Genomic DNA, 141,806 nt, shown 5'->3' with positions numbered 1-141,806 from the left:
AGCCCCACCTATGCTTCCAGCAGGGGAAGGGAAAAGCAACTATTCTGATATATGCCCCCAAACCTTCTGTTCTCCTTAGCAAAAGTCTGCGCTCAAGGAAAAATACTTTACCAGAGCCTTATCACCTAAGGCAAAGGCAGCTAGACAGCTGGAGGCCCGTCTGGCCTTCCATCTCACTTGAGAGAAGAAAGACTAAGAAACTCTTCTGAAGGTCACAGCCCAGCGGCTCTGGTCCACTGAGAAGATGCGATGATAAGATTACAGAACATTTCCTCTCCCTGTTATTTACTATCACATCAACAGGGCTCCAGTTTAATAACAGGAGGTTACAACTGAGAGCTGCAAAACCCAGACTCAATTTAAGAAGGAATTTCCAGGGAATTCCAAAGACAATGGGGAGACCAAAACAAGGACAGGAGAGGAATTCGAAGCCTTTGTTGTTACCTATGACTACAGCAAGTATGAAACACAGCCCAGCTCTGAGCCAGGCTGACGTAGCTCCCCACAATCAGTCGTGGTTGCCTCGGCTCCTGTCGCTCGATACAACGTGTCCAGGCTTCAGTGAACAGTTACAGGGCGCACTACAAAGCAAAGGAAAGCACAGCCTGTGAAGACAAAGCAGGCGTCAGAACCAGACCCAGATGCAGCAGAGATGTCAGAGCTATGACGCCAGGAACGTGGAATAACTGTGACTAATGTGCTCAGGGCTCTAGTGGGAAAAGCGGACATCATTTAGAGAAGATAATGTAAGCAAAGAGATGGAAACTCTAAGGAAAAATCAAGAGGAAATGCTGGGAATGAAAAACGCAGGCAGTAAGAGTGCCTCTGAGGAGCTTATCGGTAGGCTGGGCGTGGCTGAGGGAAGAATCAGTGAGCTTGAAGATGTGTCAACAGGAGCTTCCCAAACTTAAAGAGAAAAAAAGAAGAAGAAAGAGCAAAATATGTAACGTTCAAGAAATGAGAGACAATTACAAAAAGTGTAACATATATATAATGAGAATAACAGAAGGAAAAGAAAAAAGAAAGGAACAGAAGAAATATATGAATAATAACATGGCTGAGATTTTCCAAAATTAATGACAAACACCAGGAAGCACAAGGAACACCAAGCAGAATAAATACCAAAACATCTACACCTAAGCATATCATATGCAAAGTGTAGAAAACTAAAGACAAGAGAAAACCTTGAAAGAAGCGAGGTGTGGGGAGGAGGGACCCCCTTACCTAGAGGGGCGACTAGGATAAGAATTACACTAGACATCTCTTTTGAAGCCATTCAAACAAGAAGAGATTTGAGTGAAATATTTGAAGTGTTGATAGAAAAAAACCACCTACCTAGAATTCTGTGTCCAGTGAAATTATCCTTCAAATTTGGAAGGAAAATAAACTCAGGGCATTTGTCACGAGTCGACCTGCCTTGCAAGAAATATTTTAAAAGTTCTTCAGAGAGAAGGAAAATTCAGATCTATATAAAGAAAGAAAGAGCATTAGAAAAGGTATAAATAGAGGGAAAATCAAACTTGTATTCTTCTTATTCATAGTGGCTCTAATAGATAACTTCAAAATAATAATAGCAAAAATTCATTGGGTTATTACAGACTCTGGATAAGCAAAATGAATGGTAACAATGTGACAGGGAATAGAAGGAGGCATGGGTTGAGAACGTTCCGTTATAATTTATCTTCACTCCCCGTGAAGTGGGGTAGTGTTATCTGATAGTGGACTTAGATTAGCTGTGTGTTGGACAGTCTAAGGCAGCCACTAAAAAAAAATTTTAAATACTCATAACTGATACTCTAAGAGAAGAGAGAAACATAAAATCAGAAATTGAGCACATGCTCAATTCAAACCAGAGAAGGCAGAAAAAGAGACGACAGAGAGTAATAAGTACAATGAATATAGACAAAAACAATATGGTAGATATTAATCCAACTATATCAATAGTCACATTAAACATCTCAATGGTTTAAATACACCAAATGAAAGACACAGACCGATAGAGTGGATAAGAAAACAAGACCTAAAGGCACGTTGTCCACAAGAAACCTGCTTCAAATGTAAAGACATGGATGGATTAAAAATAAAGAGGAGGAAAAAGATATACTGTTCTTTTTAGTCAAAAGAATGTTAAGAGTAGGTATTTAAATTCAGAGAGTAGACTTCAGAGCAAGGGAAGTTAGAACAATAAAGGAAGGGTGGGGGAAGGAAGGGAGGGAAGGCGGAAGGAATTGAGAGAGGAAGGGAAGCAAGGGAGGAAGGAGGGGGAGGGAAGAAAAGAAGACGTATTTTTTAAAAAGAGCCCAACCAAGAAGAAAATGTGTCTCCAGAAACGGAAGAAAATTTTTCCCAGTTGCTTGACCCCATAGAAAAACTTATTTAAAAATATGTATTCAATAAAACAAATGCTGGAAGACAAAATGATTTTTAAATTCTATTTAAGATATAAACTGACCTAAGGAAACAGACTTTTTAAAAAAAAATCATTGCATAATTGAGAAATAAAATTTTAAATGACAGAGAACATAACAGAGTTGGAAATCAAATATTAAATAGAGAAAAGACGTGACATAAAATGAATACGCAAGAAAAGGGCAAAGAGATGAAAGCTGAGGGAAACATACAGACTTGGGGTCCTGTCGCAGGAGATGCGATGAACGGAGTTGGGGCATCCCTGGGTTACAAAGCGCGATGGTGACAATGTGTTTGAAGACTTGAAGCAGAGAACTCCATGAAATGAAGAGAAACCTCTAAAACTTCATATTTAAAAAAAAAAAAAACCTCATTATGTTCCAAGAAACTTTTATTTAAAACGCCCAACACGGAGACATATTATAATTGAAACAATTGAATTTCAAAGACAGAGAAAGACTTCTTCAAACCTTGAGGCAAGAAGACAAATTGTGGGAAAACAGGGGAATATTGAGCTGACCTGACTTTTCCACAACAACATGTTGCACCAGAAAAACCACTTCCACGATGTCAAGAGGGGACTTGGGTGTGACCCAGACACGTTCTGTGTAGGCAGGATGTTGTTCAAATCAGCCCAGCAGGCAGATGCTCCCACACAGAAGAGGACACATATCCATGGGGAAAACTCCTTGGGGAGCGTTTTTGGAAGAAAATGGAAGTCAGCGTTTTGACAGTGAGATCCAACCAGTAAAAGATTCATCAAAAAAGAGCTCAGACCAAGTACACAGCTCCCCGACGACCCAGCGACTCGACTCCCGGACTCGCCCCGATAGGAGGGAGGGCAGATGTCTGTGAAGACCCTCACATGAACGATGGGAGCAGTTTTTTTCATTGTAGCCAAAATCTGAAAACAACCCAAATGTGAGTCCATGGGGAAATGGAGAGGAAAAAAACCGTGGCTCATCCGCGCGGCGGAACACTGCCCAGCAGTAATGAGTGAACCATGGGTCCACGCAGCATGGATGCATCACCCGGAGAAGGAAGCCAGACATACCTTCTTGAAGAGTCCATTTTCCCATCTCTGTTCAATTTACGTGACAACCAAGAGCAGGCAACACAGATCAACAGTGATGGAAGTTCGGACACAGGTTACCTTTGGAGCGTTAAGGGTCCCCAGACAGGGGGCTGGAAACGGGCTGAGTTTGACCCGGGGGTGATTACATCGGTGTGCGCACATGTGCTTTTTGTGTATTCACAGGGAGGGGGATGGAGGGAGGAGAGGAGGGAGGAAGGCCACCTGCCAGGTCACAGCCGTGCATCAGAAAAGAGAGGTCCCGCTGACGATGCCGTCAGAGTAATGGTTGATTTTAAACTTGGGGAAACTTGGAACACTGTGGAGGAGGAGTCTTACCGCTAACTTGTCAGCAGCTGTCAGTTATTTTGCAGTGAGAAGAGTGTGGCACAGAGACTCCAAAAGGCCAATCTGGCAGGAGAATCAGGCAGTGTAGATGCCTGGCTGCAGGGGAGCCCACAAACCAGGGGCAACCCAGAAAGCTTCACCCCAGAATTCTAGAAGCAGTGTCAAGCCCCAGATCCCTGATGAGGGGAGTGTGACACTGTTCTGAAGTGAAGATGCTCTGATAGCAAGCACCGATGGGTTCGGTTCCTTCTTCTGCTCAAACAAGTTACCACAACCTTAGCAGCTCTAAATAAGATATAGTCTCTGACAGTTCTGGAGGTCAGAAGTCTGAAGTGGGTCTTACTGGACCAAGTTCAGGAGCGTCCAGGGCCGCCTTCCTTCCCGGAGGCCCTAGGGGAGAACCGGTTTCCTTGTTTGCTCCAGCTTCTGGAAGCTGATGCGGTTCCTCGGCTCATGGCCCCTTCCTCCCTCTTCACATCAGCAATGGCATCACTCCAGCCTCTGTCTCTCTCTCTGTCTCTCTTTCTCTCTCTCATCCTCTTGCCTCCCTTACAAGGACCCTTATGAATACATGGGGCCTGTTCAAACAATACTGGTTAATTTCCCATCTCAAGATTCCTCATCACGTCTGCAAAGTCCCTGTTGCTATGGAAGGTGACGTATTCAGAGATTCCAGAGATTCAGACACGGACGTCTTTGGGGGCCGTGATCCTGCCCACCACACCCAGAGACTGCAATTTTCCCTTTATGTTACACAGCATCTCGGAGCCTTGATCTCAGACTTCTGAGTGGTCTGGCTTGGGCCACGTGCTCATCCCTGGTCCGATACCCGAGAAGAGAGGAGGGGAAATTCTGTGGGCAGCTCTGAACGATAGCTATCAAGTGGCTCTGTGTTCAGCTAACTCCAGAGGGGACCTGAGAGAGATGAGGGGACCCACACAAGCCACGTCCCCAGGTCTCCTGGCCAGAGGCACCCGGCCTCACATCACAGGCCCTCCTTAGCCAACCAGCCAGCCAGAAGGGGCCCCGCCGAAGACAGCAGAGCCGGCCTCCACCCCGCCAGCCCTGCCCATGTCCGCCTCCCTGCCCTCCTTTACGCTGATTCTGGGCCGGCAGAGGAGGGAGGCTGCCAGCTCTTGGCACGGCACTGATGTCCCCTGAGGCCAGCCAGGTGTGAGGGTGACTCGTTATGAGGCTAGCGTGGGGAAGACAGGACTTTCTCACCTGGTGTCTGGAGACAGAGGCTCTGAATTTCCCTGGGCTTCCAGCTTAGGAGGAAGGAGAGCAGAAGCGAGGACAGGTAAGAGAGAAGCAGATCCCCTCCCAGAGGGCTGGGGGCCCGGGCTGCTGGAGGGGAGCTCCCCACGGCCAGAGGGAAATCCAAGCCCTTCCCACACTGGCGAGATCCTGCCTGGTCTGGCTCTCGCATCCCACTTCTCCAGGCTCATCCTAGCCACCCTTCCTCCAGCCAAACCCTACTCATCCTTCTGGTGCCGGGACACACGCTTCTCCCACCTGGAATCAGGTCTGTGCAAGCCTTGCAGACGGGGAGAAGCTCCCCGACTCCCACTGTGCTGGCCACACCCCCTCGGACACGTGCATCGACTCTTCACTTGTCTGTCTCCCAAATTAGTTCACAAACCTCATGCCCCTTCTGGATCCTCCCGGATGCCCCTTCCTTCCCTCTCTGACGGCGCTGCCCAGCGCCTCGGCTTCCGCGCGCGGATGAGACACCGCACAGAGGGACTTCGGCTTTTTTAGCAGCCCTGGGGGGTGGACGAGGCGCCTGGGGAGGGGTTGGGGGCTGATTCCCTGAGCCAGGCAGGATGCCTTCTCCTTTCTCTCTCCTATGACTCCTATGAGGTGTGATTCCTCCTTGCAGCCTTTCCAGGGAAGTCTGTGTGCTGAGTGAACGTACCTGCTGGGCAGGCCGCAGTGTCCCTCCAGGGTACGTTGGGCATGACAGCCAGGCCCTCCCTCACCACCCATCGTATCTTCCTTCATCACCTCCCCTCCCTCTCCTCCCCTCCACTGCCCTGGGCTGGCACCTTCTCGGTAAAGCAGGAGCCACTCAATCCTTGCCTCAGGCTCTGCTTTCCAAAGGATCCCTGCTATTTGAGGAAAAGAACCTGTTTTGTTCGTTATTTGACTCTCCAATGCCTGGCAATAAATATTTGAGGAATGACACATTCATTCATTCATTCATTTTTCTGACACTCACTTTACAAATAGGGAATAAAGACACAGAGGATGAATGGAGGGTCTTCTTTTTGCATCCCTGGTCAGAAATCAATTGAATGGCTGAACTGAAATCCTTATTCTCATATCAGCAGGTGGGGCACTGAGAAACTCTTTTCACATCTGTAAACATGAACAAGGTTGATAGAAATTCAGAGAACTGGAGACACCAGAGTTTTCCTCCCCGGGCCTTGGAGCTTTCCTGACTGTCAGGAGGTAAATTAATCTTGAACTTGGACTTGTGGCATCTACATCCAGGCAGGTGCCTTTCAGCTAGTTTCTGGTGGATCCTTAAACCATGATGCATGCAGGTACTCAGCACAGGATAGCCTCCCTCTGCCCCAGGTTTGGATGTGTCTGTGTTCATAACTTGAGCCAAAATGCAAGAAATTTCTCCAGATAACAGGCTGAAATAAAGCCCACTCCGTTCCTAGAGGGGGCAGCCAGACACAGCCAGGACACAATTGAAAACTCAGGTGCTTAGAGAAGAGACAACCCTCAGTGCCTCTGCAGCGTGGACACAGATCCAATCAATTCAACATACGGCAAATGACTTTTGTGCGTCTCCCCGGTGCGCAAAAAACTCAAAAAAAAAAAAAAAAAAAAAGAAATGGTGTGTTTGTGGTGTTGCATTTGTCAGCTTCCCCAGCATGAGTCACGATCGTTCCATTCACTTGGCTGTGTCCTACTAGTACAGCCCAATTAAGCATGATTAGTTTTCAAATTGCATGGAGCTGGGGCCCCCATGTATCAAGAACCCCGGATCTAATTAGAGGCCACCGTGAGCCTCAGAGCCTGCGGACACGACATCACTCCACGCAGCATAATTGTCTGCTGGGTTTGATACTTCAATTTTCTTGGTGATGGGGGGGGCTGTGGGGAAAAAAATCAAATTTTTCAGCTGCAGTTTGATCACTTGAACAAAAAGCTTTGCATCTTAATAGAACATGATTCTGGTGGAGATTCCAGAAAGGTAGTGATCATAAAGTGCTTTGGGAAGAAAGGGCACGCCCCTTGGCAGCCTTTCCCCGCCCCCCACCGTCCTTCAAAGTGACTTCATGACATTTATCATATCCCTTTATTTTTCAACCAGCATGATTGTATTTATTCTTGTAAACTTACAGAGCTGTAGAAACCTGAGCCCAGAGTTCCGTAAAGTTCTCAGTAAATACCACGGGGTACCACTCCCATCTGGGCGGTAAGCCCGAATTCGCCCCTCTCTCCCAGGTGCTGTCACCTGCGGAGCACTCAGCACTCTACATGAAGGCGGCTTGGTTCTGGGCATCTTGATGCCTTTATTGGGGACATAAATAAATGCCTTTGTTGGTGACATTTTACCCTGTGGCCTGTGGCCCCAAACAGTTGCCCATTTCCACCCTGCCTCGCTGCACAATGTCCCATGTTTCAGGTTCCTGCAACTTTTACTACAAAGGTAATGCCTCCCACAGAGGGTCAACCAGCTCTGGAACATTCTCTCTAGGAACAGGTGCAGCCAGACGCACCAGCGCTGATTACCAGCAGCAGCCCCCACAGGGCCTTCGTCTTGCGGTCCTGCTGCCCCCGATGTCACCACATTCGGCAGGTTAACACAAGGCGGCCACAGCCTTTGCACCAAGAGCAAATCAGACTCACATTAACCCCAAATCTCCCACAAGCTCAGGCTGGAGAATTCCTTTTCACATGTTTCTGAAACAGAGATGGAGTTGGGGAAAGAGAGGTGCCGTGAGGACACCCCAGCTTGGTTGATGAGAGTAACGCTGAGCCCCTAAGGGAGAAAAGAAAGCCTGACTCGGTTCCCTCTCCCAGGAAAACCCAAAACCAATATATGACTTAATTAGTTTTGGAAACTGAAAAAACGGAAAAAAATTTAGTGATTGCTTTTGAGGGAAAAAAAAAAAGAAAAAGGCTGAGGGTGGGGGACGAGTCAATGCTTTTCCTGCCCATAGTTTAATGAAATGCACTGTGTTTTCTCCTGTTTCTGCTCTGCTAGGCTCCCATGAGCCCTCCGCCCTCTTCGGCCGGGGGCGGACGATGCCCTCCGGTAGTGAAGCTCTTTGGCCGCCTGACTCCAGGGAAGAGGCCCCGGGGGCCGGCTGGGCTGGGGCAGGTGCTCTGACCCACCCCTCCCTCCTGCAAGTGCACGTGGGCCATCCAGAGGCGTGTTCCCGGGAGAGGGGACAGTTTTGATGTGAGACCGAGCCAGAGGAAAGGCGCAGGGGCTGGCGGAGTAGGAGCGGTTGGGTGGTGGGCAGCTGCGTTAAGGGCCAGAAGCTGTTGGATCGTTTGAAATGGGTCCACCAACCCCTGCGAGGCTGTGCCTGTTCGCCGAGTCTCGCAGGGGCCAAGACAGAGTCCGTGCACAGCCCAGTGAGGCCTCCCTCTCTGCCTCTTCCCAGAAGCGCGGCAGAACTCAGACCACTTCCGGAACCAGGGATTGGGGACTTGGGAGGCATCTGGGGACAGAGCCTCAGCGCAGGCACTCTTATTCCCAGGTGACATCAGTGAGACCGCCTGGTGGCCCCCAGGCAGGTGGAGGGGACCAGTGTGGCCAGACTCTGGAGGCCTGTGGACGGATGCTGTGCGGTGATGCTATTTTCGCACTTCTCATGGATTGGACCTTGTTACCGTCCATTATGAGTGTTTTAAAAGCTTTACAGTGATTTGAAGCCACTGTGACATCCGAGCACGCGACCAGAGCATAAGGGGCTTGGGCCCAGAGGGGCCACCTCCAGGGCTCCAACAGTCGGAAATAGAACGCCTGTTGTGGGGAGCCGTAACCGGCTGTCTGCCCTGTGAGCCTGCACCAGGCCCCATCGAAAGTGCCCAGAAATGCGGGGGTGGAGCACATGGCACGGGGAAGCAGGTGGGCCCAGCGGCTCTTCTCTGGCCTTCAGGCATACACAGGCCCTTAACCAGGAGCCTCCGGCTGTGGTGGGTAGCGGAGGCAGGGCTCTGTGTCCCCAGGCATCTTCAAGAGGCAGCGTGGCATAGTGGTCCTGCGCGCAGGCCTGGAGCCGGGGGCTTGGGTTTCAATCCTGCCTGTGTGACAGCTTAGCTCTATATCCTTGGCAAGTTGCTTTGGTTCTCTGGGCCTCAGTTTACAGACGTGTGAAATGGGCCTCAGTGGGGACAGAGCTGGCAGACAACACCAACTCAGTGCTCGAGGCCCACAGTCATTTTGTCCTTCCCCAGACTCAGGTCTCCCCGCAAAGGCACCTCCTCAGAGTGGCCTACTGTGACCCACCTTCCTCCACAGGTCACCTGCTCCCCTTCCATCACTCGTCACTCCTAAGTAGTGGATTTTCATTTGTTTCTTGGTATGGCTGGTGGCTCCCGCAGTAAAACATGAGCTCCAGGAGAAAAGACTCCGTCAGTCCTGCCGCGACTGAATCCTGATGCTGACAGGCTCCGGCACAAAGCAAGGATCGGGAAGCACTTGTGAATGAAAGAACGGATCTTTTCACAGGCCCAGCCTAGCTTCCCACGCAGCATCAGCTCCTGCACAGGTCGATCTGGGTCCCACCACACCCGGGCCGAGTGCAGAGGAGCGCCGGGGAGATACTGGATGCAGCTTCTGCGGATAACCCGCCCACAGCCAACGTGCAGGGCGCCATCCCCGGGCCGGGCGCCAGGGCTCTTGGGCCTCCTGGGCTCCATCGCCCGTCAAACCAGTTGTGCGTGACCCGTACACGCTGCCAGCGCTGCTCCTGCTCTCAGTTCCTTCCTGTTGAACACTGTTTCTCAGACTCTCCGAAAAGCCTGCACCCACAGAGGTACTTTCCAGATCCCCAGCCTCCAGAGGAAAAGACACAGCCCACCCCACCAGATGAGCAAGGGAAGGTTGGCAGAAATCAGGCCCGCATTCCGCCCAGCTTTGCACAAGCAGTCCCGGAAGTCTCCCGGAGGCTGCATGGGCTGACGCCTCCCAGAGTTTCCAAAACGTTTGGCTGGAAATAGGAAAAACGAACCACGTTGTGATATGGAGAAAAGCTAAGATGCCAGTGCACTCCCTCCCCGGACTTCATGTTCTCAACAAAGAGCCTCCTTCAGCCCACAAGCCCCATTAGAGACCAGCCTTGTCAGCAATGGCTTCCATGGGCCCGTTCCACCTCCGTGACCCTCAGGTTCCTCATCTGCTAAATGGGGGTGATGAGAGCACCCGCCTCACCCGCAGTTGCAAGGGTGGCATGAAATGCTGTGTGTATCATGTGGTGGGTGGGCCATAAACCTGAGTCCCTCCCCGCCTCCCCTGGATGTTGGGCTTCAGAGTGCATCATTGATGGGGTATTTTCTCTATTTAAGGAGGTCTATCTCTTTGACCTCAACTCCTACCACCTGCCCCCTCATTTACTGCCTCTAAGAGTCTCCAGTAAGACAAGCTCATCCCCACCCCAGGGCCTTTGCACTTGCTGTTCTCTCCACCTGGAACGCTTCAGATATTTTCATGGCTGCCTCCTAGGTTAGATGCATACGTTGTTGTTGAATATGAATGCTCTGCTGACCTGTGAAATAAGACTTGTGAAAGCAAACGTTCCTCTCCGAAAGAGAGGACCCATCTCGAGTGATATCTTTCTTTAAAGCTTCTAACAAAGCATCAGGCTGGGCTCTCCACAGCCCACCCAAGGAGCCACTGCCATTCTAGGGGGTTGTGATGGGCAGGTGGGGGGCAGTGCCCAGGTGGAGGGTGTCACTGCAAACCACAGGCTGGATGGGGCTGGAGACCACCCACCCGCTCTCCCTGGTCTGGTGTTTACGGCGCCTGTGGGGCCCCTGGAGGAGAGAGAAAACTGGAAGCCAGGAAACAGGAGCTCTGGGCCCATCCAGCTGCTCGCTTGCTGTGTGCCTTTGGGCAAGTCACTTCACCATTCTGGGCCTTGGTTTCCCCAACAGTAAAATGGTAAAGATAAGACAGATGCCACCTCGGCCCCCGCTTTTGTCTCCTCCCAGCTGCGCTGTGCTAAGATGGGCACTCCAAGTGCCTGGGTGCATGCACTAGGATCTGAAATGGGACGAGAATTGTGCCGACCTCCCAGGGCTGAGCTAGCGCTGACACGAGCACTGACTGCAACCTCCGGGCTCTTGGTAAGCGCTCAGTGAATGTCCGGCGCACGGCCAGAGATTGGGGGTCTGTTCACACCAGCTCGCCGTACGGGGAGGATGGGCCTCCTCAATGAACGCAGAAGGGAATGAGGATCCAGGCTTTTCTGTAAGTGGTGGTGAGGCTGGAAAAAACAAAGGAGCGAGCCGGAAGGAGGAGCAGAGGGTGTGTTTCCAGCTGGGCTAGTGGGTGGGTGGGAGCTGGTGCTTGCTTTGGACACATCGGGGGTTTGGTAGCACCGACCTGGGGTCCAGACCAAGCCGCCCATTGAGTGGAGCCATCTGACTTCTCCAAGCGGGGCAGGTAAGAGCAGAGAGACCAGGGTTGCTGGGAGATCCGCCCTGGCCCAGTCCCCACTTCACAGACCTTTGAGTGGGGCAGAGTCTGGGGACCAGGAAGAAAGCCCCGTCTGGGAAATACTGACTGCACAACCACAGCTGATCAGACGGGCAGACCCCGCAAATGACTTCCAGGCAAGTCCTGGGCTGCAGAGTCAGCCGGAAAGCTGACTTCTAAAGACTTGACCACAGGCAAATGTGAGCCATGTCATGAGTGTGGCAAAGCCGAGGCTGAACAAGCTTAGTTCTTTCCTGAGTCCCGTCAGCAGGAAAACCGTCCACAAAGTATGGACTCAAAACCCTTGTGGAACCGCAGAAGGCAGGGGGAGGAGCAGGGGTGAGGAGACACAGACATTAATCTCGGCTGTGTCCCCTTGGGCAAGTTGCCTCCATTCTCTCTGTCAGTGTAAAAAGTGTAAAACCAAGGACCAACAGGCTTCTTGGGAAGTGCAGTGGTGAGTGATCTGAAGGCGGAGTCCTAGGCTTGGTTCGGCCACTGCCTGGCTCTGAGCCTCAGCTTCCCCGTCTGCAGGCGAGAGAACCGACTGCTGCTGACCACATAGCTTGCACCCTTTAAACGGTCACTGCAGAATGAGCCCATATCCCCAAAGACTGGCCTCGTCCTCGGCTGTCTGCCAGCTTCAGCCCCGCGGATCTCCAGTCTGGGTCCTGTGGGGACTGCTAGGGTTGAAGAGACCAATTCTACCAACTCAGTGAGCCCATTTTATAAACGAGGAATCTGAGGCACAGAGAGGGGAAGGAACTGGCTGAAAGTCACACAGCTTAGAGGCAGGCAGACCAAGTCTAACATCCTGCTGGAGTGGCCAGCAGGAGCCTGCCCTGCTTACCTTTCCAGGTGGCAAACAAGAGAGAAAGATGGCAAAACAACATGAAACGCCAACCAGACCCCACCTCTTATTCCGTCTCCCCCCGCCCCCCCCAATGTTTCTGGAAGCTAATTATGGGTTTAATGATCCCACTTACACAGTCACTGTCGTTCCGACAGCACTGTGAGCCTCGAGTATGGTAAAGCCCTCGCCCCGATCAACCTTGTTTTTATTGATTTGTAAGCAGCTCAATTGTCTGGGAAAAGACAGCCCGCCAGCCAGCATCTCTTGGGTCCCCCTGTGACGCAGCAACAGGCAGGGCTGAGGTGTCCTGCAGGCAGTCAGGGCCGTGGTGATGTCTGTTCGCAAACGCTCGGTAAATGGCACCCCCTCATCTGGGGGATGCGCGGGGACCGTGCTGCATTGGCTGGACTATTGGAAATAAGTCTGCATCTCAGTGTTTCTCCGTGTCTAGACCAGAAACATTGCCTGCCTGCCTAAAATATTAAGATTTCATACCCTACTCCCAGGAGAGGCCATTTGGTTGTAAACATACAGAGCCAATTTGAGTTTTCTTTCTCTTTCTTAAGCTTCCTCTTCATGGCCAATTCACTGGAAAGGCGCAGTGAATTTCGGGACCCGCACACCCTCTGCCTTCTCCATCATGGCCTGACTTCAGGTCTGGGTTCAAGTCCCGCATCTCTCACTTGGCACCTGTTTGAGACCTCAGTTTCCTCATCTGAGCAATGGTTGTGATCATTCTGACCTTACTGGGTTCTGGTGGGGCTGGATGAAGCAATAAACAAGATAACCACCAGGCTGGATTGACATGGCCCCCCTAAAACCCACGTCCACCTGGAACCCCAGGCTGTGACCTTGTTCAGAACTTGAGTCCTTTCAGATGTATCAAGTTAAGATGACACGGGGTCGGGGGCATAGCTCAAGTGGTGGAGTGGGTGCTTAGCATGTGCAAAGACCTGGTTCAGTCCCCAGTAGCTCCATTAAATAAGTAAGTAAATAAATAATCCTAATTACCTACCCCCACAAAAAAGTTAAGATGAGGCACCTTGGAGCAGGGTTGGTCCCTCACCAGTATGACTGGTGTCCTTAAAGAAAGAGGTGAGAGAGACACAGAGACATGAAAGACCACAGGAGGGGTGGGATGAAGGGGCACTTAAGCGACAGACATTTATTTCTCACAGCTCTGGAGGCTGAAAGGCCAAAATCAGGGCACCAGCACACGAGTTCTCTGGTGTCTTTTCCTACAAGGGCCCTAATCCCATGCTGGGCCCCACCCTCATGACCTTGCCTAGCCCTAATCACCTCCCAAAGGCTCCAGCTCTAAAAACCATCACACTGGGTGTCAGGGCTTCAACATATGATGGGGGGAGGGGGCACGTTTAATGCGTAACAAGCAGGAGAAACGCACAGAGAGAACCCATGTGATGATGAAGGCGGAGGGAGGAGTGCTGCGCCCTCGAGCCAAGAAGTGACAAGGCAGGTCAGCAAACACTGGAGCCAGGGAGAGGATGAAGGACTCTCTCTTCAGAGAGCCTGGTCCTGCCAACCCCTGATTTCAGGCTTCTAGCTTCAGAACTGCGGAAGAATCAGCCTCTGTGGTTGAGCTGCTCTATTTGTGATTATTTTGTCACAACTGCCCAAGAACACAAACAAAACTGCACAAAAATAATTAGGATTCGTGGGATCCTTGGCACACGTAAGATCGGATCCTCACAGCAGTGCTTTGGGATATAGAGATGACTACTAACCCATTTTGAAGATGGGGAAACTGAGTCTCCAGGAACTCAAGTGACTTGCCCAACCTCATACTCAAGGAGTTCCTCCACCCTTCCTGCTAGGTCTCACCCACAGTTCAGGAGAGAGTGCTATGCAGGCACCGGATGATGAACCCCATCCCCACTCCCTCCCTGCCCTGCCACACTCAGGGTGCCTGGATCTGCATTCCCCAAGCCAAAGCTCATCTTGTTCCCAGAATGCAATTCAGTCCTTCTGGGAAACAATGTCCCGCAAAAGCCTAACCCCCAAGTCCAAGGGGCATCATGCCCACCTCTTCACAGACATTAATGGAGAACCTACTTTATGCCAGGCACTGTTCTAGGCCCTGCAAGCTGGCAGGGAGCAGGACAAACCAGGGCCTGCCCTCCAGAGCTCAGTGCTGTGATGAGGCGCCCTGAGGAGTCTGCACTGGGGGCTGAGGAAGGGCTTTCTGCTGGCAATGACCACTGAACTGAGGCCGAGGGCTGAGGAGGTAGGCCAGCTGAAGCAAGGCTAGGGGGTGGTGCTGATGGAGAACACTCTCAGCCAAGGCAGCATGTGCAAAGGCCCTGTGGCAGGACAAGTCTCCAGAACAGCAGTTGGCAAGCTGCGGCATTTTTGCCTTAAGTAGCCGTGTTCCTGCTTGTTTCAGAGGGCAGGGAGAAAAGCCACTTCTGGGAAGGAAGGAGGCAGGGGAGGAGGGAGAGAGACAGCCACTAATTCCTCTTTTCTCAACGGATTGTAACCAAAGCCTTTGACTCAGAGATTGTCTTCAGAACTCGTGGAAATCAACATAAATTTTTTGCACATCCCCCAAAACAACTTTTAAAGTTGGTAGAAAGTATGTTGTTAAGACAAAAAGGAAGATTCAAAAGAGAATATACAGCGTGCTATTTCGTTCATAAAGCTGATCTTGTCTGTAAGCCCTAGTGTGGGTACACCTCATCTTACTACACTTCAATTTATTGTGCTTCAATTATTGTGCAGAATCTGCATTTTTTACAACTTGAAGGTTTGTGGCAACCCCACATCAAGCAGGTCTACTGGCGCCCTTTTTCCAACAGCATTTGTTCACTTCGTTTTTCTGTATCACATTTTAGCAATTCTTGAAATATTTCAGACTTTTTTATTGTTATTATACTTACTGTAGTAACCTGTGATCAGCAATCTTTGATGTGACCATTGCAAAAAGATTACAACTCCCTGAAGTCTCAGCTGATGGTTAGCATTTTTTAACAATAAAGTATTTTTTAATTAAGGCATGTACATTGTTTTTGAGACATAACGCCATTACCGCACGCTTAAGAGACTACAGTATTGTGTAAACATAACTTTTATATGCACGGGGAAACCAAAAAATTTGCGGCTCGCTTTATGCTGTGGTGGTCAGGAGCAGAGCCTGAAGTAGCTCCAGTGTCTCCCTGCACCACACAGAGATCTAGATGGAAAACTTTCTGGACGAGTGTGTCTCAAACTTTGAATGGCAGTTAATTTCGGAGCGGGGGGTGTTACCGGGGAGGTGGGAAAGAGGATAAGGGCTTTTGCTTTCTGAATGATATAGCCTTATATTCCTTAAATTTCATATAATAAGCATAACTAAAATAATCAATCAGTAAGTAAATACAGTCACATCCTGATGGAAGCTCTGCTTGGAGAAGCATTGCGTGTTTGTCTTCAGTGAGAAATCTCACCTCATGCCTGCTCATGCTGGGCCTTCTTCTGGGCTCCCCCCAACACCCATCTCCTGTTCTGCTGGCCTGTCAGGGGCTTGAATTTCCCGTGTGCACAGGGTTGCCAGATGAAATACAGGCTGTCCAGTTAAATTTGAATTTCAGATGAGCAATGAGTAATGTTAATGTGTGCAAGTATATCTATATTTAATGTATACGCTCAATGTATAAATGTAAATAGATACTGTAATATATTATATTACATGTACCACTTAATATATCTATTTTTTCATTTATATGTTGTACATTCTAAAAATCTTGTACTAAAAAACTCTTCGTTAGTTATCTGAAATCAAGGTTACTGAGCACCCTGCATTTTTATGTGCTGAGTCGGGCCATATGCTTTCTCTGGGGACACGCCCTGACCAGGTGGGCCAAGCAGCTGTGAGTTACTGGTCCAGCCATAGTCACTGCTCCAAGATGGGCCCGTGGCCCCAGTGGGCCCACCAAGGCCACCAGGCCCCAGTTCTGGGACCTCTGTTTGGGCTCTTGCAGAAATGAACTTTCCCTTTCCTGCTGACTTTAAACCCAGAAGAAAACAGCGACAAGAAGCTCTGACTGTCACCTTGTGGCCGAGACGCAGGGCCGTCTGAGGGGGAAATCAGCGTGGCGGGCGCAGCGGCAGAGGCGGGGGACCCCAGCCTGGCCGTATTCTGGAGCTGCTAATCCACACCAGCTTTTGACTTTCCAGGCCCAGCAGGTCCGAAAACACTCGTTTTATTTTTCAAGTCAACTTGAGTTGCGTTTTCTGTGGCAGCCTGGCCACGCTGCCCGGCTCGCACATGGCCCGGTGGGCCCCAGTCTTCCTAATAAAGGTGAGTCCCCAGAATTCAGATCACTCAGTCCCGACTTTCCAGCAACAAAGCTTCCACTCCAGGGGCCTCCTGGATTTGACCTTTCTGGTTTGGGCTCAATCGACCTTGGAGATCTGTATTTGGGGACACAGATGACCCTGTCCGACCCAGGAGCCCTGCCAAAGTTTGGTCTCGGCTATCTCTGCGCTTTTCAAGGAATTCCCCACCTGACTGAGGTCCAGGGTGCAGCCTCCAGCACAGGCAGCATCAGAAACTCAGCCCTGGGCCTGATAAACCCTCCCGGGTGGGGAGCGAGAGGAAACATGCCTTACTGGTTCAGATGCACAGAGCCAGGCGGCTGCCGGCCAGCGAAGGCGTCCTCATATCTGGAATTCTTTGGGAGCTGAACAATGGAACAAAATTCAGGAGTGTCTCAACGGGCCCAGATGGAAAGCAGACCCCAGAGGACCCTCCCCCTAAAATGAAACTGCCCCTCAGTCTCACCACAGCTGACAGCATTCTCCTTGTCTGTTCCTCTTTCTGATTCCACGTCTTGGCTGGATCCCAGACCAGACAAATGTGAGGGGCGCTGGCGTCAGTGCAGGCAGAAAATCCATCGCCCGCCCCGGAGAGTCCACGCACGTTCTTCTGCATGAAAAACAAAATATATTCCTGGGGTTGGAAGAAGCAACAGCCACTGCAGTGGTTCTTGGTTTTTCTGAAGCAGGGAGTGGAGAGCAGGACCCTCTCTCCACCATGGCACGCAGGACACTCGGTCCTCACCAGGCCCCCTGCCAACCCCTTTTGGATCAAAGCAGGACACCCAGGTTTTCTTATATTCTGTTTTACAATTATAAAGGCGTGACACTTGTCGGGACAAGTCAGATAACCAAGATGCACAAAGAAAAAGCTGAGACGTGTCATGCTTCCCTGGCCCCACTACCAATCCCACACTCTCCCATCCATGCCTCTTCTCTGCCACCACAAACACCCCTCAAAGACCCCCCTCAAATGTAATCATACAATAAACACCAATCAAAACTGTTTTCCCTTAAAAACCAATGCTGGCCTCTTCCCAGATCTATTCACGTGGCTCTATAGTGTGACTTTCCACGGCAGTAAATATTCTTCACACTCCTTGTGAATCACATTTAGGTTGTTTCTGGTTTTGTTTTTGTGACCACAAACCACCCTGCCACCGACATCTGTGTACGCAGGTGTGAAACCAAGATATTTAACAATTATGATTGTGGGGGCACCAACCTGTCAGACGGAGGTGGCCTTCGATGTCCTGGGTGGGCCGTCAGAGGATGCTGGTTCTGAGCGGAGGACCTTGGATTGCTCAGTTCCCATGCTTTTATTTCTCTAAGATCCCTTTCTACACATAGGATTGTTGGGGGAGGGGTGTGCACTTTTCTTTTAATATCAATTGCCAGAATATTTTTTTTTCTGCAAATGGTGTGAAAATCTTGCATTGACCTGTGTGCCAGAGGACGGGAGGCTGAGCGAGCTGAGGGCCTGAGTGCATGATACACACGAGCAGAAAGCAACTTTCTTTGCAAAGATGGGTGGTCTGTGAACTGCAGGGGACACAGCAAGGCCTGTAAAGTGCGGGGTCCCACGTCACCACCCACATGCCACCAGGGGGTGGGGGGAACAGCAGGGACTCAGCTGGATCAGCCCAGCACGTGTCCTGAGGACGATGCTGAGTTTGTCACAGCTAATTGCTGTTTGGAGTCTTTTAATCCTTTCAAATACACCTCTGAAAACTCCTTATTTGCATGAATTTGCATAGCAGAGTCCAGTATGGCCGGTGGTGGCTGCTCTGTGCAGTGAATCCAAAAACTTTGGGAGCTGCTATTCCAGGCCAGCACTGTATGGTTGAAATATTTTATAGTGTCTAGTAATCGCTTTAAAAAAAAAAGTAAAAAGAAACAGGTGACATTAATTTTAATAATATACTGACTTTAACTCAATATGTCCCAAATAGTATCATCTCAACACGCAAGCCAACCATGGATATTTTCTCTTTTCTTAAAAAATACCAAGTTTGAAATCCACCGTGTATTTCACACTCACTGCATGACTCGGTTCAGACCAGCTGCATTTCAAGCTGCCTTATTGGACAAATCTAGAAGGTTCTGGGGATGGAGAACCACATGCACCTGTCCAGTGGGCATTTAATGAGCAGCTGTGGTCCGCCATGCCGGCTTGGGACGCAAGAAGAGAGACTCCTTCTGGAACCCCCCTGGGGTCGCCGTGCAGTGAGGAGACAGACGGGGACCTCTCAGCCCCAGGACCCCTGGAAGGTTTTCCCAGCACCCACTTAAAAGCATCCTCAGTGGGTTGGAGGCTCCCCATCACCTCGAAAGTAGTCAGTTATCAAAGAGGCTTTTCTTACGGGGAATAAAGACCAGTCTCACTGTCCTTTTTGGCTGCTGAAACTGCTTCTGCCTTTCGTGGGGACAAAAAATGTGCCTGCTCCTTCTTCCCCTGGGACCTTCACTAGTTCATCGATCTTTCACTCATCGGTATTTACCGAGCACCTGCAACGCGCCAGGCACTGTTCTAGGCACCGGGGACGTGGCTGTGAACCCAACACCTGGGGCTCAGAGCCGAATGCGGCAAACATGCAAAAAGCAGGTAATATAAGCTCATGGGAGCCCCAGTGAGGGGGCCCCCCGATCTTGGGGTAGCAGGCTTGCCAGAGGGAACACTCTAGAAATAAGACTGGGGAGATGAGGGCAGTTATCACAGTCAGAGGAGGAGTGCTTCCAGGCAGAGGGAGCAGCATGTGCTAGGGTCCAGGGGCGAGAGGGGGCCTCGGGGGAACCTGTTGTTCCTCCAGGGCTGGACCGCAGAACCGTGCTGGAGGGAGACAGGCACGAGACTTGGGCCTCCTGAGTGAGGGAGCAGGCAGGGGCTGCCCAGGCCATGTGAGGAGTTTGGAATGTTCTAGATTTTATCCCAAAGACACTGCAGAATGCTTGAAGATGGGAAGCCCTCCTACAACCTGCCCCCAAGCCTTCCCCTCCCGACTCCCCATTCTCTCTTCTAATAACAAGGCACCCAGATCCTCGGGTTTCCTGGTCTTTCCAGCTGTTACAGGTCTCAGGGAGCTGGGACCCCAGCCCCGGGCTTCCCTGAAGGGCTCTGAGACGAGGGACTGAGGGGTGCAGCGCTCACACAGGACGAGCACCACCACCCTCCTCACTGGTCTCCCCTTTCTCTCCCTTCCCCCAGTCCATTCTCCACAGACCTCCCACCCCCGAGATCTTCTCACCAGGCAAACAGACCACGCCCCTTCCCATCACCCTCCCGAGGCCAGCCAGGCCTGTGTGGTCGGCCTCTGTCCCTCCCTCTCGTCCTGCCACTCTCCCCCGACACCAGCCGTCTTCCTCTTCCCCGAACGTACTGAGACGTTTCCACTACAAGGCCGTGCACGCCCATGCTGCTCCCCCTGCCTGGAACGCTCTGCCCCACCCCGAAGCCTTGCAGAGGTCTCCTTGGGGGCCCTCGGTGTCAGCTAAGCTGGCCTCGCCTCCAGAGACCAGAGGTGGCACCGCTTCCCTTGAGGGCTTGGTAGCGCAGGGGACAGTTTGTCATTATTTCGCATCTGTTTGCCACTGTTTACTGTCTGTCCCCCACACAGCAGTCCGTGAGCTCCTGCCTTTGTACCTGCAGCGTCTAGAACAGTGCTTCGCCCGGGAGGGGCCGCCAGCAAACACACGTCAAATGAATAAATGGACTTGTTCAAACCTTTCTGAGCCAAATTCTCCTCTTCCAGCAAGTGATCATCATGGCCTACCCTCCCCAGGGTTTTGGGGGCATGGAGAAACTGTGCATGAAGCTCTCGGAGTCAGGTATGGCCAGTGGTGGCAGCTCGGTGACCACCTCCCTTCACCCCACCTGTGGCCCCAGCTAGCATGACACGTGAGTGCAAAACTTCTGGATCCACCTGGCTTCACAGCCTGCTTCCTCCACGTCTGGGCTGGTGACCCTGCGCACTTTTGATGCCAAAGCTTCATCTGTACAAAGGATGCACTGCTATGGGGATAAAAGAAACTGATCCAATGGAGATCTTAGCAGGTGCCTGGCAATGGAGAGTGCCAGAGAAATGGCGGCTGGAGTTACGGAACACACTTCTTTCTGGCTCAGCTAGAATTCCTTGGAAAACAGCTGGAGGCAGAGCTGAGCCCTGATGCCTGATTGAGGCGTGTAGTCCCACGCAGCAAGAGTGAGAGGAGGGAGGATGCGGAGCAGTGGCGGGCGAGCATCACCACGCTGGCCACAGCTGGCCAAGAAGATGCAGCTGCCTGCTCACTCAAGCAGGATGTCCCCAGCAAGGCCATAGGATCCCCGCATCCTGGACCAGTCCTCCTGCGGAAGGAGGCGAGAGTGACTCACCTCCTGACTCCTTCCCCTTTCCTGTCTCGCCTTGGTCAGAGGTCTGCCCTGCTGGGTGTTGACAGCTCCCCTATACTTTTCGGGTGCATCTGCCCATGGGGATGGCCACTGGAGAGACCAGAGCATCTAAGAGTCCTCTCTGTGTAAACCTGAGCCCCGGAGCAGCTGCAGCCCCAACTCTAAGGGCAAGATGGGGGCTCTACTGAAGCTGGACCCTCACCACGGGCGGGGAGGTCGGAGAGATGCTGAGGTGTGGGGATGTGACGACAAAGGGACAAGGGAGGTGGCTGGGGACTTATGATCTTGGGGACAGAATGCTCCTTTGCTGAGGAAAGCAGCTGAGGCCCAGGGAGCAGGTGAGGCCACGTGGAACCTGGAGTGACATGTAAACTGGGCTGGGCGCACACACCACGCTCCAACTCCATGGTGACCCACCCCACCATCCCCGCAACAGGCCAGGTGATCAAGCTTCCCATACCAAGCACAAGTTTGTTGTAAAAAACAAACAAATTGCTATTTCCCAAGCGCTAAGAACAGTGCCCTGCACTCAAGAAGCACCACCTAAGAGTTTGTAAATGTGCAAATAAATCTAAGTATTTTACAAGAAAAGGACAGGCACGGTTTCTGGCTTGCATTTTGTCATTTGGTGTATTTGATTTTTCCTTGGCCACAGTCACGTAAATGACTGCTCTGTCCGAGGTGAGGCAGGCGGAGGGCTTGCCAGCCCCCGCTGGTCCCCCGGCCCCACGTGGGGACCCGTCTCGCAGCCCCGCTCCCAGTGCCCTGGCTGGGCGGCTCCCGTCCCCAGTGGCTGAAGCTGCGGCCGGGGTGGCTTCGTTATTCCGGAGTCAGAACTAGTGCTGAAAGTGTAATTTAAACATAAAATAAAACAGGGGAACTCATTTATGCTGAGACTAAAGTATTTTCCCAAGTTGCCTGCAGGACAGAACAATAAAAAATTTATCCTTAATAGCATCTTGCTGAATTTTGCCACAGGAGAGCTTTTGTCTCCCCACCGGAGTTTGGAATGATTCCTGTCTGCGTTACATCCCCTTCCCCAGCCGGCCTCCTGCCCCCTCCTCCTCGTCGTCGGAGACGCTGCAGCCAGCCTGCCTTCTCTCCTTCCTGCCTCCGCCCCAGAGACTCGTCTGGACACTGGTCACTCCACCCCGTGCAACTCCGGGAAGGGAAGAGAAAAAACAGACAGCCCCATAATCAGCTTCCCCTGCCTTTCCCCGTCCTCCCGCTGAGAGATGTGTGAGAAGACAGAAAAACAGGGGGAAAAGGCCACGAAGCCAGTCAATTTCATTTCACAAAAACAAGTGCACTGAAAGATGCGAGGAGGTACGGGGAGGAGGGCGGAGTGAGTTCCAGAGCCAGGTGTATATACAGTGGTAACAACAGTTACACATTTAAAAGTCAACATATATTTATGAATGGGTATTATGCAAAAGCAGGAATTAAAATCTGGAGGGCCACCCCACAGACCTGTAACAGCGGCTCCTCTGGAACGGGGTAGAGAACGAGAAATAAGACAAGCGAAAGCGAGACTCCTGATTTGTGCTCCAGACACGCTTCTCCACTGTTTACACTTTTTATAAGTAACTCTTTTTATAATTTAGAAAAATTAAAAGGGGCCCGTCCAAACCATGACACCCACTGCGGCCTTTGAAGGCTTGAGCAGAGTTGCACACCTTCTACGGGAGGCTCTGGGTACGTGTGCTGTATGCAAACGCAGAGAAAGGCACCTCTGAGGAAACCCACCAAACGGATCTCTGGGGACGATGGTCACCACGCTGCTCTCTGAAAATTTTTGACCCACACCACTTCTTGACCGCCTTGAAATTGGATAGGGCCAGGTGACCACGTCTGGCCAGCAAGCTGTGAGCAGCAGGGCCCCGGGACCACTTTAGGCTGCATATTAATTGATGCCGGGCCATCCCCCAGAGTCCTTTTGCTCCGGCAGGACGACCAGCCACGTTCAACATGGTGGCTCCCCACCAACCTCGTCCTGACACACAGTCCCTGCCCAGCCCAGATGTCCATGTGTGGCTCTGAGCCCTGGAGAACTGGGGTCTTTGTTGTCATCCTTGTTGGAGAATAACCCAACCTCCCCTACAGGTGCACCACATCACCCCCGCCCAGGACAAAGCTTCAGGGTGGGCACCTGGGTAAGGGCCCCCGCCAGCCCTGTCTACCACCATTGGTCCCCGTTCTCTGCCTCCAACCACAGCTGCCTCCTCTGGTTCCCAGCAGGCTCCATGAGATTGAGAACCACAGCATCCAAGGTCCGAGCCCTCAGCAGAGGCTCAGTCGACATCAGTGGAAATAAATAAACGAATACATTTCTCAGGAAGCTGCAGGAATCCAAGAGATTGATGCTTCCTCGTCAAATCTGGTCCCAGAGGAAGATTTAACAAAGTTCTTTTTAGAAGATGGTATGGAGAGGTGGAGAGAAGATTCCTCAAAATCTAATGAGGCGTTGGGCACCATAAAGCCTTGGCAGTTGAGGCACAGGGACTTTCCTGAGCATGTGCAGCAAGGGACAAGTAGGGCTTACTCCGTGCCAGGCCCTATGCTGGGCCAGGGGATACAGCCGTGAACAAGACCATTGAGTTCACAGCCTCAGAGTGGCCCAGACGGGGGAGGAAGCAGGCATCAATCATGTCGTCAAAGGCATAGATGTAAAAGGATGACTGTGACAGAAGGATGTGACCTTGACATGATCAAACCTGATAAAACGCAAACCTTTTAAGACTCCACATCTGGCACAGTCCAGTGGAAACTTCATTGGTGTTTCCTCGGGCCAGTGCCAGAGAGCATTTGCATCAACTAAGGAACTTGCTTTGTCATGATTCTGTGTTCCACATCCACTGACGATGGCTTTATCTTCCAGCCTGGGGTTTGTTTAGGAGAAGAAATGAGCTGATTGCTCCATCCTCACAATAGCTATCTCTTATGAGAGGCAAGATCTGTGGCATCCTGATCTAATGTAAGAGCTTGATTAAGATGTGAGAGGAGCCAGAAGCAAACTGGTGTCCTCAGGGGTATCAGCCCACCAGCCCTGGTGGCCCTGACTTAACTCTATTTTATTTACTTATTTTTTATTTTTTTATTGAAGTATAGTTGGTTTACAGTGTTGTGTTAATATCTGGTGTGCAGCATAGTGATTCTATTATATATATATATATATATATATATATATATATATATATATATATATTCTTTTTCATATTCTTTTGCCTTATAGGCTATTACAAGAGAGTGACCAGAGTTCCCTGTGCTGTACAGTAGGACCTTGCTGTTTATCCATTTTATATGTAGCAGTCAGTGTCTGCAAATCTCGAACTCCCAATTTATCCCTCTACTCTCCCCTTCCCACCCTGGTAACCACAAGTTTGTTTCTTATGTCTGTGAGTCTATTTCTGTTTTTTAAATAAGTTCATTTGGGTCATTTTTTAGATTCCTCATATAAGTGATATCATATGGCCTTTTTCTTTCTCTTTCTGGCTTTCTTCACTTAGTGTAATGATCTCCATGTCCACCCATGTTGCTGTAAATGACATTATTTTACTCTTTCTTGTGGCCGAGTAGTATTCCATTGTATAAATATACCGCAACTTCTTTATCCAGTCATCTGTTGATGAACATTGAGGCTGCTTCCATGTCTTGGTTGTTGTAAATCATGCTGCTATGAACATTGGGGTGCATGTATCTTTTCGAATGAGTGTTTTCATCTTTTCCAGATTTATGCCCAGGAGTGGGATTGCTGAATCATAGGGTAAGTCTATTTTCAGTTTTTTAAAGAATTTCCATACTCTTTTCCACAGTGGCTGCACCAAACTGCATCCCCACCAGCCGCGCAGGAGGGCTCCCCGTTCTCCACTCCCTCTCCAGCGTTTATTGTCTGTGCGTCCCTGACTTACTCTAAATTCGCCCAGGTAACCAGCCCCGCCCTGGCGAGTGGGGCGCACGGGGTGGGAAGGGGGGGGCAGCAAGTCAGCCTTTTGAAGGTGGACGCTTCCCCCCACTGGAGTTACTGTGAGGATTAGAAATAAGGGGCTTGGGACACACTATGTTCCCTCCTTATCATTCCCCAGACGTCGGACCGTTTCCCAGCCTGGCTTCAGGCAAACCCGGAGCTGCAGGAAGCCCTCAGCCCCTGCGTCTTTCCAGACATCAGCTGAGGGGGTGCAAACATCTTAAGAGCAAAGGTAAACTTTGCATTCTGTGTCGCCACACGAAAAAGGAGGCCGCTGGCCCCGGCGGCAAACAGAGACTGCATTTACATGTCACCCCACGACCTCATTTCTAAATTCAAACAAGGTAATGTCTCCCGTAATGGGCTGTTGGGGGCCTCCCTGCCCTGAGAACTCATATTTTACCATCGCCTTGTTGGATCAGGATTCAGAAAGGGTGTATCAGCCACCTGACAAAGCATCGGGGCATCCCCCCTAGAAAGGCTATTGCCAGCTGTGAGCGCATCACGGTCGGTCTGGGGGGACCAGGCCATCTGCCTGCAGCTCAGCCCCATCCTGGGATCAACCCCATCTACAAGGCCCCCCTCCAGAAGGAATGCTCAGTGTAGCTGGGCCAAGGCAGGCACAGAAAAGGCAATTTCCACGCCAGGAACTGCCTCCCTTCCTCCCTGCCAGGGACCGATGTCAGAGAGCACCTCTGGTCCTGCCCGCACTTTATTACTGCAGACACTCAGGCCAAGGTTGGGGAAGGACATGGCCAAGGTCACAATGCAAGTCAGAACACAGCCAAGAAGAGAGAAACTCACCTTCTCACCACCCAGCACCGGCCAGCCCAGGCCAGCCCAGGCCAGCCTGGGGCACCGCCACCCCACCCCTACCACCACTGCCCACCACCAGCACATCACCCGGACTACTCACCTTTCAGGACCTGACGAAGGTCCTACTTCTTCCGGGCCCTTTGTGGCCATTCGGGCAGGCGTCAGGCTCCCCATCGGCCTCAGCTTCTCCAGCACATCACTGAGCCCTGTACTGGCCCTGCCTGGACACTTGTCCATCTCCCCAGGGCACAGGCCTCACAGAGAGTAGGCACACCTACACTCACAGACATGCACGCTCACACACAGGCACAGACACACACTCACACGCACACTGTGAATGAGGGGATGGATGGATGAAACTCTCACTTAGCACCAACTGCACATTCTTGATTTCACATGCCTGGATCTCTGTCCCACCTGGACCAGGCCGGCTGCTGAGAGGAAAAGGATTCTCTCGTCCTAGTGGTCCTCTGATTTGCTTTTGCTTTGTGACCCTGGCCACCCCTGTCCCCCGACCAAGGCACATTTCTTTGTCAAGTCGGCGAATGGAGCAGCCGCCCATCTCTCGCTCATGCAAGTGTTCGTAACTCCGCGCGGGCCCAGACTGCAGAGGCGGGCGGACTGCGCGGGATCCCGGGCCAGCTCCCAGCAGCTGTGTGACTCCCACCAAGTCACTCCACCTCGCTGAGCCGCAGTGCCCGCGACTGTAAACAAGGGTAGTGATAACTCCCTCATGGGTCTGTACGATGTTTAAATGTAAAATGAAAAGCTAATGAAAGTTTTAGAAGGAAACAGGAAAAATTTTAGGTTACCCTTGGCTCGGCAGTGGGCTATTAGGGAGAGCACCGGAAGCCTAACCCATGAAAGAAATCACCGATCAGTTAGGCTTTGTTGACGTTAGAAACGTCTGCTCGCTGAAAGTCACTGTTAAGGAAATGAGAAGACAAGCCTTAAACTGGGAAGACAAATCATGGAAAATATTTGCAAAAGACACATCTGATAAAGGACTGTCATCCAAATACACAAAGGACTCTTAAAGCTCAACAATAAGAAAATCAACAACCCAATTTAAAAGCGGGCCAAAAACCTGAACAAACACCTCATCAAAGAAGATACACAGTTGGCAAAAAAGCAGATGAAGAGATGTTCCACACTATGTGGTTCGCAGGGAAATGAAAACTAGAACAGCAATGAGAGACCACTACACACCTGTTAGCACAGCCAAAACCCGGAACGCTGGCGAGGACGTGGAGCAGCAGGAACTGACATTCAGTGCTGATGGGAACGCAAAATGGTGCAGCCACTTTGGAAGACAGTTTGACAGATACAAAGCCAAATTCTTCTCATGGGATCTGATGATCAAACTCCTTGGTATTTATCCAGAAAAGCTGAAAGCACAGCCACACAGACACCTGCACACGGATGCTTACCGCAGCTTTAGTCAAAATGGCCGAAACTCGGAGACAACCAAGATGTCCTTCAGCAGGTGGAAGGATAAATAAACTGTGGTCCATCCAGACAGAGGAACGTTATTCAGCACTTAAAAGAAATGAGCTGGCAAGCCATGAAAATACATGGAGGAACTTTAAATGCTTACTACTAACTGAAAGAAGCCAATCTGAAAAGGCTACATTTGTGTGATTGCGATTATATGACATTCTGGAAAAGACAAAATTTCGGGAACAGTAAAAAAAGATCAGTGGTTGCCGGGGGTGGGGTGGGAGGAGGAATGAATAGTCAGAGAACAGAGGATTTTTAGGGCAGTGAAAACACTATGCATGATACTATAATAGTGGTACATGGCACCACACATTTGCCCAAACCCATAAAATGTACACCAGGAGTGATGTGTCTACCACAAAATAGATTGGTCAGGGAAGAACTCATTGAGAGGGTGACATTTGAGCAAAGACTTGAAGGAAATATGGGGTGAACCATGCCAGCATCTGGGAGAAGAGTTCCATGCATAGCAAACAGCCAGTGCAAAGGCCCTGTGGCCAGTGGGCCTGGCACGTTCTAGGCACTGAAAGGACGTCAGTGGGGCTGGATGCAGTGAGTAAGGCATGTGTAGAAGGAAGTGAGGTTGGACCGGTGTCTGGTTTTATGGAGTCAGATCAGGTAGGGCCCTGAGCCCATTTTAAGAACTTTGGGTTTTACTGTGAATAAAATGGGAGCATTGCAGGGTTTTGAACAGTGGCTTGTTGTGCTCTGACCTATCAGTTGGATCCTAGAGGGGTGAGGACAGAATCAGGGACACCCGGGAGGGGGCCACTGCTATGGTCCAGGCTGGAGAGACTGGTGGCCTGGCCTGTGGTGGTGGCGGTGGAAGTGGCTGGCGTGGCATAATCTGCATAGATGCAGGAAGCAGAATCGACTGGATTTCCTGGCTGGGCAGAGAGGGTCTCTGCCGTGGGACGTGATCTTGGGGAACCTGCATTTCCCGGGAAGGCCCCAGCTGAGCAGGCTCCCTCAGCGTTGGTGCCCACAGCCCAGCACCCTCGGAAGGCTCCCTGGGAAAGAGAACAGGTGATGCGCTCCCGCGTGGGGCCCCGACCCAGAGAAGAGCCCCAGGAAAGGAAGGAAGCTGGTAGGCTTCTGTCCTGAGGAGAACATTCTGTGGCCATGAATCTTCATTCAGCCGTCCCCAAAGTGACAAACCTCTCCCACCTCCGGCTGCTGCCGCCCGGCAATCTCTGTGTTTACAGGATGTCTAGACAGCTTGGGGGGGTGGGAGAGCGGCGTCCCAAGGCGGTTCTCAGACCGGGCGCAGGGCTGTTTCTGCAGAGAACGACTAAGCCAAAAGGCAGAAATCTGCCTCTGTCTGGAGAGTTCATTAAATAGGAATACGCTTAATTCTTTTCTTTTTTTATCAGTTGGCAGCTTCCAGCAGATAAAGCTTATTTTATTTAAGCTTTCACACGCCTGGCGAGATAAATATCCCTGGATTCCAGTCTTCACAGGAAAAGAAAAAAAATTAAAAACGGATGAAGTCAGAATCTTGAGTAGGTTTCTCGAGACTTGAGCAAGGAGGGACCCACATGATTGGGGCTGAATTCAATCAACCCCGCTCTGCCGTGAGCCTGGAGGGCCGGGCTGGGCCCGGGAAGGGTATAAGAGAACCTCTGGCAGAGATTGTGCTAGAGGGGACACGTCACCTGGCTTCTGTCCCCGAGGACTGGGAGGGAGAGAGACCAGGCTGAGGGGCTCTGGGTTCTGCCCCAGGCCGGCCACCACGAGCTGTGTACATGCCCACGGGTCACTTCGCTTCCCTGTGCCTGTCTCCTCAACTCAGCTTCTCCAAGCTCACAGGCAAAATCTTGGACCAAGCCCCGGACCCAGAGAAGGCGAGCGTGTGCAGGGGAAAGAGACCGAGGATGAAGTCCTGCCGACAAACAGCACCTGGGCCCTGACCTTGGCCTCCAGCCTGAACCCAGGTGCCCCTCATGAGTCCAAGGCCCCCTCTGAGGTCCACATGGAGTTGGGGGCTGTGTGTTGGGGGAAGTTTGGGCTCCGAGCAGCAGCGACAGACCCGGACGTTGATCTCAGCAGAGAAGGAGCCTGTGGACAGGAGCCCCAGTGGGACACAGAACTCCTTAGATGGAAGGAGACTTGGGTTCCAAAAGGGAGTGGGGCACATCGTGATCCAACCACCAGGGGAGCCTGCCGAGTGACACAAGTGCTTGCCATGGGCTGGGGTGGGGGGGGGGGCCTGCTGTGGCCGTGAGCGCTGGGCGGGAACCTCTGCTCACATCCTGAGCGACTAGGACGGCACCCAGGACCTTGGGCTCACACCCTGGGCTGTCAGGGCTGGGCTGGGACCCCTGGCTCATGCTCTGCCTCTAACTGGGGGTCCTGGGACATCCCCCCATCTCCAGCTCACACCCAGAGGCAAGCCCTGGACACTGAGTCCCTAGGAGATGTCCAGCCACCTCCACGGTGGATTCCCCAGATCCCAGCTGCTTTACGTCACTAGCTCCCAATCCCCAGCCTGTCAGTGGGGTCTGACCAAAAAGCAGAGCGATGCCTGCAGTGGCTACAGCAGCAGGCAGGACCCACATGTCCACCTGCTACTTACCCACTTGGAGTTTTGCGTAAAATCAATCAGAAAAAAAAGAGCCTTAAAAAAATAGAATGAGGGAGGGATGGAAAGGACAGCTCAGGGGTCTTTGCGGTGTTGGGACTGCTCGGTGTCTCGATGGTGGTGGCAGAGCCAGGCACCTGCACAGGTGATAGGAGAACGCTGATCCACACGAGTGCAAGGAACAGCATGGAATCGCAGAGCATGATGGATTCATCCCAAGTGTGATATTGCACTGTTGTTCTGCAAAATGTTACCATCGGGCAGAAACCGTGCAAAATGTACAAAGGATAGCTCTGGGTTATTTTTTACAGTTGCATTTGAATCTACAATGATCTCAGTAAAAAAAAAAATATAAACTTTTGTTTAAAATTAACGCATTCATAATTTATTCCTAAGATTCAATCAAACTTTTATTCAAAAAAATATATATTAGGCATTGCGTTAGTCAGTGGGCCACCATAACAAAACACCATAGACTGAGAGGCTTAAAGAGCAGATCTTTATTTCTGACAGTTTCAGAGGCTGGAAGTCTGAGATCGGGGAGCTGGCAGGTTTGGGGTCTGGGGAGGGCTCTCTTTCTGGCTTGTGGACAGCCACCTTCTTGCTGTGTCCTCGATGAACACATCCCTTGTCTCCTCCTCTTCTTATGAGGACACTATTCCATCATGGGGGCCCCACCCTCATGACCTCACCTAACCCTCATCACCTCCCAAAGACCCCACCTCCTAATGCTATCACACTGGGGCTAGGGCTTCAACATACGAATTTGGGGTGACACAAACATCCAGTCTGTAGCAAGCACTCCCTGAACCAGGAGCTGCTGTAGAACCAGGAGGGCTAGCTGGGGGTGGACCACTGTCTCTCACGTCATTAAATCTGGTGGAGGGTGGGAGGGACAGACCTCAGACAGGCAAATAGGTGATTATACAGGATGCAGTCGCACAATGACAAAGCCTTTAAGACATAAATCACAGGAATATTTTGAAGGCTGACAACATGGAGGGCCTCCTTGAGGAGGTGACAAATGACATGAGATCTAAATCACAAGAAAAATCCAACCTGTGAAGGTTCCAGAAAGAGGAAACTGTGGGGCGTGGGCTATGAGGTGGGAATGGGCCAGCTCACCTGAGGTCAGAAAACACTGGGGAGCAGAAAGACATGGCACATGAGGAAGGCGGTGCGGGGTTGGCACGGCCAGCGCCGAGGGGTTTGCAGAGCCCAGGTGGATCAGGGGGCTTTGTCCCTGGTGACATGAGGAGTCCCCAAAGAGTTTTGGGCAAGGGTATGACATGATGAGGTTTTAAGGTTTTAAAAGATCTCTCTGACTCCCTGTCCCTTCAGCCCAGAGACTAGGATTGCAACTGGCGTTTATAAAGTGCCTACTCTGGGTCCACCCAGGGCTAGGTGTGGTCAGACCCAGGAGAGGCCCAGCCTCTGCCCCATCCAGCATCTGGTTGGTGAGACTGGACATCAATCACAGTCAGTACAAAGGGGAGAGTGAGGGTCCAGGGCCCCCGTCACAGGTCCCCGGCAGGGGGTCAGCGGCCTTGGCCCCCCAGAGGAGGGAGGACGGCAGGTGGTCGACCCATGAACACACAGGCCCCATCTGCCCCCAGCTCCACTAAAAAATCCCACCTCCCCAGGGACAGGCACATGTGGATCAAGATGCCACACACACCCCACAGGAAGGAGTCATCCCCAAACTGAGAGGTGAGCGTGGGGTGAGGCAGAGGAAGGCAGCCCCCAGCCTTCCCCACCTCTCAGGGGTGTTCTGGAGGGGCTACCCGGCTGCCCGAGAGGTCCAGGTGCTCACCGCATGGCGCAGAATTCCCAAAGTCATCCACTGGCAGCCAGATCAAAAGCAGAACAGAATTCAGACAGCTTCTCGTAGACGGTTTATTTCTAATTAATTCCTCACTGGCACATGCAGAATGTGCACTTTCTCTCCCTCCCGGCTCTTCCAACCCCATACATATTTAAGAGCTTGACAGTTTTCCTTGTGCTAAATATAAATCACGTTTTAAGCTGAGAGTTCAGTGTGAGTCAGGGGTCTTCGCCTGAGCATCCTGGGATGATTCTCCTCTTCTACTTCCTCTGGGCATGTGAGGGCTCCCTCACCCAATCACCATTGCCCAGTCTATCCACAGACCCAGGGGGTAGTGGGCATGTGTGGCTTTGTCTGTCTAGCATCTATCCCTTCTCCTCTGGGAACAGTGCCCCAGTTTTCCATTAGGCAATAGAGCTGACACCACATGTGAGTCTAAGGGTGGTGCCTGACCCAGATCTAGCCAATCAGAACACTGGATCCCTCCAACCACAGTGATTGGTTCAGGGATGTGTCCATCACCCAAAAGAGGCCAGGGAGAGACTTCTCTGGGACTTCTGCTGGAGCCAGAAGGATAGAGGCACTCTCTCTTCGCTTCAACCATTATGCAAATGAAAGGAAATTCTAAAGTTTCTGGCAGCCTTCTTGTCACCAGGAGGGGAAAGCTGAGCTGTGACTGAGACCAACATAGAGGAAAGCAGAGACAGTGAGAGGCTGAAATTTAGTCACATTGCTTGAGGTCCTTGATCCAGCCACTCCTGAAGCTTCCTCTAGTTACAAGAGCTATTTTGCAGGAGTAAATTCTCTTTCTAGCTTAAGCTAGCTTGAGATGGGTTTTCTGTTGCTTGCCACCAGGAGTCCTGGTACTACCAAGAACCACAGAACTGTCCTGTCATGGTTGTTTTGAAGGAAAAAAACAAACACAGACAATAAAGAGGAAAGTGTCTTGCACGCATGCATGCTCAATAAACTTTTCCACCCAATTTCTTTCTTTCTCCACAACAGGACTCCCAGGACACAGGACAAGAGTGGAGCCCTCAGAAGTCACATGACTGCATCTGAACTGCACACCCTGATGGGACTATGATGTTCCTGGATCAGCAGGAGTGGGAGGCGCCCCAGCCCAAGCTTCCCCAAGGCCCTCCCCAGCTTCACCCTTCTCCTCCCTCCTACTGTTAACAACATCAAACACCTTAGTGACCCTATTTGAATTTGACTATTTTTGAGCAAGGCACTATAATCAGACAGTAAACACTCACTAATCCTCATGAAATTCCAAAAAAAGTACATACCATAATTAACCCATTTCCCAAAGCTGATGGTCCTCATATTAACAGAGCCACCCTTTGATGTGGACCTACTGTGTGCCAGGCCCTTTGGTATACATTATCATGTGGGATCATCACTTCCAGCACCTAAAGCCAACATTGCCATCATGGTCCCCATGACAAGGTCAGGAAAACTGAGACTCAGAGAGGTTGAGTCACTCACTCAGAGGCACACAGCTAGTAGGGACTGAGACCTCCTTCCCTCATTTCCTGCACCTGGGCTCATGCCCACCCCCTGGTGCTGCCTCCCGTTGGCTTACCCCTAGCAAGACCCCTAGACTGGCAGGACTCAAGTTGTCCCCCAAAGAGGCCGAGCCATGCAGCTCTTAGAAGCAGCCTCACAGTGCATATTTTTAATAGTTTTCTTGCTGGGGAGGTGGAGGGGAATGTCCCAAAGTGGTGTTTAAAGTGGCCACCTGTTAGTCCAGGAGGAGACCAGGGGGTGACGTTGGAAGATTTTTCAGAACCCAGAAGAGATGAAAGCTTGAAATGCTTTGTGGGGAGGGAGGGGGCGCGCAGGCCAGGGAGAGAGTGTCGACTCTGGATTCTGGGGGGGCAGAAGGTACGTCCAAACCCTGGTCCCACTGGTGCAGCCCTTTCCGGGGGGCCTGGCCTGTCCCAGTGGGCGAAGGTGTGCTCTTCTCCGATGAGAACACCAGGTCACCAGGCAAGGGATAGAGCACGAGCGAGTTCCTCATTGCAGCTCCCAGGGAAGTAACTGCCTCAGGAAAGGATCACCGATGGACCCCCAAACCAGGACGTGAGAAGTTGCTGGGAGCACAGACTCTTGGCGAGGGACCAAAATATCCCCGTTCAGAATTATTCAAAGGGAAAAGAGAACCTTTCCCTGCAGAAAAGTTAGTGGCCACCATCTTCACGCGACCACACTCAGCATCCCCAAAAGCGGGACAGCGCTTCCGTTACATTTTTATGGGAAATGAAGGAGAGGGAAGAACAAGGAAAATCCAGGATGGAGGATAGTCCAGAAGAGAGCTGGATTTGTTCACTTCAAAAAGTCGATGACGTGGGGAAGGAAGGTGGAGGGAGACACGTTCTAGGTTTCAAAAGGCTCAAGAGACGTGGAAACTAAACGCGATATGAGAAAGTGGTTAGATCCCGGTTCAAGAGAAAACCAACTGCAAGGCCACTTGGAGGATAACTGGGGACATTTGACTGTGGACTGAACAACAGATAGTAGGAAGGACTTACTGTTAATTTTCTTAGGGGAGACAATGGTGGTGTGGTCATAGAGGAGGACGGCCTTTTTTTTAGGAAATGCAGCTGAAGTGTTTAGGGACGAACTGTCACAATGCCTGCAACTTTCAGTTAATTCACACATGCACGTGTGCACACACGCGCGCACGCGCACACACATACACTTATAAAGATGCAGAAAACTTGGCCAAAAGTTAACCTTTTTTAATCTAGATGACAAAGGGCATTCACAGAGCCATCTTTCCAACTCTTCTGTAGATTTGACCATTCTCCTAATAAAAAGTTGGAGTAAAAACCCAGTGCCGTCACTTACTGTGGAGTGACCCTGAGAAAGTGAGTTTATGGCTGTGACTTCCCACTTCCTTATCCATCCAGTGGGGACAATGATAACCAGACAAAGCTCTTGGAAGTGTTCAGTGAGACAGTCCACGTAGAAATCTTGGTTTTAAGCTTGGCCCCTAAAAGCACTCAGTAAGCGCTAAATATTAGCGTCATTACAAGGCAGTACACTGAACTAGCCCTGGCTCTGACCCAAAGACTCCAATCAAACAGACTCAGAAAGCAGAGTAACCCTCTAAGACAGGAGGGCAGTGTTTGCACTGATCTCTTTCAACCAGTGCACTGACCCAAATTCAGTTCTCCTGGGAAACAGGCTACATGGGACCCCTGTAGGGCCAGGTCCCCTTGGAACCCATCCCTTTTTGACGATCTCCTAGGATCTTAGATTCTACTTAAGAAGACAAATGGAAGGTCACACTCCTTAAAATAATGCAACATGGTTATATGTTCAATCAGCAAAGAAGGGAAAGTTTGATCACATGTAGGGTTGGTGACCAGCAGAAGAGGTGTCCTCACATCCACTCCCGAAGGACTGCAGCCTGGCACGTCTTTCCCAGAGGGTAATTGACGGCGTGCAGCAAAATCCCTGGAAACACGCACGTCCTTTAACACAGCGAGTTTGGTTTCCAGGAATCCATCTTACAGAACGAAGGAGACAAGTCCACAGAAATACACAAGGATGTTCATCCCTGAGCCCGTTTGTAAGAGCGAAAAGCAGTAAGTGCCTAGATGCCCATCGGCAGGGAAACGCCAAAGTCAGATCCACCCAAACCACAGAATAATGAGAAATCATCAAAATGATGATGTAAAAAAACATGGATTGACCTGAAAAGATGCTCACTGTAGATCGTTCATGCGAAAAGCAGCAGTTAACAAAAGCATGTGTGCAAAGTAACATTACTATTGTTTGGAATTTGTGTGGGAGTGTGCTTTTTGCAAGCAGAGGAGTATTAGGAAGCTCAGTTAACCAAGTCGTGGACAGCCATCGGTGGCATATCATGCATCTATTTTTAAAATGGGGGAGCTCTTCGTAGTGCTGACGTAGGAAGATCTCTAAGATGTATCGTTGGTGCAACCAGCAAGGTGGAGAAGTCTGCAAACATTACACCTTCTATGTATGAAACAGGACAAAAATACATGTTTGTGTTTGACTGTAACTATACAGCGTTCCTTACCACCGAACTAATAAAGGATGTCACCTGTTGGGTGTGAGGAACTGGGCCAGCAGGACCAGGGGTGAGAACAAGGATTTACAGTACATGCATTTTGTACTGTTATTGTTCTGAACCATAAAAATTTACTACCTATTCAAAACTTGTTCTTTTGTTTAATGTGTCCAAAATAATTCTATAAAGACATATACTAAAAGGATGCTGGTGGTGGTTGCCAATTAATAAGAATCCTAGTAATTTTAATTTTCTTCCTTATGGTTTTTTAAATGTCTGCTTTTTTCCCTAATGAGCAGGCATTATTTTCACACCGAAAAACTTTTCAGACGTTTCTATTCCAAAATAAAATCACAAAAACAGCCACAGCGCTTTTGTTTTTAGCATGCCTCCTACCCAAATCTGATCATCAAACCCTCCCCAGTGCACACACGCTCACACACACACTCTCTCCCAGGTTGATTTCCTGACCCCTTCGGCTCCTTAATTCAGGTCTATTTATTTGTGCGCAGGTATTGAACAAAACCCAGCAAACAGCTGGGGGCTCCCACAGCCAGGGATGAAGCCAGAACCATTTCCCAGAGCACAGGGCAGCGAGAGGAGAGCCAGACGAGATGGCCACAGGCCTGCAGAGTAAATAGGAAATGATCTCCTCCAGACAGACAGGAAAATCAAGTCCAAAACCGTGACAGCTGTGTTCCAGAAACTAATCACAATGGCGGCGTACTTTAAAAATAGGGAAACACATTTTCTAGGTCAAAGTGAAGAGCAGCTTCCCCTCCACGCTAAACCATTATGGATGGAATCAGAGACAGACACAGAGAAATATTTGGTTACTTGTCTCATCTAATCCTCATGACAAACAAGTAAATAGTGTTAGAATTCTGATAAAAATAATCATAGCTAACACGAATTGGTACTTCATATGTGCGGGCACTAGCCTAGTGTTTTAAAATACGGTAAATTTTCTAATCTGAATAATTCTGATTATTCTTAATGTATAGATATGAAAGCTAGGCACAGAGAGCTTTAGTAACTTGCCCAGGGTCACACAGCAGCTGAACAGTGAAGCCAGAATTTGGCCCCTGGCCTTCTGGCTCCTCGTCCATGCTGCCACCACTGATCCACACCGCCCCCAAGTCCTGGGGAGGGAAAATGTCAAGAGGATAATTGTAAAAGCTTGCCCAACATCTCAGAGCTGGGGGTTCATGGAGCAAAGATTCGAACCCAAGCCTGTCTTACCCCAAAACCCCAGCACCCACCTGCCACATTATCCCACATTTCTGGTCCCAGCTCCTTCCTCTGTGAGATGGCAGTGACAGACCAGTTCATGTCACAGGTGCACATAGCCCCGTGGGATGTATCTGGAAGTGAGATCACTCGGTTTTATGCTCCCTGCCCCTACTGCCTCAGTACTGAAGAAAATCTGTCTTTACCGCTTTTAGCTAGGATTGGGTTCTGTTTCTCTTTAACAGGACCCGGCAGCTTCGAGTATCCCTTTTTCCTTCCTGAAGAGGATTCTGAACAGCTCATTGTCTGTCTGCCACCAACACACGAGTTCAACCACTCGACAAGCAGGCAACCTCCTTGAGGGCAAAAGATCGGAGTCTGCCTTGCCTCCCTGGGCTGAGAACATACTGGTCGCAGAGGGACAGGTGAATGGATCACAATGAGCCCAGAGCAGACGTGGTTCTTCGGAGAGCATCGCTCACCCGCCCTCCCAGAGCCATGGCCGCTGGCCCACGGCAGGAGCCTGCCAAGCTTGTCCTGCTCAGCCTGTCCCTCTCTGCCTCTTCAAACTCCACGCCTGAGCCCATCTGTCTGTCTGAGAAGCAGCAAAGCCCTAAAGCAGGTTTGAAGAGGTCCTTGCCACCAGCTGGCCATGCGGAGCATCAACGTGTGAAGTCAGAACCCTCCTAAGATCCACCCTGAGCTCCGAGGGTGTCCCACTGGGACAGACCCTAGGGGTGCAGAGAGACCACCCAAGGCATGGACTAGAAAAGCCCGTGGCAGTGGAGTGGAAGGACCCACGTTCAAATACGAGTTCCAGAGCTGCTGCCCGTGAGCCTTCACCTCAGCTCAGGGCTCTGAGCCTCTGCTATGCGTGCAGAATGAGTGTCTAGACATCTGGGCACACCTGTCCCACCCCAGCACCCTGCCGGGGCACACCCCTGGCCGCTGATCCCTGGAAACTCCTGGGCTGTTCAGACCTCTGGCTCTCAGTGTTTGGACCACATATCAGCACCACCTGGGAATTTGTCAGAAGACAGAAATTCTTGGGATCCACCTAGACCTCCTGACTCCGAAGCTCTGGGTGGGTCCCAGGAACCTGTGTTTGAACAAGCCTCAAGGTGATACTGATCCACCTTGGAGTCTGAGAACCACTGGTTCAGGGAACCCCTCAAGGAGAAAGGTGACAATGCCAGCTCTGTGCTATCTGGGCAAGAAGAAAGACAGAAATGTCAGAGGTCTATGTCCTGACCCGCCACGGCAGCTGCGCGGTGGGCAGGCTTTGCCCACAGAAGAAGCTGGGACCAGGCAGGTCTGTTTGAGTGAGCACAGTGGCAGTGAGGGTACCGGCATCCAGATCTCTGAAGGCCTGATGCTGGCCTGATGCTGGACTAACTGGACAGTCCGGGTCAGGCTCTCAGAGCTGATCCTCTAGTGGAGAAGTTTACCTGCCCGCTGGGCCTTGAAGGATTCTGGGACCCGCGGTGCCATCTCTGGGTGAGAGGCTGGGCCTGGGAGGCAGTCCCTGCTGCTCTCCCCCTCAAGCTAAATTAGGACCCTGTTACTTTTCACAGCCCTCTGTCGTTTCTCAGCGCTCCACGCCGCCCGCAGTCACAGACCCCACGCAGTCGTGTGCTATATCCTCCTTGACTCCCCCACGCAGGGGTCCCGTGCATCCGAGCACCCCCCGGGTCCAGCACAGTGCCAGGCACACAGAACACGCTCCATCAGTGTTTGCTCGATGCAGTGATGAGATAAATGAAATAAAGAGGATTTTGAATCTCCACTAAGCAAGGAGTGAGTGAAGTAGCAAACAAATTTGGCCAGACCGTGGGCTCTGATGGCCATGGACCCTGCAAAGCAAACCCAGCCCGGCCTGCTCGGTTGTGAGCAGACGCCTTCTCCTCAGGCTGATCCCAAGTGGAGTCGGCTGGAAACTACTCAAACCGGCCCCTCCCGGCAGACGGGAGCCATGTGACTGACATTGGAATCACTTTGGCCTTAGAGTTTTGAAAGAGGTTGATTCTGATAAACTGACCTGAATGTTAACGGCGTGGGAGTTTCATTGGTATTCAGACGGGAAGAAAGTCAGCCACTCAGAGGAGATGGTGCTGTTTAATTAGGTCTAGTAGTTAGCTTGGAATAAAGGCAACGTGCTATTGGGAACCAGGAAGGGAAACGAAATCTCCCGGGAACACACAGACTTCAGAGGAGCTGGCAACATAAGAAGCCAGGGGGTTAGAAATGATGGATTCGCTTCTTGAAAGAAGCAGCCCCGAGCCTCCCAGTCCAGAGCTGATGGCGTTTGCCCTCCTGGCTCCTGATTCAACCAAAACTGAGAAGGAGAAACTAAATAAGAAGGAATTGGTAAGAACTCAAGTGTGTGTGCATACCAAATGGGGCTACAGTTTCGGTTTTTAATCCAAGCAAGACAAACCCCTTCTAATGCTCATCTTAGCACATTGAGTCCACAACAGCCAACAAACTAGGAATGACTCAAATGCCCACCCAGGACAGAATGGATGAACTGTACACTGGAATACTACACAGCAATGAAAAAGCGCAAACCCCTGCCATGCATGAGAACGTGGATGCAATGCAGAAAAGTAATGAGGTATGAAAAAGATGACACCAAAAGTCACACACTGTGTGGTTCCATTAATGCAAAGAAAAGAAAACAAGAGAAACTCATCTACAGTAATGGAAGGCAGACTAGTACTTACTGTGGCAGGAGGCACAAATGGGTGTGAAATGCTCTGTATCTCAGTCATGGTGGAGGTTAGACGGGTGTCCATATGTGCAAAAGTTCAAAATGGAGACATGTGAGGTGCAAGAATGCATCAGGCAGCACGTTTTGCAAGACCTAAGCCCTCTGCTGTATGAATGTCATGCCTCAATTTAAATATGTATATTTAAAGAAAAGCCTGTTCTCAGTAGCGTGGCAGCTAAGGCGTGCTTCTCTGCCACAGCACTGCCTGGTGTCACACTCCCGACACGTGTCAGCTCGGCGCCCCGCATCCGCCCCACATCCCGCCCCACACAGCCGGCAAGCACGGCTCGGGTAATGGGAGCGATTAGCCTCACAATTATAGGTTGAATTCTTTGCAGTTGTCTCTCCAGTTTACAAAATAAATTATACATCTTCCCTGCACTCTCTTTGCCCACATGGTTTAATCAAGTGGGGAGACTTGGCATTTCTTGCTCTGATTTAAGGGCTCTGAGGGGCAGGGAGACACGAAGACACTGCCGATTATGAACTGATTTGCTCCTCGTGAAATTACACAGCAAGTGTGATGCCGTCCCTGTGGCCACGCAGGCGCAGGAGGGAAAATGAATTAAGCTTCCAAGTTATAAGATGTGAAAATTGATTCGGGAACTCTAGCTGTTTTCAATTTTATATTGCCTTTTATTTTAAGAATGCTCCGGCTCTCCCAAACAGGAGTTTATAGGCAGATAGGAAAACATAATTAACACTTAAACTGACGCTCCAGGTCTCGGGAGGTGATGCTTTCGCTCGGATCTGCAGAGCGAGGCAGACGTGATTCCAAGCAGCCTTAAATGGGGAAACTATGAAACAGCGAACAATCAACAAAACATTAAAAATCTGCTGCCTTTTTTCAGTTTCTCCTCCCTAGCCTGTCTCTCTCCGAACTTTTATGTGGAAACTTCTTTCAGAAGGGAAGGAACAGTTGGTGAGACGATTCCAGGGACTTTTAGATTCAGCATTTGAGAGGAAACCGATCTTGCGAAGCAAAGAGCCCAAGGGAGATGGTTTTGTGTGTGCATCTGCAAAATGGGATGACAGCGTGGCAGGGAAATCGTGGGCTTAGGGACAGGAAGAGCTGCATCCCGGTATCAGCCTGGCCACGTTCCAGCTTGCACAAATCACTCTTGAGCCTCAGTTTCTTCATCTGTAAATTGGGGGTAATAGTGGTACCCATCTCCTAGGGTTGTTGGGCAGATTAAATCAAGTGATTCATGCAGAGCAGTAGCAGGGCTCTGGGACATGCAGCCAGTGCTGGTTCTTTTCATCATTACATCCTGTTGCCTAGTTTCCAGCAATAAACAGGTCGGGGGCCTGGTCAGAAACACGGAAGAACCAGGGCCCTGCGTATCACCTGGAGCAGGACAGCTATATGATTTGTGGGAGCCAGGGGAAAAGAAAAACGTGGGGCCCCTTGTTTGAAAAGCAGGGGGAGGTGCCCTTAAACTTACTGAAGTGCCTTCTTTTTTTCTTTCTTCTGTGATCTCTCAACTTGTGGTGTTTTCTGTTTGCTGTTCAAGGTCATCCTAAGTAAAGAAAAAACTGTTAAATTACAAGCATGACTTTTATCTTTAGATTATGCAACGTCAGTTTTACATGCAAATATAAAAGCAGCATTGAGCTCCGAGGCGGAATCACTGAAATGGTACAATTTGTATTTTGTAGCTTGGGCAGCACCCGTAGACCGGGAGGAAGCCCCGCACAAAAAGAACTCGACTGTTTTGTTTCACTTCTTGATACAGGCGCATCCTGCCCCCGTGCCAGCTCTGGCTCTTGGATGAGAGAGGAGGACAGTCTTCTCTCTCCCTTCCTTCTGTGGGTGGTTCCCAGCCTAAGTGTCTGCCGGTGCAGGGAACAGCAGAAGGAAGGGTGTGCGGGGCTCTGTGGTCGTGGGTGTTTCTCAGAGCGGCACTGCTTTCTCTCTGCGTCAGAAGTCAGTCCAGGCTCAGAGGGAGAGCCTTCTGGGTGTCGGCGCCGCTCTCACTCCACCATGGATGGAACACAGGCCCCTGGAACTTGCCGAATCTCGCTGAGTTCCCTGGGGGCCCCAGGATTCTGCCCTGTGGAGGGGGCATCGTGAACACTACGTGGGGACGGGGTGGCCGGGAACAAGGACAGGCAGACCATGTGTGTCCCCTCTGCTCACACGCAAGCCCATTGTCCCATGAACTTCACCTACAAAACCCAAGTTCAAAGAGAAAATGATTCCACGTGTCAGATGGAGACAACAGCAGAGCATTAATCCAGGGAGGGCTCGAAAGGGGCCCTGCCGGTGGCGGCCCCCCTCCTGGGAGGCTTGCTTCACCCCTCGAGGGAAAGCCTCAGACTCCAAGCCAGTAAATGCTCGTTCCAAGGGCCCAGCTCTAGGGCCAAGGTGGACGCAGCCATGACCTCAGGTCAGACAGGCAACCTGAGACCCCCACAGGCTGTCTTGCTGAAGGTCCCACTTCCAAGGGGGCAGAAGCTGGGCTGGAGCTGCGTGTGTGGGTCCAGGGACCTTGCCTGCACCCCCAGGCTCCTTCTTCACATCTTAGGCTCCATCTTCTTTTCTTTTTAATTGAAGTACAGTCGATTTATAACGCTGTGTTAATTTCTGGTGTACAGCATAGTGATTCCGTTTCGTATATATATATATATTCCTTTTCATATTCTTTTTCATTATAGACTATTACATGGCATTGAATATAGCTCCCTGTGCTATACAGTAGAGCCTTGTTGTTTATGTATTTTATATATTTTATTTTATTTAATTTTATTTAGTTATAGTCAGTTTACAATGTTGTGTCAATCTTATCTATTTTATATATAGTTGTGTGTATCTGCAAATCCCAAACTCTCAATTTATCCCTTCCCACCCCTTCCGCCCTGGTAACCACAAGTTTGTTTCCTATGCCTGTGAGTCTGTTTCTGTTTTGTAAATAAGTTCATTTGTGTCATTTTTTTTTAGATTCCACATATAAGTAATATCACATGATCTTCTTTCTCTTTCTGGCTGACTTCACATACAATGACAAGCTCCAGGTCTATCCATGTTGCTGCAAATGGCATAATTTTATTCTCTTTCATGGCTGAGTAGTATTCCATTGTGTATATATACCACAGCTTCTTTATCCAGTCAGCTGTCGATGGGCATTTAGGTTGCATTTAGGCTGTTGTAAATCGTGCTGCTGTGAACATTGGGGTGCATGTATCTTTTTGAATTGGAATTTTCAAGGAGGCACTACTATTACTCCCATTTTAAGCAAGAAAATTGAATTGCAAAGAGATGAAAAAATTAGATATCAAGAGTCAGGATTCAAACCCAGGACTGTCTGGCTCGAAAGCCCTTAAGGTTCTTGCACTTGAATGAGCTGATCGTGCAGACAGCAGGCTGCCTTTGACTCCAGTAGCCTCGGGGAGAGACACCCACCCCACCCCTCCCAGCCTGGGGACCGGCCCTCAGCAAACTCGTGCCTTGGGGTGGATGACTCATTTTTTAATCATAAAAACAAACAGTGTCTGGGCCCAGCAGTGTGGCTTTTTGGGGGCGGGGAGGGGTGATGAGCAGGATGGTGTCTGCTGGGGCAGAAGGAAGGGTCCTGGCCTGGTGGCTCTGTCCTCGTTGCACCTCGACACCCAGTGAGTAATCACCCTGTGACAAAGCAAAGCTTTCCTTGCAAACAGCTGGTGGAGAAAAACAGACACAGGGAGACTTCTTCTCCAGTGTTTTCTGGTCTCTGGAGCTAAACTGGCTGTGGCTGTCCTCCCCCAGCCTCGGCAGCCCAGGGAGGGAGGGGCTCGCCTCCTCCCAGCCTCTCACTGCCCTGGCCCTCTTCTATCCGCACTCCGCGGCTACCAGCCGACCTCAGAACACTGGCCGGGTCCTGCTGCTCCCGGCTTAGACCCTCCTGCTCTGAGAAGAGGTTCCTTGCAGGGTCTGCAAGGCCCTGCACATAGGACTGCCAGATAAAATATCAGACAACCAGTTGAATTAGTTAAAATTTCAGATAAACAACAAATAATTTTTAGTATAAGTATGTCCCATACAATACTTGGGATATACTTGTATCTATTGTAATGTATTTGGCACTTACCTGAAATTCGAATGTAACTGTGCATCCTGTATTTTTTTTTTTTTTTAGTGGAGGTACGAGGGTTTGAACCTCGGACCTCATACGTGCTAAGCATGCACTCTGCCACTGAGCTATACCCACCCCTCAATCCTGTATTTTTATTTGCTATATCTGGCAACCCTTTTGCACACCTCTCTAACTTCGCCCCCAAACCCCCACAGTACTACCCACCCCACCCCACTTCTGTTCTGGAACTTACCAGGCCCCACCCACCACGAGGCCTGTGAACAGGCTGCTTCAGACTCCTCCCACTTGGCCTCATCCTTGTTAAATTCCACTCATCCTTCAGACCTCAGCTGAAATGCCACTGCCCCCAAGCAGCCCACCAGCCTCCCTGAGCCACACAAGCGCCTGGGGCGCACACAACCGCCCACCCCATTCATCACCTTCACACATCTGTATTTTACACATGGGGATGTGGTGTCCAGATCTCTGACCAGACATCCACTCCGTACGGGCAGGGCTGTATCTGCCTTGATTTGCTGCTATGACCCCAGCCCAGTGACCGACACACCGGACACTCAGTTAACAAGTGTGCGACACACAAATGAACCAGGACAGCAAAACTGGTGGATAAGCCCACCCAGGCCCAGGGCCTGATCCCATGCCGCAGCGTCCTGTATGGTGCTGTGGCTTGCCATGTCCCGGCGGGCCATCCAGAGCACCTAGTTTGTGTGGACAGTGTCTGAGGCACAGCGTCTACTCAACGGAGCTGGTTTGGGGAAATAAAAGGCAGAAATTCTGAATTACCACAAATTCTGATTTACTGCAATGAATCATTTTTTGTTAAAGTTTCATTTTCCTGGCAGGAAGAAAAGATGCCTTTCCCAGAGTTAATGTGGGGGCACTGGTGGGGATTGAAAACCTGGCCAGCACCAGCTCTGTGTTTCTTCTCCCACGAGCAAAGGAGAGATGCTTGTGAGAATCACCGTGGGGCCAACCTTTGGCCCTGCCCTGTAAAAACACATGCGTTTTCTCGTTTATCCAATGGTCCCTGGCATAGGGCTTACAGATGAGGAAACTGCCCAAGACACGCAGCAGGGAAGTAAGAGAACTGGCTGGAACCCAGCCCTGGAAACGTTCTCTCTTCCAAGAACCAGGTAGGAGATAAAAAGCCTCTCACGCACAAGACCCTGAAATTCAACCAGAGGACTTCCACTCCTGGTAATGACCGAATGATTCCTTCAAAGAACATAATGATAAAACCTGAGCATAATGCAGGGAAAAACAAAACAAAACAAAAAAACCCAGCCAGCTGAAGGTGCTGGACAGGGAACGGAGAGGGTCTGGAGGGGCAGAGCCGAGGGACAGTCGGATGAAGCAAGCGCTTGTCTTCGCAGCTTTCGGCTTGAGGCTAAGTCCAGTTGGCTCCGTGCTGGCACAAGGCAGCAGGACCCCTGGGGGACGCCATCTCTCTGGCCCAGGTGACTGGAAGGCAGAAGCTGGAACACCACGACTATTTAAGAGAGCAGGGGAATACCATCCTGGGTGGGAAAGATTCAGAGAGGGAATCCTTCAATTCTGTCCACCCCATCCCTGAGGGACCCCGACCATTCCTGGAAAAAAAAAAAAAAGAAAAAAGCAGCCCAAGTGAGATTAAGTTGTAAATGGGACTGGAGCTGCCGCCCTAGAAACAGAGTTTGAAGTTTGAACTCAATCAGCATCACTGCCAGCGGGGACATTCATTATACCCATGTGTATTCAATGGCTAGGATGTGACACATTACCACAACTGAGTGGCTTAAAAAACACACAGTTATTATCTCGCAGGTCACTGGTCACCAGGTCGGCAGGGCTGCGCTCCTTCCGCTCCAGAGGCTCTGAGGAGATGTCTGTTTTCTTCCCTTTTTCAGCTTCCAGAGGCTGCCTCAATCCCTTGGTCCACGGCCCCTTCCTTATGTCACTCAGACTTCCACTTCCATCATCAGAATGCCTCCTCTGTCCCTGACCCTCCTGCCTCCTTACTATAAAGACCCTTGTGCACCAGGATAACCCAGGATCACCTCCCCATCTCAAAGTCCTTAATCGCATCTGCAAAGTCCCTTTCACTATGTAAGGTGACATCGTCACATCTTCTGGGGATTCGGATGTGGGCATCTTTGGGGCAAGGAGGTGGCTTCTCCTGCCTGTCCTGCTGGCCCTGCTTTCTCCCCCAACCCCTGTTGGAGTGCTTCCCTAATAAATCACATTCATGTGTATCCTTGCCTCCCCGGAGCTCCACCTAAGTCAAGGCAGTTGAAAAGGAGGGTCAGGGATGCCGGTCTCCAGCCTGGTCACCACTAGGCACATGTGACTGCTTACACTTACGTGTAAGTGCCTTACTATTATATGAAACTAAAAGTTCAGATCTTGAGTTGCACTATGGCAAATGCTCAGTAGCCTCCGGGGCTGGTCGATGCAGTGTTAGAGAAAAGAGAACGTGGTCGTTGTCAGAAGGTTCCATCGCGCAGGGTTGGTCTAGCGCTCAGGAAAGGCGTCAGGGCCGGGTGCGGACAGCTGATGGCCGTCCGTGTCTGGAGAATGAAGCCATACAGACACCCTGAGCCCCCAAATGTCGCAGCACTGGCTGTATCTGGTCATTCCGGACGCCCGGTCCAGCCACAGCATGCCTGCCTCTGCTTGTGCTTGGAACCTCTTGCTCTTTGCTAAGATGAAACAGATGACTGTGCGCTCCATGGAAAACCAGGAGGAAAGATGGATGTGCCACTTCCCCCTGCGGCCTGTCGGTCACATCATTAATATAGAGGCAGTGAACGAAGACAACCCTTTTCCTGTTGCCTGTGAGCTGACGGAGTCCGTACCTGCGAGCTGACAAGCACGTGCTTCCCGTGGCTTCCCCCCACCTGCATCCTGCTGATGCTGTCGGTCGGCGCCCGGTCGCAGCTCCCCTGACGGATAATGAGGCCACCTCGGGGACGATGGGCCACTAGTTAGAGTCTCCGCATTTGCTGATCCGTATCCGGAGCTCGGGTCCAAGGGGACTTGGAGAGAAATCAGCAGCCACGGTGTCATGGGCATATCATCTATGTCTTTGAGACTCAGTTTCCCCATCCCTGGTTGGGGGCAGGGGCTGGTACCAGAAATCCCTACCTCCCTAGACCACGATGTGACAATTAGATGAGTTGATGCGGGGAAGACGGTCACATGGCACCTCATACAACACAAGCCTTTAACAAACTGTAGTTGCCGTCGACATTGTTTAAGTACAGAAGACAGTTCACACAGAGTCTGTCACCACCTGGCCCCCGACCCTGGGGGCCCCTGAAGTCCAGAATATAACAACGCTACTTTGAATCAACAAGTTCAAATCTTCTAAGAGATTTTCCCCTAAACAAGAACTGATGCAGGAGGGAAGACATGGCTCTGGCGTCGCACAGACCTGGTACCCCTGAGTGAGCCATCGCACCTGGGCTTCCCACTTTCTTCAGGAGCAGCGACAATGCCTCCTGGGGGAGGGTGAGAGGCTCCACGTGCGGTCACCAGGGAAAGGAGGCGCTTCGTCACAGAATTCCGCCAGTGCTTTCCTGCAAGCGGAGTGCCCTCCCGTTGAGTGGGCCTTAGGGCAAACTTGCGTAAGGAAGCCTCCAGGGAACCACCGGTTCGTTTTCTGTCTGTGAGTCTGTTTCTGTTTTGTAAATAGGTTCATGTGTGTCGTTTGTTTTTTAGATTCCATATAGAAGTTACCAAAGAGGAAACGGAGGAGAGGGATAAATTGGGGGTTTGGGATTTGCAGATAATACTATATATAAAATAAACAATAAGGTCCTACTGTACAGCACAGGGAACTATACTCAGTAGCTTGTAACAGCCTATAATGAAAAAGAACATGAAGAAGAATATATATACGTGTAACCGAATCACTTCGCTATGCACCAGAAACTACACAACGTTGCAAATCAACTCTACTTCAATTTTAAAAAATTTTAAAGAAAACCATAAGAGGCAAGGAAAAAATCTCCAGGGAGCCCCTGATGGAGGAGCTGGGGTGCTGCTGGCTCGTTCAGCAGAGATGGCCTGTGGCAGGAAGCCCAGAGGAAGGGCTGGGCTTGCATGACGGCTGAATGTGTGTGCCGACACCAAGTGTAGAGGACTTGCAAAGGCAGTTCTGCTCTGTAGACTGCAGCATGGATAGAGGTGAAGAGACTTGTGGTGGCTCTCAAATCGGTCCCCCAGTTCTCCCTCCTTCAAGAGGTGGAGCTGCGTTCCTCCCCCTGGAGTGACAGCTGGACTTTGTGACTTGCTGGTAGCAGATGGAATGAAGAGGAGGTCACTGGGGCATCAAAGGCACTGCAGCATCCTCCTCGCTCTTTCTCTCGAATCACTCTGTCCGGGGTGAGATGCTGTCATGTTGTAAGGACACTCGTGTAGTCCTAGGAAGCGGCCCCTGTGGCAAGGAACTAAGTGCCGTGCCCACCTCCATGGTGTGAGCCGTCTTGGAAGCTGATATTCCGGCCCTGGTCTCAGGGGTCCGAAACGAGAAGCTTGCACATCTGAAAAACACTCGTGGCACAGCCACCGAACGGCTAAAATCGAAGACAGGCACTACCAAGTGCTGACAAGAACGCGGAGTGACTGGAGCGCCAAACAAGGGGTCAGCGTGCCCAGTGGCCATCCACTCTGGACGACTGCTTGGCAGGATCCACTGAAGCCAAGCCTCCTCCTGCCAACAATGCCAAACCCAGGAACACGCCCGGAACAAATGCACCACCATGTACCAAAGGTGTGTGCGAGGCACGCACGGCAGCGCCGTGCGCAAGAGCCGGAAGCAACGCAAGTGCCCATCAGCAGCAGGCAGGATAAACTAACCGGGATCTGTTCATACAGCGAAACACTCCAGAGCAGGGCTTCCAGCCTCGGCTCTATTGACACCTTGGAGCGGATCTTTCTTTATCGTGAGGGACATCCTGGGCATTGTCCTCTATCTGCTAGAAGCCAATAATGTCCTCTCCCCAGTTGTGACAACCAAAAATGTCTCCAGATATTGTCCAATGTCCCCTCCTTGGGGCGGGGAGGAAATCACCCCCAGTTGAGAACCTCTGCTGTAGATCAACAAAAAGAAGGAAGGAAGGAAGGAAATTAAGGGAGGGAGGTTACACGGACACATCTCAAAAACGTTGTGTGAGCAAAAAAGACTAGATGCAAAAAATGCTCAGAAAGCATGTGGTTTCATGTATATGAGATTCAAGAACAGGCAAGGCCAAGTAATGGTGATTTTGTCTTGGGAGAGGTCACTGCCAGATGTTCATGAGGGAGGCTTCTGGGCTCTGGGAGATGCTTATACGGTGAACACATAGGTAAAAATTCATCACGCTATACAAATAAGAGTAATTAAGTTTACACTGGGTGTATTAGCGCTCAGTTAGAGACTACTTACAAAATAGACGTGGCAGCTGCAGCCATCTGTCTCCTGGGACCGCCTCGTCATTCCCAAGCCTGCTCCCTGGCACAGAACCCGGGCATCATCACCTGAGAACTCCTCCCTCCTGCTCCTCCTCTCCCATCCCTCGCCCCCATCTCGCAGGGAGCAGCCTCCCCACCAGACACAAACACCGCAGCCGAGCCGGTGCAGCAGCCGGGGCTGGGCCACAGCGTTGGCTGTATTTCTACCCCAGGAACCCCAGCACGCTCTGTAGAACCTACCTTGCCCCCTCCCCACTGGGTAGATAGGAATTTCTCCTCCTGCCTCAGACCAACCCACAGTTGACCCTGGGGGGATCTGGCAGGGTTGGCAGAGCCCTAAACTGTGGCCTGGGAGTCAGCAAGCAAAGCAGCCTCTCTAGATTAATCAAGGTGCCCTTGCAGGGTCCGGGATAAATGGCAGGTGGCCCTGTAACAAGACCCACCCACCCTGAAACATGAGAAGGTCCAACTGCTCCACTGGACGCAGGGAGTCGGGGGAGATATGTATCCATGAGGAGCACAGTGTGGACAGAGGGCCCAGAAGAGCCCGTTTATGCCCCATCCTTTCATTCAGCTGAGGTCTGAGTCCAGCCTCCATAGGAGGCACCAGGGATGCAACATCAGGGACGTCTCCAATGTCAGTATGCAAATGGCCAATGAACACATGAAGAGGTGCGCAGCATCATCAGTCCTCAGGCCAGCGCAAGCGCAGACCACAGCGAGGTGCCACGCCACACCCACCAGCATGGCTAGACTCAGAAACAGGGACGACAGCAAATGTTGGTGAAGATGGAGAGAGATCAGAACCCCTGCGCATCACTGGTGGGGACGTCAGATAATCCAACTGCAGTGCAAAACAGGCCGGCCACTCCTCAGAAGGTTAACCGTGGAATTACCGTGCGGCCCAGGAACTGCAGTCCTGGGCATGCCCCCAAAAGGACGGACACAGAGACTCACACGGAAATGTGTATGCCAACGTTCGTAACAGCATTACTCACACGAGCTAAAAGGTGGAAACAACCCACGTGTCCATCAAGAGAGGACCAGACAAGCAGAGTGTGCTGTGTCTACACGATGGAAGGTTTTCACCCCCAAGAACTTCTGAAGCGCCGACACAGACCACAGCATGGAAGACCCTCCAACACATTATGCCAAGTGAAAGAAGCCAGCCACCAAAGACCTCATATTGTGAGTCCTCTGATCCGAAACGCTCAGAACTGGCACATCCACAGCGACAGGAAGTAGACTGGTGGTTGCCAGGCGCTGGGGGCGGGGGGAGGCGGGCGGAAATGGGGAGTAAGGGCCTACTCGGCGTAGATTTCTACCTGCGGCCATGAGAACCTTTCGGAACGTGGCAGAGGTGGGGCTTGCACAACGCCGTGAATGCGTGAAACGCTACTGGGTTGTAGGATTGAAATGGTTAATTTTCTATTATGCGAATTTTGCCTGTTTTTTTAAATCAATGAGATTATCCCTGTTCTAAGGAATCCCAGAGGAAGCCGACTACTTGGAAGGCAAGGACACATGAAAGCCTGTTGTTCTGATGATTTATTGCTAAGTAACAAGCTACCCCAAACCCAGCGGCGTAAAACAACCGTCTTACTTTGCTAACAATTTATGGGTCAGAAACTCAGACAGCGGAGAGCAGGGGTGGGTTGTCTCTGCTCCACTATGTCCCGAGACTCAGCTGGGAAGACTCAAACAGCCAGAGAATCTTCTGGAGTCTTCTTCACTCACACGTCTGGCACCTGGGCCAGAGTAACTCGTAGGCGGGGCTCAGAGGGGAAGCAGAGCTCCTTCACTGCACCTCTCCACGCCACTCGGCTTCCTCCCAGCACGGCAGCCTCAGAGCCCGAGCAACCAAACAGAAGGACCAGGGCCACTTCCAACCTGCCGCGGGGTCAGATAGCATCGCTCCGCCACTCTCTATTGGCTGAAGCAGTCCTGTGCCACCCACCTTCAAGGCAGGGAACATAGACCTTACCTCTAAGTGGGAGGAATGCTAGAGAATTTAGTGCTGTGCATTTAAATCTCCACGCCCATCGCTAGTGCGTTAAATAACTCATGGCCCATGTATGCAATGGAATACTACGCCACTGCCACAGAGAGTGGAGCGGCTGCACCAGGTACTGACGAGGAACAGCATTCAAGGTGCAGATTTAAGTGAAAATAAGCAAGGGGCAGAGCAGAGTGTAAAGAACAGAAAGGAGGGGGGTAGATACAGCAGCAGCCGCCGTGTGCGCAGACTGTCTCTGGGAGGATGCACGGGGAATTAGCAACAAACACGTGTGCTGCTGGGGAAGGGAGGCGGGGGCTGGGGGCGCTGTCAGAAATGGAGAGACACGTCAGCTTCACTTTCTATCATTCTGCACAATCTTTTTTTATTTTTTTTTACTGTGTGTCTATATCATAGGTTCAAGGAAAATGTTTATAAAAATGGAAATAAAAGAATTAGATAAGTACTGCCATGGAAAGATGCCAGACATTGTTTTGAAGCTTACTTGCTTTGCTTAATATGCATAGTAGTCACATTTATAGACAAAACAGGATGATCCACGTACACACACTCACACTCGCCCTCCTGAAGGGCAGGAAGGGCACGCACCAAACTGGAGGGAGAGGTGCAGGGTTAGGTGGGGTGCGACTCCCTCATTTTACTGCTCGTGCTTCTGGACTTCTTTATCTTTTATAATATGAATGTTTGCTTAATACTTATGAAGATGTCTTAGCTAAGAAAACATCCAACTTTAAACAAGAGACATGACCATATGGCATGATGTGTGCTAAGTGAGAAGGGATAGAGGAGGACATCTAAAGGGAGCTGGCAGTCAGGGAAGGCTTCCTGGAGAAGGAGGCATCTGAGCTCCCAGAGGATGTTGTCTCTCCCCGAGTCAGTGGAGGAGCAGCCCTAGAGGGAGCCCCTCTGCTTGGTCTCACCTGCTTCTCATCCAAGAGGAGTAGGTCCCAGTAGGACCTGCCTCCCCTTCTTCCATTCAATGCTGCTGGGATGAGCTGGACCAAGACTGACTAGGGGAACCACTGCCTGTAAACAGGGGAGCCCCTGCTTCTTTCTCCCCTTTTCCCTGCTCTTAATAATAATAACAATAAACTCTGATTAATTAATTATCAGCACTTTGTGCCAGGTACTGCTGAAACACTTTATGTGTCTTGACTTATGAGTTACTATTATGATCAGTGCCCCAGTTTTACAGATAAGAAAATGGAGACACAGAGAGGTTAAGTGACTTGCCCAAGGTCACACAGCTAGCAAGTGGCAGAACTGGGATTTTGAACCCATGAAGGCTGGCTCCTCAATCCAGACCCTTACCCTCTCACTGGGCTGCCTTATCCTTTCAGGCACTCACGCTTTCCCCCAGTGGCCCCCAAGTCCCTTTCCTCCCCTATGTTTCTCCCTCTCTCCTCTCTCCCCACCTCCCCTCCCTCACCGCTGCTGCCAGGGTGGCACCCAGGAAGGTCAGCTTTCTTCCACAGACAACGCACATTTCAGCCAGCTCAGGTTCCTGAAGACAGGTTCCTCCTCCCAAACTCTTTAAAATTTATTTAGCTTATTAAAAAATCTCTCAGCCTCCCAACGTGCTGGAAGAGTTCATATTTAACCAGCATACACAGTCAACCCAGCCCATCCGGGCAGGGCAGCCGCATCCCAGGAGCATCACCCTGCCAGGTCTTGGGAGGCCAGGGCGACCAGAGCAGCCATCCGTCCCCGCAGAGTCAGCTCCAGCCAGCTGCGTTTCCGGCCAATGAACCTGCCATTCAAAGCCCCCTTTTTAATTAACTCCGTATCTCAGGCGGCCGGAGCACGTGGGCAAACTTCTGTCTGACTTCACTGCGCAGCCTAAGCACATCCCAGTTTGCTTTCTAAGAATAGAAGCGGGAGATGGGGGAGGGAGGAGGCTGGGATCTAAAAATGAATTTGCAGCCCAGAGCAAAACAAGCCAGCGGAGGAGAGGGGAGAGAAAGCAGCACACGCGCCCGCAGCCCAGCCCGGTGGGGGCTGTCTGCCGCCGTCCCCGTGTGAAGCGCGGGCCTGGCCGTCTGCCCGACTGTCTGGCAGGGACGGGGCGGGAGGGGGGTGCGTGCGGCGCACGCCGGGAGCAGGCAGCTGGGGACGCCCATGGGAGTCTGGATGTTTTCTGGGCTGCTTGGTGTTCCCCAGTCACCTGAAGTGGGTCACGGGCTCACAGGCTGGGCTCAGGGGCTCAGGAGAGCCCCAGGTGCCACCCAAGGGTGCGGGCATTCGGGAGCCAAGTGCCGGTGGCAGGGCAAAGAGTGAGATTCCACCATCGGGGAGACCCTTCCCCTCCTCGGGAAGGTGACGGAGAAAGGAAACCCGAGGCCCACTTAGGAGTTAATGTGGGTGGCATACTCACCTGCTAATTTTAACAAAACCAATAACAACAACAAGATGAACAGCTCCCGTTTACTGAGATGCCACGCTGTCCATCACCGCTCTAAACGCCTTGCCCGAGATAGCTCACTTGAGCCCCATGACGACCGTGTGTGGGGTGAGCTATTCCTGCCCCCATTCTACCGATGAGGAAACTGAGGCCTGGGGTCTGTTCCATGCCCAACATCCCACGCTCAGGAAGGGGTACCCCAGGATCGGGATCTAGGCGGGCCTCCCACACAGCCCTGGGTCCTTCGTCTCTCAGCAGCAGCCTCTCCCTGACAGCCCGTCTGTCTCTGGGGGCCCACGTCCCACAGCAAGGCCGCCCAGGTGTGGCCCGCCTCACTCAGGGCAGGGGTGCAGGGTGAGGGTGAGGCTCTTAGGGACCCTCAGACCCCGCATCAAATAACGAACTATGCAGAGAAGGCTCTTCCCTTTCCATCCTCTTTCCGACGAGATCTGCCCCAGAGAGTCTCCGTGGGGTGCTGGCTTGCAGCTTGTCCTTAACACCCCGAGCCCTTGCTAGGCTCCCTCCGGGGCCAAGCGAGCAGGCCAGCACGGCCTACAAGTTCACTATACTCTGCTGCGCTTTGTGTTTGTTTTTCCATCTTTATGGAGAGTGACCCAGATTTTCCTTTTAAGGTTGTGATATTAGAGTTCGCTTTTAAGATAAACTCAGTTTTAAAAGTAAGTCAAATGTTTTAGAGACAGAGACTGAAATATTTATGGATGAAATGACATGATGTCTAGGATTTGTTTCAAAATAATCTGGCGTGGGGGCAGACTCTGAGTAGAGGTATAGAGGAAACAAGATTGGCTGGGATTTGGTTTTTCATGTGTTTTGTTTTACTTGAAGTATAGTTGATTTACCATGTTGTGTTAGATTCTGGTGTACAGCATAGTGATTCAGCTATGAGTTGAAGTTTTTTGAAGCTGGCTGATGGGTAGTATATTATTTTGTATTGTATTAAATATATTTTTCTATATGCTATGTATATAATTTTATAGAAAACATATGAAAATTGAAATATATCATTTTGTGTATTATAAATTATATATAATATATTAAATTACATTAACTATATATAATACTTATATTATTATATTATATAATTATATATTTATTATATATAACATACTGCAATAGAGTTTGTATTTTATGTATTATGTATTATGGGTACAGCGTGTTATGTTATTCAGGCTACTTTGGTATGTATTTAAACTCTTCCATAAATACAAAAGGTTTTTTAATACTATATAACAATGTTTTGTAAACTGTTTTAAAGAAAAAGGTTAAGGAATGTGTAAGTGGTACCCAGAGATGGCAAAAATTATCACAGGGAAGGGCAGATGAGCCAGGTGTACAGAACACTGGCACATGACTCTTCCCAACATTTACAAGTTTATTTTCCTCCCTGGAAAATGGGGGGGTGCCCCTCCTCCCCCAGGACGTTCCCCCTCTGGCTGCACACACGCCCCTGGTCTGATGTTACCCTTGCAGAACCTGGGAGGAAGGGCAGGAAGGAAAGCATGGCCTTTTTATCTTTCCCCTTCACGATATAAAAGTGCAATATTGCTAAAATGATCCCATCTGGAAATCCAAATGCATTAGGAGCAAACAGGCCTGGCTCAAGCGGGGGAGTGTCACCGGGCTCCGTGCCGAGGTCATTTGCCGGCCATGCTACAGGACCACCCAGAGGACCTCAGCTCAGAACTCAAGGGAGACAGACCTCCAGGTCCACCCCGAGCCCCACCCAGTGGAGGGTACAGCCCCTCAGTGGAGCGGGGCCAGGCCCTGAGAGGCTGTGGGCTCTGGGAGGCGGCCCAAAGGGACCACGCAGAGCAGAGACCATGAGCCCTACAGACAAAGGCAAGGGCGGCCTCAGAGTCCCCACCCGGAGTCCCAGATCTGCACCTTTCCCACCTCGGGCCTCCCCACCGCCCCGCCAAGTAGGGCTCCAACTGTAGCTTCAAACCCCAAACAGCTACAAAATGCCCCCCTTATCGGGGGCGTTCATTTATCCATGGTTTATTCATTCGGTTACTTAACTAACACTTATTAAGTGTCTACTGTATACAGGAGTTGTTCCACACGCTGAAAACACAAGAGGGAGAATGACACTTCGCAGGAGGCTTACCGCTTCACACAAGCCGGGAGAGCACCTCCACCACATCCGTTTTCCGACAGGGCCTCGGGCCCACCCGGAGGGGGAGGGGCCGCAGGGAAGAGAACAGAGACGTGCAAGCAGCAGGGGTGGCTGACCTCCACGCAGACTGCGCCGCCCTTCCTCCCTGCAGCAGCCCCAGGAAGTATCTATTGGCGGGCGGCCTCTGCACACTGAGCTGAGAAGTGGTACAAGGCTTGCCCAAGGTCACCCAGCTGGCCCGAGGCCGGGCAACGATTCTATCTGAAGGTAGTGGTGGACCGAGGCCACTGTGCCACGCCCTGTGCATCGTGAACAGCCCCGCCGGGCTCCCATTGCGGTGACCACTGGGTGACTGAGGCAACCGAGGCACAGAAAGGAAGGAGCCCTGCTCTGAAGTCAGTGAGTGCTTGCCCTGTTCCAGGCGCCATGGGGGCCCCTTCACCTGGACCTATGTGGTCCGATGACATAAGCCACGTGTGGTTCTCAAGACTTGAAATGTGGCTGGTCCAAAATGAGATGAACCATAAATGTAAAATACTGGCTGGGTTTCCATAGCTGGATATGAAAAAAAGAGTGTAAAATATCTCAGTGATCATGTTTTATTGGCTGACACGTCAGAATGATGAGATTTTGGATGTATCAGGTCACACATCACTTTTAAGGATACTGTTAAAATTAATGTCACCCGTTTCTTTTTTACTTTTCTAATGTGATTGCTAGAAATGTAAACATTACATATTTGTCTAAGTCCATTTTACAGATGGGGAGACTGAGGACAGGGAGCAGGGAGCAGCCTCCAGGGGCGTGCCACCCCCAGTCACACAGGCCCCTGGCCCGGAGAGGCTCCATGCTTGGCTTAATGCCATGCTGTCACCGTCTCGACATTCTTAAGCGTTTGCATTTTGCATGTGTGCGCACAGAGGATGGCCAGCTGCCCACGCTGCACGGCGAGGGCGGAGCAGAGCCATCCTGTAACGCACCGGCCCAGGCGCTCAGCACCAGCGCTCCATCTGCGGTCTGGGTTTGGCAGCTGAGGGCAGCGTGACGGATGTCGCTACAGGTGGCGTCCCAGAGCCTTAACCACATTCTTGGTGTTTCCTTGACCAGGTTCCTCTTCCTGAAAAGACTGCTGTGGGCTGCCCTTCACAAGGTGCCTGCATACCTCCGGGTCCTTGCGACTTCATTTTCCCAAATGGGCACAGCTCCTCTCTGCCCCAGAAGGCTCCAGAAGGCTCCATCCAGCCTTCCAGCCAACCCCTCACTCATTCTTTGGGTCAAGAGACGTGAAGGGGCCTGACTGGGAGCAGTTTATGATAGGTGGGAATATTTTCCCAGCACTTAAGAGGTTATTAACACCTTTTATGAACCTCATTGTTTAAAAGCCTGCCATGCTTAATCATTTTAGCACCATTAAATCGGTATTAACAACAACCCCGCGACTCACACACCAAAATGTCACCACTTGATAACACTCATGAAATGCAATGCTTTGGAAAATATGGGCATAACAGGTGAGCACCCAGCTTCCCCGCACAAATGTGTCCTCTGCTTGGCAGCCCCAAACTAAAAGGGGGGTGCACCTGCTACCTGGGGCTCAGACTCTGTCCCCTACCAGGCTGCTTCCCAGCCTTTCCCCCTTCCCTAGGGTGGTCCTGGGCTCCTTCCCAGAGACCTTCCAGAAAAATCACCCATGAGCCCCACTTGGAAGAACACCCTGGGAGGTAACAGAGGGCCTGAGATCAAGAGGGTATCTGATAAGAATGTGTAAATCAAGTCACGTTTTTATCTTTTCCACACTTGCCCAATGATACAGGCATTTGTAAAGTAAAAAGTGTTTGTCCTTCCCCACCCTCGAATCCCAGTTCTGCTGCTTGAGAGCTGTGTGACCTTGGGCAAATGACTTCACCTCTCTGTGCCTTCATTTTCTCCCCTGTAAAAGGGGCATCAGAATATCACCTACCTTCAAGACTTATAAAATTAAGTGAAAGAACCTGTGCCTTCAGCACAGGGCTTAACACCTAGTTACTGCTCAGTAAAGAACATGACCTCTTAAATTCCAGAGGTAACATGACCAGCACACTGGGGTGAGCCCTTTCAGACTTGTGTGCACCTATGGAATAAACCTGCATGCATGTTTCTAGGATTTTGTCGGTCTTTCATTGTTCTTTACAAAACTGAAACCATCCTATTTATGCTGTTGTACATCTCCGCCCCAATTTCAGTATTTTTCCCATGTGACAGTCGTTGTGGAGAGCCTTCCACCCCGCTGTTTATTGGCGTAGCAAAATTCCTCTGAGAAGGGTCAAATAGTAAATACTGTAGGCTGTGCAGGTCATCTGGTCTCTGATGCAACCACTCACCTCTGCCATCGTAGCTTGAAAGTAGCCACAGACGGTATGTAAATAAACGGCTGTGTTCCAATAAAACTTTATTTACACAAACAGGTAGTGGCCACACTCAGCCCTGGGGCTGCAGTTTGCAGAGCGTTGCTCCAGCACCCCCGCTGCGGATAGCTCCCTGGCAGCCCCGTGACAGCACGTGCGGCTGTACTATTACTTCCTCGGTTCCCTTGTAGACGGTGTTTAGGGCGTGACCAAGTTTGAGTTTTCAAACAGTGCTTCCAGTTATCACAGCCAGATCTCTGGGCGCCTGCACTCAGACGACGCATTTCTCCCACTGGGATTACTGGGTGATGGGGGAGGCACCCCTTGAATGTTACCAAGTCGTATTTTAAATGCACAAAGCACACCCTTGGGCAAAGGGCAGGTTGAAAGGCACATCAAGGGGTCAATTTCTCCCACTATTGTTTTCTGGACAAAAGCAAGGCTATTCTAGAAATGTGACCTCTTCAAGGTCGTGGAGAGCGAGGCAACAGGGACCATATTTCATGAGCAGAAACTCAGCCTGTGCTGCAGGACACAGCCACCCCTTGAAGTTCTCACTCAAACAACAATGAGCGACCTCTGACAATCCTGCAAAGTAGGGACCAGTGTCGTCTTCCCTGTTAGCTTAGGGCACAGAGGTTCGGAGAGGTGGCAGCAGGACACACACATTGGCAGCCCACCAATGTATCCAGATCCACGTGTAATTTATTTTTCAACTGGCTGCCAAAATGTAAATATCAGGACATTTCACATAAAAATCAGGTTTCGGGCTTCTGTCAAATATTCCCTCTGTAAGGGCCCAGACTTGGGCAGAGGGTAAGACAGGTAGTGAGGGGAAGAGCCCAGATTTGCCCTCGTGCCGTTGATTCCAGGACCCACCGTTATAATCACACATACACGAGGCGCTGCCTCTTAGGAACACCCTTCAAGGCAGCAACTCCACCTGTTGGAACTCATCCCCAAGCAAGAATCCCAGACAAAGGACGGTGTGCAGGGGTGTTCCCCCAGCATCGAGTCCGCAGTAATGAGAAACCAGAAACAACCGAAACGTCCATCCACTAGGGGTGGATCAGACCACAGATACTCCCCCCAAACCCGGACGCTCTGGCCGCTGTGAAAGATGATGAGAAATCCGTGTTCATTAGCATGGAAAGCTGTGACAGCTCAGTCAAAAAAAGCAAGCCACTCAACAGCACTCGTAGTGTGAGTCTATTTTTGCTTCAATATATATTTAAATATATATATTAAATATATATATATATCCCCATGTGTGCAAATACGCATAGAAATGAGATTGGAAGAAAACGCATCAAAATGTTAGAAGTAGTGTTTCTGGGCAGTGAGAATCTGGATTCTTTCCACTCTCTTTATGCTCCTTATAATTTTCTGTTTTCTCTATTTTGGGCCATGAGCACGGACTGCTTTTCTAATTGGGGGCGGTGGAGATGCAAAAGCCGATCTAGCACTCGGCACCGTGAAAAATGCACAACGGGCTTTCTGTACTTGGAGACCCGTCCAGGGCCCCGCTCTAGACCCACCGGTAGAAATCAAAGCCTCCTTTGTTCTTGCCGCGCTCGTTCTAGAGTCTGGAGGGACCCCTGTTTATTCAGCCATTCCCGTGGTGACAGTCAAGGGAGGGCGCGTCACTCCTGTGATCACTCGATGGCTCACGGCAAAGCCGTTGGGGTATGACTTCTGCGCTTCGTCACATTCCAAGAACCGTCTTGCCACCAGACTCACGCTACCCCCAGGTCTCCTCACGGTCTTTGAAGAAGCAAACGGCTGAGTCCTACGGCCACAAGGGGGTCATTTCTACCAAAAGCCAGGGGAGCTTGGAGGCTGATTCTTTTCCAGGTTCATACCCTGACCTCAGGTGAGACCACAGCCCCCGTCAAAACCACGACCTGAGCCAGTGAGATGGCGAAGCGGAGGCCAGCCAAGCCATGCCTGGACTCCTGACCCGCAGAAACTGTGCAGTAATGAATGGGGATTGTTAAGGAGAGTTGATTTACAATATTATATTAATTTCAGGTGTACAGCATTGTGATTCTGTATTTTTACAGATGACACGCCATTAAGTTATTATAAGATAGTGACTGCAGTTCTGTGTGGTACAGTATAGCCTTGTTACTTACCTGTTTCACACGTGGTAGTGTGAAACGGGGATTGGTCTGAGTGGCTGAGGTTATGGTAATTTGTTATGCCACAACAGGTAACTAAAACAAACTTATTATTAATTCGTTCGTCGGACTCAGCTCTGCTAGACAGGGTTGTTCAATTTAGCAAATAACAATACAGGATATCCAGTCCAGTTTGCATTTTGGTTCAGCGGTGAAGAGTTTGGCAGTGTAAGTCCGTCCTATGCAGTACTGGGGCCTATTATAAATTATTCACTGTTGAACTGAAACGCAAACGGACTAGGTGGCCTTTATTTCACTGGCGCCCCTCGGCCGACTCATCAGCAGGGGACTGGGCGAACCCTCACCTTCAGCTGGAAAGGCCCGCAGGACAAACCCAGGGGACACCTTGAGAACAAAACTCCAAGGCCAGTTAGTAAAGACAAGGACCATATCCCAAGTTCCTCTTTCGTAGCCCCAGATGTTCAGCACCAGATCACTGTCCCTAAACTGAAGCACCCCTGCATCTCAGCTCTCCTGGGGCACAACATACTTGGGACATGCCTCCAGGACTCCCGGCCAAGAACTGCGAGGGCTGGTGGCTTCAGACTTAATGCTCCCCTGTCTGGAGGAAACAAGCCACCCTCCACGCAGCGTGGCCGAGGGCTGGCCACTCTGCAGTTCCTGGTGCCAAGTTACAAAGGTAAGCAAGATAGAATCTTATCCCTCAGGGGGGTTGTGGTCCATTATGGGGCAAAGAGGCAGAGAGAAAGAAAGAAAGGAGAGAGGGAGGGAGGGAGGGAGGAAGAGAACGAAGGAAGGAAGGAAGAGAACGAAGGAAGGAAGGAGGGAGGCTGGACACAGGGAGGGAGAGAGGAAAGAGATTCAAAAATGCAAAACTGTTCATAGATGCATTATTCATAACGGCCAAATGCTGGAAAGAGCCCACACGTGCCTCCCCCAGAGGATGGGCAAACACACTGCGGTATATTCACACGTCGGAGGGCTACTCAGGACTAGAAAGGACAAACTGCCGAAGGAAGAACGAGGATGAATATTTCAATCATAAGGTCAAGTGAAGAAGTCAGATGCACAGAAAAGAACTCTAATGAAGCCCCGGAACCATCAGCTTCGTCTCTGTGTTAGGAGCAGGGTGGGGACCACTTTGAACGGGGGGCAGGACCCCAAAGGGGCACGGGGTTTCCGGGCTGCTGCTCCTGCTCCTCCACCTGGATGTTGGTTGCACGGGTATGTCCACTGCGAAAATTCACTCATCTGGTCATGTGGGATTTGTGCACTTTTCTGTATGTATGTCATATGTCAATAGATAATTCCCTTGTAAAAAAAAAAAAAGAGGTAGGTTTTATCAGCAGATGAATGGAGCTGGAGGTCTATCCCCACAATGGAATACTACCCAGAAATAAAAAGCCATGAACTATTGCTACACTCAGCAACATGCACAAACCTCAGGCTAATTCTGTTGAGTGAAAAGAGCCAGACCCAAAAAAGCACATACTGTATGATTCCATTTATATAAAACGCTAAAAAATGCAAAGTAATCTATGGTGACAGAAGCAGATCAGTGGCTGCTTTGTGGGAGGGGGCGAAAGAGATGACCAGGGGGCACAGGGAAACCTCGAGGAATGACAGAGATACTGGGTATCTGTGATTGTGACGATGGTGGGTACCATGGTCAAAACTGATCAAATCGCACTCTTCAAACACGTCGTTGGTCGTTTGTCAATAATGCCTCCATAAAGCTATTTTTTAAAACAGAGGCAGAACCCCAGGATTTGCCACTAGATGGGATGTGGTGGGGAGGGACAGGAGGGAGGTGTCAGAGGGATCCCTGACTCACAGGCCAAGGAAAGGGGGGAGAGGTGGAGCCCCCCCCCCGGACAGAGCTTTCTGGCCCCAAATGTCAACAGTGACAACACAGAGAAATTCTGATATGGAGGTAGACCTCCAGGGGGTTGAAATTCCGGACCTGCCGCTGTGGGGTGAGGAAAGGCAGCAGAGGGAGGCCTGGGCCAGATCACGCCTCCTTGGGAAGCTCACAGACAGACAGAGCGCGCACCTCCCCCACCCCAAAGGAACGGGCACATTGTCACGTGCCCCAAACACGTGTGCCTGACGGTTGCATGTCAGGAGAGTGTGTAAAATGATACACAGGGGTCTAAAAATAAATAAATAACTAGAGAAGCCCGAATTAGCCGTCTGATGGTTTTAGCACGGAGATTTGGTACAGCTTGCTCCAAGCATCCCGGTTTCCTAGGATACGTTGGCCACGCATTAGCTGTCTCAGGCCAAAAATAAAAGATTTGCAAGAAAGAAGCCATGGGACATTGTCGCTGCCACCACTGCTGTAAGGATCACTTGTCATTTTAAACACCAGATACCCTGGGCTTCCGGGACAGACAAGTGCTTCGTTCTCTCTTGGTCCTGACGGCAGGACAGTGCAGTGACTAAGGAGGTAGACTCTGCAGCCAGACGTGTCTGAATTCAAATTCGGACCCTAGTGGTCTCCAGGTGGCTTCAAGGATTTGACAACTCCCTGATCCTCCGAGAAGTCGCCTTCTCCGTTTGTCAAAAGGGAAGATGCTCCCACCTCCTAAGGCGGTACAGGGTGTTGGCACAGAGCCCAAAACCTGGGAGCCACTTCCATCACCCCCAGAGTAGCTGGACACAGGTGGCCAGCACGCAGCACATGGAAACAAGGCACCATTAGGCACGCTGTTGGCCCCCCCCCCAAGGAAACACATCCCTGGGCCGGCACCCTCCCATGCCCACCTGGCTGGAGCCGAGGGTGATGAGCCCTAGACAGGTCTGCACTCTCTCACCTGCCCACTCCACCTGCTTCTGCTCCCCCGACCCCAGAACTCAGACTCTTCCTGGGGAGCTGACACTGGCCTCACCTCTGATGCTCTACACACACTCTGGGCTGTACCCACAGCAAAAAAAAAAAAAAAAAGAAAAAGAAAAAAAAGAGGAGTCACTGGCCCCTAAAGCAATGTTCTCAGCCTTGGCTGCTGGATCAGAACCTCTGGGAGCTCTCAGACGTCCCCAAGCCCAGGTCGCACCCTGGACCGTCGGCATCTGAGGCTGGCCCTGGACGTCAGAATTTGTAAAGCTTCCCAAGCAACTCCAAGGGGTGGTGGGAGCTGAGACCCCCTGTCCAGACCAGCGCTCGGCCAGCTGCTTTCTTAAAGCCTCGGAGAGTAAATATATTCAGTTGTGTGGGCTGTAAGATCTGTCACAAGTACTCACATCAGTAACAGGAAAGCCGCCCCAGATGAAACACAAGTGATGGGCGCGTCTGTGTTGCAATAAAACTTCACTTACGGACACAGAAGCCTGAAGTTCATGACGTTTTCATGTGCCAGGGAATGCCCTTTTTGGCTTTTTCCAAACCACTTAAAAATTGAAACACCACTCTCAGCCCAAACACAGATGGCGGGCTGGATATGGCCATGGGCTGCCGTTTGCCATCACTGGTCTAGAGGAACCGTATTGGATTTTTAACTCAAGCTATTTCATTGAGCATCTACGGTGCACCCAGCACCGAGCCAGACTTGGGGACACAGCAGGAAACACAACAAAGTCTTTCATTTACTAGCCAGGAGCACAGAGGCTGTCTTTGGCCATGAACCTGGGAGCACTGACCGGCCCTGTGGGCAGATACAGCGCGACTTCTACACTGACCAACTGAGACTGTCCCCAGAGGAACCAGATCCTCCAGGAAACAAAGGAAGTCCAGCCCACCTGCCCTCTAGACCCCCAAAAAACCAAAAAGGCCCCCAGAGGGGAGGGTATAGCTCAGTGGTAGAGTGGGTGTCTAGCATGCACAAGTTCCTGGGTTCAATCCCCAGTACCTCCGTTAAAGATTAAAAAGAAAAAAAAAAGACAAAAATCTAATTACTTTCCCAAAAATTTTTTTTAAATTTAAATTTTTAAAAAGGCCCCCAAATGGCAAACCAAGATAGCAGTTTGTTGGTTGGATCCTAGACGTGGACTCACTAGACTAACAGGCAAAGCTGGGTCCCGCCAGAGGGTCCCACCCAGCTGCTCTGACCTCAGATAGCTGGTTCCCAACTCCCTATACAGGCTGTCCTGGTCACTTTGGACCCTGAGACATCACAAAAGGGGTTAAAGCAAATGGCACCCCCCACCATGGAAGAAGCCAGCAGCTCGGACATCTCTGACGCCAGTTTGCCTTCTAGGGAGGAGGCCCGAGTTCAGGTGACACACATCCATTCAACAGTTCCACTGGGCCTTCCCCATGCTGGCCGGGAAGTTGCGGTCACGCAGCGAACAAGCCAGACAAGTCCCTGCCTTCGCAGGGCTTACCGTTCGTGGGGCGAAGACATGAACGAGCAAACAAATACACACACAAATACTCAGAGGTTCTTGCTGGTGGCCAGAGGGATGAACAGGGTGAAGGGGGAGGACACAGCAGGAGGGGGCAGAAGGCTTCCCAGAGGAGGTGGCGTTTGAGCGGAGCCCTGAGTGACAAGGAGGAGCTGACTGTGAGACCATTCCTGGGAGAGGGAACAGCAAGAGCAAAGGCCCTGGGGTGGGCTGGGGGTTCACGTCCAAGGCCTTGCAGCTTTGGGTACCGAATGAGAAGCAGCAGGAGGAAATCAGACGGAGCAGGTGGCGGGTGGGGGGTGGGGCAGGTCACAGGCAGCCCGAGTGCCGTGCGCAGGGGTGCAGACTTAGTAGAGATGCAAGAGGAAGCGTCCAAAGATTGCAACAGCCTCCCCCAGGGGCCTTCTCACCTGGTGCACCTGACTGTCTTGGGCTGATCGGGGGCCCCATCTGTCTCAGAGATTCAACCTGAGGCGACCCTGATGTGTATTTCAGTGGGAGAAAGGTGAACTTCCTGTCTGGGGGCAACACGTTAGTAATTTCAGATTGCTCTGTCAGGCTTTGGGTGAAGAAAAAGGGGTAAGATTTAAAAGCTGGTCCAGAATGGGCATTTGCATTTTTGTCCGTTTCCCTGACAACGTCTGCTCTCAGAGGCACAAGCAGAGTCCAGGGGACTGGGAAATCCTTTCTGGTCACCAGACCACAGGTTGCGTGAGGTCAGAGACTGCAGCTGTCCTGCCCAGAACCAAATCAGCAGAGGCCCGGACATGGCTGACAAACAGGATGAAGGAACAGTAAAATTATGGTAGACACTGTGGCTGGACTGGCATTCGTCGAAGAAAACTTAGAGACGTTTTTTCTAACACCTTTTCCAGGAAAGGGGGCCCTGAATTAAGTATGTACACTCACTGCACCTAACGTCCCGTTTCAGAAACTGAAGACTGTAACTCCCAGATGGTACCTGGTTGAATAGTGTCCCCAAACTCAGGTTCAACATTCACGTCCAGAATGTGAACATATTTGGAAATAGGGTTTTTTCAGATGTCATTAGCTAAGATGAGGTCTTACTGGATTAGGGAGGGCCCTATATCCAAGGACTGGTGTCCTTATAAGAAAGCCATGTGAAGACAAAAGAGATGGGAGTGACACCTATAAGCCAATGACACCAAGGATGGCCGGCAGCCACCAGACGCTGGGAGAGACGCCTGGAACATAGCCTCCCTCAGAGTTCCCAGAATCAACCCTGCTCACACCCTAATTTTGGACTTCTGGCCTCCAAAATCATGAGAAAATAAATTCGTTGTTTTCAGCCCCAAAAAGACAAGGAACACTGAGCGTGGTGCACTCGGGATGCCCGTGACCTGCCCTGCCACCTGCCCTGTCTGATTTCCTCCTGCTGCTTCTCATTCAGTACCGAAAGCTGCAAGGCCTTGAATGCGAGCCACCCAGCCCACCCCAGGGCCTTTGCTCTTGCTGTTCCCTCTGCCAGGAATGGTCTTCTCACATCAGCTCCTTCTTGTCACTCAGCGCTCAGCTCAAACGTCACCTCCTCTGGGAAGCCTTCCGCCCCTTCTGCATCTCCCTCACCATCACCCACAGTGGCTGCTGAACCGGGGAGCCGAGGGGTCCAGATATTGGAAAAGCAGAGTTCCAAACCTCCTGTGTTCATTTCCTGAGGCTTCCCTAGCAAATTATCACAAAACTAAAACAACAGACATTCCTTCTCTCATAGCTCTGGAGGCCAGAAATCTGAAATCAGTATCGCAGGGTTGATGTTAAAGTGTCTCAGGGCCACGCTCTCTCCAGAGCCTCCAGAGGAATCTGTTCCTGCCTCTTCTGGCTCCTGGTGGCTGTCTCTATGCCACAGCTTGTGTCCGAATCACTCCAGTCTTGGCCTCTGAAGTCACATGCCTTCTTTGTGTGTCAACTCTCCCTCTGCCTCTTGGGACACCTGTGATTGCACTGGGCCAACCGGGATAACCCAGGCCAATCGCCCCATCTCAAGATCCTTAATCAGTGACATCTACAAAAAGTGGATGGACAGGCGTTGAGATTTTCTACACAGTGCGTGGGCTGGCTCCCCCAATCCAATGGTGATCCTGGAATCTCCCCCACCCAGCAACATTCTGGAACAGGTCTGTGAGAGGCCCTGACCCGAGGGCCCAGAAAAGAGAAGTGTGATTCCTGGGAGCTGCCAAAAGTCTACTTGGAATAAAGGTCATTTCCCATTTCCATCAGGTGACCCAGCGGGTAGGCTGAGGCGATGCTCTCCGGCCAGGGTGGGGAAGTCGGTGAAGCAGGGGGAGGTACTGGGGACGAGGAGGTAAGCTAAGCCTGAGGCCCTCGCCCCCAGGGCACGGCACCTACTCGACTCTCACCTCCTATGGTCCGATCTACTGACTTATCAGGAAGAGCCAGAAATGCGGATTGGTTCACGTGAAATATTCTCATTATTAAACAAGCAATCAATTTAAAAAATTTAAAGCGCTCTGTAGATCAAGCAAGACACAGCTGATGGGTGGCCAGTTCCCAATGTCTGCTGTTGACAGAATCTATCAGAACCTAGCCAACATCTAGAAAGGTTTTCTCTGGAGCAGGATGGAACGAAGGTAACAGCTGAGGCTCTGGGGACAGATGGACTCAGGTTCAAACCCATCCTTTACCAGCTGTGGAACCTCGGGCAAATTACAACCTCCAAGCTTCAGTCTCATCTGTAAAATGGGGACGGGGACGTTCACAGTGAGATGCTCCAGGTACAAAGCCCCCAGCACAGAGGCTCTCACACTATGAGGTTCGTGTGTCATTATTGTTGTTGTGTTCCTCAGATGCGTTCTTTTTCATATTTTAATCATTCACACGTTCGGCTGCAACTTAAAATCATTGTGTCCATTTAACACCTGTTCTGCCTCCCTCCTAAAGTTGTTTTTAAATACGCTGTGTGACTTTAAATAAAGATGGATGCCTTCCTGTTCAAGGTGAGGAAGTTAAGGACATGAAGATGATCACGTTGGGAGAGGTTAGTCCAAGACCCGAGACCCAGGTGGGGAGGGAAGTGTTCAGGAGGAAGCACTCAACTGTCCTGCTGAGAGTTTCATCAGTCACTTAGATGGAGTCCATGCTTGTGAAGTTTGCAAGTGACCCTGAGGGGGAGGGCGAGCTCCGGGGCCAGCGTGTGAAAGTCCAGGGTTCAAGGTCTCAGTGGTGGTCAGGGAGGAACAGTCAGTGTGAGTCCCGGCGCTCGGCTTCCTTGGGTCAGTTCCAGAAGTCAAGCGTGATCCCACCAGCACGGCTGCAATGAGATGAGTGGCACTTCTGGGTGTTGGTGAGGGTGTGAAACACCAGCAAGGCGCACGTGACTGCTGGCGGGCGTGCACATTGGTACAGCCACCTCAGGAGACTGGCGATATTGCCCGAAGCCAAACACAGGCTTACCTCTGACCCACATCCCCGCTCCTGGCAGTGACCCCATGATAATGAGCTCCCGTGTGTGGCGAGCTCGCCGAGCCGAGCCGATTCCGGAATGCCCAGGGCAGCCCTGTCTGCAACGGAACCAAAGTGAACAGGAGAATCAACAGGGAGACTGCGGTGACTGCTACAGAGCAAGGAAAAGGGACAAACCTCTCTCACAGCAACGAGGGTGAGGCGCCCAGATGTACCAGTGAGTGAAAAAGTCAGACACAAAAGAGCACATACTGGAATGCAAAAAAAAAAAAAAACAAGACACAAATGAACTTATCTACAAAACACAAACAGACTCACATAGAAAACAAATTTATGGTTACCAGGGGGAAAGGGGGAGGAAGGGATAAATTGGGAGTCTGAGATTTGCAGATACTACTATACATAAAATAAACAACAGGTTTCTTCTGTGGAGCACAAAGAACTGTATTCAATATCTTGTAGAAACCTAGAATGAAAAAGAACATGAAAAGGAGCATGTGTATGTACATCTATGACTAAACATGAGGCTATATGCCAGAAATTGATACATTACAAACTGACTATACTTCAATAAAAAAATAATAAAATAAAATAAAAGCACGTACTATCGGATCCTGCTTCTATGAAGTTCGAGAACAGGGGAAGCAAATCCACGGTGAAGGGAGTCAGAGTGGTGGTTACCTCTGCAAGAAGAGGGGCTGGATAGGAACCGGGGAGGGACTAGAGGGAACTTTCTAGACCAGTGGCAACGTTCTCTCTCGATCTGGGTGGTGGTTACGCAGGTGTACACAGCATAACCCAACATCCAGCTGGAGACTTCGGACTCGTGCACTTCACTCTGGGTACACACTCTATCACAACAACAGACAAAAAGGAGAGGGAGAGGGAGAGCCCCAGGCTGGCTGGCAGGTGGCAGGGCAGGATCTGCGAACCAGGCCTCCCCAAGGAGACGGAGACCACGCCTGCAGGTGTCTTTCCCTGGGCCCAGCTGGAAACTCTCCTCACTCCGTCCTGGTGCAGGCAGACCCCAGCCGGCCACATGCAGATCCAGAAGACACTGCCAGGCTGGGGGCCACCAGTGGGAACAGGGCCTGCTCCATTGCGGGGCGGGGGGGATGGCATCTGCAGTCACATAGGACTCTGCCCTCTGAAGGGGCTCTGAGCCCTGCTGCTGTCAGCTTGACAGTCTTACTAATTTTCGAACCAGAAGCCCCACATTTTTAGTTTGCACTGGGCTCCCCAAATTAGGTAGCAGGCCTTGAATGGGAAACCGTCGTATGTGGCTGGGTCCTCAACTTCGGAAGGGCTGTTCTTGGACAGAGAAGCACAGGCATGCTGCCGGGAGCACGAAGTGACGGAGTCAGAAAGCAACCGGACCTCAGCTTGATGTCCGGAAGAACCTCCTGCCAGCGACAGTGCCTCACAGAGAAAGATCAGCAGCCCGTGTAATGAGTGCCTACTGTGTGCCAAGCATCTTCCCTACACCCTATGACCCCTCACAGAGACCTTGCAGGGAGAGACCACTGCTGTCCTCCTCGTGCAGAGGAGGGAACCGGAACCAAAGCAGGTTTTTACGGCCAAGCATCACTCGGCTGGTTAGCAGTGAAGCTGGGCTTTGAATCCAGGTTTGACTGAGTCAGAGTTGGCATCCACCACCAGAGTTTTCAGATATTCCAGCCGAGGGCTGCACCACATCAGGAGCCAGCGGAGAGCCTTTCTGCTTTGGGAGGTGCAGGAATCCAGGGTGCAAGGTGGAGACGGCTGGGATTCTAAACACCGTCAGGAGGCCACGTAAAGAATGCCAGGGTACCCACCTGAGTGTCAGCCCCGAGGAGGCTGGTCTCCGGATGCCTGGCTCCCCTTGGGGGCTTCCTTCATGGTTAGACTAGGGGACGAAGACCCTCAGGTGCTGGCGGGGACACATGAATAAAGGTAGAAATGTGTGATGCAATAGGGAGGGGTGGGGACTGAGGCAACTTAGGTTAAAAAGTTTAGAAAAAAATTTAAACATCAGGCAGGCAAAACCTAAAACACTTCTGCAGGCTGTCCATAGGTCAGCAGAAGGTGGCTGGTTTAGATTGTCAGCCCCATGAGGGCAGGGAAGGATCTGTCAGGCTCATCAACATAGCCCCTGGGCTGGGCACGTCCCCCCCCCGCCCCCCGCAGGCACTCTGTTTAACCCTCCCTGACCTCTGCTGCCCAGCAGAGCTGGGCGATGGAGTGGGTGGCAGGACCCCAGTTCACTGGCTATGCCTCGCCAACTGGATTCTTACTCCCTACCTTTTCTCTCAATTCCCAAAAGCATAGGGCTCATTTATGAGAATTTTCTTAGAAAAGATAGACAAGTACTGGATAAAATATCAGGATAGTGCAGACGTCAAGACCAAGGCCTCTTGAATCCTGCTCCACCAGACCTAGCTGCAGGATCTCAGAACAGTCACCTGGCCTCCCTCTGCCTCCATTTCCACATCTATAAAATGGGAATAATAATGGTACTTAACTTGCTTCTTGTGACTTTCAAATTAGGGAAGATTTGCAATTTTGTAATGATTAAGTTAAGACATGTCATTTGGTGACTATTAAATTACATGATACATGGAAAGTGCCCAGAACACCTTGCACACAGTAGGTATTCAATCAATACTAGCCAGTTCTTTACTGCATAAACAGCTACCTTTTATCAAACCTACTAAGGGGCAAGCATTGCGCTAAAAACTGGTCTTTTTTTTTTTTAAGTTCATTTGTATCTTTTTAAACTTTTTATTATATTTTTTAATAGAGGTACTGACGATTGAACCCAGGACCTCCTGCGTGCTAAGCAGCACTCTAGCACTAAGCTATTTCCGTTCAGTCCCTGCTCTCTAAAATAGTTATTCTGCAAGCACATACTGAACATAAATTATGAGGCCGACACTTCACAAGGCACACGGTATCTCCCCCCAACACTCACTCTCCTGCGAAGCTCACATTGTTGTAGGGGAGATAGAGTGAGCGCTGTAGAGCAGAGGAGGGTGGAGGGAATGGTAAGTTACAGAAGCATGGATTCTCGGTGTGTCTCCCGTGGGTTCCACCTTATCCCATCAGGCCCTGCCTGGCACACAGCAGATGCTAGTAACCACCAGTGCAATGGATGAATGCCACTGGATACTCACAAGACCCTACATGGTGCCTGCTGTACAAACAGGTGCGGAGAGGCTGTGAGGCTAAGCAGCTGGCCTAGGCCGTAGGAGGCATGCAGCAGGATGGCTCCCACACACACCTTTCCCAAGAAGAGGACTCTCCCCGCAAAGGCGCAGCCACCCCAACCTCCGCCGCAGCCGCAGCCGCCCCGCCCTTCCTCCACCACGTGGATTTAAAACCCACGCCGGAGCCGGGCTCCTGCCCCTCTTCTGCTATTGGGCGAGGCCATCCACACTTGTGTCCAATCGAATGACTGCTCCCAGAATGCGAACTTGGGATTGGTTCACCCGCTGTGTCATTTTGAGCTGTTTCTGACGTAAGCAGTGTCTGGCACCCCCGCCTCTTTGGCGTCTTTACTGAGGTTAAAGGAGCCATAGGGGAGAAGAGGAGAGTGTTACTTCTGAGACATTTTGAAGCCACCTTTAAAAAAATTTTTTTAAATTAACGTTCATTGTAAAAAACAAAATAACAACAAACAACGAAGAGGCATGTAAATTTCATTTAATCCATTACACAAAACTAACCACTTAACATTTTGGCACGTATCATTTCAGTCTTTTTTCTAATAATATAATTTTATTAGTACCAAATTAGGGTCGGTTCTGAAGCCTAATTTAAGATTTGCTTTATAAGGGCTTCTCTCTGTATCAACAAATGACCTTTGAAATGTTAACAGTTGCATTATCTTTGACCTTCTTTATTCAACCCATCTCCTGTTTTTCCTTAATTTCATTGAATTTTGCTTTTCCAAGTGAAAATAGGGTCAGTATTCTTGTCCTTAATAATCAGTTCTTTGCTTATGTCCTTAAAATACGTTGTAGAAACAGAACTAGAGAGTGAGGATACTGATCCTTTAAGGCCTGAGACACACTGCAAAATTGTCTTGCATTCATTCATTCAGCAGATACTTACTGAGCAATTATACGTGCCAGTCTGGCTGTGTGGCTTTAGCCTACCCACAATTGTGGATACAACACAGAACTAGGCAGGCATAGCCCATGCCTCTTTCAAAGATGCAGCGCCAATTTCATCACCTCTGAAGCCAGCTCCTGGACAGAGGTCCCAAGCCTATATCTGAGAACAGGGCTCCCTGTGCAGAGGGGAGGCGGTTGTATCTCCAGCTCTGACAGAGGGGCTGCAGGTGGAAAGCACAGGGCAACTTCCGGGTGCCACACCTTGTGGGGACTGTTGGGGCATCACGATGCCCTATTCCTCTGGATTCCAATGGTTCCTGTCTGGTGTTCTGGAGGCCCTGAGGTCACCTGAGCATCTGCTCCTGAGACCAGACACTGAGGACACACAGGGTGCAGTCCAGCCAGAGACGCTGGACGAAACGACTCACAAATTCACTTACAAATGAGAGTTTGGGCCAACTTCTCCAAAGGGAAGAAAGGGATTCTACGTTTCATTTGTTTGGTGTGGGACTGGAAGCTCCAGCAGCACAGAGCATGCAATTATAACAATAATTCACTCTTTTCAAGAGTCTGTTCCTGGCCAGGCCCTATGCTGGGTGCCGAACAGGAGTTTTCCCATTTAACTCTCTCAGTAGCACTCTGACTAAGGCCCCTTATGATCTCTGTTCTAAAAATGAGGAGACTGAGGCCTGGAGTCATTAATTAATTTTCCTAATCAGGGCCACACGGAAGTGGTGGCCTGCAAGACACGGAAGCAACATAAATGTCCATCGACAGATGACTGGATAGAGAAAATATGGTCTATAGAGATAACCCATGCAATACTACTCCACCATAAAAAGAAATGAAATAATGCCATTTGCAGCAACATGGATGGACCTAGAGATGATCACACTAATTGAAGTAAGTCAGTTAGAGAAAGACAAATATCATGTGATATCTCTTATATGTGGAATCTGAAAAAATGATACAAATGAACGTATTTACAAAACAGAAACAGACTCACAGACGTAGAAAACAAACTTATGGTTACCAGAGGGGAAGGGGGAGGCGGGATAAATCAGGTGTTTGGGATCAGCAGCTACACACTACTGTATATAAAACAGATAAACAACAAGGACCTACGGTATAGCACAGGGAACTGTATTCAGTGGCTTGCAGTAACCTGTAATGGAAAAGAATTTATATAGATAGATTATAACTGAATCACTATGCTCGACACCAGAAACTAATACAACATTATAAATCAAGTATGCTTCAATGAAAAATAAATGTTAAAAAAAAAAAAGAAAGAAGTGGTGGCCTATACTTGTGTGACCTCAGTTTTTGGCATGCAGAATTTAGGTGTTTGGGGAATGAATCAATCAGTGATTGAGCCCCTAGAGAGTAAAGTCAGTAAAAGCAAAGCCTGTCTTTGCTGCGGTGGCTGAGTACCCTGGAGTTCGATGTCCACGTGGCCTGCCATATGGAACAATTTTTGTGTACCAAGCGTGGTGCCTGTCACTGGCCCAGCGCAGCCAGGCGGACATAGCCCTCCCTGCACCCACTGGGACAAGCCTGGCCTGTACCCTTAGATCCCTTCCTTCTTCTCCAGGACCCCCTCCAAACCTAGCAGCAGAGTGCCGCCACCAAGCCTGGAACAAAAGCCTTTTATGCCACCCAGAATCACACCATTACCTTATCCATCACTCCTGACAACAGTGAAATGTATCGTTCACGAGGCCAGAGACACAGAACACATCTGCTCCGGTATTCCTGGGCCATGAAATCAGCTTGAATGACAGTTCTTTCTGAAAGTGTTTCAGCCCTGAGTTGAACATCTGGAATCTTCCAAACCCCTCTCAGGCTCAGCCTGTGGTAGGAAGGTCTGTAAACTAAGCTATTTAAGGTAACCAGAGACCCTGCGTGCGAGGCCTGGGCCAGGAGTCGGGAGCAGGATGCTGGCTCAGCTCTGCCTTTCACCAGCAGCTTGACCTTGGCCAGGTTACGACCCTGCATGGGCCTCAGTTTACTCATCTGTCAGAAGACAGGATTCGGCTCCTATGTTTCCTTCTGTCTTTTCCTTCCGCCCACCACTCATCTCCCTGCCCAAGTTCCAAAGCCCTGTCTTCTCTGTAGAAACCAGTTCCCTCCTGGGAATGAGCAGCTGGACAGGAGAGGAGGAGGTGATGCCCCTGCTGGCATCTGGGACTAGTTCTGCAGGGCTCCTTTAGCTTGTTGTTGGAGTGCTCAGCCATGTGACATTTGTCCAGAAGCTAAGCTCCTGCATCAGCACCTCAACACATAGGACACAGTCAACGAAACACACAACACAGGCACCTGCACACACAACACACACCTACCTCCCACAGCACAAGTATGCACCCCACGCATATGTGCAACACATACTTGTACCCACAACACACACATGGGCGCACACACATACATTCCTCGCATCTTTATGGTTACAACTTGTGGCTCTGGTTCGGGGACCAGGCAAGCACTGTACTTCTCGGTAGGCACTGCCCAGGTTCCTGGCTTCCAGATACTTAGTTAGAAGCTTGTCATTAGCTGGCACAAGAAGACCGGGAAAAAAGAGTGTACAGGGGCGGAGAGAGAGAGTAAGCCGGGAAGACAGAACTGTCGGCCGTCAGGACCGTATTCCTAAGTGTGACTTACCTGTTTACGTGTGTGGATGTCACTCATTTAATCCACAGAGGTTTGCCAAGCGGCCGCTGCACGCCAGACCCTGACTAATGCATTCACCGGGGAGCAGGGACGACAAGACACACTGCCCTGTCTCCCTGGAGTCGCCACTCAAGTGGAGACTGACAGTGAACCCGCAAACACGTGTCTGATGCTCCCGGTCACTGCGAAGAGGCCTTGAACCACTCCCCCAGCCCCACCTGTGAAATACCATTCCTGCCCCTGGGTAGGGGAGATGTGGCTTCAGCAAGGTGACGCAGATTGCCAAGGTCACCCACGTGGGATTCCGGCAACAAGCGCCTGGAGGTGCCTCTCTTGAATGTGGTCCTCACCCTCTCCCCTCCCTGGTTCATTTCCACCCCGACCCTCCTTGCAGAGGTCAGCTGCTTTTAGCCTTTGAAAGTGAGGTTTTATGGATGAAAACCACCAAGCAGGGGGGCAGATGGTGGAGCTGGGGAAGCTCCCAGGGAGCACAGGGAACCATGTCACCCGAGTCCAGTGGGGAAGGCAGGGTGGACCCGGGCAGAGGTAGTGAGGATGGAGCAGGGGAGCAGAAAACACCATTTGCTGAGGTCAGCCCATGGGACCTGGGGCTAAAATTCCTGCATTCACAACCCACTCCACCTTACTCATGGGTCTCTGAGCCTCAGTGTCCCCATCTTTCAAATGGAAATAATATTAACTTGGACCTCAAGGGGCTGTGGTGTGACTCCGGTGAGTTGAGCTCCCTGTGGAATCCCGATGCGTGTTTGTTGAATGATTAAATGGAAGAATATGACATCTGTAGAAGGAGCCCTAACACACAGGCAGTGTCCAGTAAACGTTCATTTTTACAGTGTTTAAAAGCAAAACAAGACCAAAAAATAATAAAAACACAAAGTCCAAAGATGCTAACTTGGGAGCGTCGACAGGCCCATTAAACCACTGGCAGGACTGGAGCTGGGGTAGGGGGGGAGGTGACTCAGCTGGAAGGGGTTTCTTATGGCGGTGAGTCTGGAGGAGAGCTAGGCCAACTGCTTCAGGCCGCGGGAGGCTGCTTCTGAAAAGGCAGCTCTGTCCCGCGGGCCTCGGGGTGGCAGGAGGTGAGGGGGTAGGGCTAGACCTCAGAGGCCCAGATCTGCCTTGTCCCCACTGCCCGCTGTCCAAGCAGGCCCCAGCGGGCACAGTCAGGACATGGCCAGCCACCCTCGGCCACAGCCAAAACCCATGCTGGCTTCCCTGGTCCCTGACTGGCTCCCAGTGAGCGCCTGGCACCTGAGCAGGACCCACTGCTGGATTTGCAGGGCCCATCGTTCAAAAGTTATCAATTATGAAGAATTTCAAGATGGTGACAATAGAACATCAGACTAAGTGCGAGGCCCTCCCGAGTGAGGCGCCCGCCTGGATTCTACACCCGTGAAGCTGGCCACACAGGGAGCCCAGCCCAGGAGGGCTGCGCCGTCGGGAGCGAGGCCTTTTACAGGCTTGGACCACATCGTTTCTATCTAAAGATCCCCCAGCTGCAGATCCAACCCCTGCTCAGGCTCAGGGCAGACGGGAGCACGTGCTGTCTGGAGGCCCTGAAAGTCCTGTGCCCAGCGGTCGTCTGGGGACACACATCCATTTCACAATCCCATGACCTGTAACCGGGTTGGGAAATGTGTTCCAAGTCCCAGATTCCCCTTAGTTCCCCTTCCACCAAGGGCTTTGGCCTGGGCACCTGCTGCCCCCAGCCTAAGACTCCCTCCCTGCTGTCTCACCTCCCCAGAGAGGCCACTTGACCCCTTGGGCTCCAGCCGCATCCAAGTCAGATCCCTTCGTTTGTTTCAGCTCTTGGCCCTCTGAAACCATCGCCTGGACTTAGATGTTTATACACCTGTCATCTGTCTCACCTGCAGGAGTGTGAGCCCCAGGAGGGCTAGGGTTTGTGCCTGGCCCTAGGAAGATGCTCAGTAGAGATGAGTTGAATGAAATGCCACCTCCTCGCAGTGGGCCTCCCTGATAACCAGCCCAGCCTCCAGCTCATCATGACTGTGTCTGAAGTTTAGCTGCAGGTTTGCACGCATGTCTGTAGTCTCTCCTGCCGGCTCCCCTGAGATGCCACATGAGGGTGGGTAGTTTGTTTTGGTTGTTGCCCTGTGCCCAGTACTCAGCACAGAGCCTGGCACTGAATAGGAACATAGTATTTACTGACGGAAGGAAGGAAACATCTTCCCCTGACTTTCGGCCTCCTTCATGGACTCAGTCTGGCCCAGCAGAGGTCCACCCCCCAGTACCTCCACTCCCAACAGACTGAGCTCTCCTACCGTGGCCCATATCACCTCTTCCTGTGCCTCACCTGACAATGAGCTCTGTTCCTGTCATCACTGAATTCCCAGCACCACGTGGGGTCGTGCCTGGCACACACCGGGTTGGCAGATTTAGCAAATAAAAATACAAGACATCCAGTTAAATTTAAATTTCAGGTAAGCCACACATTAATTTTTAGTATAAGTGTGGCCCAAATGTTGCACAATACGAGAAATTGTTCATGGTTTATCTGACAGTCACATTTGTCCGACAACCCTAGGCGCACGTGAAGCCTCCCATGAGTGTGGGCAGTCAGGTGTATGCTTCTTCCAAAACAACTTTGTCCTTTCCTGCTACCCACTCAGCCAGGGGCCTTGCTGTTACACGAAGCCTTTCCGATTGTCAATACCCTCATCTGTAAAACGGAAAATAGTGTGAAGCCGGTTTCTCCCCTCCCTGGGTTCCAGGAGGACTAAATAGCCTGGCTGCTAACACATACTCAGCACTCAGTGTGTACTTCCAAGACACTGCCTCCTTCACCCCCTCCCAGTCACCCCAGGCAAAGGCACCGTTAGCATCCCTCATTTATAGAGAAGGAAACTGAGGTTGGAGAGGGGAAGGTATTCATCAAGGTTACATGCCTGTGTCCCACTCATCTTTGGAGGTACAGCTGCCACCACCTACCTGACACCCCACATTAAGCCTCCAGGCAGAACCAACTTTGGAACCAGGGCGGAGACCACTCACTAGTTTCAGGTGCCACCATCAAAACAGTGGGGTCACAATGTGGGTGCTCATTGCATGTGGCCAGTGTTGTCCCAGACAGAGCAACCAGAGGTCAACGTTGTGGGTAGTTCTGGCTTTTTTTTTTTAATCCACTGAATTAACTGGTTATTTTAGCCTGCAGGTGGTTTAACCTGGATTGTGTAAACGCTGCCTCATTTCCAAGACAATCAATCTGTGTGATTCTTGCTACCAAACCAGCCAGATCAGTTGCAAGAGACTTTAGGAGGGCAGTGCTGCCGCTGACCCCCTGAATTCCGGGCACTCGGGGCTAGAGCTCAGTGGAAGTTTGCTGACTGAATGAATGAAAGAATGGCTGAAACGAGGGGCCGTGATGGTGGTCTCCTTTGACCTGGGAGATAGTGGGACTCACGGTCATCCCCAGGCCCAGCCAATGTTCCCAGGGCCCCACAAGGAATGTTCAGGACTCTCCTCCAGCTTTTTCTCCAAGCTACAGAGGCTAAACTACAGCAAGACCTTCCACCCTTCCATGGACCTGCTGGTGAGATGGTCCCCTCTAAGGTAGGGGCTGAGACTGTCCAGCCCACGGCAGAGGCACCCTCCAGTGTAAGCCCTGAGCGTTTCCCCCTTTCCTGGACCCTAGACTTGGGCTCTGTGCCAGGCCTGGCCCTGAGTTCCAAGGGTGAGGTTCTCTTTCCAAGCAAATGATGGTCAGTGCCTTTGAACCTCCCTCTGTGTTTAGAGGCGCCTTGGCTCCTTCACCAGTCAATCACCCCTGAGCTTGAACCCTCCAGGAAAAGTTTCTGACCCCCCCTCCTAAGACAGCAAGAGGCATCACTGTGCCAGGTTCAGGAAGCGGACTCACCACTTCCTGGGCTGGCTTTCTCTGAGTTCTGCAAAATTTTGCTCAGGTTCCAATCTATAAAAGGAAATACCAATAACTTTTAAACCCTTTTGTCTCCTCTGAATGCAAAAGTAGTCTCTACTCATTACTAAAACTCCAGGCATTACAGGGATATGTGGGTATTTAAAGAATTACAAATATATGGGGGTGGGGGTAGAAAACCCCAAGGACCTGGGTTCAGCTCAGACTCCATCCTGTGACCCTAAGCAAGAGACCTCCCAGCCCCGTTTCCGTGTCTGTAAAATGGGGATAATAATATTCCTGCCTCTCAGAGGAGGTGTCAGATTGTGTTCGTGTTTGGTAAGTTGCTGGCACGCGGTAAGTGCGTGCTTGTTAAATAAATAGAAATTTAGGGCAGGGTCTGGAACACATCGAATTGCTGAGAGGATAGAGATGTACCAGGGAGGGGGGCCTCTTACGTAATATTTTAATATCTTTTTAATTCCAGGAGAATGTGTTCTTGTAGCACTTGTGTAATTAAAACTTGAAATAAAAGTCCACCCCCGCACTTCCTCCCCCATCTTCAGAACTCCGGAGCCGCGCTCCCCACAGCTGGTGGCCCCTAGGGCTGCAGACATGGGGTGTGGATTTGCCCCGGGCCCCGCCGGCTGGGACGTTGCTTGTCCCCGACACGTATTTACATGACAAGGGCTCCCGGGCGTCTCTCGGAGCTGTCCGGGGCGTGTCTACGGGAGTCCCAGTTTTCCCCAGTCGATCTCCTCTAGGTCGGGTTAAAGTGCGCGGGGGGGCGCAGTGGACTTGGGGCCTCTCGGGGCTAAAGATCTGGAGTTGGGGAGTTTCCTGCGAAATCAGGTAATGGGTGATCTGGAGGACTCCCCTCTTCACTAATTTCCCCTGCCCCGAGTCCCGGGGACCTCGTGCTCCTTTGTTGGGGGTGGGGGTAAGGACGAGCTTCCCCCAAACCCAGGTCAAGGACCCTCGGGGCCAGGTTTGGGGGGGGACGTACCCGCAACGCGCGGGGTGCGGCCAGGACCCATTCCAGCTCCCCTGGGCCTCGTCGATACTAGGCACAGCTTCCAAACCGACCCCCGTAGGGGAGGGGACGCTGCGCCCTTCTTCAGCCGCGCGGGTCCCGGGTCTACGCGGGCTGCCTTCCTCTGGCCCTTTAAGAGCCCGCCCCCTTCCCCGTCACCCCGCCCCGCGATCCGGGGAGGGGGTGCGGGGGAACCTCGGCGGGGATTGGCGCAGCGCGCGCCCCCTCCCCGGCCCCCGCGCGGTGGGAACCGGCAGCCCCGTCTAGCGCTGACGTCAGACCGTCTGCCTGCCTCCGACCGCGGTCTCGGAGCGAAACCCGATCTCCTTGGACTTGAATGAGGAGGAGGAGGCGGCGGCGGCGGCGGAGGCGCTCGGCTGGGGGAAGCCAGCAGCAGAGGCTCAGCCCCGGCGGCAGCGCGCGCCCCGGCTGCCAGCCCATTTCCCGGACGCCACCCGCAGACACTGCCGACGCCCCCGGGGCTGCGGAGGGGCAGCCGGGGGGCGCAGGGGAGCGCGGCCCCGAGCACTGAGTCCCGCGGCGCCCCGGGAACTTGGCGGCGCCCTGAGCCCGGCGAGCCGGGGCGCGCCTTCCCCGCCCCGCTCCTCCTGCATGCGGGGCCCGAGCGCCGGGCGCCGGCCGGAGCCCCCCCCGGCCGCCCCCGAGCCCTCTGCGCCCCGCGCCGCGCCGCCGCGCCGTCCATGCACCGCTTGATGGGGGTCAACAGCACCGCCGCCGCCGCCGCCGCCGGGCAGCCCAATGTCTCCTGCACGTGCAACTGCAAACGCTCTTTGTTCCAGAGCATGGAGATCAGTGAGTGACCCCGCGCCCCCCTCCCGGGAGGCCCCGTCGGGCTCGGACCGCGAGTGGAGACGCAACTGCGGGCTGGGACCCGGGCCGTGCGCGCCCCCTCGGCCGTGCGCCCTGCGCCCCGGCTGCGCCCGCCGCGCCCCGGGCGCGCCCTCCCGGCTCGCGGCAGCTGGCGGCCGGCCCGGCTTTGTCCCGCGGCGCTGCGAGCCTGGCACGGCCCCCGCTGCCCGCGCCCCGCCCGCCGGGACTCGGACCCGGGGCCGAGCGACGCGGAGGGCGACGGGGCGACGGGCGCGGGAGGACTGGGGCGGGTGGATCCGTGAAGTTTCCATTTTATTTCCCTAAGGGGCAGTCGCGATGGAGCAATTAGGCCGGCTCTTTATCAACTTTGGCTTGGGGGCAGGGGGAGGGTGTCGGGCGTGTGAGACACTGTCTGGCCTGCGCGGTGTCTGGGGCTCCGGGTGTGTGTCTGGAGTGTGCGTGGCGCTGTGGGTTTCAGTCTGTGAGTGAATTTCCGTGCGTCTGTGTAGTGTGCGTGTCTGTATGTCTCTGTCTGGGTCTCCGCGTTCCTCTCCTTGTGTCTGTGTGTCTGGCTTGAAGTCTGCCCCCCGGAGTGTGTGTCCCCGAGCTTTCTTGGGTCTCTGTGTCTCTCTGTGTCCGGGTCTGGGTGCCTCTCTTGACTGTGCATCTCTCTGGGGGTCTGGGGACCGTTTGTGTCCAGGTGTCTGAATCCAGGGCTCAGCGCTGGTGGGTCTGGCCGAACGTGGATCCTGAGTGTGTGTCATTGTGTGAGTGTCTGTGTCCCCGACGCACCTATAAATAGCCTCTGTCTGGACAGCTTGGCTCAGTCTGGCTGGGACGGTGGTTACAAATGAGTCAAAGTTTGGGGCTGTCTGTATTTGGGACTGCCTTGCTCTGAAAGGGGGAGGTAGACCCAGGGTGGGTAGGGGAGTGTTTGAAGCTTGGTGCTGACTCGCCCTGTGCACGGAGAAGTTGAGACAAACCTCGACTTCCATCATGTATAGCCCACCCAGGTGGCCATTGGGTCTGGTGGGGAATTGACTGCTGCCCCCTGGGGACTTCCTTCTAGCCTATACCCCGTTCCCCCCAGCCCATCCTTTTGGGGACCTCTTGCCTCTCTGAGCTTCAGTTTCCCCATCCTCACCCCTAAGCACTCTGGGTCCCTGCAAGGGCCAGCCTTCTTCCAGCTGGGACCAGGAGTCCAGAGGCAGCCGCCACCAAGCGAGGGCAGTCACCGGGTGACTCATAAGCCAGTTTCCGCAGGCGGCTGCCACAGTTTTCAGCCCCTGAGCCTGTACAGTGAGGCACAAGAAGTAAAAATAACTCATGACCGGCCCTGCCGGGGCAGGCTGGCTGGCTTCGGTGGTGGGTCCTTCCATCTGCCGGTCCCCACTCCCTCCAGTCCTGGAATTGAAAGCCTTGTTCACCTCTGCCCACCCCACCACCACCAGCTGCCCCTCGCCTGGCCAGTGAGATGCCAGCAGAACCTGCCCAGAGCCAGCATTTGTGGAACTGAGTTGTATTAAACCAGATTGCTTCCCAAAGGCCCTTTGTGAACTCGGAGGCTAATGAAATGCATGAGGATATTATTAAAATATGTTCGCACATGTTTGGAGAGTCTCCCTGGTGCTCAAGGACCCTGGGTGCCTTATTTGTCGGCTCCTGTAAGGCTGCCCACCTGGGGGGGGTCCCGAGTCCGTGTGTGGAGCTTGCCCATTACAAGGGCTGGGCATGGTCTGGCATTCTGCTCTTCTTCCTTCGTGTTCAGGACTTTAAAAAAAAATTCATTCTCATTTCTGTGCCTTCTTGGGCTGATCAGCCCTGACTGTATTTTGGCTGACACCAAGGTGCGGTTAAGTCTGTTGCCTGCGACCATAGTGTTTCCCACAGACGGCGGCATCTGAGTGGGTCCTTTGAGGTTAGCGCCTGGAACCCTGGCCTGCACCAGCTGGCCCCGAGGTGGCCCATTAGTCACCATGCTCAGTGTATCTTTTACACACGGCCCTAACTTCCTGGAAGAAAGCCCAGGGCAGAGAGGGAAGCGGTCTTTAAAAGGCAGGTATAATGTAACTGCTATTGCAAGTGCTAATCAGATTTCCCGGAAATGGTCCGATGAGGAAGCCTTAAAGGCCTGGGGTTTCTTTATTTTACAAAAAAAGAAGAAGAAGAAGACAAAGAAGAAGCAGGAGGGAAGGAAAAATTGAAGGAAGGAAAGAAATGGATAGTGACCACTGTGCATGTCCCATGATCTGAGTTGGGGGTTCAAGTAGAACTTTAAAGTTGGATTTGGAGCTGGGCTTCAGGGCGTTGTTCAGATGGCTTCTCTCTAGAAAAGGAGAGATTGCCCTTGGTAGGTCCCTTAGGTCCCCTGGCCCTCAGTTTCCTCATCTGAAAAATGAGACCATGATGGTGGAAATAAAAACAAAAAAAACTCTACCATCTTTCAAGATGGGACCTGTGCCTCCTAAGTCTGGCTGGAGGATTCCGTGCCAGAAATGGCTCCCCATGCCTCCAGAGTCTGTGGTGTGGTCTCCAGTGGCCCCAAACTTCAGACCTGAGTGGAGCCTTGGCCAGCCCAGGGTTCATGCCTTTATTTTATAGCTGAGGTGAAGTGGTGATGGAAACCTTTGCCCCCTGGTCCCCAACCCGTGCTAGACCCAGACCCAGGGTTATTGCTCATGGAACACACACATCTTGAATTTGAAATGGAGGCCCCAGAGGACGTCCACCTTGAACCTGGGGGCTGAAGGAAATTAGCCTCTCTGCACCTGGGAGGGTAGGGCCTGGCTCTGATATCTGGGATGGTCTTGACTTTGACGAGATACTGCCAAGACCCACTAGGGGCCCCATCCTTTCTGAGTCCAGAGGCAAGGGCTGCTGTCTGATGGGAAATCACTCTTCTCAGAGCACACCCCACAGAAAAATACGCCATTCTATAGAAGAGCCAGGGGTCTTGGGATTGAAAGCAGCCAGGTCAAGTGACAGACCGCTGGAGATGACAGCCAGGGAGCTCAGTACAGAGACTTTTGAGGAAAGGATTCCTCCTGGCACCTGTCTTCTTGCTGGCAGTCTTTGACTTCTTTTCAGTCCTGCGGCATCTCTTAGAAATTACTCCCCGTCTTTCTCCTCCAGCTTCTGCTTGAGACTTTTGGGGGCAAATAGATGCTAACTGTGCTTTCTGGACAGACTGAACTGTGGGGCCAGACAGCCATTGGCCCTCGTGGCTGCATGTCTGGAGGGACCTGGGAGGCGTCCCCTGCCCTGGCCGCGCCGTACGCCTCTGTGGGCAGTATCTACAGTGATGGTTTTGTTTTTGTTTTTGTTTTGTTTTGTTTTTTAACACAACTGGAGTCACTGAGCCTCTGATTCCTCTTCTCTGACCGATTCCAAACAAATATTCCCCAACACTGGAGACTCGGCTTTCAGAACCTACAAGGACACCCAGTTTTCTGGTGGTTTGTTGGGCACGTGTGCGCCTCGTGTGTAAAACTCGAATCCACGGCCTCTCAGCCTCGGCACCCGGACGTCTGGGCCAGATCATTTCTTGTTGGGGGAGGGGGAGGTTGTCTTGTGTGTTGGGTGTTTCACAGCATCCCTGGCCTCTCCCATCTAGATGTCAGTAAGAATAGAATCCTACTCTCCTCACCAAGCTGTAACAACCAGGAATGTCTCCAGACGTTGCCAGATGCCTCCTGAGGGGCACATTGACCCTGGCTGGGAACCACTGTTTTAATCAGTTACTGGTTTTTCCAGGGGAGGTGGGAGGGCAGATCTGAGTTGCCAGAAGACGGTCCTCAGTTCCCTTCGGAAATCAGCCCCTCTGAAGGCTCGAGTTGGCACCTGCCACTCCTCTGCTTAGCCTTTATTGAGCACCTGCTGTGTGCCCTGCAGGACGGACTGGGGCTCCCTCTTGACGAAACGTCTGCTTTTCATCTCGGTCTGGTGCCTACTAGGAGGAACGGCTCGGGCCGCCGTAAGGGCTGGTATTTCAGGTTTCGGCTTCAACCCCGATGTCCAGCCGGCACCGCGCCCCTCCCCCCGTGGGCCCTCTCAGCTGGGCCTTTAACCTACATGTATTTTGACTGTCTGGGTTTTAGGTTAAGGTGAAGTCAGAGGCCGAGTTTGGACTGGATCTCAGGTCAGGCAGTTCGCCACCGCTTCGCAGGAGGTCTGGGTTAAGCCAGCTACCCCGCCCAGCACGACCCGGGGGCAGGGGTGAGCTTAGTGTTTGTCAAGACTTGAGACACGGAGTAACTGATTGCTCTTGTGCACACACTCATCTACAGACACACACATGCATGTGCACACACACCCATCCGCATACAAACATGTACACGGGCACACACACTCAGCTGCTACTTCTGCCTTTGCTGCAAGCTTCTCTTTGGGTTGGGAATGGTTACAGCTTCTCCTGGGCACGTAAGAAAAATAAAAAGGAAAACTGCACACACGTAGACTTTCTCCCCCTCCAAGTTGTGCGAATCTATGCACCTTCCCTTCGAAAGAGAACGAAATGGAGCTGTGTGCGAGCTGCCTGGGAGGGGAGGTGGGCGGGGAGGGCGGGGTGGGAGGGGACCCGGGGGCTGCTTATTTTCAGGACTGCAAGAGGCACTTGACCCCTAGTAACCCCAGAGTGGCTGCAGATACCTGCCTCTGCGCACCTGCCCCACCTGTCTTGTCTAGCCTAGGGCCAAGGTTTTTAAATATTTATGGCTTTGTCAACTGTTAAAACCTAAGAAAATGTTGGAGAGGAGGGCACTGGGGGTCGGCCCAGACCAGAGGGACCGTGTGGCCCTTTCCCTTCAGGTGTTATCATCTAGAGGTAAGTTTGCAGGCAGCTTGGCATCCTGCCCGAAGAGAAGCAGCTCTTACACATTGAATCTTAGAGACTCTGCCCTCCTGCCAGCCTTGGGCTCTTATTTGGCGCACGTGCTGGAGAGGAGAGCAAAGCTGAGGACCCGTTCTCTGCTTTTTTTGTTTTGGGTTTTTGTTTGTTTGTTTTTTGTGGGGGAGGTAATTGGGTTTATTTGTTTTTTAATGGAGGTTACTGGGGATTGAACCCAGGACTTCATGCATGCTAAGCAAGTGCTCTGCCACTGAGCTGTACCCTCCACCCCCCGTTCTGTGCTTTTTGAAAGGTGTTGTGTGCACGCATGCAAGGTTAGGGGTGGGAGTGGGTGCCGTGTGTGCTGCGTGCCCCCTCCCCTTTGGGGGATGCCACATTCAGAGTGGTAAATAGCGTTCTCTGGAGGGGGCTGCAGAGACCAGGGGTGCGTGAGTCCTGCCTAAAGGGACCACTGCTCGATTTTGTTGTAAAGCTCCGAGATGTTCAGTACTGGCAGTTCCTTTTTTCCTCACCTGCTCGCAGACCCTCTCCCTCCTGGGGGCTGCAGTGTGTTAAGAGTGTGACCCTGAGCTAGAAGGATGGAGGCTCAGCCCTACTCCAGAACCCGCTGTCTCTGTCACCTCTTGCTGTCACTTGGTGCATCTGTAAGGCTGGGTGACAACAGCCCCTGTGTGCTGGGGTGTTGTGAGGATTCAAAGACTATTCTTGGGGAGTGTGGCCTGCTGTCTGCCCAGCTCTGTGTTCCTGGGGTTCAGTGGTGACAGTGGGATGGACTTGGGCCAACGACCCACTTCTCCTGTCCCCTTGTGGTCACACTTGGGCACATCACCTGTTGAGTAGGCCTTCGGAAGAAGGTTTCCCCACTCGGGTAGGGTGCCAGCACCGGCTGGGAATGTTGGCATGGACAGGCCCATGTAGGGACCATGACCTTGAAAGTGGAGGTAATTGAATATTTGTGTGAGTTTCCTTGTGCCTGGCTGGCAAACCCCCAGCACATCTGCCCTTTGCCCACGAAGCCTCAGACATCTCTTTTGGGATCCCACTGGGTTCCCATAATTCACCGCCGCTTTGGAGGACAGAGGGTGGGTGGGGTGGAGGTGGGGGGTGAGGTACAAAATGTAGGCTGGGAAGACAGCACCACCCTGACACCACAGACCCCACTGAGTCCGTTCCTAAGACTGTCGCGAGCACAAAGCCCAGAAACTCTGAATGGTTTGAGGCTCCAATTTTGAAACTTAATTTCACTGTTGAATAAGTGGGTGTATGGTGCTGGGGAGGGAAACTGGGGGTGAGGGTGGGAAGGTGAACCATCAGAAGAAGACCTGGACCTTTGTTTTTCCCAAGTGGATTTCACTTCCCCGAGCACCTGTGCCTTCGCTTCTGCCCTTCCCCCTCCCCACATGGGCTGCACCCCTCACTTTCCTTTGGGTGACACTACAGAGCCCAACCTGAGGGTCTTGGCACAGCCTTGTCAGGCATGGGCAGAGGTGTCTGTCACCAAGCTGGGAAAGGTCCCAGATTGCTTGCCAGTAGACGCGGGGGCTTGCATGCTCTGGAGTGGGCCTGGAAAGGTTTGGGGCATCCCTAGGCTTTCCAAGAGACACAGAACAGCTTCTGTCTTCTGTTTCCAGGGTGACTGATGGATTTTTGTTTCCATTCCCTTTCCTAGTTGGATATGGAGAGCTTATTATGTGCCAGGTACTAGTGACGCATTTTCTTAGTCTTCAAAACAACTCTGTTGCGAGAGCTAATGCTGTCAGCGATTTGCAAATGCAAAAACGGGATCAGAGAGGGTAAGACACTTGCTCCAGGAAACACAGTCAGGAACTGATGCTTTGATGGGTTTCAGACCTCAGCTCCCTGACCCCACAGCCCACGTGCCCAGGATTTCTTCCCTGTGACACCACACCGACCCCTATTCGTTAGGGAAGAACGCTAATAAATCTCAGAGCGCACAGTCAGGTCCTTCCCCTCGGACAGCATACTGGCTGTCTTTCATTGGCAAGATCTCCCCCAAACACATGACCCTTGTCAGGCTGTCTCTGTCTCCAGCTCCTTTCTGTATTCCCAAATCACCACCGTCAGATGTTGCAGAAGGAGCTTGGTAAGTGGTCCAGGGCTGTTCCTGGAGGGACCCTATCTGTTAACTTTCCCATGATTTCCAGGCCATCTGGGGTCTGTGTCCTGCCCATCTTCTCACCAGGGTGCGATGATGACAGTCTAGTCTTTACAGGGGACAGAGAGCATCCTTTAGGTACCTGGTAATTCAGCAACTTCATCACTCACCAACTGTGCTGTTGCGGGCACTGCTCCGGGGCACAGCACGCAGATAAGCCCTGCCCCCTGAGAGTTGGCACTCTACAGCACCGACAGGAAGATGAGTTTGTGTCAGGGAGTGGGGCTGAGAGGAAACCAAAACTGGGGCAACCTCAAAGCCTCTTTTGGGGACGCCCCCCACCCAGGCTCCCAGGCCAGTCATCCTGTTTGGGCCCCAGGAGCACCCCGTGGATCTCTCCTGCCAGACCTGTCACGTGGTATTGAATAGTGTGCAATTAGATGTGTCATCTCTCCTCCCTCTGGTCTCCCGACGCCGAGAGGTTGGGGACTATGTCCGTTTTGTTCATCGCATCCCCCGAGCCTGGTTGGTACTTTGCGTGTGAGGAGCAAGGAAGTGGGCAGGCTCCTAGAAGGTCCCCGGCGGGACAGGACGTGGTCAGGATGCAGACTTGGAAAACCATCCTTTTTGGGAATCCCTCCTGAGCCTCCACTTGCTCTTCTGAAAACAGGGGAGATTGACACCCGCTTCATCGGTTGTCAAGACAGTTACCCAGCAATAGCACAAAGCATTATTTTGATTGCTCCAAACACATCCCCGCTGTTTTGGGCAGGAGGCTGTGCCTCAGCCCCCTTCCCGCCTTCTCTTCTGGAAACGTCAGAACCATCCTGGGGTGCAGAGGGGTCCAGGTGCAGAAACCCGATGCAGACACGCCCCCTGCCTCTGCTGCAGTCATTCAGGGAGGTCGGGTGCCTCAGTGTCACTTTAGCGCTCCTCAGAGCATCAAAATGACAAAAATGTGTCACCAGGGCCTGCCCCCAGAAGGAGGATTTCCAGGGCGATTCTCTCCTGCACACACTTGCTTCCAACTTGGAGGATTTTTCACCTGTCTGTTCATCACCCCCAGTGGAGCTGGCATCTGAGACCCACACTCTGGAAGGAGTCAGGCAGCTACTGCAACTCACCTTCCGAGGTACCAGGTGGCGATCAAATCCTCTTGGTCTTCCCGAAAAGTCTACTGTGAGTTTGTTTTCCATTGGGGTGGGAGCAGGAGAAAGAAGGGGTGGGTCGCTGAGCTTAGACTTGGAGCCTCTGCAGTAAACCTGTTAGGATGTCAGAGTGTCAGGGAACATGGAGTTTAATTCTTCCCTTCAGATGGATTTTAACTCCAGTCATTTATTGTTGTATCAGTGGGTTTGGGAAACAGCTCTCCTGGCAGAAAAGAGAGTTTGAATTATTTGGTGACAAGTGTAAAATCCCAGTGGCTGTGGGATCTGAAAGTTGGACCGAGTTTGCTTCTGGTCCCTGGGAGCCAGCTCGGGAAGTTCCACTGTCCTCTAGAAATGCCTGCCAGGGCGCCGGCGCCGGGCTCCCCGGGGCTGCACAGGTACAGCTGAAACCACGGAGCAGTTACATGGGTTCAGGACACAGACTTGCCCTGGAAGTGTGGAGAAATGGTCCTGAATCCTTTGTCCCTGTTATGGGCTTCGGTGGTGGCTGGCGGGGGGAGGGTGGCTGTGCCGGGTCCGACTTAGGACTGATACAGCCATTGCATGATCTTGGCACAGAGTAGATGCTCAGTAACCAACGAAACAGTTGGTGGAAAAGTGGATTTATGGTGTTCCTTGGTTTCCCCGTGGCTGCTGGGAGCTTGCAGTGAGGTGCTGGGAGCTGCTGGTCATCTGCCTGTCACCCTTTATCATCACTGCTGGGGAGTCACTGCAGGTCACACCAGGCTTTGGGATGGGAGAGGCTCTGTTGGTCCTTAAGGTCTGCAGACAGTGATGTTTCCATTCCTGGCTTTGCGGGTGGGAGCAAAAATGTCAAATCCAGCCATGGATCTGTTTAGGTGGCAGTGTTTAAGTACACAGAAATACGTGCTTTAGTATATAATACCACAGATTGTGGGGTATTAAAAGTATACGTATGTATTTTATAATACGGAATATGCAGAGTATTTTAAGATGTGAACGTTCCACCCAAGGCTGGGAGACTTCTCTGAGGTCCTTGATCTGGAGGCCACGGCGGAGACCCCACCTCTCGCAGGTGTGCTGGGACTGAGCCGGCGCCTCCCCCGGCTTTGCTCTGGGCTCCTCTAGGGAGGTGAGGTCAGGGTTCCCAGGCTCTGTCCTCAGAAGCAAGAGAAGTGGGAAGCTGAGCCAGTTTCCCTGCACATTTTGGGCAAAGCAAACTGCCCCTGCCCAAAAGAGGTCTTTTCAGCCCCGGTGGTCTCGGGTACCTGGTCGCCAACTGCCCACCTGGAGTCGATTCTGTAAGATGGCCCCACCACCCGCCTTGCCTTGCTTTCCCCATGGCGGTCCAGGCAGCTGCTGGTAGGCGAGGCTGCTGCCTGAGAGTGAACCAGGCGTAAGCTCACTTCTGTTTGCTCACCAGGGTCGGGCATCCCTGACCGGGATGCTTTCAGACTCTGCTGAAGCTGCCCTATAAGGCTCAAACGCCTGACCAGCAAGCTTCAGCCCAAGCCGTGTGGGGTGATTCATCCCGGAGGCCACACTTCCATGGGGGAGGCTCAGAATTTGCACGTGGCCACGGCAAACACTATTTCTTCTTCAGCCTCAGTTTCATAGCAGGTAAGATAGCTTTGATCTGACCTCCAGTGGATGTCAGTTGAGAGATGGCATGAGAGTTTGGTCGTTGTAGGGATGTGTTTTGAAACCCCAATCACAGGAGGGAGAATCTGTATGGTCTTTTGTGGCTGCTACACTTAAGGGAAAAAACTTAATACCAAGACGTTTAGTAAAACTGAGTACATACATGCTTACTTTATATCACTCATGTGGCTGCACTTTCTAAGAACTTCCTTAAGGTCTTAAATAACCCTCCAGAAGAAAACAGAAAGTGAAGGGGGGGGGGATCCTTTCAGCCCTGCAAGAATTGGGCGCCTGCCCCTACCCCGTTTTGCAAATTCCCAAGTCGGCAGGCCGAGGTGCTGTAACTGGTCACAGGTCCGATTGCCTTCCTGAAAACAATTTAGTCGGTAATAATTCTGTAAACCTATGAATCAACTTTGCGCAAACACCCTGAGTAATTTCTTTGTTCTTTTCTCTCGGCTTTGTAATTGGTGTCTGTGAAAGCCAAAGGTTTGGTCTTGTGGAAGGCATGATTCATTTATTGGTGTCTGTGCTCCGTTATCATTCAGTCGTTTCAGAACGCGGTTGCGGTGAGCCAGGATGATTCACACGGGGCTGAGCTGAGCAGCCGATGGGGTCATGGCCATGGTGGAGAGGGTTTACCCGAATCTGTTTATGGTGGGGGAGAAAGAGGTGGATGTATGGGATGGTGGAAAGGGTGTTGATTACGTCGGCACCAGCCAGCCCTCTGAACAGCCCTCCACTCGCTGCTGTTGGTGGTCCTGAGAGATCAGAACTGAATGCACTCCTGTCTCCGGTGTCTCTCTCTCGTGTCTGTTGGTCCCGATCTCTGAGCAGGTTGACATGCGGAGACACCTCCCGTAAACCTGGAGCAGACTTTCAAGCCAAAAGCCACCAAGGCAGAGGGTGCAGCCTTTTTAAAAAGTTTATCCCCCAGGTCCACCCTGGGACAGTTTAAAGATCCAGGCTGAAGGGTCGGGGCCACTCCCATCCCCTCACTTTTCAAATCGTGACAGTACTAGTGTTTGCACTGGTCAAGTCTTTGCGTTAATCTGTAGAGTGTGTGGGCTCGCACGTGGAGCTGCTAATTTTGTCAAATTTTATTAATTACATTTGGCCCTAAATAAAATTGTAAATAAAATCGTCACCGTCCTCCCATCTAGAGGGTAATAAGAGTTACCTGCTACATGGCCCAGAGATGTAATTTTGAGTCCAGCTTCCAATCGTCCACGTAAATCTAGGCCCGCCTGCAAGTGCGTAATCCAAGAGTTGCTTATGGTAAATTGAGGAATCTTCCTGTGGCCACGTCTCCACTGAAGTCTCTTCCTCTGCCTGATTCTCTGTCTGTGTGACTTGCTCCACTGTATCCTGTCCTGCGTGTCACTGACTGAGGTCTTGGCTCGGGTGTTTGTGAATCCCCAGTTCCTGTAACTCTTGAGTTAGAGGAGAATCTAGCTGGTACTTACTGTGACTCTCAAAGTGTGAATCAGGGATGCCTGTGTGGCATGCAATCCAGGGCTCCCCTTCCTGCCCATGGCAGACATTGCTAATCGATCCCAGCATCCACTCCTGCTGGGCTCAGGTTCTCCCTGAGGCAGTGCTCCCACGTTCAGTCCCAGTCAGGGTTCAGAGTGGACTCGAGTGGTGAGATCCCTGTGATGTAGAGGATCTTCACAAGGAAAGCCAGGACTTGTCTGTGCAGAGAGATGACCAGCTGGGAGAGTGGTGAGGGCCACAGAACCCCTGGAAGGGGAGGAATTGCTCCTGCATGTGGCCAGGACTCCCCGTCTGCTTGTCATGTCACGTGGAGGCCCTTGGGCTGCCTGACAAGTTAGGGACAGTACCTATTGTGACTCCTAAGGCTGTGCCACCACCTTGGAGTGACCCAGCCCCTGCCTTAGCTATCAGGCCTGGGTCCCTCTCAATCCTCTGGGCTTGCTTGCAGTGAGACCTAGAGTCAGATGCCTACCCATGTTACTCTCAGCCTCCAACAGTCCTTCACTTGTCTTCCTTTAAAATTGGGGACACCAACTCAAATGCCACAGAAGTCTCCATTTTCACCTTGAGTGCATGTTGTGGCATTCTTTTACACTCTAGTGAGAGTGAGCTCTGGACAGTTTCCTGGCATAGACTCAGGTGAGTGGGGGTGGGGTTCAGGAAGAATAGCAAGAAAGGAGAGGGGCTGGGGGGCAGTCAGTATTCAGGACACCAGCACTGGGCGTCCAGCAACTTTGACCATTTTCTTGATTGCCATAGTGGCACTGGGGCCTTTCGGACCCCAGCCATGCCTACTGACAGTCACAGAGGCTTTCCTAGGAGGCAGAGCTAAGGCGCGTGCCAGGGTGCCGAGGCCACCCAGCCGGAGCAGAGCAGGATTTGAACTTGGGCTGCAGGGCTCCGAACCCTCTGCCCCGCCCACTGCCCCCCAACAGCTTCAGAGCCGCCTGCCACGTGTGTCTCAGGTGTGGCTGATTTCGGGCTTCTCTGCCTTTGCCCTCGGGCTCTGGCAGCTGGGCCATGTCCTGCCGCCCCTCCTCTACGCACTCCCCTTCTTGGAACGGTCACCGGCGGTGACCCTGGGCCTCAGGAGTCTGTCCCGTGTCAGGTTGCAGCTGAAGGGAGAAAGGAGTCGTGGTGCCCTGGGGGATGCTGGACAGGGCCTGGGCTCCCTGAGGGGGGGTGCCTCCCGAGAGGGAGGGCTGAGGAGAGATTCCAGAGAGCATGAGGACTGAGGGCCGGCTCTGGCCGCCTTCTAAACGCAGCCCTTCTGGGTCCTGGCTGAGCGTGGAGGCCCCTGGGCTCTGCAGCCCTGACCCTCAGGTGCACCTCTGGCCGATTACTGGTGATGAGGCGGGCAGCAGGCTTCTTAAAACTCCCCGGGTGGTTCCAGGGTGCAGCTGGGGTTAAGCCCCGCTGGGCTGGCCCCAGCCCCATGCTTGCCAGTGGATAAACCGAGGTCCGGTGAGAGAAGGGAGGAAACCTGGGCCCGTTTTCAGCCTGAAGGCTTTCTGTCACTAATTGGAGGCTGCTGCTAATACCGCCATCATCGCCAGGACAGCCGCGCTGGTGGGGGCCCGTGCGAGCCAGGCCGGTGCCCACACTTGCGCACATCTCTGTGCGTCGGGCAGCAGGACCACAGGGTCCGTGAGCCCTGGTGCCGGCCTCGACTTTCAGCGTAGGGCTCGCCTGTTGTCATTCCAGACCAGGTGCTGGTAACAGCCGAGGGACCCCTGAGGCCTCCTGCCAGCTGTGGTTTTGGGGGGATGGCCTGGGGTCTGGTGGGCGGAGTGATAACCCAGGCTACTGTGTTCCTGTGTCTATTTTAGGGAGCGGCAGGGGCACACGGTTTCATCAGGATCAGGATGGGTACCCAGCGTCCTGGCTTTGTCTTCTGCTGCCCCCGTGGCTGCTGAACATGACCTTGAACCTGGCCTTAAGCTGAAGCCGCCCCCTCCCTTTGCCTCCTGCGTTCCTGGCACCTACGCATGGCTTTCTGCTTCACCGGGGTGGCACATCATTTCTTGAAGGGGTATCTTGCACAGAGGGGTGTAAGGGAGAGTCACACAGAGACGGGAACAGGGCGCTGGTGGGCTCGCAGTCAAAGACAGAATGTTCCAGACACAAAATTCTCTCATCCCTGATGCCCCAGATGAGCCCTGCTCACACCAGTCTCTCCACCACCTCTTCCCCTCTCCTCGCTTCTTAATTTTTTTCTCTGTAAAACGGGCTTAATCGAACCCCAGGGCTCTTTTGAGAAGAAAGAAGACGCGGCACAGGCCGGGTCAGACCTCGCCAGCTGTCCCTTCTCGTCCCTTCAGTTGTTGAACTTGCCCTTGGAACCTGCGTCTCCCCTGCTGCGATGTGTTTATCGAGGTGTAACTTACAGACAGAAGTGCGCAGACGTACGTGTACATGGTGATGAGTTTTGGCAAGTGTCTGTGTCTGTGACAACTGTCCAGATCGAGAGGAAGGACCCTCCATCTCCCCACAAGTCCCCTTGCCCCTTCCCCTCAAGGCCGTTGCTGCAGATTCAGTCACAAGAGATGAAATCTTCTGAGTGTGGAACTTAGCATAAATGGACTCGCACCTTGTGTTCGCTCTTTTTTGTTTGGCTTCTTTCGCTCAGCCTCCTGACTTTGAGATGCATCCGTGTGGTGTGCCTCAGTAGTGATTCTTTTTTATTTCTGAGTAGCATTCCATTGTGTGAACTGAACCATGGGGCTGCAGTTTCAAACAAGGCAAAAGCAAAAGGGCCATGTGGATCCAGAGGAATGACTATCTAAGGGTGGAATTCCAGGTGCCTCCATGGGGAAGAGCTTTTATAACCTGAACCTGGGTCCCATAAACGGGCCCTCAGAACCTGGGCGTCTGTCCAGCCTAGTCAGGGGGACTCAGGGTGGCGGCAGAGGCTTTGGAGATAGAGCAGACTGCACCTCTGCCGCCGCCTGGCACGGCTCCGCCAGCCACCAACCGATGCCAGCCCGCCTGCCCGCCTCACCTGGCCTGCATTCCTTTGCAGGGAACGAGGATGTGGGTGACCCCAGACAGGTATGAATCATGTCTCGGGGAGGTGGTTACTCAGAGGCGGAGAGCACCGAGGCTGAGTTCCTGCCAGCTGACGGGCGGCCTGGCCCTCGGCATGGAGCCATGCATGCTGGGGGTGGGGTGTGCCTCACTGGGGGCTGTGGAGCAGCAGACGGAGTCCCTGACACTTGGACTTGAGCATTCCCTGAAGAAGAAAAGGATACCCGCAAAGTGGCCTCAGTCAGGGTGCCAGTTCAGAATCACTTACCAGCTTTCTGGCCCCCAGGCCTCAGCTCTTCATCTGTCAAATGGGGGTGTTAGTAAGTGTTCTGACTTTTGAGGCTGTGTGTGGCACACATAGCTCAGTATAGTGGTTTGCTGAACGCTGGGCACCGTGCTGCACGCAGCTTTGCAGGAGCTTCGGTTACTAGACCTGTTTTTCAGATGGGCAAACCGAGGCTCAGAGGACAAGAATCGTTTGCCCAAAGGCACACGATGATAATTGGCTGCGCTGGATCTGGAACCCCCTGATGCACTTGGGTCATAACCACTTTACCTTGTAAGGTCAGAAAAATGGACAGACCCAAAGCCAGCTGGGAGCCAACAGGAGGATTTCAGATTGCATGTGGACGGGCATTTCAAATGTAATAGCCATGTTTTTAGGCTCATGTATGTTCAATGTAAGTTAGGAAGAACAGAGCAAGTGCACCGTTGATTTCATGAGTATTAGGCCTAGGCTAAGTAGCAAAAGTGAGGTGATTGAATATTTAAAGAAAAATACCGAGGAATTTTAATTCCCTTAATGGGTAGTTGGAAAAGGCAAAAATCAGGAAAGCTGGTTGAAGTAATGTTTAAGATGCACGTCCCCAGGAGCCCTCAGGGGTCTTTAATAAGCAATTACAGACTCCTTTGCCCCTCGAAGGTCACCCGGCCGTTTGAAGGTCAGGGTCAACTCGATTCTAATGAGATCAAGGTCATGGGGTCACATTGCGGGTAGGAACCCAAGGGGGAAGTTCATAGGCGGGGACTTATGGATGGAGGGGGAGACTCCCATCCTTGCCCTGGACAGATAGCTCCGAGCAGCATCCGGCAGGTGATGGGCTCCAGCTTTATCCTCAGGATGTCCTGCTGGATCTCACAGCTGCCACTTGGTTTGCAGGGGAGAGCGCTGAGGCCGGAGTGTCCGTGACCAGCACGCACCCCCCGGCACAGCCGTGTGTCCAGATCTCTGCGTGTGTTTTAATCATGATTTCGACGTTCTTTGTCATGAGAAAAACCTAAATTTAATTGCCCTCTGGTGTCTGAAATGATTTGATATTTTGCAGACTAGACCTATGATTGCTCATATAGCCTCCTAAGGCACCTTTTTGGCTCTGGGGAGAGGGAGGCAGATCGGAAGCACTGGGCTGGGTGTGTCCCCGCTCCAGCCCGGGCCTCGCAGGGGTGCGTGGGCTTCTGAGGGTCCCGCGCCGTCTGCCGGATGCTGGTCTCCAGACCGCGTTGCCTCCACTGTCACCTTGTTACTGCTGGGACATGTCCCAGCATTATAGGACTTTCTGCCGCCTGTCTGGCTTGGGGGTTGGCAGAGCTGTGCTTATTTCTACTATTTTCAAAACAGTTTGCCTGTGACAGGCGGTGAAGGAAGCTGTTTGAAGACCCCCACGGTGAGGCTGGAATTGAGCCTCTTCGTGATATCAGAACTCCCTCATGGACCCCACCTGGTGAGGCTGGTCTGGCTTCTTCCCAAAGAGCCCCCGACACAGAGACCTTTGTGTACCTGCACCCAGGTCCCAGATCCTCATCCCGGCCCTAGGGAACTCAGAGGAAAGGGCAGAAGGGTGGCTCCTTCCACCCACTGGCCGTACTGGTAGGGCAGGTGCGAGCACACGGCCCTGGTTCCCCTTCCCTCTCTGCTCATCCGGGGGCCTGTCTCCTACCTGACTACCTGTCTAGGAATTTTTATTGCAGCCCACGGAGGCATGGCAGCTTGGCTGGAATGTGAAAGATCCTGGCCGTGCAGACGGGCGTCGGACGCTGCAGTCCCGGCCCCTGGGCGGGAATGGAGAGGCGGGGAGGCCCCGGAGAGTGTGGCCTTCGTGGTTCCGCTGCTTCAGGGCCTGTCTGGTCTTTGTGCTGTCTCTGTGCCCTGATTCCACCTGGTTGATTCTGGGTAGATTTCGGTTTGACCACTTCCCCTGAGACCTCAGCCCACAGCAGGCACTAGTCAGCAGTTGATGATGACCAGGTGTGAAAGCCAGGAAGCAAGTCTGAGAGTCGCGGCCCCGCTATGTCCCTGGGGACGTGGCCTGGGACTCTCCCTACGATGTGGACTCCTTCCCGCTCCCCGGCAGGACTTACAGTCGTTAGTCTTGGACAGATGCGCACACACCGAGGTTGAGAGAGCGCTCGCCTTAGGGCTTCTGGCTGGTGGGTTGCAGAGCCTGGACCCAAACCCCAGCAGTCTGGCTGCAACACCACTTATTTATCTGAACAGCTATGGGTTCAGCCAAGGGACAGTTTTGGCCCCTGATGGGTTTGATCAGCCTTGCCGGTTACTAGGAGAGATGCTGGCCCAGGGTTCCCAGAGCTCTGCCTTTTCTCTCCACCCTGGTGAGGTGAGGAGGGAGTGGACGGAGGGGCCCAGACTCCAGGCTGACTGGCCGCAGCTGCAATGGGTGCCAAGCAGTGGCGCCGGCTGGCGTGGGGAGCAGTTCTGCCTCTTCCCTGCCTGCAGCCTCAGCCCTCAAGGAATTCCGCCCCAGGGCCAGGAGTGGCCATGCCTGACCCCCGCTGGGCACAGGCCAGGCGGAGATCAGGCTTCTCTGCAGGAGCAGAGGAGGGGGTTTCTGGGGGAAGGACTAGGCCCTGTCTCCTGGCTGCCCTGTAGTTGTCCGCCCCCGCCCCCACGAGTCCATGGCACACCTGATCTGCACTGAAGCCCCTGCAGCACTCAGGACCCAAATCCAAGGAGCCGGGCGCTGGAGCTGGAAGGTCCAACTTGCACAACTTAGGTGTGTCCTTGGGCCGCTGCCCCACTCTTGAGCTTCTGTTTCCTCATCTATGAAATAGGGGTTGTGGGAGTCACCCACTGCATGAGGTCATAGAATTACATGAGAGCAGATGCGCTTAGCTCAGGGATGGGCGCCTCGTGGACGCTCCAAAAGTACAGCCTATTCTGTGATTAAGTCTTGGTCAGTATTGAGGGAGACGTGGCTACACCAGCCCCAGCGACCTGCTGGTGAGAAGAGAGGGGAGAATGAATGGCATGGAAGCCCTTGGCTCCAGTGGGGAAAGTTGGAACAGGGCCCTGAGGTATAAGTAGGAGTTCTGCCCAGGAGAGGTTTCTCCCCTGAGATTACAGGCACTGCCCCCACCCCTTGTCACACCCGGGGTGCTGCTCACACCACTCCTCAGATGGAGAAGCAGAGGAACAGTTGTCCAAGGCCACACGGTGGGGGTGGCTTTAGAACTGAGGCTGTGGCACCAGCGAGGTGAGTCTGAGCCCCTCTGTCATGCGGACAAAACCTCCACCTGGAGACGTGGACCTGGCCCCAGCCCACTGTGCAGCCTCGGGCCGCTTTCCTCCCAGCTCTGGGAGGGGATGAGGGTGAACTTCTGCCCGCCTCCACTCTGACCTGTTTAATTTTCTAAACAAAATTCCCCCTTACCCCACCCCTGAGGGACCAGGAGAGGAGTTCTGGGGAGTGGGAGCCGCTGTCAGCAAGGGAGCCTCTCCAGACCCTGCCCGTGGGCCTGCCAGCCTGGTCGCCCTGGACACCTCCCTCACTCTCACCTAGTCCAGCCCAGGGACCCTTGGTGACCCAGTCCTGTGGCAGCTGGGGACCTTGACCATCCTGAATCCACCCCTTCCCACTCAGAGCCTGCCCAGGACTCCCGCCCAGCCCCCCACGCGAGGCAGCTCTCTGGACGCCAGGAGGGAGCCCTCCGCCCATGCTAACGGGGCTGCTGGAAGCCTGGGGGCAGGGTGTCACCTGTAGTTTTGTGCCTATGTGGGAACCTCGCTGCTGGGTGCTTGGCCTTGATATTTCATCCCTTCCTTCATGAATTCCGGGGCTCCTCCTGTGTGTTGGGACTGATGTTCTGGAGGTACACAGCCATGACAAAAAGGCAGGCACCCTTGAATGTGGCAGACAGGAAGGAGGAAAACTAACGGGTGTGTAACCCAGCTCTTCTGAAGTCCGACAGGAAGAGGGAGGCGAGCAGGGGGTCCGGAGACGCCTCTGGGCCCCTGCCTTTTCCATCAGCCTTGTGAGCTGGGATTATCCCCTGCTACCGGTCCATCCTGTTCTATCACGTGCACTGGTTCTTAGCTCAGATATGGAACTGAAAAAAAGAAACTTCTCGACTTTCCCGCTGGGGCACTGATCCAGAAACTTAGGGTGGGCCAGGAACCAGCACTTGTATGTTTTCTTGTAGGAGATACAGATTCGAGAAGCCAGAGTCCTGTATTCTAATCAGCTGGCCCCCAGCAATGCTGACGCCTGGGGCCCACCCCCAGGGCTCTGGTGAGTCAGGGCTGGCCTGAAGCCTTTGTCCCCTCTCTGCCCGTTTCCTAGGACAGATGCTAAGCAGTGGGATCATGGGGCTAAGCTGTGCGCCTGTTCTTCAAGCTTCCAAACCCCATCCCCTCGGGACGCCCATAGCGAAGTGTACCAGCCCTAAAGAGAGAACGCTGATTTCACAGTGAAAGCAGCCTGGTTCTCCTGATAGTGAATAGTGATACAAGCTCCTTGTTTAAGAAGAATTCAAAGAATTTGATAAGTGACAGACAGACGTCTGAATTCCTGCAGTCCTGTCACGTGGAGATTAGTTTATTAGTTGATTAGTTTATTCTGCAGACTGGTTTCCAGGCATCTGCACTAAAGGCTGATAGAAAGGGCTGGAAGCAATGGTGAGAGAGATGGGTGCAGGCCCTCCGCCCAGCTCTCCGCCAACAGTTTTCGGGAGGGGGAGGGAGACGTCCCTGCCAGGTTATCTGTGCCCGGCCTCCTCCTTGGGACCTGGGGTCTGAGGCTCGCGTGGGGACCTCCTGCTGATCCTGGGTGTCTGGACAGCAGCCTGTGCCTTCACCTCTGTCAAATGGGCTGGTGCCCGTTGGAGAGGCTGGACCAGTGCCGGGCACGTAGTCAGTGCCCGGCAGACCTGGGCTGCTAAGTGGGGGCTACAGCCCCTTACCTCCAGGGCTCGCATCAGCCAAGCAGTGCTGCTTCTGTGTCCATTTAACACATCCAGCTCTTGAGTCAGACTCATTCAGTCGAAGGCCTTTGCTGGTAAGATGTAGTCTGAAAAACCACAGATCTGATTCGAGCCTCCCAGAGTGCGTGAGTAGGGAGCTGGAGTCGCACAGCCAGCGTCCACCAGCCAGGTGTCCAGGAACATGTCCCCTCCCCCGCTCAGAGCAAGGCCTTCCAGACGCAGGAAGACCCCAAGGTCACGCTGGGGACTCGCCACCCTGGTCACCTCAGCCCAGAATCCACATGAAGCCTCTAATTTGATCGTCATGATGAACGGCTGCCGTTTATGGATGCGCCCAGATTCAGGCACCGTTCCGAGGGCTTCCCTTGAATTAGTTCCTTGAATGTTTTAGTGACGGGCTGAGGGATTCCCCGCATTTCATTTGGAGACGGAGTGTCCAGCCTTGGCAGCCACGCAGGCTGAATCCTCCAGGCTGGGCTCTGGCCGCGTCTCCATCCTGGGAGGGACAGGCGGCCCAGGGAACCTGAGAGGTGTCGGGCCCTCGCCACGCCCCTCTGGGCCCCATCCCTGCGCTCCGACCTTTCTGCCTGGGAGGCCAGGCCCCCATCCCGGTCACACAATGCCCGCTTCTCACATTCAGACGGCGGTCTAGACACTCACGCTCCCTTTTGTTCTGGAGGGTCAGGGGTTGGGGAGAGGCCCCAGAGAGTAGGATTTGGGCCGAGGCAGGAAGAAATCGTCTCCGAAAGAAGAAAGGGGTGGGGGTGGGTGAAGGGACACCCGTTTTCAAAGGAGGCGGCCCATTGTCTCCTCTGCTCAGTGAGTGACCAGCCTCCCGGCGAAACATGCACGGATTTCTAATGACAGAGGCAGCTTCCGGCAGAAACGCGCTGTGCAACCCGATGGAGCTGCGCCCGCTTGGGCCTGTGCGCCCAGAGCTGCCCAGCGGACACCGTCTAAATAAAACCCCGCAGCCTGTGCCAGGAGGTCTGGGCCAGGCTGCCGGCCGGAGCCCAAGGGCAGCGGCGGCGCTCAGCCCTGCCCAAGCCCAGGAGGCCCCATGGGAAGAGATGTAGCCATACCACGTCCCCCGGCTCCACCCGCACGGGATGCTCGCGATGTCTGGTTGCTTCGTCAAGGACAGGGCAGACGGAAACACCCCTAAGAAGTGAGCCCGAAGCCACCTTGTCCCGTGGCCATTGGTGACAGGAAACTCAGGGCATCACTGCCTGGGAGCTGGCACTGGCCAAGGAGGGATGCAGGACTCTTCAGTCTGAAGCTCTGGTTCTTGACTAGCAAGATCTGTAACCTCTTAGAGCCTCGGTCACCTCGTCTGTAAAATGGGGACGTGCCAGCCACAGTAAGTCTTCGCAGGGAGGAACCAACATGGCGGTTTCGTGAGATACTCCACGTCCCCTGCCTGGCACCAAGTGAGGTCATCCCTCTCGCTGTTGATGATTGTGACATTGTTCAGTCTTAGGGTGGAGCCCTGTCCCCTGCTGAATTCAGAGCCAGTGGAGAGCCTGGGCAGAGGCCATTGCAGGGCCAGCCAGCTGCCAGTTAGGCAGAGAAACACCTGCGGGTGAAGGTTGGCGCTGGGAGGTGGGGGCAGGCATGCCCAGGATGGGAGTCAGGCCACAGGGGCCACTCGGCTCTGCCCAAGACTTGCTGCTGTGTGATGCAGCCAGTCTCTTGCCCTTTCTGAATGGCCTGTTCCCACCAGAAGGCCTCTCCCAGCTCTGGTGTGCTGGGTAGAAGCCCCCAGAATTGGGATGACATAGGGTGCTCCTCACCACTCAGGCCCACGGTATTGTGGGCCCAGCCTTGGGGAAGGAGAGGCAGAATCTCATCTCAGGGATGAAGACTTCCTGCTGAGGCCAGAGAACGTGTAGGGTGCCTTTGGGACCTTCGAAACCACCAGGGTGGCTGGAGCTGGGTAAAGAGGGGCCCAGTAGATCTGGGAGGATGCAGTCTGATCTCGCTGGGCTTCAGAGGAGTTTGGAGTGGATGCTGGGGTATTGGGGAGCCCTGCAAGGGTTCAGAGCACGGGGGGGGGGGCGCGGTAACAGGGTCCAGTGGCGTCCATCTCCAGCTGCAGAGTGGAGAAGGGGCTTGAGACAAGGAGGGCAGCGAGGGGCAGTCCTGCCGTGGTCCAGGGCACCAGGGATGGTGGCCGGACTGGGTGGAGGGGGAGGGTGGGTTCAAGGTTATGGTGAAAACAGCGATTACAGAAGGACCTGGACCACCCAGCCTGACCTCAAGGTGCTCACTGTGGGGGGGGAAGACAGACAGACACAGAACCGGGATGGTCGAAACAGAAGCCATCCCCAAGCCTAATGAGGGGAACTTGGTTTCCGTCCCTGGACACTTTTTTGCTTGCACCTCTCAGGAGCCGTCTGGGAGGCCCGGTGGGTTTGAGATGAGTTTGGGACAGCAGAACGGGGTGGAGAAAGGAGCCTGGTGTGGGAGAAGGTGCGGAGAGAGGCTAGACATTTTGTGGACGTTTGAGATGCTCCTGGGGGCTCAGCCCACCTGTTGGTCTCCCAGCTGTCCTGGAGCTTGTCCTGCAGGACTTCTCCTGTTTCCTCCCAGTATTTTATCATTTCCTTTCAAGTCAAAGACTCCCCACAACTCTGTCTGGAGGAGAGTTGGTAGAAAATATTTCACTTGCCTGATGGGCAGAGACTTCCTGGGACACTGGGGACAGGAAGCTCCCCGAGGCCCGAGTCGGGCTCGGAGAAAGTGCAGTTGTTGGCTAGTAATTTCTGCTGTGGTTGCCAGATGAGAGTGGCAGGAGGCGTGTGTCAGAGGAAATCACATGTGCAAAAAGCAACTGGGGTTTTCTAGTCCCCACTGGTCACCTGGGCAAGTTACACCCCTCTGGCCTCGGCCTTCCAGCTGTTAAACAGCCGTGCTGACCCAGCTGGCCTCTCCTACCCTTGCAGAGCCTCAGCCCTGTCCCAGGTGCAGAAGACCACAGACTCTCATTTCCCATTGCTCTAGCTGAACCCCTCGGCCAAAGGGAACGCTGTTCTAAACCTCAGTGTCGTCTCCCCTGCCGCAGTGGACGTCTTCCAGAACCTCCGCATCCGTGTGTCTGGTGAGACCAGAGGTTCTGCCCACAGACAGTGGAGCCTGTGGGCTTTTCGCTGTGGGAGGAGTAGAGATTAGAAGCAGCCTCTTAAAAGCAGTTATTAAAAATGAGTGTGAAAACCAAAAACAAAAAGGGGGGAGACACTTGAGTAATCTGACATAGAGCGCACAGTCCCCCCTTTCTTTGAGTGAGCTGGGGCCCCTGTAAGGACCCCCTGGGGAGGGCTCTGCGGGTCTGTCATCTGCACACTGAGCTCCCCAGTGGACGGGTGTAGACAGCTTCTGTCGGTGGGACCCCTCCTTGGCAGTGTTTTGTTCATGGGCCGTGCGCCGTGTGTCCAGCCTCCACACGTGTGTTCTCACTGCCTCCTCCCCGCTGCTACCCACTTCACAGGTGAGGGCAGGGAGGCTCAGCGCAAGGAATGGGCCTGCAGGGTGCCAGGCTAGTGGCACGTCTCTCGGGGGCATTTAATCCTCACAGCAGCCCCTCCGGGCAGGAGACCAGGACCTGGATTCCCAGTTGGGGCAGTTGAGGCTCGGAAAGTCACCCCGTCTTGGGCTGCATAGCCTGAAAGCGGTGAAGCTGGGGTTTGATCTGTGTCTGTCTGGCTCCAGGGTCTGGACTACACACATTTGAGAGAGGATGGGAGCGAGGACGAACAGAGGCTCAAGCTGCCTCCGACAAGGGGTGGGTGTGCAGAGGAAGTGGCCGTTTGGCCAGGATCCTGGCAGAGAAGGCAGTGAGGATTTATGGAAAGAATGACCCCTCACTGGGTACCCGGCAGGCGCCAGGCCTTCGTCTAGAAGTTGGCAAGTCTGAATCAAAGAGACCAGAGACCCCACGTCGGGGACCCGCCCCTGTCTGGCTGCTCCCTCAGGTTCTGCACACGCCCTGGGTGGGGCCCACGAGGCTGGGTGTGGTTCCTCCTCTCTCTGACCTGGCCTGGCAGAGTAAAGGCACATCCCCTGGCTTAGGGGGTGTAGGAGCACACTGATGTCCCAGGGGTGCACCCCTGAGGCTGGCCCGCCCCCACACTGTCCTTGCCTGGGAGGACATATTGCTGTACAACAGGGGTCGCCCCTATAAAATGCAAAGTTGGAGGTGACACCAAATTCCCCCATTTATTCTCAGTGCCCCCCAGAGGCGGGTGGAGACCAGTTCTCACCCCACCTGCGCCCATGCATTTTAACTGAACCTTTTTTGCCACCCCTTTAAGTGCACAGCGCGACGCAGAACCTGCCCAGACTGGGTGTTAGAAACGTTTGAGCAGCCGGCTTCTTAGAACAAGAAGAGCGAGAATTATTTGCTGGGCGGCCACGTACCGTCCTATTTTCCGAGCAACCTGGAGGGCAGCCCAATCAGAGATGATATGTTTTCTGTTTCTCCGGGGCAGCCTGAACCCCCGCCCTCCCCCCGCCCCGTCCACTGGCAGACCCCAAACCAGACCGTTAAGTTAGCATTTTCATTGAAGTCCATCTGACAAATCGTTTTAGACGGAGAAAGCAATACTGCATCTTTAAATGGCTACTTTGTGAGCGCGTCTCTGGGCGCTGTAAAAAGTCCTTTGTTATCTGTGTCTAGACAGCTCGCCAGCGGGATATTTGGTCTGCGTGAGCAAGAGAGATCTGACAAGGTTGAATTCATTTACCGGCTTATTTAAAGCAGAATTTCAAAACACTTGCTCATAAACTGTTTTCGGCCCAGACTCCCCCAGCTCCCCGTCCCCCCCACCCCCTGGCCCACACTGGCTTTTCTTGTTTTTATAATTTTTTGCCTGTTGGGGCAGTGAGCGGGTTGCAGCCGGGTGCCCTGGCGAGGAGGAGACAGGGGTGACTGCGGCTTGCAGCTTTTTCCTTTCTTTAATTGTCCTCTTTATGACTGTCTAGACGCCCTGCAGATGTACGTTCGCAGGGAAATGGCTTTTCCCTCTGGTTACGGGACACTGAGTGCGGAGGCTGCAGGCGGCGCCCCCTCCCACCCTCCGACCGCCCTCCCCCCTCCCCAGAACCTTCTTCAGCCCGGCTTCCCTCCCTGAGATTCAGGCACTTTGGCTTCTGGCAGCGTCTTTGTGTTTATAACACGTTGACTTGTCTGTGCTAATTTTATACCGTCACCAAAAAAAGCGAGAAAGTGCCATCCAGGTTTTCTGCTCTCTGAAGGGGGGGCAGAGACCCCCGCATTCCCTCCCCACAACTTCTTCCCCCACTCGCCACTCTTGTACGTTTCCTTTTTTTTTTTTTTTTTTTTTTTTTTGGTGGCACACAGACTAATAAAACAAAATGCCAGAGGTTGTCTTTTTAAGGATGAAAACATCAGGGCAGTTCCAATGGGGTCCAAGGAGGTTTTGGTTATTCCAAATAGATGCATTCATTAACCTTGTTGCCATAGGGACGAGGTGTTGTTGCCTCAGTGTAAAGGGGGCAGGCCGTGGGGTTGGAGGGTCTCCAGCCCCCCAGACACCCATCGTCATCCCCGCGGGACCTGAACCTCCAAATAGACGTTGTCCTGCCGGTGACAAGAGAGTGGGCACTTTGGACAGTTTCTTCATCTGTGTAGTGCGGGCCGGGGTGGGGGATGTTCTTCTCAAACTCCCCTCCCCTCTAAGGCAGCCCCAAGGCCCTGGAGTTAGGAAATTGCGTTGAGTTGCAGTCCAGCTGTATGTTAAGGCCGAGAGGAAGGCAGACACCCGAGCTCCCCTCTGGAGTGGGGGCTGCGGGATGGAGAGACGGCTGCCCTGCCTCCCTGACCCGCCAGCCAAACCCCACAACCTCCCCGCCGCCTCCTCCCTCCCCACCCTGCCGCATCTAACCACCACCAGAAACTATTGTCATCGCTGTTGACCCGGCTGCAAAGCCATAAATTTCCACCCTCAGCCCCACAGTCATCAATCTGCCCTCTGGGTTTTACATGGTAGGGGGCACAAAAGGTGGGCGGGGTGCAGGCGGCCGACCAGATGTCTCCTGGGATCTCTAAGCTGCATCTCACTTCTGCCGGGCCAGGCAAATCCAGCGTATCAATCTGCCTCCTCGGGCGGGGGGCCTTAGACGGCTCATCTGCAGGAGATGGGAGATAAAGTACTCAGAACACTGGGCTTCTTGGCCTAAACCTTTTATTTCTCCTCCAAAACAGACAAAACCCGCTGGCAGGAGTGGCCTGTGACACTGCTTCTCCCATTGTGCCTGGCACTGGTTTATTACCGGCTTTGTGCGGGCAGCCGAACAATGAGGCGAAGGCAAACCGGGGAGCCGTGGGGCTCCACGCCTTGTCTTCTTCCGTCTTAGCCTGAAAATCCGTTACGTTCTCATCTGTAAGTTCTGCTTTGCGGTGGAATTGTAATCTTTTGAGTCACAGTCGTTGGGATCTGTCCCTCCTCCTGCATTACACTAGCCGCCGTCTTGAACGAGAATAATCCACAGTGAAGTATTTTGAGGGTCAGGGGCCTTTTTAAAAAAACAAAAGTGAGAGCGGGAACAAAACTGTATCACCAAGTTTGTACTGCGTGTAAACGTGCTGCGGGCTGGCCCCACTCCCTCCACGAAGCTCCTGAGCAGGAATGGCCCTTAAGAAGGATGGGCTATTAAGTATTGGATCCTCAGGCTGGCAGACGCGTCTGCACTGTAATTGGGTCTGTCTTGGAGTAATTAAAGGAAAATGATTATATTAACCCAGTCACCAAGCCAGCGTGGCAGAGAGAAATGAGTGTCACCAGTACTGATGTTCCCTCCAAAAACTGGCCTTTTTCAGCACGTCAGAAATGCACTCTTGGCTTGAGTTGGGGGGGACTTTTTTTTGCATTTTTTTTATACTTGATCATATGTCTCTGGTCTTCTTTTTCTTTTTCAAGAACAGCAGGGAACCCCGTTCCCTCTAATACAAGCAGTTCTGCTTCGTACAGGGAGATGTGAGCTTTGAAAGCTGAGTTTAAGGATGTGTGTGGCACAAACGCCCCAAGAGTCTGCAGTTTGAGAGATGAGATTGAAAAAAGTCTCTTGTTTAAGTCTCAAATCTGGGAGGCCTGGCTTTTTTTTCTTTTTTTTTTTTTCCTTTTCTTTTATGAAGAGTTGGAGACACTGGCGTTTCAGGACGGCCTTGGTATGCTGCCTTATTTAGGAGGCGAATTGCTGCTCATTTGTCAGGCAAAACAGATGTGGCGGAGAGACAACATCTATTTTCATAATTCGAAACAAATCTGGTGGGCCGCCTTCCCTTTCAGCGCGGCCTGCTCGTCCAGAAAGCTCAGCTCCCCGGCAGCTCCGCAGGGGTATTTATAGCTCGTCAGTTGAACTTCCCTTCCTCCAGGAGGAGCTAGTTTCTGCTGGCGACTGGGAACACTTGACTCTTGCAGGCACTTTGCAAGGGTTTTTCTTTTTCTAATGGAGGAGTGGGGGGTCCCAGCCAGTCGGCGCGGCTGTGTGTCACCCCATCAGTGGGTTCTCTCAGTGGGGGGGTTCTTGGCTAAGGAGCCCTGCGTTCCCGCCACTGTTGGCACCTCTTTGTCAGGAGGGGCAGTTGGAGGCTGGACTTGTGGGTGGGCAGCTGGTACCCCAACACTCCAGGAAGACCCAGGACCTGGGCTTCCAGTCAATGGGGAGTCCGTGCTTAGGTTTGTAGATGAACATGTGTGTCGGTTCCCCATTTTATGGATGAGAACACTGAGGCTCAGAAACAGCTTATCCATGGTCACGGGACGAAGTGGTGGTGGAGCGGGTCTCCTGGCTCTGGGGCAGGGTCCAGAAATGACCCGGATTGTATGGACTCTGCTCAAGCATTCATTCCCAACTGCAGCCTTTGAGGTACTGGAACCCCCAGCTCAGCGTAGCCAAGTGTCTGCACGTGCAGTTCATGTGGGGAGGGAGGCTGGGGTGTTGGACATTGTATGTTCATTCATCAGACAGTTGAGCTCCGACCGTGTGCCCCTGAGGGAGCTGGAGATGGATGGCGGTGACTGGGAAGCGTCTGCCTGGCCTTCCTGGCTTCCTCTGGTGGGGGAGTGGACAGTAGCTTCAGATGCTGGTGATGCCAGGGACGAAACAAAATGTGACCGTGCCTGGGGTGGTTGCTCTGGGCGGGAGCTGAGAAGGTCTCTCAGAGGGGCTGACACATGGGCTGAGACTTGAGGGATGAGAGCCAGCCAGTGATGGGAAGATGTGGGGCAGGAATCCCCGAAAGAGGAGGGGAAGGTGGGGGCGTGGGGGGTCTGCTGGCTGAAGCACCTGGAGGAGGGACTGATCGGGTTTCAGTCCCCTTGGATTGACCGAAAAGTACGGAAGTTTCTGGCTCACGTGGGAGAGCCACAGATGGCGCGGTTTTGCAGGCCGCCACTGGGGAGACGTGGACGAAGGGTGTCTGGGGCTCTCTCTGTAGTATGTGAATCTAGAATTGCCTCAGAGTAAAAATCTTATTCTAAAAAGTGAAAGGTCTGGGAGGACCCCTTCCCTTCTCGTGGCTGGGACCACCCTGGTGCAGGTCCCTTAGTCTCCTTAACGTTGTAGCTCAGGGAAGGAAAACCCAATAGCTTCTCTCTTATGTTCACCTGCAGATTGTAGGGTCGAGGACGGGGGGCTCGGGGGGGCTTGCACACTGCCCCTCATTGCCCTGGCAGGAAAGAGGCCCATGCTGGGTGCAGGGTGCCCTCTGTGTCTCAGGCAGGCAGCCGGGTCTCAGGGAGACAGTGTTTCTCACAACCCCCAGAAGTCAGAAACACACACATCTCTTGTCTGTCCTGCCGGTACCTGGGACAGACATTACTAATCAATCACAGCACATCTTCCTGTGGGCCTGGACCCAGCCTCATCCCTGTCGGTGGTGGAACCTGGGGAGGATGAGAGGGGGCTCTGAGGTCCAGGAGAACTGGGATGAAGACAGCCACGCAGAGTTTCTCAGCCATTCTCAGGGCCCCAATTTGCATCCGGAGGCTACTCCCCCTGCTACCTGGGACATGCAGCTCTCTGTAAAGATCGAATGAAGACACTTGGTTTCTTAGAGGCCCCTGAGCTCACAGTTTCTGTGTTTGGGTCAGAGGGCACCCAGAGAGTGACTGACTGCTCTTTGCACAAAATTGCTGTAGACCCCAATTTTCCTACAGATGGCCACCCTGTTCCAGAAACCCCCTTTCTCACTGATCTGGGCCCCTACATGGTTGGTTTTCATTCTCCTTCCTGCGGAGGAGGACCTGTAAACAGTGCAGGGGCTGCTCTCCCTCACTTTCTCTCGTTTACGCCCTTCTCACGCATTTATGAAGCACCTACTGGGTGCCGGGTGCACAAGGTGCATCGCGTCTGTGGTCAGGGAGCTGCAGTAGCAGCAGCTCCAACCTTCAGAAGTTTGCAGTCCAGGTGCTGAGTGAACAGGTGCCTTTGCCCAGTTTCTCTGCTTTCAGATCAGGTTTTGAGAGTGGGATGTTGTTGCTCTGTAAACCAGCTGCGTGTGACTGATCGGAGTCCTTGCTGGTGTCTTCATGGTGAGACCTCATGAGGACTCTCTGGTTGCCTGACTGATGTTCGTGCAGCAGGTTTTATGTCCCAGGCACTGGGCGTCAGATACTACCTGTTGTCTCATTTAATCCCGAGTGTCTGTGACCTCGGCACTAGTGGCATTTGCAGACTAGTCCGTTTCTGTGGGGCGTTCTGTGTGTTGTAGGATGTTTAGGGTCCGTCCCTGGCCCCTTTACCCACAAGATACTGGTAGTGCCCCCTTCCGGTTGGGAGGACCACAGTGTCTGCAGGCGTTGCCAGATGTCCCCAGTGGGCACAGTCATCCCCAGTGAGAACCACTGCCTTAACCCTAAGGGCCTGCCGTTGAGGTCACCATGTAAGCGCCAGCAGGCTGGCAGTCTCTTCATCTGTCAAATTAGGTGGTGACAGGACTCCCCACAGTGGCTGTTCGGGAGGCGTGGGTGATAGAATGCACTTAAAACTCTTAGCACAGCCCAGCTAAGCTGAAACGCTCCCTGCTGGTGGGTCTGATGGACAGAAGTCATTCCTACCATTTACACATCCAGCCAGGCTTCCCAGGGCGTGCGACCGTGAGCCAAGCTCCATGCCACGTGCTAGACCCACCTCAACAAGACAGGCAGGGCCCTGGCCTTTCCTTAACCCCTGGGGTGGCGTGACAACCCTGACCAGGTTCGCCAGTGTGGGCAGCCAGTATCCAAGGGGTCAGGAGACTAGCACCAGCTACCCAGGCTTTGCCCAAGGTGCTCTGTGACTCCAGGCAACTCTCTTCCCCTCTCTGGTCCATCCTTTTTGTATCTGACCCATGTCAGGGGGTTTCCAAGCTGCTGCCTGCCCCAGAGACAGCATCTCATGGGCTTGTTTTGTTGCCTAACCTCATTCATAGTCCCTATCACTTCCAAAGTCCCAGCTGTCCACCCCCTTTCTCTCCCTTTCACCATAATTAGTTTAGATGTCAAGCCCCCACATTTGCTTTTACATCCGGGACTTGAGTGTAAGAGTTTATTTGAATAAGTGGTTCCCCCACTAAAGGAGTGGAAGCCTGGTAGAGCTCGGTTAATCCCCAGCAGGGTGAGTGTAAGAAATACCAATTCTGCAGGTCCCTGAATCCACCCCTGAAAGATGTTCGTTCGGTCCCCGGACGCAGCAGACGTGGGCCCAGGGCGCTGGAAGCCTCCACTGCACTCCTGACGTGCGGCCTTGTTTGAAAAGGGGGTTGTTTAGAAGCTCACACGCTCTGTGCTGCCTCTGCTTTCATGCACACAGACACCCCCAGAAAGTCCGCTTACGCTTGCCGGGCCCCAAAGCAGCTAACTCCACCCTGTGCCCTCACTCCATGTCCCGGAGGCACTGGTCTTTCTTGCCCTTAAATGTGACAGACGTTCCTGTCTCAGGGCATTTGCACTGGCCGTTCATTCAGCCGGGAGTGTTCGTTCCCCAGCTTTCCTCATCTTTCAGGTCACAGCTCGAAGGCCACCTCCTCAGAGATGCTTCCCTGACTCCCCATCCGAGGAGCCTTCCCTCCCAGGTGCTCTTTCCATCACCCTCTCGTGTTGTCTTCCTATCAGTGCTGAGCTGCTGGTGCTAATTTGTGTATTTATAGCTCCGCGTTGATCCCTCGAGCCCCATGGAGACAGACTTCGCTTCTCCTGAGCTAGCACAGGGCTGGCCTGGACCCCCAGGTGCGAGGGACCAGCACTCGTTACAGATCAGCTCCGGTTCCATTCAGACTTCCTGAGAAGACAGGTGCGCGGTGCTTGAGGGGACACTCAGGTGTCTTCTGAGATGCCCATGTCATTGGAAGATCCCCGCAGCTCCTGACTCCTCTGTGCCCGAGGTAGTGACTGGCAGCAGCAGAGCTTCCGCTTCATCATGGGCGATACACTGACACTCACCAATGATGCTTCACCTCGGGGACACGTGGCGCTTTGACCTGTTGTACTGGGGATATTGGATGATCTAGGGGATACAGTGATGCTTTGGGGAACCCAGGCTGCTCTGCCTCCCTTTGGGAAGGAGATGGGAGGTGCTTTGCTCTTTGCTAGAGGGTAGACAATGCCTAGAGGTTACTTCAAATCTTCTTTCTTCGTTTCTAAATTTTAAATGGCATGCTTAGAATTTAATCTTCAAACCTGGGAGCCAGACCTGCAAGTTGAAAGATGACAGCCGAGAGATGGTTTCATTTGGCTGGCTGCAGCAGCCAGATGGCAGATGCTGTGAGCGGGAGACGGAGGGAGGCTGGGAGAGGGGGAAAGCGGCTTCTGTTTCGGCTCTTATCCTCCCTCTGAAGTCAGCCACCCTCCCAGCACCAGGCCTGGGCGGTGCGTGCCCCGGGGGTGACTTGAGGCAGCTGACCTTGCCCTCTGCCTCAGGAACGGGGCCCCCCATACTCCTAACTTTTCTTTGTAAACTTTTTATTTTGAGCTAATCGTAGATTCACATGCAGTTGTAAGAAATAATACGGAGAGAGGTCTTCTACGCGTCACCGGCTGCCCCCAGAGGTGACACCTTACGTAGCGATGGTACAGCACCCCAGCCAGAAATCGACGTTCAGTGCAACCCACTGGCCTTAATTTCATTTCCCCAGTTCACACACCCTCATTTGAGTGAATGTGTATGCATGTGCGTACGTGTGTGCCTGCTTAGTTCTGTGTAATTTTATCAGATGAACCACTGACAACCAGTAATCTGTTCCTCTCTGTAATTTTGTCGTTTTGAGAATGTTATCTAAGTGGCGTCATACAGTAGGTAACCTTTTGAGATTGGCTTTGTTTTTTTCACTTGGCCTGATTCGGAAGATCCACCCAGGTCATTTTGTGTATTAGCAGTTCATTTGTTTTCACCATCTTCCGTGCCACAGAGGTAACCCCATGGGTTTAACCATCTACCTGCTGAAGTACATCTGGGCTCCTTCCAGTTTGGGGCTATTACAGAGAAAGCCACTGTGAACATTCATGCACAGGTTTTTGTGTGAACATAAGTTTTCATTTCTCTGGGCTGAATGCCCAGGAGTGTAATTGCTGGGTCGTACGGTAGTTGCATATTTAGTTTTTTGAAAGACCTTCCACTTTTCATCAGCACCCAGCCATCCTCTGGCCTCTGGCGAGTGGACCTTGGACGTGAATTCCTTCCTTCTTCAAATATTAATTGAGAGCAGCATATTGTGCCAAGCACAGTGTTAACCATCAGGGATTCAGTAAGAACAAGATCAACAAGGGCCTTCACATGGAGCTTTTTTGCTAGAGAGGTGAAATCAGCAGTAAATAGGCGGGCAAATTAATAAAGAAGACAGTTATTCCTCATAGTGAACTCTGACATGGGGCTGACCCACATGCCGGCACGTTCTCGGTACTGTACAATCTCCAAGCAGGCCAGTGAGGCGGGGTTATCATTTGCAGAGAGAGAAGCAGAAGCACAGGGAACCGTGGGACAATGTGGGACAATCCAGGCTCTGCTAGATACACTGCATTGCCCCTCAGGGCCAGGACAGGCCATGAGGAGATGCAGTGTTGGGAGAGGTGAGTGTATGTGGGATGGGGCGACCGGGAGGCCTCCCCCAGGTGGTCACATGAAATATCCCAGGCCAGAACTGCACGTGCAAAGGTCCTGGGGTGGGAACAGGAAAAAGGCCAGCATGGAGTTGGGTGAGCATTGATAGAAAGTGAGAGGTACTGAAATCAGGTTGAGCGGGCCTTGTAGAGTTTGGATTGAGCGTGAGTCAGAGATTCATTTGGTGTTTTTAAAAAATGACTCTGGCTTCTGGGTGCCAAGTAGACTGCAGAGGGGCGTCAGTGTGCAAAGGAGGAAGCCAGGAGTTGAGGGAGGACACACAGGCAAACCTTTTGTTCTTGAGGGAGGACCCGTGAGTCTCCCCCAGCCCTGGCCTGGGAAGACCCCGCAGGCTCCCCATGTGGCTGGTGGGTTCCCTCTGGAGCACAGCGTAGGGCAGAATCTCCCATCTCCTCGTGGCTGGATCTGCCTCCGACAGCTGCGAGGGCAGGAAGAAGACGCCCAGCCGGCCACCTGCTTTAGTGTCTGCGCCTGGACCCTGGGCTCCCATGCGGGTCTGTCTCTCGCTGACTTTCCTGGTCTCCATCTCTCTTGCCTTTTTCTCTTCTTCTATCCACACAGTTGTGATCCTGTAAGTTGAAATTACCTGCTCGGCATCAGCCCTGCTGGATCATTAACACACCTGCGCGGGTGCCCTCGTATCCCTCCTGCCTGGTTAGGCGGGGCCCCTGCTTTTCCAGGATGGTCACCATTTATTATGCACTTGCTGTCTAGTGTTGGGGGAGCTGGTGCATATCTACTAGCTCAGGGAAGCCTCAGTAGCCCTGGGAGGTGATACTGTTACTGATCCTTGCTTTACGGTGGGGAAACAAAGCCAAGTAACTGCCCAGGGTCACACGTACAGGAAGTGGCGGCGTCTGGACTCGAATCCGGAGCCGGGCCAGAGCTTTGCTGTGTCTCCATCGCAGTCCCCGTCACCAGCTTCTGCTTCCCTCTGAACAGAACTTGAGTCTTTCCATTGTTTGGGACTGTCTACTGCTGGAAGATGTTCAAAAGGAAGTGCTCCCAAGGGCTGGACTAGCTTCGCCCATGGGGTGGGGACCGTGGGGTGGGGACCGGGAGAGGCGTCTGGCGTCTGGGAGGCTTGGAACTACCCTCCGGGAACTTGTTTTCCCTGTTAGCTGACAGGGAAAGAGGAAGGGACTCAGAAGAGTGTCAGGGAGAGACGACAGATTTAGACCTCAGTCACACACTCGGGAGACACCCAGGAAGGCAGCCTGAGAGAGGGACGTACGTACACAGACCATCAGAGATGGGAGACAGGCGCTCCCAGACAGACCCAGACTCCCCGGCCCTCAGAGCGAGGCAGACAGATGTTGGGGCTTCCGCCTGCTGGGGGTGGGGGCTGCAGAGGTGACGTCGCCCTCCCCATGGAGCGCCTCCCAGCCCTGGGCCCTGCCCGGCCAGGGCATCCACTCAGTGGCCGACAGTCAGTGTGTCCAGCCTGATTTCCTAAAGCCTCTCCCCACAAACCTGTAAATAAACAAGGAATTCCTCATCCTGGGCCAGGGCTCTTCCTCAGGACCACGAGTCCACCATCAGGTGGACTGATGGCCAAGGTCAGACACCAGAAGAGGCTGGAGATGGTGTGAGGGCTGGACAGGCTCCCCTGCACCCTCTGGATCCCAGGAACTGAATTTGATTCAGCCAACACCCAGAGAGCAAGGTCGGCCGGTGGTTAGCGAGACCTCTGGAGCTGGCCTGCCTGCATCCAAACCCCATCTCCACCCGTGGCCAAACATGTGGCCTGAGGAAGTTATTTCATCCTCTGTGCCTAGTTTCCTCGTCTGGAGATTCAGGGCACCAGGGGCACCCAGCTCGAGTCATGCAGATGGTGTGGGGTGGATGAGTACGTGTCAGGTGGCCCGTAAAATCGGCTTGTCATTCACAAGGGCTACTTGTCAACACACCGGCTCTCCCAGGCCCCCAGCCTCCGACTCTCCCTGCTACATGCCTCCTGATCGTCTGCAGGATCCTCACAGCCCGGCAGCGTCCTGGCTGCCCTGTGGGCAGAATCTCTGCTTCCTTGTGCTGGGCCTTTGCCCAGACAGATCCGCCTTCCCAAGATGCTCTCTCTCCTCCTCCGGCGGCCAGTCCTTGGTGGCCAGCTTCTGATCCCATTTCCAGCTGCCCCAGCCCCTGCAGCCACTTCCCTCTCTGGTTTTCTCTGGCAGTTTTAAGCTTTCCCATATAACTTGTGGTTAATTTTGTAAACATCACCCAGGATCTCTGATGTGACTCCCCCCAGATGTATGTGTCATGACCCAGCCTTATTTGGTCAGTGTCTTATTGTCACTGCTAGTCTGGCCACTCGGCCAGGATGCTATCTCCTTGTCCTGTGGCTTCCTCACAGCCTGCACCAGACTGGCAATCAGGAGCCCTTCTGCGCAGTCTTTGGTGGACTCCTCTTCATCCCTCAAAGCCCAAGAGTACAGGGGAGCTTGTCCAGCCCTCACACTTTCTCCAGCCTCTCCTGACATCTGACCTTGGCTATCAGTCCGCCTCCCCACCTCTGGCCCGAGTGAGAGCCCCAGAAGAGCTGGGCCCCTCGCGGTCCTAAAGGAAGTGGCACAGCCGTCCAGCACCAAGACCCCTCCCGACAGGGCTGGTCTCGGCCGACCCCGAGGCCCTCTAGCACGTGGCCGGATTGATGGAGGAGCTATTGAGAAGTGGTTCAATACTGGCTGCATTGTGGGCCCGATTCAGAGCTGAGCTTTTTTGTCCAAAAGGCTTGGAAACGGAGCCCCGTTCACTTCCCCTCTCCTGGCGCTGCCCTCCGAGCTTATGTGGGGAAACACCAGGCTCTTGAAAATCGGTAATTGAGACAAACATCTGCTGGTTTCCAAGGAGCACACAGTGACTCCCGAGTGGCGAGGGCAAGTGTGAGTTGCGTTGTCAGCCACGTTTGGAAACACACACACACAAGCACGCACACGGCTGCGTCTCTCTGGTATGTTAATTAAGATTGGTTAAAGTTGTCGATACTGGTTATAAAAACGCAAACAGTATAGAAATAGAAAAAGTAAAAAGGATAGACTCCACCTTCCAGAAGTAGCCAATTTGATTTTCATCCTCACTTTTGCTATAAAAATGTGTCCATAGTCTGTGTCCTGCTCCGGTTTCATTATTTCTGCTCAGCCATAATCGCAAACATCCATCCATCATCAGACCTATAGACTAGCCGTTCTCAGCCAGAGGTGAGTCTGCCCCCAGAAGACAGTGAGCTATCATGTCTGGAGACATTTTTGGTTGCAACTTGGCAGTGATGGTGCCACTGGCATTTAGTAGGTAGAGGCCCCGGATGCTGCTAACCATTCTGTGGTGCACAGACCCCACCACGGAGAATCACCCAGCTCAGAACGGCAGTAGTGCCAAGGTTGAGAAACCCTTCTGTACATTTATGTATCTTTTTAGTGGCCCCCTCATATTCCATAGTGAGCTATACCAGGGTTTGTCTAGTGGGATTTAGATGGTCTCTGGCTGTTGACGTTCACAAAAAACTCTGCAGAGGTATCCTTATACATGTAAGCTCTCTGGTCCTTCTGTGTGAATTTTTCTGTTGGATACAGTCCTGAAAATTAAAATCGCTGGGTTGAAAGGGAGCGTGCATTTTAGATTTTGACAGGTCCTGCACGATGCCCTCCGAGATGACTGTGGCCATTGACACCACCACCACAGACAGACCCTCCCAGCCACACCTCCTCTCCTCAATTAACAAAACTCATTTGGTTTATTTTAAATAACTTCCCAGGGCACCGCCAATGTGCCCATTGACGGAGACGGCCCTCTCACCGCCAGTTCACTCCATTCTGCCAATAACTTTCGAACGGTGATTGATATTTTGCTGACAGTGGGTGTTTAAAGATGTTCGATGTCGGTGACAATAGGGGAAAAAAAATCCCATTAGCTCTTTCCATTTGGATAATAGCAAGAAAGATAAAAGGCACGGCTTTGTCTTTTCTTATTGAAGGAGCATTTAATCATGAGGTTCTCCAATGATGACACAGGCCTCTGCTCTCCCTGGAGTTTATTCTACCAGCCATTCCCACACGCACTTTCAGACGCAGGGCCCGCCCGTCACCCAGCTGCGGCCCCCTCTGAGGCCACCTCCCGAAGGATGCCCTCCCATGCGGGGCGAAGCCCCCGACGTGAGTGAGGCCCTGCACGCTTCTGCCACTTGGGTATAAGGAAGCAGTTCGCCTGTAACCAGGACGAGGTATGTTACCAGTTACAAGGAGACACAACACACGAGGAACTACGTGGAGTTAATGATTTATCATCAAGATCCTTCCAACCTGGCCCTGTATTCATTGTCTCATTAATGCACTGTGTCCCCTGGGCTTCTGGATGCTTCCACCGCCACTGGGATGGACGAGTGCGGTGCCTTCTCTGCTAAGCTCTGGCTGGGGCAGCGGTGATGGGGGTACAGAGCTGAGCCCGGCACTTGCTTCCTGAGATGCTCTCACCAGAAGGGGTAGGTGTGTAAGAGTTGAGTGGCTGACGCCTGAGTGCTTGGGAGCCCAGAGGGGAGAGCCAAGCCCAGCAGGGCAGTGTGTGCTCATGTGTGTGCATGTACACACGTGCCCAGGTGCAACCCAGCAGGGGAGGGAGGGAGGGAGTCAGCCGGGCGAGAAAGGCCAGAAGTGGCTCAGCAGCGGGGATGGTGTGAGCGTGGACCGTCTCCTGTCGTCCCATTTGCTCTACGGCAACACACAGCTTCCTCCCTGGAGCAGCCGTCGGTCCAGCCAAGGCTGAGGAGAGACAGGGAGCCACAGTCTCACAGGACAGGCTGAGTGTCAGCCCCATGCATGTCCCCTCCCGGGGGGAGGAGAGGCCAGGGCCACCTGGAGGGGCAGTCAGTCCCCTCCCTGCCCCACCAAGGGCGATCCCAGCACAGCATCTAATCTCCCAGGGCCACGCAGAGGCCACCTCGTGCCTGGGCTCCACTGCCCTCTGTCCCACACCGAGGGGCTTGACCAGAAGTCTGCCAGCCCGGTACAGCAGCACCTCCCAGGAGACACCTGGGAAGCCCCATTTCGGGGAGCGGCTGCCTATTTTGGATACTGACAGGTGTGCCTTACATCCTAATTTTTCTCTTTTACTATAAATGTAATTACACGTGCTCAACAGTGCTGAGCATGCAGGAGTGTGTGGCGAGGAAGGGGCGTCCCCTGGAGGGCACACTTGGGGTAACCGCACCTGGCCCCTGGTCTGTGCAGACGCACAGTCACTCATGGACATATGGACGTATCGTAAGATTCACTTTGATTTTAAAATACACACTTTTGTTCTTTTTTAATCACAGATGGGCTCGTCCTATTTCGTGGCTTCTCCTCTTTGTCTCCTCTGGGCGTCTTTCATGCCAGTGCACACAGATCTGCCAGCTGTGCCTCCGTGGGCTGTGTCAGCCCCTTGTGGAGATGTTTAAGTGGTTCCCAGTGGTTTTGCCTTTTTGTGCAAACCTGCAGTGGGCCTTCCTGACCCTCAGCTGTGTCCATAGAACACTGTGACCATTTATTCAATGTATTTATTGTGTGCCTGCTCTGAGGAACGTGTTGGGGACACAGAATATAAGCAAAGAGTCACAAGACGCAGGCCTTCTAGGAGAGAGAGAGAGGAAATAAGCAGTTAGGCCACATAAATTGCCCCTGATTAGTGCTACAGAGAACAGTCAAACAGGCACGGAGCTCGGGGTCCTGGGGACTGGGACAAGCACTGTTTGAGACAGAATGTTCAAGGATGCTTCCTGAGGAAGTGACCTTGGAACAGAGACCAGAAGGTGAGGCGGGAACAAGCACATGGATGTAGGGTAAACATCATTCTAAGCAGGAGGGGCACGTGCAAAGGCCCTGAGGTAGGGCTGTGCCTGGGCCTTTTGTGGAACACAGAACTCTTAGAGCAGAGTGAGCTGAAGGTAGAGAGCCCTAGGAGAAATGCACTTGGCGATAAATGCCCAAGTGATTTGCCTGGTCGAGGGTTCTCACTTGAAAGTTTGGAGAGATTGACATTTCGCCCTGTGGAGATGCTCCCAGTTTACAGCATCCCTCAGCTACAGCGCTGGCAGAGGGACCCGCTTTGGTGGGCCTTCTCCAGCCACTGGCTTCGGCAGCCCCAGCCCAGGCCTGTGTGTGGGGAGGGGACAGGTGTGGCCCAGGGCCTGGAGTTCTCGTGCCCGTCAGGAGGCTTCCCAGGTGGTCTGCCTGCGAAGTGATGTCGTCCTGTGTCTCACAGGCCTAACGAGGTTAGATTTTTCCCTCAATGAATTCATTTAGTTCTTACCACAACCACGTGAAGAGGGGACTGGGTCACCCCGCTATTTTTTGTCCCAGATAAGGACACTAGCGATTTACCTATGATCACAGGTTAATTGGCAAAGTTGGGACTCGAACCCAGAAATCTAGGGGGCCAACTTTGTGTTCTGAGTACCCTAAATTCTGCCATGAGCAGCAATGTGGGGAGCCCCGGGCCCTCCTGCACCCCCTGGCTAGCCAGCCTGGGACTGGTTCTGCCCCCCACCCGCACCCCGACACGGGACAGCAGTGGACAGTATCTCACGGTTCTGTCTCGCGTACTGGGCGCCCGACACGCAGCTGCACGCTTGGCACCGAGAAGGCGCTGGCTAAGCAGTGCAGTCTGTCTCTAAAAATGAGAAAACTGGCCCAGATTTGCTGCCCACCTCCCAAACTTGAAGAGAAAGAAAGATCCTTTTTTTTTTTTAACTTATAAATGGTCTCACCCTAAGAAATAAATGTGCCATCGAGGGTGTTTGAAATGGCACCAGGTGCGATCAGAAAGTTATCCCTTTGACGTCTGGTTCAATTTTCTTTGAAATTCCAGGGGGAGAAGGAACTGGGTTCTTATTCAAATGCGGTGGGGGTGGGTGGCGGAGGAGGGGCCGCAAATGAAGTGGCAGAAACTCCAGGCAGGCTGGGGCTCCGCGGAATGATAATGAGGCCTGCCCCGGCCCGGTCTCATCCAGGCAGGCCTAACGAGATTAGATTTTCATAAATTTCAGACAGTGCCAATTCCTAATTCCTCGGTGTGCGGCTGGGAGGCCAGACAGGGCTGCCTGCACGGCTGCTTGTTAACCAGGAAGCTCGCCGGCGGCCCCTCCCCCCGGAGCAGATGCAGGGGGTGCGGTGGGGGGGGGGCCGTCTGGTCTGGAGGCCTCCTGTGGGCTGGCAGTGTTGGGTGGACTCTGGCCCAGCTCTCCAGCCCAGGAGAGGGAGAAAAGCTCCAGCATCCGGCTGCCGCTCCGAAGGTTAACCCAAGACCCAAAGGCAGTCGTGCCCACTTAGCGCCCCTGCTCGGGCAGGCCCGTTCTTCACACGTGTCTGTGACTCCTACACCCGCCCTCTCCCCATGTACAGCTGGGAAGTGCCGGACAGGGGTTTGAACCGAGACTCCTATGCTTGGTTCAGGGCTTGGCTCCATCACGAAGGACGGGGGACCGTAAACTTAGATGCAAAAGAATCGCATCTTTACCTTAACCGTCCGAACAAGAACACGGCACCAAACCACAGGGCCTCAGCAACACCGCCGATGCGGTCACCAGCAGAAACCACAGTTATCCTATCGCACTGAAACCTGCCAGGTCCTATTTAATATGATATCCCTGGGTCACGCACGTAATCCTCTGTCTTCTTCCTATGTTGCAATTTGGTTAAGAGTTTGATGACTATTTTGCCCCAGTTGGCTTCCTTTTGGAGCCACAATTTAATTTAATTTTTATTTTATTTTATTTTAAAACTGAATTCTGAGAGTGCATCTTGGCTCTCCCAGCCGCCGGGGGCTCCACATCCGGGAGGAGGTAAAGAACCCGGGCCTGGAGGTGGTGGAGTCAGGACTGTTCTCTGACTCAGCTCCTGGCCTGATGGGACCGATGCTGCACCTCAGGGCTTGTGGTGGGGGTTAGGGGAGGGGAGGTCCTGTCCTGGGCAGCAGAGGAGGCGGCCGCTGTGAATATCTTCACGCAGTTTCGTGGGAGGTGCCCAGAGCTGCCCTGAGTGCCTGGCGTGAGGTCCTTCTAACTGTTCTGTGACTTTCCTCTGTGCTGGTGGGGAGGTGGGTACCACTGGCCATGATGCTGGCTTCGTGGACCACATGGCAAGTGATGATCCAGGCAGCCCTGGAGGCCAGTCAGTCCCGGAGGCCAGTCAGTCCCATTCCACATGACCACCTGGCTTGAATCCACACTGGTTCCTGGCACTCTGAGGCCACGGTACTCAGGACCGATGGGTGTGGGGCAGTGGACCTAACCTGGCCCTGAAGACTGGGGGTCTGGGCTCTTGGGCTGTGTGGCTTTTGGCCAGTCACCTCACCTCTCCCAGCCTCAGTTTCCCCATCTGTAAAGTTGGCGGCAGGGCTCATGTCAGTATCTACTTCACAGACTGCCCGTAGGGATTCGGCCGGTGCCTGGCCTTGAGGGGGCTCTTGGCCCACGCTGCCTCTCTCGTGTCAGGCGAGCCACGAAGGGGTCAGGGACACCAGGGCACACATCTCAAAGTGACTGCGTCTGTCTCTGGAGGAGAAGACGAAAGGAGGATCGGGCTGCTCCAATGAGGCGGGCAAACCTGTTCATTTGAAATTACTCAAGAGGAAAGGATGCTCAGATAAATTAAAGTGACCTTACTTTGCATGTGGAGGATGGGCTTGGCCACCCCAGAGAGCCTGCTGCATCCGTCACCCGCCCCAAGGGGAAAATTACGAAGAAAAATGGCACAGCCCTCCCCTCCTCTCTGCAGCCAGCAGACTCCACGCCCGGAACAGAATGAGGGAAACGTGGTGTTTCTTTCCCAAAGGCTCCTGCTCTCGGAGCCAGGTCCTCACAGCCAGGACCAGTGCCCAGAAGTCCAGTCACCACCCTGGGTGACCTTTTTGGACTGACCCTGGGGCAGAGGCCAGTATTCCCAGGACATCAGCCTGTGGGAGGGTGCGTGTTGTTCCCAAAGGTGTGTTGGGGATTGTGACAACGGTGACGGTGGAGCACCCGCTGCCTCCTGCCCTGTCCTGAGCTCTGAGCCCCCCCGGCTTGTAACCGGAGCCCATGGGGGTTGCGTGCGCCTGGGGTCCCACAGCTAGGGCTGACAGGTGCAGGGAGGCAGGACCAAGCATCCTCAGATGTGTTCCCAGCAAACTTCGGGAAAGCTGGGAGAATTTAGCAGGAGATCAGGCCCCTTCCCCTTCTTGCTCCCTCAGGGAGGCTCTGGGTTCGGGACCTGGCCCACCCTTTGATCTAGAGCGAATTTTCCCTACACCTCAGTCTGCACATCTGCAGAATGGCCATGGTGTTGGTTTGCACCTACAGGCTTGGAGGAGGCAGCTCAAAGCAGGGTCGTGCATGTGTTGTAGGTCTTAGAATCCTGACAGTCCCAGTGAGTAGTCGCCATGAGGATGGAGAGTTTGGGCCCTGGACCAGCCTGCTACCTTCTCTTGCTCTGTCCCCCTTTGTCTGTGACCAGGCTTTGCTGAGCGTCCTGTGGTCACAGGAGACTTGAGCGGAGGTGGTGGCGGGTGCAGTGGGCAGCGGTAAGACCCATCCCTTCGAGCACCATGCTAGGCTTAGCTTCATGTCCAGGTGAAGGCAGATGGGTCAGATTGGGGACACAGAGGCAGGATCAATGTAGTTCCACATCTATCATAAGCGGCTGGGTGACCTCTTGGATTGGACCTCTTGGAGAGGACCTCAGGCTCCTCTCTTGGACTAAAGTCCCGAAGCCACTCGCCCTGCAGGCTTTGGCCTGCCTGGTCCTTTTAAAACTCTTAATGTTTTGCTAGTATTAAAGGCCAGGCAGCTTCACCGAGATTTCTGGGTTCTGGAGAGATGGGGAGGTGTGGCCGCACTGGGCTGGCCTGCCTGGGAGCTGTTCTGTTTGGCCCACTGGGGTTTCAACTAGCAATGCCTGTGGTGAGGAGGAACTCCTGCTCGATTAGTGATGCCTGCTGGGGGAGCAGGAGTGAGGAGTTGGGCACGGATGCTGAAGCCTGGGCTGCCCACTGGGGCCAGGCAGATGATGTCAAGCAGAATGGGGACCCAGGTGGAGCTTGAGTCCAGGCAGACAGCACAAGCCTGTGTAATGAGTGGGGCTGGGGACGGTGGATGCAGGGGCCCTCGGGCCCCGATTTGGCTGCCTCTCCCAGCAGGTGCTTTCATGATGCACTTCCCAGAGAAGCGGGCTCAATGTCCCCGGGAGGCAGCATCTCCCAGAAGGAGGACCCTGTGTGTGAAAGTTCATTATGGTGCTGTCAGCTGGACCAGAGCCCCCTCTCCCCACGGCCAAGGCCAGAACACACAGCCCAGGGTGTTCTCTGCCTTATGGGCGGGGGTGAACCGCCTGCTGCCCGGGAGGGCCTCTCCTGCACGCCTCACTCCACCCCTCCCCACGACGTGCCTCCCTGTCTTTGCACAGCCTGGAATGTCCAGCTTGGTCCTGCTCAGCCCTCTCTCTTCAGGCCTGTGGGTTCAGGCTGTTCTTGTTTTGCAGTAGCCAGGGTGCTGGGTAGCCCCACTCACTCCCTCAGTGCTGGGGACATCGTCCCCACACCGCCCCCTCCTTTTCCATGGGGAAACTGGGATGGACTCAGGTGAGTCAGAGGCCCAGAGCTGGCCTGGGGGTCCTCATGGAGCCGCTGTGCCAGCCCCTGCGCTGCCGTGGAGTCTCCCTCCTCCTCTGGCCGAGACCCCAGGCCTCTGACTTCCAGATTAGAGCCTAGAAATGAGTCGTCGTTTCTCTTTTTCTGAGAGTTTTCCCTCGCTTCCTTCACGTCTGTCTACATGGGGTTGTGGCCCAGGAACCAGGATGGTCACAGTGCTTCCAGAAGCCCTGGGTTCCTTTCTGGGGGTGAAATCACCTCATGCTGAACCCCAGCCCCCAGAAATCAGGTCCCCCTGCCTTTTGCGGGTCAGGGGGGCTATGGGGTTTGTTCACAGCCCCTGGGCCTGGCCAGGGCCCTGCAGGCTGCCAGGGCCCAGGACGGGGGCAGAGGCAGCCTCAGACCTCCCTTCCTCCAGGCCTGGCATGGGTGGGGCCCCTGGAGACACAGGGGAGGGACAGAGGGGTGCCCACCCATGGTCCCGGCTGGGGTGAAGAGTGGATGAGGCTGGGGGCTGGGTTGCAGTCCCCTCTGAGGGGGCGTGGGTGTTGCACAAAGCAGGCCTGTGTGTCCTCTGAATGGGCAGCTTTATCCCAGGCCCTGACGGACAGGCCCTGGGTCCTGCAGAGCCAGGCCGGGCTGCCTAGGCCCTGGACCAGCCTGTCTGGAGAGGCAGAGGGTGCAGCCACAGTTACTGGGTCCAAGGCCAGAGGCCCAGCCTTTGCTCAACCCAGGCCCTGCCGCCCTCTTGGTGGGTAAATGACTCCTCCTTCACAAGGTTTGAGACTTATCCAATTTCCAGCCAGGCAGAGCCCAGCCTTCTCCAGGCTCAGGAAGGTCTCACCAAGGTCCCTGGCCAGTCCATCCTCCCTCCTGCCCCACCCAGGAAGATGGGGATGCAGTTCCCCCAGGGGCCAGAGCCAGGCCCAGGCTCCAGATCAAATGCAGAGGCAGACATGCAGTGCGGGAGCCCCCAGCGTTGGGCCCTTGGGCTGCATGAGTCACTTGACTTCCGGACCTCGGTCTCCTCACTGTTAGGTGGGATGAAAAAGAACACTCTCTGTACGTTCAGCCCTGAGTAGGGATCATGGACCCTGGCGCGGTCTTTGTCGGGTGTTGTCCTGTGCACTGTAGGCTGTTAAGCTGCACCCTAGTCCCCACCCTTGAGATTCCAGGAGCACCCTGAGTTGTGACAGCCACTGATGTCCCCAGACATTGCCACATGTCCCCTGGGGGCAGACTCACGTGACTCACTGACGGCATCAGGCAGACTGGCACAGTTGGGCAAAAGCTTAACGTGGGTGAGAAGTGGGTGTCCTGGGCTTCAGAGAGGATGTGGGGGGTGGGCTGTGTGTGGAGGGGCTTCTGTTCCTGTACAGACAGGAATGTCCGCCCCGGATGCATCCTTTTCCCACCGGGCTTTTGAGTCCCCACCTGCGGCCGCCCCCACTCCTCCAGCTTCCGTGTGTCTGTCTGGGAGGAGGAAGAGCTGAGTCAGCCGCCCTGAGCTTGAACCTGTGTCCCTGGGGAGCCCTGAGCTAATGGCGTGTCATTTGCTGGGGTGGGGGAGCTGTCTTCCTGCCAACCCCCCGGGGTCTGGGGAGGCACCTTCCCCAGGCTCATCCGTCAGTGGGCGGCCTCGGGCTGGGGGCAGCTGGCGGAGCTCCAGACCCAGCGCTCCTGGCTGTGTCCCCTCTGTCGTGTCCCTGCCCAGGTCCCCGGCGGGACAGGCACCGTTGCTGGGGGCCCTGCTGGCACCAGGCATGGCCAGCTGCCCAGCCGCCCAACGCAGACCCGCTCGAGTCAGCAGAAACCACCCCGGCGCTCGCAGGATCAAAATAACCTTCCTTTTCCAGCACTTGAGGGTTTTTCCACCTTCTAGGGGAAAAAAACAAAACAAAACCAAAAAAAAAAAAAAAAGAAAAGAAATGAGAATTGCAGCATCCGTGGCCGCCCAGAACGTGGTTTTTCTGAGGCCTTTTCACTGTGCGTCCTGTGCGTGTGATAGGTGTGTGTTTGCAGGGGTGCGCGGTGCGTTATCTGTGTCTACTTGTGCTGGTGTGTGTGCGGGGGTGTAGGCGTGCTGGGTGTGTGTAGGGGCGGTGGGGTGTCTGTGTGTCGGGGATGGGGGCGCTGGGAAGGGCCGGCCCCAAGGCCTCACATGTCCCCTTGGTCTTGCAGCGGAGCTGGAGTTCGTTGAGATCACCATCATCGTGGTGGTGGTGATGGTCATGGTGGTGGTGATCACCTGTCTGCTGAGCCACTACAAGCTGTCCGCCCGCTCCTTCATCAGCCGGCACAGCCAGGCCAGGAGGAGGGAAGACGCGCTGTCCTCGGTGAGCGCCTGCCCCTCCCGTCCATGCCTGGAGCTTCCAGGAGCCGTGGATGCCCCCACCGAATGCCCGCGGTGTCTGGGTCGGGTGCTTATGGGACCTGGGAGACAGTCTGTGGCAGGGGTGCAGTGGGGGAGGGTTCTAGGTCCAGGCAGCGACCCCGATGGAAGGAAGGCCGCAGACCAGTCCCTAGTCTGTGCGGTGGGGCTGCGGACCCCGGTCATCGTGTAAAAAAGGCCAGCGCTTGGGGCCTGGGCACTGCTGGCTGGGACTGCGAGCACTTCTGCTCCCTCAACTCTCCACCTGTCCGTCCGTCCATCCGTCCATCCATTCACCAGACAGGTATCTGCTGAGCACCCTCCGCGTGTCTGGAACCCTCCCAGGCCCTGGGGGGAGATGGCTGTGAGCAAGTCCTGTGGGGTTGCTGCCTGGCAGGCTGGGTCTAGACACACAGGAGCAGCGGGTGCTCTGAGGACTGAACGGGCGGCCACTGGGAATCCAGGGTGCCAGGTTTACCCGGGACAGTCAGGGTGAGCCCCTGAGGCCGAGCTCTAAAGGAAGAAATGGGGGTGGGGTGCGGGGGGGTGGGTGCAGGGAGGCTGAGGAGGACGTATACTGCCCTGTCCTCGCTGTCACCTAGAAAACTGCTCTCGGATGTGTTAGAATTGTGGACTTTGTTGGCCGTTCTGGAAAACCAGAAATATCCCCTCAAGCAGCTCTTGGTGGGGAGGGAGCTCGCCTTCCTTCACATCTGAGCACTGTGCACCCCTCGTTCCCCTGCGCCTTCAGGGCCTACCCTACCCTGCTGCTAAGGGTTCTCTGGCCAGTGGCCCAAGGTGGGTGCAGAGTCCATCACTAAATGGTTTCCATCCCCACGCCTTCCACGTGTCATTTGACAATCTGGACAGAAGCAGCTGGGAATCCAGGGACAAGGGGGCACTTGGGCAGCCCCAGGACTGTGGGAGGGCACACATCTCTGAGTCCGTGTTTGCCGGATGCTGGTAGGAGGGACAGGACAAGGAGGCAGCGGGCATGGCCTCCCGGCACTGGGGGACGCCTAGGGCTGGTGGCGGTACCCAGAGTCCGTGGGGCTGAGCCAAGTTGGTCTGGCAGGCCTGTCCCAGCAGGTTGGGGCATTTCGGCTTCCATCAGGCCTCAGTGCGTCACCAGGTTGCCAGGGCATCCACTCTGATCCCTCTGATGGGGACTCTGGGTGCCCCAATACCTGAGGCCCAGAGTGTGTCTGGAGGGCACTTGAAGCTCTGAAGGAATCCGCAGCTTCTGCTGCAGGACTCACCTGTGTGTTTATTTACTGTCGCTGTTGCCTGGTGACAGTGCCACCCGCTGCACTGCCAGCACCTGCACTCAGTGATTTCCCCCTTCAGCAGCCAGGGAACCCCAACTCACAGAAGAGAAACTGGGGCTCAGAGAGGTGGCAACATTTGCCTGGGGCCACACAGCTTCTCAGTGACAGTTTGAAGAGCTCAAAGCCCGTTTTGTCCTCCCTCTGATGCTGGGACAAACGAGAAGACACCAGGCCTGAGCCTTAGTGTTCACGTCTGTAGAATGGGTGGGAGCTAGCCTTTCTCCATCCCGCCCCGTGTGGTCACGGGAAGGGTGGACTCAGTGCTGTTTCTGGTGTGAGGGAGCCCTGCTACCACAGGTGGGGGAGGACAGCCCTGAGGGCAGCCTCTGGACTTTGTCAGGTGGAGGTGAGGATGCGGGCTCTGATCCTTGAACATCCGAGGCTAAAAGTCCCCCACCCCTGCCATCTACCCAGCTACCTGCACAGGCCCCCGGGGGTGCCTGGCTGGGTAAACACAGAGGCCTGTTAGGCCTGAAGTAAGTGTGGTAGCTCCCCTGGGGGCTCCTGCCAGACAGGGCATGTCTGTGGAGTGTCGGGGCCCCGTGACCTCCCAGAGAGGCCCAAACACAGCCGCTGTCTGCTTGCAGCTGGACCCACCCTGGCCTGGCTGGCCTGCTGTGGCCCCTTTTCAGGGTGACCCCCCCTGGGAGTTCATTTCCCCATGACCCTCATCAGAGGGTCAGGTTCCCATGCAGGTAAACCCTGTGGCCCCGAGACTTCACTTCCCCGTCCGCTGCTGCTCCCAGAGTAGCTAGAAAACACCGCGTAATGGGAACGACCGTGGCAACAACCTAGCCACTTCAGCGGCACGGACCATGGCTCAGAGTCGAGTTGAAGGCAGGCCGGGAGTCTCGCAGGTGTAGGCCAGGAGCTGGCTGCCTGCTCTGCAAATCAGATTTTATTGACTCAGCCCCGCCCATCCCCGTGGTGTCCTCTGTGGCGCGTTTGCCCTGCAGCAGCCTTGTTAGTGGTGTGACAGACTGTCTGGCCCATAACACAGAAAATACTTCACTCTCTGGTCCCTCAGGGAAAGCGTTTGCAGACCCCAGGTCTAGATGGGGAAGCCATGGGCAGGCTGGGCCAGCTCTCCTCAAGGAAGCTTTCAGAAAGGGAAGGCAGTATCGAGGAAAGGAGGGGGACGAGAGAAGGAGCTGTCAGGAGCAGCCCTGTGGGTCTGCCGTTTGCACCTGGAAAGGTGTTAGGGCCACTCCCTGAATTAGGGAACAGGGTGAGTTAAGACACAGACTGTGGGCAGGTGCAGAGCAGCCACTGGGCGCTGGGGTGCTCACAGCAGGGCCAGGCTGATACAGGAGCTGGGATGCTGTGGGAGCCTGGGGAGGGGCATCTGGTGGGGTTCTTGGAAGCCTCCCTGGAGGAGGAGATGACTCCAGGTGCACACGTTGGGAGTAGTCAGGTGACAAGGATGGCAGTGATTCTGGGGTCCACGGCGGGACCTCCCAGGCATTGACTGGCATTTTCTTAAGCTCCCTGGGCGGAGACCCCCTGGGCAGTGGTGGGAAGAGGTAGATGGGACCCGGGACGGAGGGCCTCATAGGAGGGTTTGAGGCAGGGGCTTGTCTGGAGCACGTTTATCCAAGCTGACCTTGGCTGCTTGCATCCCTCCCCAGGGCTCCCGACTTTTATGGGCAGCCGGTGGATGTCCCCCCGCCCCTCCCCCCGCTTCCTGGCACACACCTGGGCAGTGCCAGGGACCTGAGTGAGGCCCACAGAGCCTGCCAGGGCCAGCTTGAGCCCGAATGCGGCGGGCGAGGTTTGGATCCCAGCACTGCCTCTTACCAGCTGAGCCAGCTCAGCTCAACTCCCTGACCTCAGCCTGCCTTGTAGGTTTTGTCGGGAGAGTTGGGTTAGTGCTTTAAAGGGCTTAGGACGGTGCCCAGCACAAAGGCAGCAACTGAGACGGCACTACTAGCATCAGTAACAAAGCGGCCCAGTAATGTTCCAGCTGAACAGTAATGGCGCATGTCTGCCCTCTGCGTCCCCACGCCTGGAATAATCTAGACCCCAGTGAGTGGGGTAAACGCATTCCCTATGGGACAGTTTTGAGAGAGACAGAGCCCCCCAGTGGCCGCTTAGGAAATTGCTGCCCTCCAGGCAATTCCTCCCCAGACTGCAGGTGAGAATGCTCTGAACTGAGAACCCTCAAGAAACCGTCCCCGAGGAAACTTTTAGGATGATAGATACGTTAATTGCCTTGGATTGTGGTGATGGGCTCCTGGCATATAGCTTTGCCAAAACTTAACCAAATTGCGTGCTTTGGATGTGTGCAGTCGATTGTATGTTAGTTACATCTCAATAAAACTAAAATTAAAGGAAGGAAGACATCCCTTCCCCTAGGTCTGGGGCTGGCCCTGCATGTCACAAGCATGGGAGTGGAGCTGCATTCCAGGTTTGTTGAGCAACTGCCTGGGGCCCTTTGCTGATGAACTGTCTGTATTCCATTTATAACCTGGGCTCACAGTCATAAGGGGCAAGACAGACTAAAGTACTCAATAAATATGTGGACAGATGCTTTGAAGGAAATAAGCAGATGATGGGATTTTTAATGGGAGGAGGCCCTTTACCTGATGGTGTTAGGGGAAGTCTGCAGGGGGCACTGTACTTGAAAAGCAAGAAGGAGCCCAGCTGTGCAGTGGGGCAGCCAGTGCAAAGGCCCTGGGGTACACACTTAGCACTTCACTGCACTAGATGGCAGGTCGGCGTGATAGGAGGGAGAGTGGTGGTAGCACCCAGCGCTTTTGTGAGCTCACTGAGGGCCACGTGCACCCCAGTTGGTTTGCATGTTCCCCTCCTGAAGTCCTTCAACAGCTCCAAGAGGCAGGTACTTGTACTGCAATTATCCACAGTTTCTGATGCAGTAACTCGCCCAAGGTCGCACAGCAAGCACCTAGGCTTTCTTATCAGCCAATTCACCAGTTCATTTGATTTATTCTAAGGTCCACGGAAGCTGCTGGAGGGCTTTGAGAAGGGGGGGCCCGTGAATCAGATGTATGTTTTGGAAAATGTAACTTCGGAGGGTGCATTTTAGGGAGACAGCTGGGAGCCAAGAGATCAGTGATGTGGTCCTGTCCAAGGGAAACGTCCAGACCCGGGCTGGGGTAGCCACGAGTGGGATAGAGGGAGACGGATGGGTGTGAAATCTCATTCCAAATGGCAGCTCTCAGAGCCCAAGCCGGATTGCCCCTTTTTTGTCCCAGCTCTGCCCAACCCACTGACCCTGTCCCTTTCCTCCTCATACAGGAAGGATGCCTCTGGCCCTCGGAGAGCACGGTGTCGGGCAATGGAATCCCAGAGGTGAGACCAAGCACTGCGTCCCTGCCTTCTGCCCCTGCCCTGCCGGCCCCCCACCCCACCTGCACCTCAAGGCTGCTGTAGTGGACGTTGAAGGACCTCTGCCCAGCATTTCCCCTCCTCCAGGCCAGAGGCCCTTCCCCTGCTGGAAGAGTGTGGCTGCCAGAGCTCACACCTGCCCTTCTCTGAAGAATTGTCCTTGGCTGTGGGGACCCCCCCCCACCTGGACATCATATGCTCCCTTCCCCCAGGGAGCAAGCAGCCCACAATGTCCGTGACACTGAAGGACAAGGCTGCCCCTCTTTGAACTCTGTGACGTTGTTCGCACTCCAGGGCTCTCCAGCCATGAGATGTCTGGACTCTGGGCTCAGCTCCTTCCCCCTGCATCCTGCTACGGCCTCTCCCTGTCCCCAGAGAGCAGAGTCACGGGCAGCCCAACCCCCGTCCCCGGTCCTGCAGCTGGGGGACCCTCACTGTGCTCTCTCCCCTCCAGCCGCAGGTCTACGCCCCGCCCCGTCCCGCCGACCGCCTGGCTGTGCCCTCCTTCGCCCAGCGGGACCGCTTCCACCGCTTCCAGCCCACCTACCCGTACCTGCAGCACGAGATCGACCTGCCTCCCACCATCTCGCTGTCGGACGGGGAGGAGCCCCCGCCCTACCAAGGCCCCTGCACTCTCCAGCTGCGGGACCCCGAGCAGCAGCTAGAGCTGAACCGGGAGTCCGTGCGCGCACCCCCAAACAGAACCATCTTCGACAGCGACCTGATGGACAGCGCCATGCTGGGTGGCCCCTGCCCCCCCAGCAGTAACTCGGGCATCAGCGCCACGTGCTATGGGGGTGGCGGGCGCATGGAGGGGCCGCCCCCCACCTACAGCGAGGTCATCGGGCACTACCCTGGGGCCTCCACCTTCCAGCACCAGCAGAGCGGCGGGACCTCCTTGCTGGAGGGCACCCGGCTGCACCACTCACACATCGCCCCCCTGGAGAGCACAGCGGCCTGGAGCAAAGAGAAGGATAAACAGAAGGGACACCCCCTCTAGGAATTCCTGGTGGCCGGGGCTGGGGCAGCAGTAGGTTAAAACAAAAAAACAAAAACAAAAACACTCCGCACTTCTTGAAAGAGAAGAGAGGAGAACGGGGCGACACACAGAAAATGCGACGCGTAACCATCCTCTCCCCACCTCTCTGTGTATAAATATTTACATGTTCTGTCTGGTCTGAATGCACAAGCTAAGAAAGCTTGCAAAACAAAAAACAAAACAACACACACACACACAAAACACGTTTCTTTGTTGAGCTGTGTCTTGAAGGCAAAAGAGAAAAAAAAATTCTACACTAGTCTTTTCTGTTTCTAGTTGAGCTGCGTGCGTGGATGCTTTCTTTTGTTTGTTTATGATGATTTCACTTAACTTTAAAGACATATTTGCACAAAACCTTTGTTTAAAGATCTGCAATATTATATATATAAATATATATAAAATAAGAGAAACTGTATGTGCGAGGGCAGGAGTATTTTTGTATTAGAAGAGGCCTATTACAAAAAAAAAAGTTGTTTTCTGAACTAGAAGAGAAAAAAAAATGGCAATTTTGAGTGCCAACTCAGAAAGTGTGTATTACCTTGTAAAGAAAAAAGAAACTACAAAGCAGGGGTTTAGAGTTATTTATATAAATGTTGAGCTTTTGCACTATTTTTTAATATAAATATGTCAGTGCTTGTTTGATGGAAACTTCTATCACGTCTGTTGAGACTCTTAAGGGAGATGCGGAATCTCACGGTGGACGTCAGGCAGAGGGTGGGCCCCGCGCTGAGCCTGGAGAGAGGCTTCCGGGGGTGCCGGCTTCCTGCAGAGCAGCAGCTTCTGTCTAGCGCTAGGTCGGTACCTCATCATACATTCCCGCCCGAGGGAGACGCATTCCCCCCTCTGGGCCAGGACAGCCTTTGAATCGCAAACAACATAGGAAAATTACTCGAGGCACCAAGTTCCAGGTGGTGGGCTTTGCTTTTCCCGAAATGAAGACAAACTGTTACTGAAGGAATCTCAGTTTTCTCTCTCTCTCTCTCTCTCTCTCTTTTTTTTAACCATGAAGGTCCCCGTAGGAAGGGGCTGATTAAGGTGCTCCTCGCCCCCCGCCCATGTGGCCAGGGCCGCTCCGTCAGGCAGCTTGTGTGCGCAGATGCAGCGGGTGCCGCCGGCTGGCAGACAGGAAGGGCCCGAAGGACTAGGAACGTGACCTCATCCCTGCCTTTCTCTTTCTGTCTCAGTTCTCACCTAACAGGCGCGTAACCAGAACACCAGAGGTGAAAGGGTGACATGCCCAGGTTTCTCCCAGGACATTGCGAAAGGGTTAAAATGAGAAAAACAGTCCCATCAACGCGAACTCGAGCATTCAGATGTAGAAGCAGAATTCTCTGTCTCCTCCTCTTCCGCGTTTTCTTTCCCTCCCCCGTGGAAACCATCCTGTTTGATGTGTTTCCGTATCTGTTTTCACTAAGCGTTTTTATCAGACAGGACTCTTGTTTTCCAGGATTCTAACGAGTAGATTTCAGCGGGACCCCCTTGCTGGTGATGTGCGGGCGGGCACACGTGTGTGCAAACACAGATGGCAGGGAGAGAGTGGAGTGGGGGTCCCTCGGGATCTGCCAGGCACGGTGGCTGGAGCCCCTCTGAGGACGGGCTAGTATTCCACGGGGGTGACGCTCCCAGCAGAAGAGCAGCCCCCCCCCCCCGCCATCCTCCATTCCGTGGAGGTGTCTTTTCGCCGTTGGCAGAATGCTAACTGGCAGGTTAACTCGAGAGAAAGGTATGAGGCAATAACTTGTTTTTAAGCAACTTTTTTATGACTTGAAAAACAAAACCTCGAGAACAGTTTTGACGTTCTGACCATTTGAACTCTATTTCTATATATATATACCTTTTAAGAACATGGTGACCAATCTGACCAAGGTCTCTGAGTGTCCACTCACCAGCCTGGCAGAAGGTTCTGGTACCTTGACGATAAAACCTGTCTGTCCATGGGGTCTTCAGCCTAACCTTTGCTTCTCCCCCTCGAAGATGCTTTTAAAAGGTCTTACAGAGAAATCCATAGAGTCTGTCCTGAAAGGTACAGGGACACATTTGTAGATAAAATTTTTAAACGTAGCTTTCCTTTACGTGAAGCGTCTCCCTAGTGCCTTACTGAGGAAGCAGTGGACCCCTCTTGTTCCCAGGCGGTGGCGTTCCTGGACAGTGCCCCGTTCACCTGGGCCTGGCCTTCCCGCTCGTGGTGGGCAGAGGGCTGCTGCTGCTTTAAAAACATCCCCATCACCCTCGCGATGTGTCCCGCCTGCCCCTCTTCCACCTTGGATGTGCCTCGCTTGGTCAGGCCACCCCTCCTGCCCCTCCAGCCTCTTGTCAGGAGCTTGTTCAAATCCCATCTGGGTTGGAAACCTGGACGTGGACCTTATTTGCGTGAGCAGCGTCAGCCGAGAGCCAGGCTGAAGTGTCCCTGGGCCCTCTGGAGCTAACCTTGAATCTTGTTGCTTGGCGGTGTGGTCTGCGTTTGCCATATTGGCAGCAAGTTAGAAGGAGGTGGGGGGTGGAGAGTTACTGACCTCAGCTGGCTTGAGGCCGTAGCAGCCCCCCATGACACCCCAGGATCGCAGTCCAGGCTTCAGCACTGCATCGTCCCTGGGCTTTGTGCCTGGCGGGTGACGGTTGCAAATGTTCGTGGCGGAGTGACTTGTCAAAGCCAGGGTGCCTCCCAAGAAAACCAGTGGGGTGTTTCTGCAAAGCTCTTGGTTTCTCTGCTGGACCCAGAACCCCGAGGGTTGTTGTGCCAGTGTCTTTGAAGAGCCTTTGAGCACCTCTAGGGAGGCCCTCTCCGTCCAGTAGAAAGTTGGGGGTGTCCTTGGCAGTGGCTGGTTGGAGGGGGACCAGGCTGGGCTCGGAGAAGGTGGCAGACCTCGGCTTTTCTCTGCTCCTCTCGCTGTTTCCTTGCTTGTCAGTCATCTCTTTTCCTCCAGATGAAAACCACTTCCCCCACAAGGCCCAGGTCTATGCAGACGTCCACGCTCCAGTGTCTTTGCCAGGAGCTGAAAGCGGCTCCCGTCCCCACACCCAGCGACGTCCCGGGCAGGGCGAGGACTGAACCCATTCCCCTCCCGTGTCTGTCTGCTCTGTGAATTGCACGATTCGGAGAATGTGCGTTTCTCCCTACGTGCTGCACCAAGCTTCCCGATCTGCAAAGCAACACACCCCGATAAGGAAGGAGAAGGTTCCGTTCGGCTGGGTTTTCCGGAAACTGCGCTTCGAACTCTGCTGTACCATAGAGCTCAGGAGGACCCGCTGCGCTCTCGTTCGCCTGCCTGACTCCCTGACGGTTGTGCTGATGGCGACGCTTCCACGTGGCTCCCTTGGCGTTGGGACCGCTCTCCGCAGCCCTGTTCCCCAAGTTCTGTTCAAGTTACATGTATGTAAACTCTCCGTGGCACGCTGGGCACAGTGCCCACGCTGCTGCTGCATAGGACTCTGTGTTTGAATGCCAATCCACAGGCCTGATGAAACCGCTTGTTGTGTATCAATAATCATTAGTGGCAATGATGACATTCTGAAAAGCTGCAATACTTATACAATAAATTTTACAATTCTTTGGAACAAGGCTCTTCCACTTCCTGGGCTGCATCGCTTCCCTCGGCCACCCTGTCCCCCCTCCCCTCCCCTCAGCAGCAGCCCGGGGGTGCGTTTAGTGGGAAGGAAGCCGTCAGTCAGAGCTGCTGTGTGGCCTTGAGCAATTCTGTCCACCTCTCTGTTTTCATTCAGGCCGCATTCAGGGAGCCCAGTGAAAACACTTGCACAGGCGGGCGGAGCATGGGGTGGCACTGGCAAAATCTTGCCTACTCGTCTTGCCTCTTGGAAAATCATCCACCAGGGCGTGACAAAAACTCTGATAAGATCTACAAGAAAGAAATGGTCTTCGGTGGGGGTCTTCCAGGGGCAAACACTGAGGCGTGAACTTGTGTGAAGGGTATATCGAGGTTGTGCTCCCAGGGGAGACAGTGAAGGGAGTCGGGAAGAGGACCGAGAGGCAGGAGAAGTTGTGCTGGGGGACTGTTTTAGGCGAAGTCCCAGCCTCAGGCTGATCCCAAGGGGACTTGTGGGAAGCTCCGGGTTGCAGGGTACACCCGGGAGAAAGGCAGACTCTCAGATGCTCCTGGCTCTTCCTGCGGGGAAGTGGAGCAGGGTGGGGCGTCCCACGAGCCCCAGGGTGGGCCTCTGAAAGTGTCCCCAGGTGCCAGGCCTTAGCAGCAACCCACATGGAAGCCAGGGACAGGATCCCAAGGGGTCAGGTGGGACACTCAAGCACCCTCTACAGAAACTTTAATTTCTCTAAATAGAATCATTTTTCATGTCTGATCAAGGCTCTTTAAAAAAAAAAAAAAATCAGCCAAAACAGAGTTGATCCCCAGGGACGATCACTGGTTGGCCTCGATCCCAGGGTTCTGTAAGCTTCTGGATTACAGACACCTATGATCGGGCAGAACCCGACACACATCTGCCTCACCTGTTCCTGTCTCTGGTGGACAGACCTCAGGGATTACAAGGAATTGGGGAGAAACCAAAAGAGCTCATCACTCTGCAGTGGTGAGAACAGGGCACCACGGGGCTGTGTCCCAGCCTGGCTCAGAGCCCGAGTGCCTCTTACTTGCGGTCACTTCCCTGGCTGGCCCTCGTTCACCTGGTCTGTAAAATGGGTTGACAGCAGGCAGTGGTGGCCCCTGGTGTCTGATTAGACAATGCCAAAGGGTGCCTGGCTGACACAAATAGTAGCCACTCTCAGTAATGATGGATTCTCAGGGAGGGTTTTCGTTTACTTAAAAGTCCTCCAAAGCTTCCGGATGAGTTTACAGTTTCTGGGCTGAGCACACAGGCAGCACCACCACCATGGAGGGCAGTCATAGGTTCTGATCCAAAAGGAGACACCCCAACCCCCAGCGCAGACTTTGAGTACAGCTCAAGCGGCCAGCGCCGCACCAGTCCAGAACAACAGCTGAGATCACCACGGCTGTTTGAGTGAATTTGGCAGCTCATTTCAGGAGGCCTCACCCTGAACTCCTTGCATGTTGTTTTGAGCACAACCAGCGAGGTGCATTGAACCCGACTCTGACCTCGAAGAACTCGCCTTCTGGTTTTAGAGACCAGCTCACAGCTTGTGACCACAGCACAACACGATGAGGGGAAGGAGAGAGGGTGCTAGGAGCCAGGGGGCAGAGGCCGAGAAGGGACTGAGCAGGGCACCTGACCGCTGGCCAGGCGATGCCCTGGAGGGGAGGCTGAGCCCCTGGAGGGGTGAGGGTGGGGGCACAGAGGGGCGCAGTGTGGTTGGAACCGCAGGTAGGCGATCACGCGACCAGGAGAGGGTAGAAGTCTCCATTTAGAGCCGACCTGATATCGAGGGATCTCACACCCACCATGGGCCAGCATCATACCAGCGCCAGGGACACAGGGTGACAGGCCAGGCCCTATCCTTCCCCCCTGCCGCAGCCCCCAGACTGGTGTTTGCTGCAGGCGACAGGCAGGGCCCCACCTGGCCTCCCTCAGGTCCGACCCTGATGTTGGGGGCAGCCTCAGGCTCTCTGTGAGCCGGGAGCCCCACAGTTAGCTGAAACTCCATGGGCTGGCGGGGCTCCCCACCTCCCTGTCACCCGGAGCCAGGTCCAGCAGACAGGGCTTCCTGAGAGAAGTCTGGAATCTGGCTGGAGCAACGGGGCTTTCCTGTTCTCTGTGGTGGCCGCTGTCCGCCTGCCAGAAGCCCCTTGTCACCTACCAGGTGGCTCCCCTGGGCCCCACTTCCCTCTCCTCCCTGCAGCCCACCTGCTCGTGGGGAGAAGGGTCCTTCCTAGTCACCTGTGCCCATGCTGCACCAGCTCGGCGACCACACTGCCTCCTGACTGCCTCCCACCCCTCGGGGGTCAACCTCAAATCTGGCAGGGGCTCAGAATCTTCCACGGCTCCCAGGGCTTCAGGAGGAAGCCACGTGGCAGGTGCCTGGTGACACTTTCTCTCTCCCACTCACAGCTGATGCTCCAGCGGCAAGCACCCTGCCGGCTGGCCGTCCCTGTGTGCCCGCTGCCCTTTCTCGCCCTACTACTGTGTCGCTGCTGCCCAGAACCCCCTCCTCCAACCCCTTCACTCTCCTGACCTACATTCAAGCATTATGGTCCAAGTCAGATAGTACCTCCTCCAGGAAGCCTTCCAGCATGCCCCCAGCCTGGGCCGGCTGCCCTCGTCTGTGCTTCCCTGTGTCCTTCTACTGACAGTTACTGCATCACATGTGGAGTTCGTGGCTCATCCCCCAGGAGACTGAGCTGCCTGAGGTCAGAGGCAAAGTCATATGCGTCGTCTACGGGGTGTAAGTACTCCCAGGAGAGATGGGGCCTGCATTTCACAACAGATTTCATTCTCACAACACTCCCATTCTACAGACATGGAAACTGAGGCACAGAGGTCTGCTGGCCTCCCGTGTCATCAGACTGCAAGAGTTATCACACCCCACATTCCAACCTGGGATCCTCTGATCCCCTAAATGATTTTTAATTTATTTACATGAAGGTTAATTCTTCGTGTTGTAAAGTTTTGGCAAATGCACCATGTCATGTCTCCACCACAGCAGGATCACACACGAGAGGCTCACTGTCCTGAAAAATCCCCTGTACCTCACCTGTTCAATATTCCTTCCCACCAGGGTCCTGCAAACACGGCTGGTTTTGCCAGCGCTATGATTCAGCCTCTTCCAGAAAGTCATGTAACAAGTATCATGCAGTTTGTAGCCTTTTCATTTGGGCTTCATTCACTTAGCAACGGCCCAGTCTTCAGCCCACCTCCTCCTTCTCCCCTCTCGCTTCCTTTCTACCGGAGTCCTCTCCACTTTTACTTCCAACTTATCGAGCCCAGTGACACTGCTGTTCTGCCCTGTAGCGTGATTCAGCCCTCTGTGCCTTCTCTGTGAGTTGGTCCTGAAACTGAAATCCAGTAGATGCTGATAACATTGCTGTGACTATGTGCATGCTGTTCGTTGCCTTGCAAAGCCCGATTCAGTATAAGGAACTGAGTTTTGCTGTTGGTTTTTATTGCACAGTGCAATGGACTGAGCTGTGCCCCCACCCACTGCCTGCTTCACATACTGAAGCCCTCACCCTCGGTGTGATGGCATTTGGAGACTGGGCCTTTGAGAGGTACTTAAGTTCAGGTGAGATCATGAGGGTGGGGCCCCCACGATGGGATTAGTGCCCTTAAAAGAAGAGACACCAGAGAGCTCTTCCAAACCCCCACCCAACGCTCCACCCATCCGCAAACACAGCTGAAAAGCAGCCACATGAAGCCAAGAGCAGCCTTCTCACCAGAACCCAACCAAGCTGGGGCACTGATCTCAGGCTTCCCACTTCCAGAACTGCGAGAAAATAAATGTCTGTTCTTTAAGCCCCTCAGTCTTTTGCGGCATTTTGTTCTGGCAGTGCTAGCGGGCAAGACACACAGATAATCCTTATTCTGTATTTTCTCAAATACAGAAATACAGAATACTAGCCACCTGTGTGCTGCTAAGAGACAACCCATGCTCTGTAAGTATTTTTCTGTGTTACACACAACCACGTAAATTCAAGTCATACTCTAGCTTTGTAAGAATTGTTCCCTAATAAACTTTGAACACCTTATCTTATTCATAAATGAAGGTCAATATCTCTTCTTTTTTTCATAGCTTCAGAGCATTCCATGGTGCTGATTTCCTAATTTACTTAAGTGGTCCCCTTTGCTTGGACATCTAGGTTGTTCCTAATCCCTTCCCCTTTCTGAACTATGCTGTGATGATGCCCCCCACACACACACACCCATCCTGGTACCCAGGTGACATCACCTCATTAGGCTAAAAGGAAGAAACCCCAAATGTAAATGTGACAGGACACAGAGTGGCCCAGACCAAGTGCGAAAAGGCAGAGGCCACGTGCCAGGACCGTGGCCGAAGGATGTGGTCCCTCTTACACGCTCTCAGAAATGCTTTCCTTCCCAAGGTGTCTGCTGAGTGACCTTGAATCAGTTCATCCAATATTTTAGTTTTCTGTCTGACAAAATAAAAATGTACGTTTCCATTAATTCTTTATGTAATAAGTGACCCAAACTGACTCAGACTGGCTTCAGCAGTAGAGGGAATCACTGACTTTTGTCCCCGAGAGGCAACTGGCCAGGAGCTGGGCTTGACCACACCCCTGGTCCAGGCGGGCTCCCTGCGCCGCTGGGAAGGTGTCTGCCTCCATAGAACCGCTCATCTCTACCAGCTTCCCTTTCAGGCAGCTTCTCCTCCCCCGGCCACCTCCTCTCCGGGTTCATTTCCTGACAGCTCTAAATCCAGTGGGAAGGAATTGTTCCCAGTTCTTCCATCACAAGTCCCAGAATGCAATCCCACTGGGCTGGCTTAGGTCGTGTGCCCATCCCTGAGCCAATCACTGCAGCCACAAGAAGAAAGGCTCTGACTGGCCTGGCCTGAGTCGCATCCCCTGCTCTAGACCTGGAGGTGGGGTCCACCTCCTCCCACCCCTGTGGACTGAGCAGGGGGAGAAGCGGTTCTCCAAAGGAAAATTGGGGTGGTGGTGCCAGAAGAAGAGGGGGCTGGGTGCTTGACAGCCATAGCCAGCAGGTGCCATTACACCAGACAAATAAACGCGTTAGCAATGAAAAAAGAAAGCTTTGTATAAACACAGCAACACTCTTGTCCACGCTGTCTCCCCTGCACCAGGCTGGGGAAGGCAGCAGTGGCTGAGGCAGCCCTGCCATTTTGACTACTTCAAGTTGGTTTAGAGTTGATATTTGTTGAAATTTTTTCAGCATGTGTGTCTGGCTTCCTGTCTCAGTCACAGGCATAGACGGAACGTTCAGAGTGAGGAAGAATGTGTGAGCCAACGGGGGAGACAGAACACACAGGAAGTCTGTGCCAAATCAGCATTGCATTTTCCTTAACACTTTGTACAGTTGTCCCGAAGTAAAAGAACTGTTTCTAAAAATAAAACAAAATATTATAAAAGCTTCACAATCAAACGATTTGGAACAAATGATGGTTTTAAGTGCACAAGTAAAAGTTTAAAATAAATACCTATCCGAGCGTGTGTGTGCATGCGTGTGCACAGGTCGCGTCCGTGTGTGTGCTGGCGTGCCCCGCCCCTCCCCCCTCCGTCCCCTCCCCCACTTTCCCTTCACTCTTCACTTTGTCCTCCTTCCTTGTCATGACTGATAACCCTGAAAGCAGAAGGCCGAAATCATCATGTTCAGCTTATTAAAAGCCTTTTTCTTCAGCTCAAAATAATTAAATTTGTCTTTAAAAGCATCTAACTTGATTGAGTGAGCAAATGTAAAAATGAATTTTTTAAAATTCATGGAGTTAGGCTCCCGCCTGCTCTTCACAGGTGTGGGCAAATGCAGAGGAGGCTGCAAAGGATGGGGTCAGGACCCCGATTCTGTGGTCATTTGATCTGGATTCAAATCCTCCCCTGTCCCTTTCCAGCTAGTTAACCCCTCGGGGCCTCAGCTCCCAAGGGGAGTAACTTGTGCAGAGAACCGTAGCAAATGCCTTCGGTGCCCCACCCACATCTCCTTGGCCTTTCCATTTTTGTCCACAAGGGTCCAACTTCCAGCTGAAAGCACCTAGGTCCCACTGCCTGAGGCTTTCTCTGGCTTCCAGAAGCTTCTCTGCCCACTAGGCAGTAGGCCAGACACTCTGAGGGAGGGACCCCACTGGGAACTCCAGCAGTGGGAGTGGAGGCTGAGCACACAGCGAGAAGACGCTGTCTGTGAGCTGGGAAGTGGGTCTCACCCAATCTGCTGGGACTGTGACCTCAGGCTTCCAGCCTCCAGCACTGAGACATAGATGTTTGTTGTTTAAGCCATTTGGTCGATGGCATTTTGTTACAGCA

The 141,806-nt window shown here is 53.1% G+C and overlaps 1 protein-coding gene and 1 long non-coding RNA gene across 4 annotated transcripts; one reads left to right on the top strand and one right to left on the bottom strand.

Annotated features, from left to right (window-relative positions):
• Nucleotides 1–71,666: 71,666 nt before the first annotated feature.
• LOC105071813 (uncharacterized) lies at nt 71,667–80,022 on the bottom strand. Its single transcript, XR_835561.3, has 3 exons — nt 79,823–80,022; nt 78,817–78,870; nt 71,667–77,622 (listed from the first exon to the last, which is right to left on the bottom strand). It is a non-coding gene; the product is annotated as an uncharacterized LOC105071813 (long non-coding RNA).
• Nucleotides 79,518–135,509, top strand: PMEPA1 (prostate transmembrane protein, androgen induced 1). 3 transcript variants are annotated; one of them, XM_010958573.3, is made up of 4 exons: nt 79,518–79,668; nt 126,045–126,199; nt 130,821–130,874; nt 131,365–135,509. In XM_010958573.3, the coding sequence occupies exons 2-4, from the start codon at nt 126,089–126,091 to the stop codon at nt 131,908–131,910; spliced, it is 711 nt and encodes a 236-aa protein (XP_010956875.1). In that variant the 5' UTR covers nt 79,518–79,668; nt 126,045–126,088; the 3' UTR covers nt 131,911–135,509. The 3 variants fall into 3 exon arrangements, with proteins under 3 accessions (XP_010956875.1, XP_074203591.1, XP_074203590.1); XM_074347490.1 differs by lacking the exon at nt 79,518–79,668 and adding an exon at nt 80,181–80,662; XM_074347489.1 differs by lacking the exon at nt 79,518–79,668 and adding an exon at nt 121,200–125,849.
• Nucleotides 135,510–141,806: the final 6,297 nt, after the last annotated feature.

Source organism: Camelus bactrianus, chromosome 19 (assembly GCF_048773025.1).
Source record: "Camelus bactrianus isolate YW-2024 breed Bactrian camel chromosome 19, ASM4877302v1, whole genome shotgun sequence".
Taxonomy (NCBI): domain Eukaryota; kingdom Metazoa; phylum Chordata; class Mammalia; order Artiodactyla; family Camelidae; genus Camelus; species Camelus bactrianus.
Note: the sequence above shows the minus strand (reverse complement) of the source record. Positions and strands in the feature narration are given on the sequence as shown.

Bases quoted from the DNA above. Each gene is read 5' to 3' on its own strand.
- PMEPA1 (XM_074347489.1), top strand. From the start codon at position 125,405: ATGGCGTGTCATTTGCTGGGGTGGGGGAGCTGTCTTCCTGCCAACCCC. The intron at 125,850-126,044 runs GTGCGTCCTGTG...TTGGTCTTGCAG, and splicing joins TTTTCTGAGGCCTTTTCACT to CGGAGCTGGAGTTCGTTGAG. The intron at 126,200-130,820 runs GTGAGCGCCTGC...CTCCTCATACAG, and splicing joins GGGAAGACGCGCTGTCCTCG to GAAGGATGCCTCTGGCCCTC.